Source organism: Anarhichas minor, unplaced genomic scaffold (assembly GCF_050575085.1).
Source record: "Anarhichas minor isolate MPS153535 unplaced genomic scaffold, ASM5057508v1 ptg000026l, whole genome shotgun sequence".
Lineage (NCBI taxonomy): Eukaryota > Metazoa > Chordata > Actinopteri > Perciformes > Anarhichadidae > Anarhichas > Anarhichas minor.
The window spans coordinates 13073194-13202799 of NW_027466472.1; the positions used below are offsets into that span (position 1 = coordinate 13073194).

A 129606-nucleotide genomic window follows, 5' to 3' on the forward strand; every position below is an offset into this window, starting at 1 on the left:
CTGTGTAGGGATTATTTTTCTTTGGATTATTGTCACACCAGGAGCTTTTACACGGAAACAAGGCTGCAAACATGTCACATTTCTGTTTTATACACAAACTCTTTATTGCAGTATTATCACAGTGACTTCAAGTAAAATTTGAGACGCCTCAAAACATCCCCAAAAAGTCTCATTGCTTCACTCTGTCCGGCCTGTTGCAGCCTGCTCTGACTTCAGCATGTCCACTCCTCAATCAAAATAGGCTTCATCCTCTCATCCAGGCCTCTAGCTAGCACTCCTGTGACTGAGCATTTGTGCATCAACCCCCCCCCTCCAGCTGGCCTGCGGTCAGTTAGTGTGCACCTGCACCACAACAGACTCAAGCGGAGCTCAGCGGTGTAACATCTGATTCAGGCTCTGCAGGGGCGTTGTGTGTGCAAGCCTCTTTTTTTCCACCCAGAGAGCTCAGTAGAACAGGCCCGCCATTTCCCCTCCTCGGTGGTCTTTTTCTTCTTTCACAGCGCTTTAAAGCGGAGCAGCAGCAGCAAGAGGAGGGGGAGAAGCGACGGCGGCGACGACTGGCGGAGCGGCGGAGGCAGGCAGGAGGAGAGACGCAGGGATCCGGTGTGCCACATCGGGATGAGCGCGAGACATAGTCCCGGGTCGGATGAGTCAACGCGTGGACCCTGCAATCACGGCAGCCCAGAAATCTGACTAACGAAACAATCCAACATTTTTTTTGACTGTTATTGTTGTCGGATTCCGCTTCTCTTTATTCCGCCCTCCCCTGGTCCACGTCTGCCATAGCCTACTTCTGATTTTTTTTTTTTTCCACCAAGGTGGGGGAAAAAAGGGGGGGTGGAGGGTCCGGCAAGGTTGCGGAGGAGGTGGAGGTTTTTCTTTACTTTTTCTAAAAGGCGAAGATAAACCCAGACTACATCTTCTAAGGTCTTTTGTTGCGTTGAGTGAGAGAAGATGTCGGGGCAGAGCATTACAGACAGGATAACTGCAGCCCAGCACAGTGTAACGGGATCCGCCGTGTCGAAAACAGTATGCAAGGCCACCACTCACGAAGTAATGGGCCCGAAGAAGAAACATTTGGATTGTGAGTATCTTCTTTAAAAAATAAAAATAAAACACACACGCAGCACACGAGTGTTAAAACAAATCGCACGCGACAGCGCCGGTTTAGTTGAGTTAAAGCGGTGGAGGGGCTACAAGGCCTCAAAGCCTCACGAGAGGCTAACTGCTAACGTTTGTTCATGTCAGAGAGATTATATTGTTATAACATCGAGCTCAGGCCTTGTTGACATGCTGCTACTCGTAGCTAAGAGGTGTTCAGAGAGGCTTGGCCCTTTTTATTAAGGCTTTTAAATCATTTTCTTCACGTTCTTCGTCATAAACAGTCAAACTAGCTTGTCTAGCTGTCTGGTTTTGTTCACCCCTGTCGCTCTCGTGTCGTTCTCACGTCTACTCGTCGGTTTACAGTTTGAATGTTCAACACATTTGGGACACATGTTTATTTGAGCATTATCCAACAGTTAAACCCTTTCAAATCAGTGTTGGCGAGTAAGTGGGCCTCTCACAGGCCCCGAGATGAACATTTACAGGAATCCAGTTTCATCTCCCATCTTGGTGCACCTGCAGCAGCACAAAGTGTCAGTTTCAGCCACAGTGATTGAGTAATGTGAGAGGCTGCTGTTCGTCCTGGTGCTGGTCATGATGCTTCACACACTGGAGGTAAATCACAGAGTGTCTGTGACTTTGCTTTCCTTCAAACACACTTCTGCAGGTACCCTGACTTCAGAGCGTGGTCATTAGTCTGATGCACTCGCAGTCAGAGGATTCACTGTCCTCCTGTACTTAAGAGATGCAGTGGTACATCTTCTGCATATCGATCTGCACTTGCAACGGCATGATGGCAGTAATGAAAGTAGGTTTTTTTTTATCTTTTATGAAGGCCCTGTGGCCCTGTGTCATCATAAGAGTTCTTTAATAGTCCAGGAAAAAGGTGCACACTGTATTTACAGACTCGTGGTGGTTTGTGGAGTGGAATAGAGCAGATTTCTTAAATGGGACTAATGGAAAGTTGTGGTGCATATTTTGGTTTAATGGTAAAAGTTGCAGGTTCCACACCTGTTGTGCTGCTCAGGCGACTCCCCCCTGAGGTGAGATGAGCGAAAGTTGGCAGAGTGACACTCTTGTTGGCTCATTCCAACCGAGCCAGCTGTCCAGTATGACTGACATGTCTCAGTACACAACAGAGCAGCGTGTGTTCACAGATAATGACACGTGATGGCATGATGGAGGCTGGGTGGTTGGTTATCTATGTTTAGATGCGTTCATTATGTCAGATTAATGGTTTCCCCTTCTGACAGGAGAGGAGTAATTGTTTTGTATAGTTATTTAATGGATTATAAGTATTTATTTATGGCGAGTTGACAGTAGAGAGATGATAATACTGTAAATGAGGCGAGAGAGAGATTGAGAACAACCAGAGCTTAAAGAAAGTATTGGAATTATAGGAATGCATAATGACCGTTGGACATGCTTGAAATGTTTTGATGTTAGTGCCAGTATAACACATAAGTTCCTGTCCTTTTGTCATTACTCTACTGTGGGAAATATAAACATGTTTTTTTAATAACTTAGCACTTCTTTTCTTGAACAAAATAAGCCAAGATTCTCAAATGTTAAATGTTGTCTCAGGCAGTTGTACGAGACTTTTTCTGGAATTCTGGCAAAATCTTGATGTAAATCAGGAAAATCAATAAAGTCCGTTAACAATAATTATCTAATTTTTATACTCTCGAATGTCAATATTGGTATCGGCCTCATAAATCCTGTATTGGTCGGGCTAAAGGCCTAATACCTGCTGCATCTGACTTATTGTGAATAGTAAGGGCTGGCCAGTGATTCACTGTTATCAATCGTATTTAACCCTGAGTAGAAGCCAGGGCTGCAACCAACCATTATTTTCACTTTTTAATAATCTGCCAAATACTTTCTCAATTTATCATCATCATACAAACCCATTTTGAGAAAATAGTTTTCTAATGAACAAACAAAAGTTTAACAGCACTTCCTTCCTCATTTACAAAGCCAATGTTTTTTAAAGCATTTTCAATCCATCATTGTTTACGTCCATGTTTCCTCGCTTGCGGTCTTCCTTCCTTCCTTCCTTTCCTCCTTTCCTTGCTGTGTATGTTGTCGTGTTACCTCCACCTGTTGATCCATGGAGTCGTGTTAAAAACCCACAGAGAGCCTTTAAATGAACACGATTATGAATCAGTGCTACAAATACTTTGTGTTACCAAAACAGTATTTAGGTTTGATACCCAGCCCGACACATAATTAGAGCTGCTGTGTGATAAATCAATATTTTATAAACTATTATATTGACTTTGAGATTGGAGTCGTATTATAACTCTATGATCACACGACAGTATCTATTAAAGAGAAGCAATGTTAGTTTTTGATATTTTCTGTTTCACATGTAAATAGTTTTCATATATTGGACACACATTCTCATCAATAGAAAACATATTTTCCAGAAGACATATTTATAATCCTGAATTGATTAATTGTGATGTATATTGATTAAAACCGGCCTTAATGGTGATTGACACACTGTGTGAACACATGGACACATGAATGAATTAGATTAGAAATCATTCATGTCAACCACTGTGAATATTTAGCGGGCCGATTGCAACATGACAGAGCCGTCAGTGTATTCTCCTCCCTCGTGTTCCTCCTCCTCTTCCTCCCTCCTACTTGTCTCCTCTCCGTCATCTTCTTCTCTGGGCAGTTCAGCCGCCCCATGCTAACATGCTAACATACTAGCTGCTGCTGCCTCTCTGGAAGGTTATCCTGTCCTACTTGGAGTCCCTCCGCCTTTTGAAAAGTCAAATATAGGACAGAAAAGGAGGCCCAATTAGCTCGTCGGTCTGGTCGTTAGCACTTTGACTGACATCATTGAAGCAGCACAGTGATGTAGGGTGAACATGTTAGCAGTGGAAGTGGGGCAGAACATGTGTGGTTAACATCTTAATGCACGTCATGTTGCTCTGTCAAAAGCACGTTATGTTGCCTTTAACAACTACATGAATGATCTCAGTATCTGCTTGTGCTACAGGGATCCTTGATTGCATTGATCGGGGATATTCTGTTCATTTTGCTCATTTTATGTAGAAAACGTCCTTTTTTAAACACATCGTTGCAGCATTTTACTTTGAGTAGAATAATTGCGTTATTGTGACTCAAATATTTTGTGTAGTTAGCTGGCACTAATGATTATATTTATTATCTTTAATCTGTCGTTATGATTTTAACTAGTCGATCAATCATTTAGACTATGAAATGTCAGAAAAGAGTGAAAAATTGTGTATATATATATATATATATATATATATATATATATATATATATATATATATATATATATATATATACTACATTAGTTTACAGTTGTATAACATGGAGAAAAGCAGTAAACCAACAAATGTTTGGCATTTGGCATCAGTTAAATAGCTTTTTCAAATAGTTGCTGAACAATTTTCTGTTGATCAACTAATTGTCTCGGCCATAATTTATTCCAGTTTCCTGCTGAACTGATTGTGTTGTGAACTAAAGATGTCAAACTTTTTGTTTAGTTGGAATCATTGGAGCTCAAATTTTGAATCCATCGAACACATATTCAGTTTTGTCTTGACCAACCTTGTCTTTGTAGAATATCCAGTCAAAGATAGTAATGAGAAGCGGCCTTTTTGGGATTTTGTTGTTACCAAACTGCACATATGTGACGTGTAGTGGGCGACACAAGCGTGAGTCACCTCAGAGACTGCTGTTGGTTCAGACGTTCTGTGGTAGTTCTTCACTTTGGCAGCAGCAGGTTCTTCTTCTGCTTCCCAGCTCAGTGTGGTCAGTAACTCACTATACGTCGTGCTATCTGTGAGTAAATGTATCCGAACAGATGAAAACTGGTTATTGAATGTAGTTTAAATTTGTATCGCCATAGAAAATACAGTATATCTGCCGGCTCTGTCTGCTCTATACACAATGTTACGATATAACAATTAAATATCACAATGACGTTGACTCGACATTCACCACGTGATGAGGTTTTTACTGTTTGTTTCACACAATATCTGATTCGAGCTTGGTGGATGATTTCATAAGAGATCAACAAAGTAGGTTGTTTTATTTCAGTTGGCAGGAACATTGAAATAACTTTGGACATTTTAAGCTTTAACAAGAAGATACAACATTCAAGCCACAGTTTACCACAACTTGATGACCAATTCCCAAATAATATATTTGTATTATATATTTAGGGCTGCAGCGAATGATTATTTTCATTATCGATTCATCTGCTGATTGTTTTCTTGATGAATCAGTTAATCATTTGCTCTATAAAATGTCCGAAAATAGGGGGAAATGACCTCCAATTAGGACCGCATCATTTGATGTCTTCAAATTGTTTGTTTCGTCCAAAGATTTAAATTTCTCTGTCACAAAACAAACGGTTGATGGTGTACTTTTTGGACATTTTTTTTTTCTTAAAAAATGACTCAGACTTTTTCTTAATTATCAAGCAGCCCTGCAGGTGTTTTGTTACATTAAATATATTTGAGGAATAAAGCATGTTACATTGAAGAAGAGCTGTGCGACTCGTTACATCTCGATGGACTTGTTTTGCAGCCCAGGACAATTACACCTTCATTTTGATCGATTACTACAAATGCACTCATGATCTCGTGAACTTCTTCTCTTCTTCTGCTTCAGATTTGATCCATTGCACCAACGAGATGAACGTCAACATTCCCCAACTGGCTGACTCGCTGTTTGAGAGGACCACCAGCACCAGCTGGGTGGTTGTGTTTAAGTCGCTCATCACCACACACCACCTCATGGTCTACGGCAACGAGGTGAGACGCCTCAGCAGACACGAGCAGACCGTTTGAGCATCAGTGCATCACGAACCAATAGTCTGGTGTTAACCTTTTCTCTCCTTTCTTGCAGCGTTTCGTTCAGTACTTGGCTTCAAGGAATACACTTTTCAACCTCAGTAATTTTTTGGACAAAAGTGGGTTACAAGGTAACGATTTTATGGCGTTTGTTGACATCGGTTCAGAAGTCATTTCTGAATTTATGCACAATGTGAAAAAAAAAAAGTAAATGTTCCTTCTGCCGTTTTACGTTCCAGGTTATGACATGTCCACATTTATCAGGAGGTACAGTCGATACCTGAACGAGAAAGCCGTTTCGTACAGACAGGTTGCATTCGACTTCACAAAAGTTAAACGCGGGTAAGGAGTAGTTATATTATTGTCATTATTATTATTATTATTATTATTATTATACAGTATTAAACATATGTATTTCCCTTTTTATAAATCAGGAAAATAAATGGTCATCATGTTGATTATTGATCATCAGTAGTTCATCAACTAATCGTTTAGTCTATTTGTCAATCATACTATTTCAAATTACTCGGAGCTTAAGATGTCTTCAAATGACTTGTTGTGTTTGACCAACAGTCCAAAACCCCAAAATATTCACTTTACAATGATAGAAAACTGAGAAACGCAGGAAATGTTAAGAGGCAGGAAACAGCATTTAGATTTCATCACTTCAAGGATTATCGGTCATCAAAATAGTTTTTCTATAGACGGGCTAATTGATTAATTTTCAAATATTTTTAACCCTCATGTGTCCAAATGTTTGAGTACATTTATAATTTAAAGTGGCAATTTCAGCGCTAAAATTTTTTTATAATTTAACTGCAAAAGATCAATTGATTCGAGCTGATTAATCAATAAATGATACAATTTTGGAAACAATGGAAACAATTTTAGCCATTTTATTAAGCAAAAATGCTTTTTCTGGTTTCAGCTTTGGTGCTGTTCTTTGTCATATGTAGACTGAACATCTTTTGGGGGTTTGGACTGTTGTTCCTACTAAACAAGACCTCTGAAGACGTCACCATGGACTGTGGACATTTAAAGGAAATTAATTCTGTCCGTTATCGTGTATAAAGAGCTACGCCGCTTGCTCATCCGTCTCTCTGTCTCCTCTCTATCTTCCCTCCTTCTCCTCGGTGCCCTCTCCTGCTCCCCATGTGTCCACACAGGGTGGATGGCGTAATGAGGACCATGAATACAGAGAAGCTGCTGAAGACTATCCCCATTATTCAGAACCAGATGGATGCACTCCTCGATTTCAATGTGAGTTTAAGGTGAAGCCTCCCGCAGCTCTGCAGCTCGTGTAGAAAAAAAACAAGCTGCTGGTCTGAAGTGTGCACACCGCACCGAGGCTGCATTATCGTAGTTCACAGGCTTCGTTTTTCTACGTCAACAAACCGCTGAGAAGCTGTAAGATAAATTATTGCTTTCCCTCAGGTCAATGCCAACGAGTTGACTAATGGAGTCATCAATGCAGCCTTCATGCTGCTCTTCAAAGACTCCATCAGGCTCTTTGCTGCGTATAATGAAGGCATTATCAACCTGCTTGGTAAGACCACTTTGGCTTAGGCACCTTTCTCTTTCGGTCCATTTCGTCCCAGTGTTTCGTGGTTGGTCACTCCAAGTTCTTTGTTTCACCAAATAGAGAAATACTTTGACATGAAGAAGATTCAGTGTAAAGAAGGTTTGGACATTTACAAGAAGTTTCTCACCCGAATGACCCGGATATCAGAGTTCCTCAAAGTAGCGGAGGTAAATTACACTAAACGATGCACCTGCTGTCATGAATGAATGCTGCAGGCACACGATTGTAACTTGGTTTTCGTTCTCGTTTTAACAGCAGGTGGGCATCGACCGAGGAGACATTCCAGATCTATCACAGGTAAGCACCGACCCGTCTAAGCAGTATGAAGCCACAGCGGGCCCCGCTCTTTACAGGAAGCCTTCCCTTGCTCTCTCTCTTATTTCCAGCTCTAATTGCTCTTTTATCATCAGTTGTCTTTGTCCAACTAGAGAGTAGCACACCCAACACAAATGTTCTTTAAGATGAGACACTTTGCATGATTTCCTTCTCCAGCGCATGTTTGCCAGAGGAGGTGGTCTTCTTCTCCTGTTTCTTCTTCTTCTTCTTCTTCTTCTCTTCTTTTCCTTCCCTCTTTCTACAGTAAATAAAGGTGTTGTCCACACTAAGTGTTTTAAAGTAATCACAGTAATTGCAATCCACCCAGTAAACCTGCACAGTGACAGTTAGATGTTTCCTATTTAAACAATAAATTGCACATACTGTCGTGTTGTGCTGCGGGGAACCGAACTATTTTACCCTGGAGAAGTGCAACTAAAACGCATTCCCCCTCTGACTGTCACCACCTTTATATTCTGTATTTTCCCCTTTATCTTTCCACTTTAGTTCACAGTTTGTGTAAGTACTATCATTTCACTCTTCCTCTATGTCCGTGACTTGCTTCAGTGTTGTCTTTTTGCATGCCTCTGCTCCGACTCCTGTCTCCTACACGATGGTGAAAACCAGCTGAAGGACAAAACACTCGCTGTGGTAAACTGTGATCACTGTGGTCACGTCGTTGAGGTGTGAACCAGTTGTAGCTCATCTACTGTGACGTGGCTTCCCCGTTGTGCTTAGACACGGCCGGTTCAACAACGCCCAGGTTGTTGAAAAGTGCCCGTGGTGCAGTACGTCATCCCACACAGATGTTACTCTCATCCAAAGTAGCTTTTTTTTGGGGTCTGGAACGCAATGCAGTAATCGATCAGCGGTGGGTAACTGATAGTCCAAAGTTGGTAGTTTAACTGTGTGGAGCTAAATTGAACCTCCTCTTCAAAGACATTAACTGTCTGTCTGGTGCATTTCATAGTGTGTTGTCTATCTTGGTTGCCCACCACTGTCTTTTATGGTCTTGATGTCCAAGCAGACTACATTTTCTGTGTCCCAGGAAGTTGCTGACTGTGTGTTTTCTGTCACGGCAGGCTCCCAGTAGCCTTTTAGAAGCTCTGGAGCAGCACTTGGCCTCCTTGGAAGGCAAAAAGGTCAAAGACTCCACTGCAGCCAGCAGGTACATCAATCCTCCCGTCACTGTTCCCGAGTTCCTCTCATCTTTCCCTTGAATCTTGAGCCTTTCCATTTATTTTCCATGTTTTATTAGACTGTGCTGCATCTAGTCAATAAATCAGTCAAACTTTTCTGACAAGCTGATGATAAGACAAACGGTATAAAAAAGGATGGAGCTGTAATAATCCAATATAATTTGTCTTTCCTGCAGGGCCAGCACTCTGTCAAATGCGGTGTCATCACTGGCTAGCACGGGGATGTCTTTCACTAAAGTGGATGAGCGGGAGAAGCAGGCAGCTCTCGAAGAGGAACAGGCTCGACTCAAAGCTCTGAAGGTGGCCTTGCTGTTTTAACCAAAAGAGGCCGTACGCTTAAGGATGCATTGGGGTTGCCTGTATGTTTGAACTAGAGGTTCTCTCTCACTCAGGAACAGAGGCTCAAAGAGCTCTCCAAGAGGCCCTCCTTCGCTACCACGGACACATCGCCGATCTCCACCACAGGGGGCACTATCAGCACGGCACCAGCCATCGACCTCTTCTCCACACCCAGCTGCTCGAACGGGTACACATTTAAACCATGTTTGTATCTCTCTAAATATATCTTAGCGTCTGTTAGGCTGTGGTCAGACTGCAGGCGAATCCGATTTGTTCCTCAAATCAGATCTTTAAGGCGGACTGTCTGCACTGTTATTTGCAAGTTATCAGCTCGGATTTGTGTGTTCAGACATTACCAACCTGTCTGCCTTTGGTTGCTCTGGTACGCGCCTTTCTAACGGGGAAACCTTCGCCCTCGAAAAACAATCGCACTGTAAAGTCGCTGTGCAGAACATTGCGATGAAAGGAGGAAGCAGCAAGAAGTGACAGGGAAGTAAAAGGACCAGCAGACGATTACATTTAATCTTGTTGTTCCCCTCCATGTTGTCCTCGGTTAGTAGCAGCAGGGATTCTGCTCGGCTTCCACACTTTGAAATCAGATTTGAGCGGCCAGAACGTTTGGACTGAGACGCATTTGTAGATATCCAATTTCAAACCTCCAGATGTGGTTTGGATCCATTTGGCAAAAATCACATTTAATGTTTTAAAGTCCAGACTTTGTAAAAATCCGTCTCGATACAATCTGGTTATGCTATAAACAGATTTGGGCTGGTAGTCTGAACAAGGCCTGAGACAAAGACTTCTAATCATGACTGTAACCATTTTACTTTGGATATCTTTGCTCAGAAAAGGTGCTTGTAAAGGGGTCAAATATTTAGTCGGCTTTCTTTATTCTCTCTGCAGTGCAGTGAAGATGGAGAGCGACCTCTTTGACATGCAGTCAACTTTCCAGCCCTCCGTGCAATCAGGCTCGACAGGGCTTCCAGTGGCCACAGCGTGGGCAGGTAAAGAGCTGCCTCCAGCCAACATCTGTGTTTCTGGACTTTTTTGCACGCTCTCCTTCTTCTTGTTGTCTGACTCTGATGCCCACCTCTTCCTCTCCACTCTTTTTTTTCTGTCTTTGTCTTTTTTTCTCTGTCTCTCTTTCCTCCGCCTGCCTAGATCCTTTCACCTCTGCTGAAGCTGGAGATGAATCCATGCCAAACCTTAACCCTTTCCTCTCAAAACTCGTTGTCGATGCCACTCACTTACCTGTCGTGTCTTCAGACGGTGTTAGCTTTTCCTCTAGGACATCCGGTCATGAAATGTTTGGTGGTAACGACTCATTTTTGTTTCTCCTCAAAAGTCTCGTCGCACTTGTTCATTTCTCTGTTGTCACTTATGAGCATGACTAGCTTGCACGTTTACTCTGCTGAATGTTGATTATCTGTTTGTGCAAATCTCTAAATTATCTTCTTATGTCTGTTTGTACAATGATCCTCATTGCAGTTCATACCAAGCTCAAATTATGTTTTGTTTTTCTAGCGAGAGCACCTCTTAATGTATCAGCCAGGGCCCTCCATGTCCCACTATAGAGGCCATACAACCATTGTTGCTTCACAGTTCATCCTCTCTTTTAATGATGTTGCATTGTAATACAAACATGCCGTAGAGATTTTTAAGTTGATACCTGTTCTACTTTTACCAACCTTATTTTTGATTCTCCAGATCATTACAATCCCTTTATTGACACAAACTCGTCCGTTTCAACCAATTACAAACGCACAGTGCGGATAGAACACTCCATCTCAGGTACTATGATGGCTCACCATCCCAGCCTATGTTTCCTGAGCCCTGGCAAACATAGGGTCCTATGCAATACACCCAGGGCTCTTATTTTCATGTGTATTGTAGAAATGTGGTCATAAACGAATAGAAAGGAACAATTTTTGGAAAATATAGTTATTTGCTGTCTTGCCTAGAGTTAGCTGAGAAGATTGATAACACTCATATCTGCTGCTACACACACCACCAGTCAGTAAAATAGCTTCATTTTAAACCTGTTGGAGAGAGCTAGGCTAGCTGTTTCCGCCCGTTTCCAGTCTTTATGCTAAGCTAACTAGCTGCTGCCTGTAGCTTTCATGATTGATGTCTTCTCGTCTAACTTTCGGCAAGAAATCCAATAAGCATATGTCCCAAAATGTCAAACTATTCCTTTAATCCCTTCCTCTTGGTTGCTACAACACTGTTCTGCACTATTGTATCCTTCTACATCTCTTAAACTTGACTTAAAACACACAGAATTTAACAACTACAAAATTGTTAGACATGTTAGCTGTCTTCTTCCTGCCTGTATTGCTGTCATTTCCAACCTGTCGCTCTGGCTCGGCCTTGAAACACTTTTTTCCTTTTGCTCTCTGTCTTCCTCTCTCTCTTTGTCTTCTTCATCCTGCTTCCTGTGGCGTGTCAGACTCCTTCTGTGGTCCAGCATCCATTGCCCAGCACCAGGCTCCCTTCCCCACTGAGCCCTCTACTGTAGCAGGTCTATTCAGAGGTACTGAAGGCTCTCTCCAGCTCATTCAGCAGTAGATCGATGCTAGTTTTCTGTCCTGTAAGGAAAGCGGTGGTATTCAGCTCTCTGTTTAATTAACCAGGGATTGATATACGGACGCTGTCCTCACGCGGGGCAGTGCAGAAACCAGAAGTCCAAGCGGTGGTCACTTTTGACCTCATCTAACGTCTTCTCTCTCATCTCTAATGAAGGATACTCGACGCCACAGGCCCCTCCCCCACAGTCAGCAGGGGGACTCCAAGTGGACTTTGAGTCGGTTTTTGGAGCCAAAGCAGCAGGCAATAGCCTCAACTCTGATGGTGAGGATTCTGTATTTACATATAAGTGAACATGCAATACCTGTGCAATGAGTTTCTGTGTTTTAGTGCAGTAGACGTAGTATCTGTAGTCTGCAAATGATTGATCAAAGGCCAGTCTTGCATGAAGCCTTGTTCCAATATTTGATGAGAAACTACATCTAATAAAAGTCACTCGGCTGAAAAAGGGGTCATTCAGAAAATACGTCAAACATAGAAGCTTTTAAGAAACGAATTAGTACGGCCCAGTGATTTTATGGGCCACATACCACAGAGAGGTACACAACAGCATGTGTGATGGTTTGTATCAGAGCGCTGTGTCTTGCTCTGACGTCAGATACAGCTGACACACCTGCAACACTGTCTCATAAGTCGCCAGCACAATAACTGTTTTTACCACCTCTTATCAGATTCTGCAAACAGCTGAAACGTACATAATGTCACCATTTAATGCTGACTAATCTCATCTAAAACCATTGCTGCATTGCAAAATAATCTGTAAACAAGTTATTTAGTTTATCGTTGAATCAAAAATGATCTTAGAATATTGCTAATGGAGCGTTCAGTCTACACCTCGTCACCTCATGCTAACATGTACTTACGTCTCATTACCTTTAATAAAAATAGACTGAAATAAACCTTAAGCACTTGCAAAGGAGCTCTCTAAACACTCTTGTTTTTGTAACATCTAGCTGTTTCTTCTGAGCTTAAATGCACTTATTGTAAGTCATTTAGGACAAAAACCAAATGAATGTAACGTAAGAGTGATATTACTCAACCGTACCAAAACAATAAGGCTTATTTAACATTAATATCCTGAAACAGCATCAGAGTTTCTTCCCCACTGATTTTATTTAGGTTTTAATAAAAGATAGGTCTTGAAGAAGGAACTTATTAAATCTGATGTTTTTGCTTTGTAGCATCAATGTATTGAAGTTCACGCAGCAGAAGACTGAGCGCTGATATTCATAACAGTTGAGCAGCGTTCACCATCACTCTCTCTCTCCTCATTTCCTGTCTCATCTCACTGCTAGAATGGATGCATAGAATGCACAAAAGATAAGACACAGAAAAAGCATAGAAGCTCTGTCAGGGAGAGAAAGATAAAGTCCTGGACTTATTTCCATCATTTCTTATTGTGAAACTACAGCTGACAGAATACAGAAAGCCTTCAATAGGTTTATTATCTGCGTGTGTCTTGTCAGATATTTCTGGGGGCATCCTGAAACCGACTCTTGCCGGCTCCAGCCAGGCGTCCGGTCAGCTGCCAGAGACGCTGTTGTCAGACGACCTTGACTCCTCCATGGCCAACCTTGTCGGCAGTGAGTGTGATGCTTTGCCTGTCAGCGGCACAAATGAAAGCACATGTTTACTAAGGCACAAAAAGGACAAAGCATTTGCAGATAGGCAGCTAACGCCTATGAATTGTCTTTCTTTTTTTCTTTTTTTTTTAGATCTCGGCATTGGGAACGGTACTATGAAAAAGTAAGTGATGCATCAGCGCTCTGTGGCTTTCACACACACACACACACACACACACACACACACACACACACACACACACACACAGACTGCTGCACAGAAACAGCAGCAGCTTTGTTCTTTCAGGGCAGTCACAAGCTGGTGCTAACATCAACTGTCTTAATCTGCAGTGACATGCACTGGAGCCAGCCGGGGGAGAAGAGGATGACCGGCGGCACCAACTGGCAGCCCAAAGCAGCGCCGAGCACGACCTGGAACCCCGTCTCCATGGTGACACACAGATCTCTAACTGTAGTGCTCATCACGAGTTCTGCTCCCGCTATATTTCTGTCTAATTTTACTGCCCAAATAATTGCTGATGTTGTAATGGTGTGCCGTCATTTGTGTTCTTACTGGCCTGTTTGTGTCTCCTCAGCCATCGTCAGTCATGGCCTTTCCTGCTACCACACCCACAGGCATGATGGGATATGGCATGGTCAGTATGACGACACATATCTGTGTATAGTGTGTGTGTAGCTCATAGTCAGTATGAGGAAACACATCTGTGTATAGTGTGTGTAGCTCATGGTCAGCATGACGACACATCTGTGTATAGTGTGTGTAGCTCATGGTCAGTATGAGGACACACATCTGTGTATAGTGTGTGTAGCTCATGGTCAGCATGACGACACATATCTGTGTATAGTGTGTGTAGCTCATGGTCAGTATGACGACGCATATCTGTGTATAGTGTGTGTAGCTCATGGTCAGTATGACGACGCATATCTGTGTATAGTGTGTGTACTCATGGTCAGTATGACGACGCATATCTGTGTATAGTGTGTGTAGCTCATGGTCAGTATGACGACGCATATCTGTGTATAGTGTGTGTAGCTCATGGTCAGCATGACGACACATATCTGTGTATAGTGTGTGTAGCTCATGGTCAGTATGACGACGCATATCTGTGTATAGTGTGTGTAGCTCATGGTCAGCATGACGACACATATCTGTGTATAGTGTGTGTAGCTCATGGTCAGCATGACGACACATATCTGTGTATAGTGTGTGTAGCTCATGGTCAGCATGACGACACATATCTGTGTATAGTGTGTGTAGCTCATGGTCAGCATGACGACACATATCTGTGTATAGTGTGTGTAGCTCATGGTCAGCATGACGACACATATCTGTGTATAGTGTGTGTAGCTCATGGTCAGTATGAGAACACGCATCTGTGTATAGTGTGTGTAGCTCATGGTCAGCATGAGGAAACACATCTGTGTATAGTGTGTGTAGCTCATGGTCAGCATGAGGAAACACATCTGTGTATAGTGTGTGTAGCTCATAGTCAGTATGACGACACATATCTGTGTATAGTGTGTGTAGCTCATGGTCAGCATGAGGAAACACATCTGTGTATAGTGTGTGTAGCTCATGGTCAGTATGAGAACACACATCTGTGTATAGTGTGTGTAGCTCATGGTCAGCATGAGGAAACACATCTGTGTATAGTGTGTGTAGCTCATAGTCAGTATGACGACACATATCTGTGTATAGTGTGTGTAGCTCATGGTCAGCATGAGGAAACACATCTGTGTATAGTGTGTGCAGCTCATGGTCAGTATGAGGACAGATATCTGTGCATAGTGTGTGTAGCTCATAGTCAGTCCTTACCTGTTTTGAAGAAAAATGAAGCTGACATTACATTATGAATGTTGCTAAAACATTTAATTTCAGATAAATGCCTTTAGTTTTTTACCTGCTCATTTTTATTTAGAGAGTTAATTGAATTCACTCAAACTGGGTTTAAGTGAGCCGTTGTTTTGCTCTCATGAATATTCGCTTACGTTTTATAAACAAAATGAAGGGTGGAGGATTCTCAATAGTTTTCATTTAAAGCACACTCACCTCATAAGTCTTCCATTGTACTAGCAGGCACAAGGTTGTCTTAACTATTGTGATTTTTTTATTTGGAAATAAACTTGTAGAAGCTAAACATATTCTTTAGCACTGGTCTTGAGACTAAGAGTTTGAGTCAAAATGTTTGAGTTTGGTGCCCCCTTGTGGCCAATATTCAATTCTAAATTCACAGTTAAAGCTGAAACAATTAATTCATTTTTTTCATCCTTTTTTTTTTTTTAACAAAACAATCCAACTCTTACTGATTCCAGGGACACAAATTAGGCTGTTTTTCTTAGACATCCATAATAATATACTGAATACCGTTGTGTCACTATTTTCTGACATATTACAAACAAAATGATAAAATCAATAAACCTCACAAATAATCAGCAGATGAATGATGTTTATTGATAATAATGAAAACAATCTTTACACATATAAATTCAACACATAGTGGCTTTAAATTTGTAAAGCAATTGACTTAAATCCACCGTCAGTGAAGTGACGTCTCTCATCTGTGTGCACCACGCTGCAGCCTCCACCAATGGGCTCCATGGGGATGATGAATCCACCCACCATGATGTACTCCCAGCCTGTGATGAGGCCACCCAACCCCTTCGGCTCCGTGTCGAGTGCTCAGGTGGGTGCACGGCAGTCTGACCACGCCACCGAGCTCATGCACAATGAAGTCAGTATCTATTTGCGCAGTTATCAGGTTGGGTAAATAGGTGTATCCATTGTGCTGTGACGTGTGCCATAATTAGTCACCATGTAAGCGTTGTTGTCAGTGTAAATACTGCTGAAAATGATGACAGTTTTAACAATGGACCCTTTCACTCATGAGCTGAAAGGGACAAAACTGTGAATCATCTCCCTTGTCTTGACTCCCCCCCCCTCCCCCAACAACTCCTTTTTTTATGAACCCGTCTTTCATACATCACAACGTCTCCAAACTAATCTCATCCCTCCTTCAGTCTCTGTACTGACTGTCTGACTTCTCCTCTGGTCCTCCTACTTCCTGTATTCCTTCCTGAAATAGCCCTCCGCAGCCTCTAGTCCTTCCAGCCAGAGTCCTCTCCGAGCCCCGGGACAGGACCCGTTTGCACACCTCTCTCTCAAGGATTTCTTGTAGAGCATCTCTTTAGGTACAGCATGCTCTTTGCTAGCGGGTGCACCTGCATGTGTTGCACGCCCAGTGCTAATACCCTTCTTGTTTCTTTCCTATCTTTACATACTTGATGCCTTCACCATCTAATTACATGTATTTTTTCCTCATTTATTCTGTTTTATTTTGACCTTCCTTGCTTGGATTTCTTGCTTGTTTTTGACAGATTTGCTGCATCTTTAACTTTAACTCATTCTGACCCTTTTGTCTTCCACTGTCATCGCTGATTGTTCAACCCTGTTTCCTGTGAACCTTGGAGCCTTTGCTGAATTTAACTAATTGATTGTTCGCTAAGCTCTATCCTTCTAAGTTAGTGTAAAGCTTTTCGCTCCCACATTGAACATATGCAGTTTATAATGATAAAGATGGCTATTTTGACATCATTAATATTAAAAATAATGTAGTCAGACGTAATCTGAAATGAAGAAAAAAGTAAAACCTGCTGCTGACAGGTTTATAGCTAGCTATTTAGAAGTCCACTACCTCCATGATTTGGTTCAACATGCTGTCTGTGGCTGAAATATGTAACGTTTTTAGCGAATTCTTTTTAAAACAAGGGGAAAAAAAGGGTGCTAAATATGCACTTGAGGGCCGTATGATACCATGCTAACAAACTGAGGCTAAAGCTAACGGATCCCAGGGGGAAATTCAGCATCCTCCTCAGTTGATGGTCGATGTAACAAGAGACACCTTTGTTCTTGTATTGCAGTATTTAGTTCATAGGAAATAGAATGATAGTAGAACGGACATTCCCTTTTTAAATCGACACAGCTGGATGGTCAGAGCAGCTGCCATTGTTGTGTGTACCATTGCAAAATGCACATTTTAAATTGTAATAAAAGTAGATGTGTGGATGTGATGAGCACGCTGTGATGGAAATTGTTCAAAACTAAAGTTTAAAATGTATTTCCGTCCCAAATCCCAGACAACAATAACGTTCCTCTGAGTGCCATTTTCTTGAACTAGTCAAATGATCGCGGCAAACATTTCGATGTCCCTTCTACTCTCATTCTACTGCTACGGTGGAGCTAGTTAGTCCTGAAAGTATGATGAGGAAAAGAGATCCACTCACACGTTGGCCTTTCATTAACATGTTGCCTTTTCTTGCAGATGCAGTTCATGTAATTTGGAGAAAAGTGTCTCTCGGAAGATGAAGCACTTTGCAGCAAAAAGCTTTTTGTCCTCGTTGCAGTCTAACTCCACGGAGAAAACATTCACCCCCTCCCCTCCCCTAAATACAGACACGAGAACACAACGGTGCGGCGACTGTCACAAACCATGGTAACCATGTCCACATGACGTTTGGCGAGAGCTCACACCTATTATTCTGTAACTTGTCCGAGACGTGGAGCGATGCTGCTGTCTAAACCCCCTTAAAAAGAGGATTCCTTATCTCGTTTTACAGCGTGATCTGTAAAGATAGATATGGGTGCTGAGAAACTTTGATGTTATGTATTTGGAACTACTGTGGTTGGATGTAAAAGCTCGATGTTCAGCGGGGGTGGAAGGAGAAGAGAGCGGCCCCTCCCTTTCTTGATCCGATCATCAGTCATCCGCTCCCTACAGTTATTTAACTGTCACTAAGTAGTGATGCTAATGGCGTTTACACCTGTTTAGTTTTTGTCTTTTTTACAGTGTTTACAGTAGACATTCCTTGTGTGTTGTTTGTATTTATTTATGATTATTGGTTTAAGATTGGGAGGGAAAAAAAATAATGTAAAATCTACAGTTCATTGAACACCTGTGGGAGTGCTTCAGCATCAAACAAGGATCTCAGACTATCATCGAGAGGTAGAGTTCAAAATAGCTATTATATAAATTACACCTATTAAGCGGAATGATAGAGCACTAAATATTCTACGAGTTTTGTGTTAAGAAACTTTTTTACTAGAGGAAAGATTTCACAATCCCCATTGTACTTAAAGTGCAGGGGCTAGAGTACGAGTCAGTTAACAGTATGTAGTCGATTCTGTGCCTAGGGGTCGTCTTTTTTTTTTTTTTTTTGCAATGGGTCAGTTTTCCTGTCTAGTTGAAAAACACTTCATCCACGAATCTGAAGCGTCACACTGGGTGGTGGGCTCCATTTGCTTTAAGCTTGGCATGCCGTTGACTCACTGACCGTATTCAAGGCTGCCTTTACTCTGAATGTGGAAGAGTTGTCTTCATGTTGCACACATCTTTCCACACTACAGTTCCTCAGCGGGAGTGGGGGTGGGCAAGGGGTCGGGGTTCGAGGCGGCGGAGTGTGTCTGCTTGTCGGTTAGCTGTCGCTACGCTAACGGGGGGTGGAAAGGGTCACAGATTTGATGTAAATTAATTGTATAAAAAACGATCCAGAGGACCAGGGTGGCGTGGAGGAGCACTGTTGATCGGTGCTTCATGTATATAAACACTGACTGTTCTTTGAGTTACAAAAGTGAAAGATGTATGAAATATGAAAGCAATTCAATCAAATTTGACTCTACCTAAGTTTGATTCAGGATATTCTCTGCGTTTGTCTCCGCAGATATTTTCTTTCTGTAATTAGAACGTGTAGCAGACAATGACTGACGTCTTTTTCTTTCTTTTACAAATAAAGAGCAGCTTCCACAAACTGTTGTACAGTATTTGTATTTCTTTATTCAAGGTGAATGTTAAATCTATTGAATTTTAACTGCAAACATTATGATACATTATGGAAATTATTTTAGTTTGGTCTTGTAACTTTATACGACATTTTGTAAACCAGTAAGATTTACAGTAGACTGTTACTCGTTTAAGATACTGTAACTACATGGTACTGCATGTAGTTCAGTGGTTTTCAACCTGGCTTTCGGCATGGCTTGGGCGCCCTAGATCAGAAATGAGCTGTTGGGTCCCACCTCACCCCCCTCTGTGTACTCTGAACATTTTCACTGAATCCTGCATGGTTCCTGGTTTGTTGTGTGGTGATTCAATACAACGTAATTCAGGAAACGGCACCTTGTCAAACGGCTGAAATAACTCAAGACACGACCCACTTACAGGATCTCACAACTGCTCTTTTAACCAATTGCACAATCAGCCAGCAGCATAATTCATGTTTGACTCATCCAGGAGATAAATGCATCTCTTAAGAAGACTTTAGAGACTTTTAGGATTCCCCAGCTTCAGCCACAGTCTGGTTTCCAGCTGGCTTTGTTTGTCTTCTCTCTGGGCTGATCATCAACAAACCAGAAGCCTGTTGTTAAAAGCATGGAGCTGCCCTGAGAGTCACATCAGGGTCACACTGGGGATACGACATCGCCGGTACACTCCAAACCAATTTAAGGGCTTCAAACGTCGTCTTATTTGTATTGCGACCATGTTATTGCTGTTTGAAATACATCAGGTTCCTCTGGCCCGCCTGTGCCCACACCCTTTTGTCAAACACACTGATGATGTCAACCTAGACATTAAGACTTCAACGTGTGGAAACTGAGGACACCTGCTGGATGCCAGCTGCCATTATGGCACAGATGACACCTCCGTGAAACAAGAACTCCCCCCCCCACACACGCACGCACACACACAGAGTCCATCCCTCTCTCCTCAGCTCTTGACCGGGGAGTCCGGCACAATCCAGCAGCAGATCTTTGGAGGAGGCAAACACTTCCACACCTGCCTCCTTTGTTAACACATCAGGATGGGAGTTACTGGAGCAGTTTGTGACGAGCCTGCAGGCGTCCTGTAAGGTAGGCGACACACTCTGACTTATTCAAGGAAAACTTCAGTTATTTTATGTTTTTGTTTTACAAACGTTTGCATAAAGTATTTGATGAATAGAGAAATAAACACAAAATGTTATCGGTCGCCTGATATATCTATTTCTAACCGTTACTTTTGACAATGCATTGGTAGAACCTCTATAAAAAGATGTCTGACTAATATATATAGCCTATAATTTAAGGTAGAGATTTCAAAATTAACTCTAAGAAACATTATCAATCCAAAACCAATTTAGTTTGCCAAGCAGAGAAAACAACTTATAAATATGGATACATAAAAATCATTACATTACATACCGGAATGGTACACTGTAAAAAAAATTCTGTGTAATATACGGTAAATTACCGGCAGCTGTGGTTGCCAGAACTTCACCGTAAAAAATAAAGTGAGAATGTATAATACATCACGGTATATCTTTTTTGCAACCGTAGATTTCACAGTTGAGAACAGTTTTTTGTTTACGGTAAATTACTATAAAAAACAGAGATTTCATAAACCTGTTTAAGGTAATATGCAATTTAACGGTAAATTACCGGCAGCTGTGGTTGCCAGAACTTCACCGTAAAAAATAAAGTGAGAATGTATAATACATCACGGTATATATTTTTTGCAACCGTAGATTTCACAGTTGAGAACTGTTTTTGGTTTACGGTAAATTACTATAAAAAACAAGAGATTTCATAAACCTGTTTACGGTAATATGCAATTTAACGGTAAATTACCGGCAGCTGTGGTTGCCAGAAATTCACCGTAAAAAATAAAGTGAGAATGTATAATACATCACGGTATATATTTTTTGCAACCGTAGATTTCACAGTTGAGAACTGTTTTTGGTTTACGGTAAATTACTATAAAAAATAAGAGATTTCATAAACCTGTTTACGGTAATATGCAATTTAACGGTAAATTACTGGCAGCTGTGGTTGCCAGAACTTCACCGTAAAAAATAAAGTGAGAATGTATAATACATCACGGTATATTATTTTTGCAACCGTAGATTTCACAGTTGAGAACTGTTTTTTGTTTACGGTAAATTACTATGAAAAAAACAGATTTCATAAACCTGTTTACGGTAATTTGCTTTAGAAATAACAGCCATGTTATAAACGTGTTTACGGTAAATAACCTTATAAACAGCAACTATATTGTGAAGCTAATTACAGTTTTTCTCAGTAAAAAACACAGTACAACTGTATGATACATTACGGCATTTTATTGAAAAATGCAACTTAACGGTAAATTACCGGCAGCTGTGGTTGCCAGAACTTTACCGTAAAAAATATAGTGACAATGTATAAGACATCACGGTACAAAAATACGGTACAACATAGAACGTAATACAATTGGTTGGCATAGATTTCAGTCAACTTCTGATTATTGTAAATTACAAAGGAAATATCAAATAAAGCAGATTGTAAATCAAGGTACAGACCATCATTGATATACCTTAAGAAACTAACATTCTCTGTGAAAAACAGGTTGAACTGATACAATATCTTGTACAATATACTCACAAAGCAGTGTTGAGATCTTGAAGAAACAGCATGTGTCCATATATATATGAAGGATAACCATGAATAAACATGAAAGGATTAGCCACTTGCCCTGAGTTGATCAAGAGTAATGAGTCACTGAGTCCAGACTTGACTGAAGAGGGCACTCAACATGGTATAGCGTCTCACATGGACATGAAGTTCAGGAAGCTGGAACATGAAGCGTGTATTTTCACCAGTTCTGCTTGAGGACTCGTATGTTGACCATCAGGTATTCACTGTGGACTGGAATGATCCTCTCTGCACCCAAAAACAGAAACAAAGGCAAAGTTAGATTGATGCAGTGCTTCAACATGATGCCTACAGAAACATTTACTGCCTTCTGCTGTTAAACTGAGCTCCAATGACCTAGAAGAAACCAGCACTTTATACTTAATAAAAAATAATAGTGTCACAGATTATTTTATTTTTTTTAAATATCAATAACGTTTATTTGTAAATTTTGAGTTGTTTGTTTATTATTCTCACTTTAACAGATAAAAATAAACAAGTGAGATGGGAACATTTTTCATTTAGTTGCATAATAATTGTGCACACATATATATTCTCCTAAGAAAGCCAAAACCTCACTTTTACTTTATTAAATATTCAGGTTTGAGGTTTATAACATTTTGGATTGACCGAGAGCTCTGTAGTTGTTCAATACAATTAATACTCAAAAATACAACTTGCCTTTTAATTGTGCACACAGTGTAAAGACAATCATCATGTTTGATACAACCAGGGTATCTGCACATCTTATTAATTCCATCAATTCTACATTTTTTGTTTTAATTTTTTTAATTCAATGACTTTTAAGACCTTTTAAATATCTCTAAAATCAATTACATTACTGTTGCAAAATAAATAGAGAAACTAGAATACAGTAAGCTGTATCCTGTTGTTGAGTTGTATTGCATTTGAATAACTGAGCTATTCAGTGTACAATAGCTAATATAACTGCCTTCTCGTTAACAAAAATCAAACTGTATGGCGGAGACCCAGTTCAATAGGAAACAATGACCCCCAGCATTTACCATCAAATAAACATAAGAGTGCACTGTAGGGCCCACTTGGGTGCAAAGACACAGGTGCAAACCCCTTTTGGGTGGATTTTGGAAAGATAGTACACAGAATTAATGACATTTTACTGCTACGTGAAACGTAATGTAAGGGGGATATCAGTTCAGAGCACTAAAAAACAAATAGTACTAATACAAAACTATATTCCAGTGGTTTCATCTATGTTTGCATGAAGCGGTTGGCTCAGACCGTGCACCTGAGGATGATTGATTGAGTGAAGTTTGAGTTGCACCTATCGCACTGCTTACCTCTAATTAGCCTTGACAAGACTGGTGTCTGAGTCATTGGGTCCAGACTTGACTGAAGACAGGTGGGACAGAGTCTCATACAGACAGGGTATGCTGTTCAGGAAACTGGAACTTTAGGCAGGTGTTGTCATAATTTCTGCTTGAAGACTCACAAGTCAATCTGGTGTTCGCTGTGGGCTAGCATGATCTTCCAGCCAGAAAAAAAGACAACATAGAAAACATTAACAATACTAACAATAATAATAACAGTAACATCACCAATAATATAACTTTATATAGCACTTACACAGTTGCAAAATGGTTCTCATACTTCACACAAAAAACAATCAAACTATAAAAACACAAAACATTAAAGAGGGTAAAACAGAACAAACTTACCAAAGGGTAAACAAAGAGTAGGGTTAAAGATTTCATAAAACGGTCAAGCTACAAATATGATTCATGAATAAGAAATAGCCATAATACGTATGGTATGTCAATAAAGTCAAAATAAATTCACAGTATGTCAAAAAAGGTTATTCTGGCAAGAAGTTAAAATCACATTGGATCATGAAATGCCTAGTTTTATGCAGTACTTAACATCAACAATACATGCATACACTGTTTGAACATGAAATGGCTAAACAGTGCTTACAAAAATAGAAGACCCTAAAGCCTTCTCTTGTTAAATGAACATACATTGAACTTTACAACAACTTACCTCTGTTTATCCTTGACAACACTTGTATGTATCCGATCATAAGGTTACACTAGTAGGACAGCAAAGAGGGTGATGAGGTCCATCTGAAGTACAACCGCTGGTAGTCGTAATCACACCTGAAAGAAAGAATAAAGAGAAAAAAGACAAGGGGTGGACATACATCCTCTTAAGTGAAAGATGAAATCATGTCAAGCATCAACTTTTACTCTTTTCAATGCAAAGGTTGCAAATTAAAATGAAATGGCTAAATTCACACTCAAAAATAAAAACAGTGCCTCACCTGGTTTAGCCCGCACCACATATTGTTATCGCAGCAACAAAGGTTTGATTCCCGTTGGGCCATGTGTTGCAGATCATCCCCTCTCACTCCACTGTGGTCCCTGTCTCTCTACTTCTGCTGTCCAATAAAACACGAATGACAAAAAAATCATCTTTAAAAGTAAAAAAAACAACTGCTTGCTTTGGGCATTTAAATGGATTAAAATCCCACCGTTTTCCTGGTTGTCATAAAAGCCAGCAAGTTGTTCCCATCCAAGTCCACAACCACTAGAGTTTGAATGCAATGTCTGAAAGGTGGCAGGAGCAAATTAATTCAATGTTGCAAGATTAGAGTAAATTGTCTTAATTATCTGCACAAACTGCTCTTGTACCAATTAAAATGTTCAGATATTTGTTAGATATGTGTACAATTTACTTACTTTAAAGGAGATTCTTCTTAGCAATGCCACCTGCCTTCGACCTAGAAGTTTCACAAAAGCACTGGAACAAATTGTCTTTCTTTTGACAGACATTCAAGTATTTCAAAGAATTGAATACTGACTTGAACTTTACTCCTTCCACATCTGGTTTATCTTGGGTCTGGAGGCGATCAACAGCAGAGTTGTAGCTGTCAATGGTGCGCTCTGCTCCGCACAGATTTGGATCGTCACCCTGAAATTCAGATCGGATTATTAGGCAGTACCTACAGAAATATTGCGAGTGACTGAAATTTTCAGTGAAGGCACCAATGCCATGAGAGCCCAAATTATGTCCTGCAATGCAATATAAGGTTATTTTGACTACTGTTTCATCTGATACTACGATCCCGTTCTCCTCCAAATCCTTCAAGTCTGTTAGTAATTCAGAGAACACAAATGTTTTGAAATCTTTCTCTCTACACAATAAAACAAGTGACATGTGGTTTGTGTCAGACCTTACATGAACTGGCAAATTATCATCAGATACATAGACAGCTAATATTTTATGTATTGTCTTTGCAGAGCCTAAAGGGTTAAAGTCTCTTTCACAGGCACATAATATGAAAACATATCAGTCCTGTTCTCATCTCGTCCTAAAAACATTTTCTTAGGCTCCACATAGTTGAACCCTTTTTTGAAAGACTGAGCTCTTGAGTATGCTGTCCTCATTGGCCCTCTATGACATGCAGAGAAAAGATCAAATTCTCAAAGACTCACAAACTTTGCTGATGTCCTCATCTGATATTGGTGTGTCATTTTTAAACAGTGAAGTTAGTTTGGTCCAAGCAGGTAGTAGAAACTGTCCCTGCAATTTCAAGTAGAATAAACAGAGAAAAAGATCACTGAAGTTTTCAGAAATATCCATATCACCTTTATCTGTGCTGGTCTCTATAACATTTTCTGAGTCATGCAGGTGAGGGCCACAGTCATGTGATTCAGTTGGAACAGCTGATGACTGAGGAGAAGCAGATTCTCTGTACATGTCACTAATACTGCTGTCTGCTATTTGTGTCTCCGTGGCATGTGGGCAGTAAATGAAGATCTGACCGTGAAAACATTTGACCATCCACTCACTTTAATAATTAGCTACTTTGTGTCTGGACATGTGCTTTCAAATAACGCCATAGCCATTTATGAGCGGTAACGTTAACAGACATGGCGCACTTATGAGCGGTAACGTTAACAGACATAGCACATTTATGAGCAGTAACGTTAACAGACAGTTTATAAGCGGTAACGTTAACAGACAGTTTATAAGCGGTAAAGTTAACAGCCATCCCAACAGTAACGTTAGCTTAGCTGTAACGTTAGCTGATAGGTTACCATTATGCCTCTGGTAGAAATGAGCCTTATAGCTCCATATCTAACAAAGGTCTGCTTGCAACCAGCTTCAACGCACTTAAATAAACAACGTGGTTCATCACTATGAAGTTTGCAATGAAGCACATAACCCCTCGATGTTTTAGCTTTAACTGACTTGCCACAGAAATGACAACTAAACATTTTCCTAGCAAACCTTTGGTAAAGTAAGCTAGCTAATGTTTAACACAGAAACCCATAACCCATGTTACATCCACGAAAAGTAAACTCTCAACTCATTTAGATAGCTAAGTGAACTTACTATTAACGTTGAATGACTCGTTTTTGCAAGGGCGACACAAAACTGCAGAAAACAAAGCCTCAAATTCAAATGTAACGTTAGCTAGCTGACATGCTTACCTTCAGAAGAAGTGTTGTGTTTCCAGGAGTCAGGCCGTTGATCATCAGTAACGTGCTGCCTGAGCGCGCAGAAAAGGCGCTGAAATGAGTTCAAAAGTTCAGCCTCCAACCGTTGCTTTTTTTAAATTGTTGTGTAGGTCTGATCACTGCCGCCTCCGTCCGTCCGTCCCTCTCTCTCTCTCTCTCACTCTCTCTCTCTCTCTCTGTCTGTCTGTCTCTCTGTGTTCCCACCACATTTGGTCAGGTTATTCACTGAGACAGGCACCTGTTGGTCTTAAAGTGTCATGAGGGAATCGCTAAACAGTGAAACAGTATGATCATATAGGGTGCACTGCACACACATTAGGAATAGATGTCACAGGGTGCCTTGAAACTGTCGCGAGATCTGCACCTGCAAGCACCTGCAATGTTACAAAATACTAACCAACAGAGATCAAAAGAGAGGTGGGGGATGGGGTGAGGGGTGAGATGCAACTTATGCTCTGCAAAAAAGGATTACAAAACAAGGAAAACGTATGGAAGGTTACTCTCTACTGCTTTGAATAAGCAGACTAGTTTGCATCTAGCACTTATTGTTTTGTTTGTTGGTTAAATATTAGTTCTGACTGTTGAAACTGACAATGTCTTTCAAAAATTACAGTGTTGGCCTTCAAATTTATCTTATGGTATATTTACATTATTAGCACAATGGTTCGTACATTTAACCGTGACAAAATGTATTTCTTTTTACTAATAGTACCTGCAAAAACTGCAGTGTTATATTTTATATATTATAGTGTATTTACAAAAACAGCACAATGGTTAGTGCATTTAACCTTGACAAAATGTCTTTTTTACAAATAATGAATGCAAGCAACATTGATCGGGCCCTCGCACCTTCACGCACGTCGAGGGTACTAGCAGGACTCTAGTTGCCGCGGCCGTGCTTTCTGTGACCATGAGACACTGCGTGCACGAGTTAGACAATATTTCCTGCGTGTACCAGTGGCGTAGCAAGATCATTTTGCCAGGTCTTAAGCCTCGAATGTTTTGAGTTCAGCTCTGAATACAATCATAAATGTAAGCCTGTAATGATCGACAAAAAAACAAATGTTTTTTGAATGCGCTTCAGTGTTTGTAACATAAAAGACTGTCAAAGTAAATGCAGGTGTCCAAACCGACTGTTTGTTTGTGGTGCAGCTAGCTCTGACAATCACTGCTGAGTGACTCAAAGCGGAAAGAGTCGAGGAGAAATGGCAGAATGTATAGTTCCATGTGGAAAAAAACAAACCGAAAGGTGATCCCATGTGGTCTAATCTATATCATGAATTAGGTTAACGTGACTTCAGACGGGGCTGCTCCGTAGGTCTGCTAACGTCGCTGGACACGCTGCTCGCTAATCGCTCCAATAACAGCTGCTTCCTCTGCAGAAATGCAGACTTTAACTGAACAACAGCTGCTAGTAAAGACAACGTGGGTGTTTATGTCATCGTTTCTAAACGTATGCGTTTACGACTGTCCACAAGAAGAGGTAACTCTGGAGTTTTCAAACAAGTCTACAACATATTAAAAAAGCAGGGCTCTGACATCTTTAGAAGTAAAAGTTGGTCTGATCTCACCAAGAGTACAACAGGGTGTACGCCTTAAGGACGTGTACACCATGCTGAGGTCTGAGTGTCATACAGGCAAAAATCTTTTCTAGATAATCTAGAGGAATTCTGTTCAGGTGACCTCATTGTAGGCCTAGTCCACAATGTGTGTCCAGAATCTGTGGGTTCTGGGACCCATATTTGAGAGATTATGGCCATTCTTGCATATGTCAAAAAATCCACTCAGGGAATAAGGCATCAATTAAGCCCTTTGGGGCTGTTTTTGGGGACCTTAACTTGCAGCTACGAAGTCCAGATTATAGGTAGGTAATGGTGACGAGCCCCTCTTTGAAGGAGAAAAGGAGTCAAATCTCTACCCTGATTTAGAGTATAAAAAGTTAGAGAAAAGACTGGTGAAAACTGGTGCCATCTGGTTCGAATCATCTCTGTTGGGTGCATTTGAAAACACTTGTAAATGGCTTATTGTCCTAATATTCACATATGATGGACAAAAGAGGACCCTCTTAAAGGCTCAATTGGATTCAAGTCATTAGCATGCTGCTAACAGAAGTTAGCTTTCCCAAGGGTCTGCAGAGATCTTGCTTTAGATCCTGCATTACGTTATCACAGGGGAATGATTAATACAAAATTCAGGCAGTTTCAACCTTTCACTAAGATTTAATGGCCCGTTTCTCACTTGCCAAAAAAAGCCGAAAAATAAGGCTATATGCCTCAATTTTGACCTTTGGGGCTGTGTTTGGGTACCTTAACTTGCAGCTACGACCGTAAAATTTGGGGGAATTCATATTCACTAGCCCCTCTTTAAACAGGAAAAGGATTCAAATTTCTACTTTGATTTAAAGTGTAAAAATTGAGAGAAAAGACTGGTGAAGGCCATTTCGGATCATAAGTACCATTGGGTTAGAATCCTTTCTGTTGGGTGAAATAAACAGTCAATTTTCAACTTTTCGCACCATTTAATCTGTGGGAAAAGGTGGAATGACTGTGAAAGTTTCAGGGTCCTAGCCCATTGTTTTCTATGGGTATGTAGGCCGAATTGGGTAAAAAATCCATAGTTCACTATGGGAAAAGTGTTTGGAATTACCAATTGATTTTCATACCACTTGATCTCTGGCCAAAGGTCGATTGACTGTGAAAATTTCAGGGTCCTAGCCCATTGTTTCCTATGGGTAATTAGGCCGAATTAGGTCAAAAATCCATAGTTCACTATGGGAAAAGTGTTTGGAATTACCGATTGATTTTCATACCACTTGATCTCTGGCCAAAGGTCGATTGACTGTGAAAATTTCAGGGTCCTAGCCCATTGTTTCCTATGGGTAATTAGGCCGAATTAGGTCAAAAATCCATAGTTCACTATGGGAAAAGTGTTTGGAATTTCCCATTGATTTTCATCCCACTTAATGAATGGGCAGAGGTCGATTGACTGTGAAAATTTCAGCCTCCTAGTCCATTGTTTTCTGGGCGTATTTAGGCCGAATATGGTCAAAAATCCATAGTTCACTACGCAAAAAGTGTTTGGAATTTTCCATTGATTTTCAAACCACTTAATGAATGGGCAAAGTTCGAATTCATCCACCCCCGTCGCCTTGCCAGCAAGGAGCTTTTTGAATACCTTAGCGGCCTCCACCAGGGATATGGGTAATAGATAATATTTGCAGAAGTTGCAGAGTTGGCTGTTAGCTATATTATGGTGTATATCTGTAATTAGTACAATGGTCCGTACATTTAACAGTAAACAAATATATTTTTTTAAAGTAATTAATGCAAAAATCACGGTATGGATTTTTGTTCATATTACGGTGTATTTCCTTTACCAGTACAATGTTTAGTACCTTTAACAGTGACAAACTGAATATTTTACGAATAATAAATGCAAAAAATACGGGGCTGGCTGTTGAATGTATGATGCGTTTTACCTCCATTGGCAGTGCAATGGTCCGAACATTTAACAGTAACCAAATGTATTTTTAAAAAGTAATCAATGCAAAAATCACGGTATGGATTTTTGTTCATATTATGGTGTATTTCCGTTACCAGTACAATGTTTAGTACATTTAACAGTGACAAACTGATGTTTTTACAAATAATAAATGCAAAAAATACGGGGCTGGCTGTTGAATATATGATGCGTTTTACCTCCATTGGCAGCGCAATGGTCCGTACATTTTACAGTAACCAAATGTATGTTTTAAAAGTAATAAATGCAAAAATCACGGTATGGATGTTTGTTCATATTACGGTGTATTACCGTTACCAGTACAATGTTTAGTACATTTAACAGTGACAAACTGATTTTTTTACGAATAATAAATGCAAAAAGTACGGGGCTGGCTGTTGACTGTATGATGCGTTTTACCTCCATTGGCAGAGCAATGGTCCGTACATTTAACATTAACCAAATGTATTTTTAAAAAGTAATGAATGCAAAAATTACGGTATGGATTTTTCTTTCATATTACGGTGTATTTCCGTTATCAGTACAATGTTTAGTACATTTAACAGTGACAAAATGTATTTTATACGAATAATAAATGCAAAACATACGAGGCTGCCTGTTTAATGTATAATGCGTCATATCTCCATTGGCAGCACAGTGGTCCGTACATTTAACAGTAACCAAATGTATTTTTTAAAAGAAATAAATGCAAAAATTACGGTATGGATTTTTCTTTCATATTACGGTGTATTTCCGTTACCAGTACAATGTTTAGTACATTTAACAGTGACAAACTGATGTTTTTACAAATAATAAATGCAAAATATACGGGGCTGGCTGTTGAATATATGATGCGTTTTACCTCCATTGGCAGCACAATGGGCCGTACATTTAACAGTAACCAAATGTATGTTTTAAAAGTAATAAATGCAAAAATCACGGTATGGATGTTTGTTCATATTACGGTGTATTACCGTTACCAGTACAATGTTTAGTACATTTAACAGTGACAAACTGATTTTTTTACGAATAATAAATGCGAAAAATACGGGGCTGGCTGTTGACTGTATGATGCGTTTTACCTCCATTGGCAGAGCAATGGTCCGTACATTTAACATTAACCAAATGTATTTTTAAAAAGTAATAAATGCAAAAATTACGGTATGGATTTTTCTTTCATATTACGGTGTATTTCCGTTATCAGTACAATGTTTAGTACATTTAACAGTGACAAAATGTATTTTATACGAATAATAAATGCAAAACATACGAGGCTGCCTGTTTAATGTATAATGCGTCATATCTCCATTGGCAGCACAGTGGTCCGTACATTTAACAGTAACCAAATGTATTTTTTAAAAGAAATAAATGCAAAAATTACGGTATGGATTTTTCTTTCATATTACGGTGTATTTCCGTTACCAGTACAATGTTTAGTACATTTAACAGTGACAAACTGATGTTTTTACAAATAATAAATGCAAAAAATACGGGGCTGGCTGTTGACTGTATGATGCGTTTTACCTCCATTGGCAGAGCAATGGTCCGTACATTTAACATTAACCAAATGTATTTTTAAAAAGTAATAAATGCAAAAATTACGGTATGGATTTTTCTTTCATATTACGGTGTATTTCCGTTATCAGTACAATGTTTAGTACATTTAACAGTGACAAAATGTATTTTATACGAATAATAAATGCAAAACATACGAGGCTGCCTGTTTAATGTATAATGCGTCATATCTCCATTGGCAGCACAGTGGTCCGTACATTTAACAGTAACCAAATGTATTTTTTAAAAGAAATAAATGCAAAAATTACGGTATGGATTTTTCTTTCATATTACGGTGTATTTCCGTTACCAGTACAATGTTTAGTACATTTAACAGTGACAAACTGATGTTTTTACAAATAATAAATGCAAAAAATACGGGGCTGGCTGTTGAATATATGATGCGTTTTACCTCCATTGGCAGCACAATGGGCCGTACATTTAACTGTAACCAAATGTATGTTTTAAAAGTAATAAATGCAAAAATCACGGTATGGATGTTTGTTCATATTACGGTGTATTACCGTTACCAGTACAATGTTTAGTACATTTAACAGTGACAAACTGATTTTTTTACGAATAATAAATGCAAAAAATACGGGGCTGGCTGTTGACTGTATGATGCGTTTTACCTCCATTGGCAGAGCAATGGTCCGTACATTTAACATTAACCAAATGTATTTTTAAAAAGTAATAAATGCAAAAATTACGGTATGGATTTTTCTTTCATATTACGGTGTATTTCCGTTATCAGTACAATGTTTAGTACATTTAACAGTGACAAAATGTATTTTATACAAGAAATACATGCACAAATTATTGTTTTGGCTGATATATAGATTTACGGTGTTTCACTGTCAGATAAACTGAATATAACCGATTTACAATTTACGGTCTCTTACTGTTGTGATTTAACAGTTTTTCACTGTAAAATTCACTGACTTTTCTTACAGTGTAGAGACAGTGTGCGGGAGTGCTTCTCTTCATTGATTTGGACAAGAAAACATTTCCAGCAGTGTCCTGCAGCTTCTTCACTTTTATCTCGAAGTCTGAAGCTGCACAAAAACATGTAGGACCTAGACATAGTATCAGATAACAAGTATTTTAGAAGTACTTTATAACAAAGTCAAAGTAGAAATGCCAGTTTGGCATGACAGTCAGTGAGTATGTCTATAGAGCGCTTACCTGATGTGTCAACAAAGAGTTCCTTTAATAAACATGTAAAAGGAGCACACGAGATACATTTATGGTGTAGAAGTAGTGATGTACCTAAAGTATCAAAAGTGATTTGGGTAGTTGACAATAATTCCCTCTGAAATGTAGTGAAGTAGAAGTATAATGATAAACAAAAGCGTATATTGCCTATTCAAGTAAAGTACCTCAAAAATTGTACTTGTACTACAGTGATTAACAGGTCACTTTACATTTAATAAGCGGTATTGTTGGAACGGCTTCAAGTGTTGCAGATGTCTCTATTGAAGTAGAGCTAATTGGAGTCACTGCATTCTCCATCAATTAGAGGCCTGTTGTATGGAAGTCACTGTAGTGGTTGTGTAAGAATGGCATGCTGTGGTTTTGGTCACTTATTTTTTTTTAAGAAACAACTCACCAAACAACAGCTAAAGAGGTAAATTCATACCTTTATGATTCATGTACATTCATATTTTCTGGGCATTAACAAGGTTTTAAAATATTGGAACAAAGACACAACTTTTTAAGATGTGACAGTGGGAATTTGTTGCCACGCGATTTGCCTGACAGTGACAGACCCAGCTGGTTGCTCCCCGCTTGCTCAGCGTTTCCACACCTGCAGGCGGAGAGAAGCAGGAGGAGGAGGAGCCATGATCGACCTGAGCTACCTGACGGAGGATGAGCAAGGGGCGATAATGACGGTGCTGAGGAGGGACGCCGATCTGAAGAAGGCCGAGGAGGAGAGAATCAGGTAGGAAACAAATCAGGCAAAAGAAATCAGCATCGGACGTTGTTTTTACATGAGCAGAAATGTTTTGACCAGCATTTAAGCTAATGTCATGTTATGCAGCTAATGTAATTTTAATGATTAAATAAGTACTCCTTCCATCGCCTGTTTTGTGAGAAGAGGCCTTTGTGGGACAGTAAAAATAATACTCGTCTGGCTATAATGGAATAACACAATAACAGCTTGGCCGGATACGTCGCTGAGAAGCCTCCATGTGAGAGGGGCAAATTAGATTAAAGCCAAGATGAAGTCCACACATGGGAGAGGGTCATGCTGCCCTGACGGACAAGAATATAACCCCTTAAAGGCCTCAGTGATGAGAGACACCTCAACTGTGAAGAGCGTGATGCCTCATACTGCCTCCTTTCAGAAACACGTTTAAAATCAGCAGTTAAGCTCTCCATTGAACCTGTGGGAGGGGTCAAACATTCCTCTCAGTGTATATTCAAGGCTTGTTCAGACAAACAAAAGGCCCAGTATCTTTTCTGATCCCTCCCACGTGCAGAAATTAAAGTAGAAACTTCTATATCCCGAATAAAAATGCAGTCATGCATGTAAACTATAAGGAGAAAAAAAGTCTTAGTTCTTTTTGAAGAGGTTTTTTGTTACATTAACTTGAGTCAAGAATACAATGACACAATGTGCTTTTCATTGGGAGGTTAACGGAGTTGGCCGGCCAACTTGTTTTCTTTTATCAGCGGGAGGCTGAATGCTCACTGTGTCTTTGCCGGTCTGGTGTAAAAGGATTAAGCCAACAGCCTGTAATAATGCGCTACCCTTTATTCACATGACCGCGGTGTTTCTCCATCAAGACGAAAGATGAGTTGGAGCGGCCATTTCTCTTTGATTCAATTTGAACTTGATGGGAATGTTTTCCGAATTCTTTCCTTTAGATAGATCATGTGCAACTGTAATTGCAGTGAAGTGGAGTAAACATTTTACCACCTTAAACTGAGTTCATAAAGTGCCTCAGGAGATAAAAAAAAAAGCAGTACCTGATTAAAAACATTTGTTGGGAAATGCCACCCGACTAGGATTAACATATTGCATAAACAGACAATGAATGACTGAACAGAAAAACCTCTTGACTTAAGCATTTTGTACATGTCCCCTTTGTGTTTCCCCTCCAGGAAACTGGAGAGAATACCTGACAGCAGGTCGCAGTTAGACACCGAGCTGAAGTACCGAACTGGAGAGTGGTTTTATGAGGCCAAGTCTCACAGACACATGGACAAGATCCACGGCTCGGAGATCATCCTGGCCTCCATGAAACCGAGGAAGGCTGGTTTAGGTGTGTTCCTTCTACACTGTTGACAAAGGGCTTGTTTTAAAGCACATGTTATAGCTTTTGAACCTGTTATCCAGCAGCAGGTTGTATCTTCAGAGGTATTTTCACAATCCATCCGGTGTCTTCTGTCTGCCTTGAAGGATAAAATGTTTCCCCACGGTGAAACCAAAGTTTAAATCCAACCTTTTCTACGCCGCTAGTTAGTAAAAGCATTGGATCTAAACGTTGGTTTTGCCGCGAGCAAAAATGTATATTTCTGTGCCGATTCTTGACATCTGTGGGATCACAAAAACACTTTGGAGGACAACTTGTGAAAATAGAAACGTTTAGATTTTCCCTCGGAGGTTTGCTTAGGAAGTAACAGAGAGCTGGGGTCAAAATATGGGGCTAGGAAAGAACTCAACCTAAACATCTGCCCTAAATCAACATAATGCATCAATTCATTTTAAAACAGAATATTTAGATTATTGTTATTCATAAGCTGCTGTAAACACAGCTCCTTTCTGTTGCAGATGGTTCTCTCCGAATTGAAAGATCCGAGACGGCCAGCAGTCGAGGTTCAGACATCGCCGCTCCACCAAAACCAGCCAGATGTTTGGAAGCACTACAACCACAGGAGATCAAGTACACACTCCTTTCTTATTCATAGATTTACCGATCTGTCCGTCTTTAACCTTTTAATTCTTTGTCTTCAGATTCCATTAAATAACTCGATCAATTTGAAACACTGGAACAGCATCTCTTTCTTCTCACTTTGTCAGTGTATACAGTATTTGTGTGTGTGCGCGTGTGTGTGGGTGTGTGTGTGTGTGTGTCTGTGTGTCTTGTGACTCAGCCTGTGCAAACATAGGTGGTGCTTACAGGGAATATGTCTGTTTTATAGCCCAGCAGCAGCTACTGCTCACAACACTGCTGGATGTGGTTTGACATATTAAGGGATTAACTCAGTAGAGCTCTCAGCATAATGACACTGAATGAGAGGTGGCTGTTTATGTTACTGTGGTTGTTATTTCTGGAATGAAATTCCACCTAAAACAATCAGGATGTTCCCATCCCGTTGCCAGGAGTTTTTCTTTTGTCAAAGTAACAGATTATTACGACGAATACTTTTACAGTGTGCAACTTACTCCAGCGGAGGATCATTCGTATTCGACATGTTTCCATTAGAAGTTGGGTCAATATTTGATTTTGTTAAGCAGTACCTCGAGCAGAGGGACACACATTTCCTAAACACACAGTACACTCAGGAATGCAGTTGCCTGAACTCTCTGTTTGTAGCCTGATAGTTCTACTGTCTTTGCAGTGTAATTCTTGTGTTTCATCACATGCATTTCTAAATGCAATCAATCAATTACTCAAAGATTTGCTTTGCTTTTTTACAAATCCTCTTATTCAGCTACAAATTGCTAGATCTCATCGAATGCTCTCTTACTTTCTGTTTGATATTCCGGTTGATTAGGTTGGGTAGAGTTCTTTCTCTTTGATACCAGCGTTATTTACGAGTCAGCAAGCTCCAGTCATGCACATTACAGTTTACTTTTGAGAAAGAAAAACATTTGCTGCTGAGATGATTTTCAGCAGGCACATCAAGTTACACTGCACTTCATCTAATCATGCTTTATAGTGCTTGTATTTCCTTTAAGTTCACCTTTTCTAACTTCATATTTTAATTGTTTTTTTCCCACAGCGATGCAGAAAAAGAGAATCTGAATTCAGCGGCCCGCTCTCCAAGAACGGTATGTGTGACAAAACAGATCAGCCTTTTTCCGTGACCGTTTTCCTTTCTTTGTCGCAACCTTGTCACAATCATATTGCAAATATTGTATTGTCAAACATTAATTATAATAATTTACCTTTAAGCCAAGGCACAACCCTTTCAACCGCGCTTCCCTTATTGTTGTTGAGCCACCTGAAAATAATGATGACATGTCAACCAGCCGGGACCAGGAGTCATCTGAGACAGGTTTGAGCTGAAACAAACAAAAATCAATGTGCAAAGCATTAGCAGAGCAATATCGAGGCGATACTCTAGACTGAGCCTTTCTTCCGTTGTTTGCCTCAGAGCCCATATCTCCACTGAAGAGTCCCCCAGCACAGAGCAGTCAGACTTCAGGGGGCTCCTTCACATCAGAGGGCTCTTCTGTCGGTTACAGGCCGGTGCCAAAGAAGAGGACATTTCACTCAAGACGTACCTCCAGTCAGTCAGAGAGCAACGACGTGGCGTTAGACGCTCTGGGAGAGACAGCGGGGATTGTTCCCAGCCCAAGACGGAGCCTCCAGCGGGGGTCCAGTGAGAACTCTAACCAGTCCTTCCTGAAGGGCCAAGATGAAATACCGCAGAAAAGTGTTGTTTCTTATCAAGTATCTCATTCAGCTCAACCATCCAAACCTTTGAATGAAAACTCCCAGCGGCGACTCTGGGATGTATCTCAGCTTTCGTCTAATTACAATCTGAAGAGAGAAAGAAACCCACCTTTGATAACAAGAGACAGGTCAGTAGACGATTCCTCCAACAACTCTGACCCCAACATTTTAATTAAGCTCTCTCCTCTTTCCACTGCAACTCACAACCTGCATAATTTCAGACTTGCCACATACACCAGGAGTGATGCATCCACTGACAAAGAGATCCCACAGAAGAACATTGAACGAGATGAAGATGTCGTTCTGCACACAGGCAGGATTCAGGACTCAGACCGTGAAAACAATAGCAGTGTGGGAACAGCAATGAGACCGGGAGATCTGAGTCTGCCCCAAAGCACTGTGGGTGAGTTCAATTACAAAGAATAACTCTACTTACTGTAGTTAAAAGTACTTCTGAACTAGTCATCGAATTTCAACCGAGGCAATAGTTCCTATAGTTTGGTTTTAAAGTACAACTTCACAGTGCAGCTAGCATGGCTGACTCTTAGTCTGGTTAATAAAAACGGTGGGCCCATGGGAGGTAAGGCAAACCTGCTGCAGCACAGACACCCTTAGCTTTCTGACTACATTAAGACGTATTTCATTATTTTATATACCTTTCTTTTCAGATCAAGATCCCCCAGTGTCTTATGATCTCAACTTCATTGATAAGTCTGATCAGCTAGCTCAGAAGAATCAAAAAAATGCATTTCAATTATCCACTCAGGCCACCAGTCCCACTGGTGATGAGGACTCCATCGCGAAGGTACTGGACTGGTTTAGCCGCAGCACAGACAGCCTTGATTGGTCAGAGACAGAAGATGGTCCAAAGGCCACGCAGAGCTCTGATAAACAGACAGAAATCAGTAAATCAAGAGGTGAAGGTTCACTTAGAAAAGATGCCGGGGATATTATAAGTGACAGAAAGAAAGAAACTCTTCAAATGAGAAGAAATCCCTTACAAAGACAGTCCAGTGAGGCTAAAGAGTTAAGAGCAACAGACAGAGACACACAAGAAACCCAAGAAGAGGTGGAGAAGAATACCAGAGAAAGAATTCGGTCACAGGAATTTGAAGATAATAACGATGAAAGCCAACCCTCCCAAATCGCTCATCTGAAGTCATTCTGGGAGAAAAGCAACATGGGACATAAAATAATTATCAGCAAAGGACAAAAACCTGGTCATGTCTCGGCGGAAAAAGACAAGGACAAAGTAAACAAACCACACATAGCGCCTGATATGCCCACTGTGCCTGGAATTTACAACGTAATGGGAATCTATGATCAGTCGGCTTCAAATCCTGGGGATGCAAGAGAACAACAGAAAGATACTGGACCCAGTCTGGTGATCAATACTTCAACTCAGAGGAACAACAATGACTCAACATACAACTCAGATTTTTTAAAGTTAGCAGCCACTCCACAAGTAGCTGACAGAAGAGATTCAGACACTGAGATTTTATCTGTAAACAGAATTAGTCCACAGCCAAAGACACCCATCCAGTCCGGTGCACAACCTGACAGTATTTTCCGATCTAGAGAAACCTCACTGCAAGACGAACTGTCAAAGACTAATCCTGTGTCTCACCGGGATACAGATCCAGACTCTGAGAAGCTCCATTTGTCCAGAAACAGCCCATATACGAACGACAAGCAAGGTGATAAGCAAATCACCTCTAAAACACAAATGCGTAGAGGTTCAAGTGAAGAAGTACAGACGAGGGATAGTGAGGATAAAAGTATGCAATCAAGCATGTCTCCTAAACGAAAGGAGGATACGTCTAACAAAGACAGAATTAACAGCCCGCACGCCAACAGACAAGGTCAACCAGATCAAGAAAGTACTGCAGAGAAGATAAAGCAGCTCATGTCTTTCTGGGAGCAGGAGTGGCAAACGCCTCCATTTTGCACTGGCAAAGCTAAACTTCTTGGTGATGGTAAAGTTACTCGTGGTGCAAATCAATCAACACTGAATAAAAGATTTACAAAGTCGGAGTACGATCTGACACCGATTGGGAATGATTCAGGCATCGATAACGGACACTCTGATAGGAATTACCACAATCTTACTGTTCTTCCTTTGAATCAGACAATAGACAAGTTGTCCCCTCCCCTACACACAAGCCGAACACAATTTAGTACTCTGCGTGAGTTCTGGGGCAAGACCAAGGCAGATACCAAGGGATCATCTTCCTTCGACAAACCCAAGAGCCCCAAAAAGAAAGAACCAATAAGTTCCCAGCTTTCATTTCAGGAGTTAAAGTGCGGTGACGCGGAGAATTACTGCGTATCAGAGAAACCAAGACCTGCTGCCATGAAATCATCTCCCCCTCTTCAGAATCGATCAAAGTCACCTCATGATAGACAGCCAGGGTCAAGAGTAGCGAATGATGGCAAAAACAACCTGTCCAATTATGCGACAGCAGAGTCCAAAGGGAGCTCAAAAGATGCTAATAGAGAGGAGAAACCACCTAAATCCCCAATCAGATCAGGAAAAGAGATTCGCTCTCCAAAGAGCAGAAAAGACAGCTTTGGCACATCGAGCAGTCGTGCAAATTCCATGCGTCGCGCCATTAGCATGTTTTCTCTGAGTGATCCGGATGAAAAAGAGCTTAAAATGGATGTACGCCCCGTCCACTCCCAGAGCAGAAAGCAGAGGCAGAACGCCGAAAAAGATGCCTCACCAAGAAGATCACCTGAGGACACTGAGACTCTGACTCCACGTGCACGGGCATATGTTCCCACAGACTACCGGCATTACCTGGGCATGGCGGACGAGACCAGCGAGCACACCTCTCTCGCCCCGGCTGTGGAGGACGACTGGTCAGAAGGAAAGTCTAGGTATGAGTTTGATCTGGCTGGGCCGGTGAGGACCAGCACTCCGGTGAGCTTAGAGGAGAGTTACAGCAGAGGGGGCGGCAAGACGAGTCAGCGCCCCCTGCCGACAAACTACAGCAGTTCAGACGCAGGTCAGGAATCATCTGCGAGCAGCACGTCAGAAACCTGGTCCAACTGGAGGAGTTCAAACCGTAAGCACCAACTTCACTTTTTTTTTTAATAAACAGGGTGATACGCAGTGGCGGAGCCAGAGATTTTCTTTTGCTAGTGCTATGGGGTTGCTCGAATTATGAGTGAGGGTGCTTTGAAATTTAGTTTTTTCCTAAATGTGCCGGTTGCCACAGTTTAATTCCTACGTGAACACCCCTGACACACGTGTGCAAATACCCAGTCGCAGCAATTCTTTGTTAAACACAAGGCGGGATATTCAGCTCAAGGGATGCAGATGTAACGTTCACAAGCCTGCCCACACACCACATTATAATTAATTTCACACAATCATGTCACAGACATTGCATTGTGCGGCATCTGGATCCTTGCGATGTCACACTAGAATCTTAGGATCGCATATCACACGAAAATCCATCTTGTCAGGCTTCAAATGCGTTTGCGTCCAGCAAGACAGTGTCTGGAATGAATCGGCAGTGTTTCGTTCCATCGTTAAACGAATGAGCATCGCGGTGTTTGTGTCGCGACCAACCGTGGTATTAAACGAGAGTCAGAGAGAGAAAGAACAAAATAAGTCAATGTTATATAGATAGATATAAACTTCACAATGATGTTTTACAATGTAAATAAAAAATATATTTAAAAAAGAATATAAGACTACCGCGCAGAACCACGAAACCAGAAGGTTCCTACAAAAAAGCAAAAAGAATGTTCCTTGAAATTAATAAAAAATTTTACATAAGTGGCAGAAATTTGAATGTATATTTTAGTGAAAGAACCTTTAATATTTTTTAAAGGTTTTTCTAAATTGTTTCCAATCAGTTAAGCTGTTTCATTTATTATTTATCAAGAATCAAGACGCTGCGTATTACAATACAGACATAGAATTAAATTAAGTTTCTAAATCGGAATAAAACACAATTCACAAAGCAGGTATTAAATGTTGAGATCAAAACAAGTTTAAGTCAAGAATGAACACACATGTAGATCTCCTATATAGTTAACATCTAACAGAAATTTACATTTGCATTTTCTCAGTTTTATGAAATTTCATATATACATAATTCTAACAATGTCTTGAATAAGCTGTTTTGAAGTGAACTGAAGTAGTCCAACTCCTGTTGTCTCTTAATATTATCACTATGGGTTTTATCCAGCAGTATCCTTGAGATCATGTCCGTGTCGAGTTGTCTTTGTTGGCAGAAGCAAATCTCTGAATACACAGTGTGCCTGCAGTTAGCTGCCCATGTTTAATTTGTGGGATGGGCAATATGTTCCTCTCACTTCACTGACACAGATTAAAAACAAAAGAAATTCACAAACCGACAACTCAAGCAGCTTCATGTCAGCTTTCTTTCACAGTAGTTTTAAAAGTTTTGAGGCAGGGACTGTACCTACATATCCTTCAGACAACATCAGTTTTCCACTGTCATCGAACTGCACATTTGATATTATTTGGCTATTATGCACAACATTTCATGTTACCAAATGTCCAGCCATTTTTACCAGAGGAATCAAATCAAACCAAAACATTTGCAGGTAATGGAAACACGAATTAGAAACGTATCTAACAACACACACTTTATAGGATAAAAGTACCATTCATCATCTGCATTATCCTCCAGTTCCTACCCTTGCTGCTTGGACTACCTTGACTTCTCACAGTTTGTACATTCATGAACATCATTTTACAGAGTTTACCACAAATATTTAGATTTTGTGTGTATTAATTAGCTGCAATGATTAGCAGATTAATCAATCAAATGAAAATGGATCTGCAATTGTAAGTTATTTTTCTGCAGAAATGCCAAATGTTGCTGGTTCCAGGTTCTCAATCACTGGTCTGTGAGGAATTTATAAACAAACAAGTTATGTGAGCAATAAATTTGCTTTAGTAAAATAATGTAAAGCTGAAAATACCAACTCGTTACTCAGATTTTTACTAATGATAACTTTAAGCAAAGACTCATCAACCCATTTGAGCATAAGAACCTGCCCATACTGTGAGCCTGTCAGTTGATTTTTCTCTCCAATACATACTGTAGGTGAGAATGATGTCTACATTCAAAACCTCGTAAGGAAAGCATTGCTGAGAGCAGAAGTAAGGCCTAAAAATCGGACTAAAAGTATGGAGGACATCACCGCATCTTTATCACCACGTGAGCATGTCCTCCAAGTCAGATTGTTCATATATACGCAGATCATTTTGGGGGATTGAGGTTTCTTTGGTTTGTTTTTCACAGGACAAGGAACCAGACAAGACCCAGCTGCTGACATGAGACGCATTCGTGATGGTAAAACAAATGCCTGATCTTTTCCATTACGGACATGTTTGCAAGCAAATTAGTAAAGATTTGAATCTGTCTGCTTCCCAATCAACCACTCTTTAGTTTCATCCATCCCGTCGCCGTCACCGTCCCTATTTTCGGATCCGGAGCACCTGAAGAAGATGAGCAAATCGGTTCCTTCGTTTTTAGAGAAGGAGGTAAAACCACCCTCTGCATGTTTTAGTCCAGTAAGTCAAAGTCTGCTCTGCATCCCTGAGCACAAAGCTTTCTGTGCCTGCTGTCTGTGTTTCAGGACGTTGGCAGAAACACTGACTCCACCTGCGAGGACAGTGACCGAACAGGAAGACTAATGACGGGCAGCTCTTTGAATAACCTCAGCGGCTCCTCTGGCATGTCGTCTTTGTCTTATGTATGTTCACACTAATGCATGAGCATGTTTAACACTGCTCTCGTAAACTGCACTGATCGTTGGCTTTTAAAATTAAATTGTGTTTGTCAGAGATTGACATTTACCTACTTACACCAGATGGTCAGGCACAACCATAAAAAAAAGATTACTCCACAGTACTCCACCTATTTGGCATTGCACTCATATAGCATTGTCTGTGACACAATGTTGAGTTGACAGTTAGAAAAATATCAATGCAGAATAAATATTATCTTTTTTTATGCTCATTGCTCGTCCTTGACAAAAACCTGGTGCCTACATTGCCCACAAGACAAATCGGCTGCTGACAGTTTGTTCGAGGTTTTGGAAGTGTTGTGCTAGTGGCAGCTCATGTTCCCTCAAGGGGGTCAGCTCATTGTTCCCTCAGCATCATCCTTGGCCCATGTTAAAATCGATATACTTTTTTAGATATACTAACAATACTCGCTTAGACAGAGAGTGTGGCTAGAACTCTTTGCCTTTGTTGGTCAGGTTTAGGCATGACAAGTGGTGAGCCAATCAGAGGCAGAGGTGGGCAGGTCATGCCTTTGCCATAGTAGAGAAGAAATGATTGCTACTTAGCCATGTGCTTCTGTTTTGGAGCAATGGACCTTCAGAATAAAGGCTGTTGGTTGGGCTTTTGGTCCAATGGGACATTTCTTTGACTGTCGAGGCTTTGAAATAACGGGCCGTTGGGACAATTGCATGGCATCAGCGGAGGTACTGATCTGAGGAAACGTAGACACACTCCTGCCTCAAGCTGCTAGACTCAAGCAGAAAAGAGGAGCGGTCTACAGAAACCCTCCGTTTGTTTTCATTTTTAAACTTGAAGCCTTTAGTCCAAACCAACGCTGTCTCAAGTGACATGATTTGAGGCAATCAAATTTCATGCAGGCTTCATACAACTTATTTCATATATTTAGTAGGTTCTCCCTAAGATGTTGAAAATCGGTGGAGTTCCCCTCTGAAGTGGAACCAATTAGCTCTGTCCTTGACTTTCATCTCCAGGAGATAGATTAGATTTCCAAAAAGCCCAAACCACAAATCATCCAATAAATAAAATTATTAAAGATATGAATGATGATGTAAAATGTTTGCCTACTTGCTTGTGTGTGCTCCTAGATGAGTGGAAGTGTGATGACCATGGACAGTGGCGATTTTGGGAATGTGGAGGTTCAGGGAAATATCCAGTTCTCCATCAGCTACATCCAGAAGCTCAAACAGTTTCACATCTTTGTGACTGAGTGCCAAGACCTGGCAGCAGTCGACCCAAAGAGGGGCCGCTCTGATCCGTGAGTACTGTACTTGAAATATTCTATCATCCTATTTCTATACTGTATGTACTGTTTATTATCTGCTAAGTAAAATGAATGACTGTTAAGTTGAAGTTGAAGAGTCACAGGCGAACACTGTTTTTGTCTCTGCCACATGTGCCAGCAGAATGGCAAACAAGGCAGGAAAAATAGTTATTTAATGTGGCTTATAGTGGCTGAATTCAAATGGAAAATAACTTGTAGTGTCTCTACCAACAAGCAAAATGTATAAAAAGATGAATGATGAAAGATCTCTGCCACCTGTTATTTGATCATCAACTGGTAGAGATTAAATGCTACATCAGAACTCCACTTAAACGGGTTTCCAGTGAGTTGCCACGACACATAACAAGCCATTGAAATTTGTCTCTGGTGATTTTCCCTTTTATTTCAGCATTTAGATCATCATCACCTTGTTTATCATTATTTTATTTATTTTATTTTACTGATAACTTAAGCTAATATGAGTTTGATCAAAAACTTGGATAATGCATGTACATATCTGTTTCTATGGAAGCACACCTGGTGGCACATTTGGGTTTCTCAATACTGGCATTAGGGCCGAAACATATATGATATTTAAATGCACAACACGCTATTGGTAAAAACAAACACTATGATACTACTAATATATAAATATTTAACGTTTTCAATCACCGGTGTTCTCTCTATGCTTTAAAAATTGGACGCACTGCAAAAGAAGGGTAAACTTTCAATGCCTTTTTCTACGATGTGTAAACGATATACTACTACAGTATGAATAAAAATGCGTACAATTTTCTGGCACGTGAGTCAGAATGTACATTTTGTCCGCTAACTTTGACTAGATTTACTTTCATATTAATATACTGAGGGTGTATCTTTTTGCTTTTGAAGGTATGTCAAAAGCTACCTGGTTCCTGACAAAGCTAATCTGGGAAAGAGGAAAACATCTGTGAAAAAGAAGACACGAAATCCAACTTTCAACGAGCTCCTCCGAGTAAGAATCCACAGACATAATGCTGATCGTACTCAACAAACAAAGGCACTTTCCCACACTGCGATGCCAAATACTTGGCATGCATGACAATCAACAAACAAAAGCACCTTGCTCTTCCCTGTCCTTACAGTATCGTGTTCACATGGAGTACCTCAGAACCCAGACGCTCATTCTCTCTGTTTGGCATCACGACACCTTTGGCAGGAACAGTTTCCTGGGCGAGGTAGACGTGGACCTCTCCAAGTGGGACTTTGACCACACCCAGATGAACTACTTAGCCCTGAAAGCAAGGGTAAGAAGAAGAAAAACACGCCCACAGGCTGGCTTTATCCACAGCAGTTGTTTTCTCATCAAATAACAGCGGATTATCTAACAATGTCGCCTCCCCAGAGTCTATTTGAGCTTGTTATATCACATGCAGTTGTATAACCTGTGCACAAAGGAATTTGGGATCTACTGTTTATGTGTATTTTATACTCTGTCAAACGTTTCAGACCACACCCACTCTGGCGCCATCACATGGTCAAGGAGAGATGAGACTAGCCATACGTTTCCTGCCAGAGATCATCCACAGTGATGGTCTGCACATGCTTTCATTCTGTTATTTAAAACCAGGCTTCGTTTCTTGATGTGCATTTTAGTAAACCGCAATCCCACCCATTGTATAGAAAAGGTTCTTTGAATATTTTTGTATATATTTTGTCATTTATTTTTCTAAGGATTAATTAAGGAGAGTCCAAACACTGGAGAAGTTCACATTTGGGTGAAAGGCTGCAATAACTTGCCTCCAATCAGGGCCACCATCGACCCATATGTTAAGTGGTATGCATATTACATTCATATTAAGTTAAAGATATCGGTTGGCTTTCTGGGAAATACTCTGATTTGATTTCTTGCCGAGAGTTAGATGAGAAGACTGATACCACTCAAGTTTGTCTTTTAAACATGAAACTAAAGGCAGCTGCAAGTTAGCTTAGCTTAGCATAAAGACTGGAAACAGGAGGAAACGGCTCTGTCCAAAGGTAAAGAAATCGCCAACCAGCACCTCTAAAGCTCACTAATTAACATGTTATATCTTGTTTGTTTAATATGTACAAAAACTGTAGCCAGGCTGTGACCAGTTGCAGTGATATCTTGATGTCTCCACTAAACTCCGTCTAAAACAAGTTTTACACAAAATAATTCGTAAGCTTTAGAGGTGCATTTTGTTGAGCCACCGTTTCCCCCTGTTCCACCTCCTCATGCTAAGCTAAGCTAACCCTTTCCCAGCTGTGACGTTAACTTCATATTGAATGTACAGGCGTAAGATCAGTACCGATATTCTCATTTAACTCTCAGCCAGAGAGAGATTAGGTACTCTCCCAAAAGGACTCCATCATCAGTTAAACTTTTCTGCTGTAGCGGTGAAAATAACTCTTCTTCCCCCTCATCCCAAGCTCTGTGCTGCCGGACACGAGCAGGAAGAGTCGCCAGCACACGCGCGTGGTGCGGAGGACAGTAGACCCAGTGTTTAACCACACGATTGTGTACGACGGCATCAGACAGGCCGATCTATCAGAAGCCTGCGTGGAGCTCACTGTCTGGGACCAAGACAGGCTGGCCAGCAACATGCTGGGGGGCCTGAGGCTTGGAGTTGGAAAAGGTACTGGTCAAAATACACAAATGTGGTGCAATTGCTGTGATATGAAAAACTATATATGAATGAAATTATATTTGTTTTTGAGGCTTTTCTCTAGCTTTATTCGTTAAAATATTGGATAATTTGACCTCTTTGGGCCTTAAATACCAACTTAAATGAAGCCACCTGAGGGTTGCTTGTGTTTTTAATTTTTGTGTCTCTTTTGTCTCTCCGTAGGACAAAGTTACGGAGCACTGGTGGACTGGATGGACTCAACTCCTTATGAGGCGGCCCTGTGGGAGCGCATGATGGCCACCCCAAACCAATGGGTGGAGGACGTACTCCCATTAAGAGTGCTGAACTCTGCAAAAACTGGTTTCAAATAGCTAAAACTAGTGCAAACACAGTATATTCAATTAATAGTTTTAAAGATTTAAATTCAGTCAGGAAAAGCTGTCTAAGGATTTCAAATGTCTGCCTCTCCTTGTGCTTGCTTTTAGTGACAATAATACCACAGACAAAAAGAAGCCTTGAGGCACACTGGAAAATGTAATCAAGAACCCATACATCAATCGAAGTACAATAAACCCCAAATAAAAACATGACTCACACATAGGTAACATACAACAAATACCAGGCAAGTCTGGCTGAACATCTGTTGATAGGCTTTAATTAATATGCACACAAGGACACAAGGTTACACCCACAGATGTACCAGGATCTAGATGTATATCCTACATGCAGTATGTCTAAATGTCCACTATTTTGATAATTGGGTTGCTCCCAATGTGCAATACAACTGTATACACCCTAAATATCTCATGAGCCAAATTATCAAGGTTGTTAAGTAAGGCTAATACTAACAGATATGAGATATGTGACATCATGTGATGAACTGTTGCACGTAATGATATTAAAAACAAGTGGGATTAAAGGAATTAAATGCAGAAGTCCATTTTTTTTTTTAATCATTTGGCATAATGATGATAAAAGTCAAGGGTAGCATAGAGCATAAGATTGTCTGAATAACAATTTCTTCAATGGTGATGAAAGAGTATCACAACATAATAGTCCTGTCCAGTTTCCCCGTGACATGTTTTTGTTATGTCTCCAACTTAGTTAAGATTATAGACGATAAAGAGCGTCTCAGAGAGGGAATAAAGAGATTCCAGACAGAGAAACAAATAGTTAAGATGACATACGACGACCAGAGGACTGCTGTTGCAGCTCGGGGATGATGTACCTGTGTGAGAGAGGAAGACAAGAAGAATCAAGACGTTTCAGGTTATGATGCTGCATGTTTCTACTATTAAATGTTGCATATTTGAATTAGAGCTGTTGACTGTGTAAGTTATCCAAACAAGACAACTTCGTAGAACTAGTCGTCACACTTCACCGTCACAGCCGTACAGACACACAGATATATAAAATGAAATTAACCATGCAAATGTACATATTTTAAGGTGATATTGTTCACTTTTCCACTTTTGTGTCAAAAGGAGAACATTTGTGACATTAAATAATATTGTAAGAGGACTTTGAGTGAAGAAATAAGCTCAACTTTCAAGCAGACATCAAAAGTCATAAAAGTGGTCATGGAAAGTTTGGACATCTACATCTACTAAGCCACCTTAATTTGTTAATTTTGGGGAAACCAGCTCAAAATCAAGTAAATATCCACAAAACTGAGCAAAAGACGTTTTAGTGATGAAGCATTACTTAAGAGTGTGAGGTGACTGTTGTTAGTTGACTCACAGGCATACATCCGTTGCACGAGGACGCCTCACAGAGCCTGTAGCAGTGCAAGTAGAAAGTGGAAACTGACTGATATGCTCCAAATCTGAAGGCCTCAAAGGAGAAGTGTGCCCTCTGAGACTCCCCATTGAGATCCACCTTTGTTTGTGTGTCACGTTCACACCTTGGGTGAAAAGGAGAAAGGTAATGTGACTACACACGTGGATAAAAGAGGTAGCTCGGAGTTGAGTGTCAAATTAAAGAAGACCCACCCTACAAAGAGGTCATAATAGGTGTTGAGGAAGGGATATGGCTGTGTTGATGTGTAGCATCTGTCCAGCAGCACGTGGATCTTAAGTGTTATTTCTTACCATTTATGTTACTTATGGAAAACTGCATGCTCACACAAAGTTCAAACATTTGGCAAATACAAGTGAAGATGAGAAGATCGATACCACTCTAGTATCATATGTCCGTTTAAAACAAAGAGTTAGCAGCCCGTCAGCTTAGCATAGAGACATAGACAATACTGGAAACAGCTAACCTGGCTCTAAATGTATAAGCTATCCACCTATCAGCACCTCTATTGCTCATAATGAAGAGATAATATCTTGTTTGTATTATTTGTACCAAAACAAATAAGTACCTCTTTAGACTGAGGCTAGCTGTTTCCCTGTGTTTCCAGTCTTTAGGCTATGTATGTAGGTTCACTTGCTTATTGAGCCAGCTTCAAGTGACCATTTGAGGAACACAACCTTGTCTATATACAACAGTGCAGTATATAAAAGGTATTAGCCATACCAATTAAATATTTTAATGTATTTCAAAGTCTTAAAAACCGTAAAAGGAGTTCAGCAAAAACTGTTGGTTGGATCTGTGTAATCTACATGCATCCAGTCACACAGCAAGACATGGTCACAATTTCTTCAAGTTTAGTTTAATGATGTGTTATCAAAGAATAAAGCACGAGAACTTTCTTCATCGTTCTTATTGAAAACATTTTAAAAATACACCAACTCTAACTGATTACAAAAGAAAAGATACCATTATTTATTAAATATTTCAATATGACTCTGACAACATGCATAAAACTAACGTAATTATAATACACCATTATAGTACAGCCTCTGTGCCCTTATCTCCACATGAATACACTAAGTGATTGGTAATGATTGTAAGATTATTAAGTATAGATTAAAGCACATTGCTGTTTGTGAAATGGAAAATAGTAGTAAGACAGTATGATATTTATTGTCTGTTATGACTTGTTTTACTATCTCTGCAGCTACAGTAACGACCATGCTTTTTAGATGATGATGTACTAAACTGCCAGTTTGGGAGACAGCTGAAGGGAGTGCGCTGTCGGTCAGAGTATGTTACTGGATGAATGGCTTTCTTCTGACATACAACACAAAGTACGCAGCCATGGCGATGAGGAGAATTGATAAGATGACGATGCAGACGATAACAGCCACCACGGGGCCGCTGTAGTTGCTCTCAGATGGCAAGTCTGTGTGAGCAGAGAAGAAGAAAGGCATGATGATATCACACAGTATTATCCTTCATTGGTCTGTTAATCGATGTTGCTAATACTGCCTGAGAAAGTCGTGACGAACCGAGATTCTTACCGTAGGAAGCAGAGAAAGTTTGAGCTTCTCCTGAAAAATGTAACAAAACTATGGTCAATAAATTACAGGATTCACTTTCTGTTAGTTGATGAAATTAACTGATTCAATTTTGACATTTTAAGGAATACGCTTATTTACACTCTTGCTGAGAATCAGAGGTGAAATTGAATACAAAGCTACCATCAGCCATAGCTTAACATAAAAAATGGAAACAGCTAGCCTTAATAATGAACATGTTAGCCATATCTTCTTTGTTTAAAAGTATTTAAAAAATCACAATTTTTCGATTTCCAGTCTTTATGCTAAGCTAAGCTAAGCGGCCACTGGCTGTAGCTTCATATGTGGCGCACAGATAGGAGACTAGTATCGGTTTTCTCATCAAACTCTTGGCAATAAAGCAAATGAGCACATTTCCCAAAATGTCAAGCTATTCTTTTAAGATCAGATACCACAAGGAAAGATGGACATTATGGACCCGGTTAATGTCCTCCAAAGAAAAACAACAGTGTCAATCGTTTCAGTAAGTGCCCGAAAAATAAATGTTTGACGGGAGCGAAGGAGGAATCAAGGTGTTTTATTTTGAACCAAATTACGATTACATTTTTGTTATTTTTGTACCTAAACCTAACTTAACCTAAATAACAGCGTTTTGACATAATACAACTTTTTTTTTTAAATGTTTCAACAGTGATGTTTAGTGGTTTTGGAAGAAACAAAGAAATTATAAATTGTCCTGTCGATTGGTAACCTGACTCGCCAGATGGTTTGATGTACGGAACCATCTGAGAAGCTGTCATTGGATACTGTTTGGAAAAAGGTAGTCACTTTCAATAAATACTTGGCAGGTCATTGGATGAACAATCTGTCAATCAAATTTTTGCCAAAGCCAGTTGCCAGAAGAGCGAAAACTTATTTTCCATCGAGAAAAGACTTCAGTGCCATTCTTTGCTCCTCTTTCAATGATGAAATACTCCAGTTCTGATTAACTGATGCTATTGAGGCAGCTACGCTAACCTCTTTAGGAGCCGCCATTGTTGTTTAGAACAAACAAGGTGCATCTCTGTGTTGTCTCTCACATACCTAAGCCACGCTTGTAGCTAACAGGACGCTGTTTGGTCCGGTCACTGGCTTGCAGGACACAAACACATTATTTGAAGTCTGACAAGATGGCTTGATTCTTGCGTGATCTTGTGACATCAAGATAATCCAGCTGTCTTGCAAGTGAAGCCAAAAGGGCCGTCTTAACCATTTGTATATTTATTCACCATGCAAATTGTTATAGTGATAGGACAAAGGTTATCTTTGTTTGCAGAATTTTGCCCTAAAGACGCACCACTGCTTTGTTTCCCCACAACAATGACAGGCGAAGTCACTGTAGCGTTGGCCAACACATCTGGTGCCTCTCTCTTTCTCCTTCCTGTGATTGGTCCACAGTTCTGTTTGAAATTAATAAAGAAATAAATGAAAAAAATCTATAATTTGTGACATTTTTAGGCAAAATTAGTACTCTTTAATGAAGTCTTGTTTCTACTCACCGGCAGTAATTGGCTACACGAGGACACCTCACAGAGCCTGGTGACGCAGTGAATGTAGAAAGTGGAAATTGTCTTATTTTTATCCACCACAAATCTGAAGGCCTCAAAGGAGAAGTGTGCTATCTGAGACACCCCATTTATCTCCACCTTAGTTTGAGCATCACCTTGACACCTTGGGTGAAAAGGAGAAAGGTAATGTTACTGCACGTGTGGAAGTACAAAGAGCTAACCTTGAGTTGAGTGGAAGAGTGGAAGGTATTATTTACTGTGGTTATATATATATATATATATATATATATGACTCACCCTACAAAGAGGTCATAAAAGGTGGTCAACATGGGATATGGAGTTGGTGTTGCGTAACATCTGTCCAGCAGCACGTTGAACCTGCGAGGACAGACAGGTGGATTTTAAGTGTAATTTCTTATTTATGTAACTTGTGGTTAACTGTAAACTGTCATAACCTAAATACCTTTCAGTTAGATTGGTAGCCTTAACCGCAACATAAATCTTGGTCTTCAGATTTAGTCCTGATGTTGGGATATCAAGTTTCTGTTGGTAGAGCTCATCCTGTTCACAGAAAAGCATGAATAAAATCAAGTTATAAAATGTAAAAAAAAAACTGTGTCCAGTTTTTAAAAGCTACTGTGGAGCAGGTCTTACTTGGTAGAGCTCCATACCCAGTGTGCTAATGAAGGTACCATTGTTGTCTTTTATGGCAATATTCACACCTGATCTGTATTAAATGAAAAGACACCTGGATGAAAATCAAAATGTAGCTCAGTTCTGAATATTTTACATGCAGTGTTATTCATGGCATACTCACACGTCCAGTTGAGTGTTGTTCAGGAGATACTGCATCGGATAGAAGCAGGAGAACTTGTACTGGATCTGCGAGCGATAAGTGATCATACCCGCAGAGGGGTCTAGAGAGATAACAGTGCCAGAGATGTTGACATACTCGACGCTTGAGAAGTCAGAAAACTGTCCAGTCCCAACCTGGTTGGTTATCTATTGAAAAAACAGACATATTTTACTGAAATTGCTTTGAATCAATTTTCTGATCAATTCTTTGATGAAGGAATTGAAGATATAATGACTTTCATCTCTTTAGTTTTCATCTAATGCTATTCAATTCCATCAAAATGTACCGAAAACAGAAATTTACTGCATGGCACTAAAATCCTCTTAACCGTCATAGCATGATATCTACTAATAAATGTTAAGTACCTTAACTGATGAACACTATTGTGAAGAATACCTTAAAGTCATTATTGCAGGAAGAGATAGAACTGCCATTCAGGGGGAATCTGAATTTTAAAACTGGTGGGACCGCGTCCCAGTCAGCGGTCCCATAACACTCTGGTGTGCTTTTCTGATTATTGAGGACCATCTGAGACTCATTGTAAAGAGCTTGGTACATCGGACATATGTAGATGCTCAGGTCCATATACTCAGTGCCACAGGTCACAGTTATGTCAGCATTTTCTGGGAGGGATAAAAAAAAAAGGAGGATGTAAATGGAAGAGTGAAAATAACTAATTAATTAAAGAGCATATGAATGAAAAGCGCACAAACCTGGAGGTCTGTTTGTAGGGCTAGTAATGCAAACTTCTGGCACCTGGGCCTCGATCCTCAGAATGAGGCAAAGCTGGCACACAAGGATTACCAGTCGCATTGTTCTGTGAGTGGACACATGCGTCAGCCTGGGCTACATCATGATTTATGCATAATTTCAGGGGAAATTGAAACATTAAATTGAAAAAATCTTTTCAAGACACAATTATGAATATAATACATAATACTAGCTGTACTTCCTCATTAACATATCCTGCATTTTGCATATCAAGACAATTTGGAAAAAGTCTGCCATTATTGAACCCATAAAGACTCTTGAATTATATCTCATATATAAAGTTTGATTTAAAGAACCAAATGAATCCAGAGACAAAATTTGAAAACTGCCTTTTTTTCCTCCATGGTCGATGTAGTAATAACATCTAAAAATATTTTTACATAACTAAATAAAGTAATAACGTATAGCCTTTTTCATTATAAGCATAATAAAAAATAGAACTATGGAACAACGATGAAAAAGAGGTGATAAAGATATTGCAGGGACTCACCTGTAAGTCTTCATATTCTGTTTTGCTGTCAGCTACCTGACAAGCCTCTATTTATACTGTCTCTCCCCCAGGGCGTGAGGGAGTCTCAGACAATAGTGTAACATGAGTTGTTGTTTTTTTACATAATTTACATTTTTTCTAAATAGTTTACGTGTATGTTGTATTTGAATAACAATGAACCTTAAATAAGCTATTTTTTCACACAGTTTAAGATTTGAACTCCAGTTCATCTTCTGTTGATTGTAACCTGTAGTTTCTTAATAAAGCTTTGTTTGAAGCCACAGACAGCTTTCAACCACAATTAACTGGTGTTAAGCTATGGGTGTTAATAATAAGAAATACGGTTTGTTTCTCTACATACATATGCAAAGCAGAATTTGTCTTAGGAAATGGCAGAGCAGGGTTTTTTTTTAAGTAATTTGTCTCTTGGTGGAAACAGTAATCTGTCGAGGATGTCGACAGGCATTTACCATCTTTGTAATGTATTGTCTAAGGCCTTAAACAAGTTCAGTCTATACCTCGAACCACACTTTCTGGATTCAAATGTTGACCCTTTTAACTGACTAATATTTATGATACAAACACAATTTAAATATGAAAAGAATGATACATTTCAATGCCAGCTTGGTTGTATTATTAATGTGACGATATTGATCTCAGCAGAGAGAATTCATTTTAGCTTGTTCCAGTCCTCAATGAGGTCAGTATGTTATTTAAAGACTGGAATAGGGATGTTTCTCAGCAGGGTGACCGACTGATTCTGACTTTTTCTCCTCTTGTTGCCACATTTACAGCAGTCAGCTTTAAACTTCCAGTAATGCATTAGCAACCATCTCACATTTGTTCTGGCATAAGATAGAGCTTTATATGTAGGGAAATGCAAGCGAGCTTAATGGATGGTATTGATGCTGTGCAATGGAAAACACTTGATTGCTGTCTTGGGGTCATGAGCAGGGTGAGCATTGCACAGGAAACCATAATGTATACACACAAACAGTGTTTTATTATTCTTTGGACTATGAAAGAGTAGCATCAGTGATCTAATCACAAATGTCCTCTTTCGAGATCTTATGGTGTGATAAAAGTCTCATTATTGTTCTTCCGAAAGCAAGTTTTGTAATGGATCAGTTTTTGTTATGGCCTCAGGCTGTAAACTGTAAATAGAAAATGTCGGTGCTGTTGTGTACAGTCTGCGGATAGAAGACACACCTATCTGAGAGAAATACAGAGTCTTTTGTGAAGCATCACAACATGAAAGGGACTCCTGGGTAACTCAGGTCCCTGAAGAACAGAACCACAATACACCATGACGATATAACCTGAAAAGGGTGCTTGTTAGATTACTTTAGACGTATCCAGTGTCAAATGCCAGTTTTAATATCCCCTTTGTGGTCTAAATAAGCATTTGTCTGCAAGCCGTGCCATTAGGGTTTCTAAGAGCACATTTCAAAACTTGGACCCTTGGGGAATGATTATAATAACCTGGTACAGGCAGATTCAGGTCAGTAGCAATAATCAAAAACACAAATGTTTCATATTAAAAGAAAGAGGATAAAGTTGTGTTTGCTGAAGGTTTGTTTAAATTCAGTTCACACAAATGTAATTTTTTAAAGATTCCAAAATCTGACTACCGACTCAGGTTGAATGTGAAAAACAATGACTTTGACTGTTTGAGGATGAACTCATCCTCAAATCGTACCTGAATTAGAAAAAGGATACACAAGATAGGATGACGCTGTAGTGTATCCTTGTGTTGCCTGGGAATAAAGTAAACCAAGAACGTATATCGTTTGCTTTACTGTGACGCATGGATGGTAAAAGCCCGGCTTATCCCAGATGTATCAGTATCAGCATATATGTTAGTCAATAAGTAACAAGAAATTGTAGTACAGAAATGACAATATGTTTGAGGTAATTTAGAAAAAGTGTATCCACTGTAAACCCACTGTATACTATTGGCTCAGCACCAAACAGCAGACAGATACATTTGGCAACTTGTGAACATAGTGGAGCAGCTAAAGAGACAGATATCTCCCTCATGAGTTGGTGGAGACCAAAAACAAGGCTGAAAGAGAGTGAATGTTGGACGTACATCGATTAGGTGGCCAGAAACAAGACTCCAAATGAATGATAATGTTGCTCTGTAACCGCAACAGCTCGATGTGTAAATAAGCAAATGTTAGTCAGTCAGTCAAATGTTTCCTCATTGTGTGTCCCAAAATGGTTATTCTTATAAGGAATTCATATGAACAATGCATGCTTATGTTATGGCTTTGTGTTAAAAATCACATTTTTCTAACTCTCCAATATCAATACTGATATTGGTATTGGCCTCAAAAGTTCAGTATCTGTGGGGTTTTAATAGATTCCACTATAACTAGCAGAAAGGTGACAATTGAGAGGACAATTGAGGGAAAAACAACTGTTACGTGGATTGCTTGAACTCAAAATGTCTATTTGTAAAGGTTTATAATCTATATTTCTGTATTAGCAATGATTCACATAATTGTAAGTGAAAGGGTATTATCATCCAACTAACTTATGTGTGTACTTGCTGTTTTTCTCATACAACCGTAAAGAAAAGAGGGATTTTGGTGTCTATATCATCATTGTTAAACTCCAATATTTTATCAACACACATCCCTTACACTTTGCAACAATGCCAGTAGTCTGTACAAAACACTTTCATGTGTCTGTGAATGTGACTTACAGACATGTGAATACTACACTCTTAATGGAACAAAGGCATCTATGGATGTTTACATTGAAACAAGAATGGTGGTCAGGTTAAGTCCCAGGGAACGAAACAAGTGTCTTGTCTCTGTGCCTTTTGACAGTAAAGACAATTCAATACACATCCACTGACGGGGAACATTGCAGGGAAAAATACTGTTTATTAACAGCCTAAATTACATAACACAAGGCCACGTTGAAAAGACAATGTTTTCATAAAATCTGAAATTTGTAATCGTGTTTTTGTTGGCAATTTAAACAATAAGGAATTGTCAGCAGCCTCATAGCCTGTGCAGGCCAAAACACCCTTAAAAAGTTTGCAATAAAGGATAGTTTGGCAATTTGATTGCCAAAGTAAATCCCAGAAATGAATGTGAAATATGCTTGAATTCATTTTGTTGTGCATGTATATCTTATTTGTATACATTGTACTTATATTGTGCTCTATTAGAACTTATCTTTTACTTCCTTTTCTGTTTTTTTCTCTATATTGCACCTTTACAGAATCAAATAAACCGGAGAGCATTGAATTATTTAGTCTAACCTTACAATAGATTTCCTTTCAACAACAGCTTTTGACTGTAAGTAAATGCTGGGAGTCACACGATCAAACACATGCAACACCTGAGCAGTATCAAAACATGTTATAACAGGAACATAGGAGGAGCCCTTTTTTAACAGCTTTTGACTGTAATTGAATGCTGGGAGTCACACTATCAAACACATGCAACACCTGAGCAGTATCAAAACATGTTATAACAGGAACCTAGGAGGAGCCCTTTTTTAAAGTCACGTCAGGACACAATCCTTGCATGAACTGCACTGTAAATGGTAAACCAATCCCTAAAACTTGAAGATCTGTGACCCAATTGCTGTTTTTTTGGGAGGGAATCTATAATATCAGTATCGGTTCTCAAATGAATATTTGGTGTTGCACTTCAGAGCGAGAGACTTAATGGGTTCTAAACCCGACACCTATTGGTGCGGTTAAGCTTTTCCGGTCTGCTTGTACCTGCACTGACTTCAAAGAGTTATAGAGTACTTGAACTCTCCTTGGGTGTTGGAAGAAATACTTTTGTTTTACATGCATTCAAAAGTGGAAGTACTTAGGTCATAATACAGCAGAATGACCCCTATCCGAGTGCGGTATATTAATTATTATGGGATTACTGTGACTGATTATATATATACACACACTGCAGAAACTGTATACGGTTTTTATTAGGTAGATCTACTGAAGTTAAAACCAAGCATCAGAATATCAGAATGGGGAAGAATGGTGATGTAAGTGACTTTGAACATGGCATTGTTGTTGGTGCCACACTCTAAAGAAATGACAAGCTTGTTCAACTCAAAATAATTTGTAACCTGGCTGCCTTAAAATGTTGAGTTATTCAAGCTAAGAGCTTTAGTTCCTTTAACTTAGAATAAATAGTTGAGCTGACAAAGGGGAAGCTGATAAAATAGTTCCATCAACTTTAGATTTTTAGTGATACCAACAAGAAATAAACCAACAGTTGTATAAACCTTAATCCTAGTTGAGGCAATAACTAGTCAAACTAACAAACTTGTATTGATAGCTTGAGTTGTACAAACATGGAAATTTAAGTGTTTTAAACTAAGTATCTTGTTGAATCAATGTATACATTTTAGTTATGAAAAATAATAATAAAAGTTTGCTCAACTAAGCATCTTGTTGAATTATTGTATCTTTATAAGGCAGCCAGATTACTTTTTCAGGAATATTTCATTTTAATTGCAATGTTAAGTTAATTTAAAAAATGTAACTGGGTAATTTGCACACACAATTTCTTAGTTATTAGACAAATATTTCAATGTCATTTTTTGTTAGTCTAGTAGTAAGCTGTATTGTGTATAGTTTTTTGGACTTGGCTTTAAGGGATACGACCATAGTAAGGCATAATTTATTTTTGTTTCAACAAATCTCATGAAAAGAAATAGGAAAATCAATTTTCCCTTCGACAACAAGATGTGTAGTTTTAGCTAGTACAGATTTAGCTACCGCAATCAGGTATATGCTAAATAGGACATAGCTGCACTGTCAAAATGACAACACATTCAGCTGAAATATATGATATAGTAGCATGATAAGGCCTGTCCTCCTTAATATAATGTAACTCCTCCTGAAATTGGTTATCGAGACGAAAAATAAAATCTAAAACTTGTAATGAAGTATTTTATATTGTACCATTAGCAGTGGTGGAATGCAACTAAGTACATTTACTAGGCTACTGTACTGAACTGCAATTTTATACTTGAGTATTTCCATTTTCTGCTACTTTATACTTCAACTCCACCATTTTGGAAGTCTATTCTTACTCCACTGAGTTCATTTGACAATTGTTTTATTAATACATAATATAAATCAAATCATAAATGATAATGTAATATTAGATATTAAGCTACCAAGCTGCATAATAAAGAAACAAAATCAGCCTTATATTACCAGCTGTAACATTAGTGATGCTTAGGCTACATATTATTAATTATAATCCAGTGATATATGATTGATTAATACTTTTACTTGTAACATTGTATTTCTAAACTGTGTTTTTTCTTCTTTTACTGAAATAAAAGATCCGAGTACTGAATTGCCCCACTAGGCATTACTAAGTAAAGGATCAGAAGACTTCCTCCACCACTGTAATCGACCAGTGTCTGATAGTGACTGCTAGAAGACACTTGAATCTCCCGCAATCTTGGTAGCAACAGGTGACGAAATCTGCAAACAGCATTTTTCTTATTGGACCGTTTGTGACGGAAGATGATTGGCCGCCATCGCTCCTCCCGTGTTCTAGAGAGTTCTGAGGGGGAGTGAAGCGGAAGAGGCGCGGCCACTCCCGAGCACACTGACGGCGAGGACCAGCGGAGTCGTAACACCAGCCTGCAGCATTATTAACAACTACTTTAACGTTACACCGAATAAACGACCGATTCTGAGTTTAACGGAGGTAAGTATTCGCTAGGTGAATAACGTATTGTACTAACTTTTACTGGTCATAGACTTTACATTAGTTGCGTTTAACTGCCGTTGACGGTTCGTCAATCAGTGTTCAGGTTACAGCGCATGTTAAGGCTAGCCTATTTAGCTAACACCAGAGCTACAGAAAATAGCGAAAACGACGGGTATGAAATGATGCTTGTAAGCAGGCTCTCAATTTGGTTTGCAAAGCTAAGCTAATATGCGTTGAAGTTATGTACGTCATATGTAGAAGAGGTTGCGTAATGCCTTGTAAATCGTGGGCAAGTTAGAAAGAAGCGGAAGGAAAGGTCGAGAAAGTTCTCAGCCTCGTGCGACGTGCAATGACACGCCCTTCTGTACTGGGGCTAACCGGATCCAAGTTGTACTGTATTAGGCCTACCTAGAACATGAACATGCATGTTTCCCTTCAGTTTCTGTCGCACAATTATAAAAGCAATGCAGGGTAGAGTTTGTTTAAAAGGCGAGTCTTGGCAGCGAGGTAGATTTCCTCATATTTCCGATTTGACTGACATTTTGGCTTTCTGAACCTGTTGGTTTTTTCTTCCCTGACCATAAAAAACATTATTTTCATTGTTAATAAAACTAGCTCATCACAAGTCCCCAGAGCCAGAATTCCTGCATTCACATTTCTTGTTATATGATAATAATGCCAATAATGATAACAAACGCTGTTTAAGTGCATGGTGCTTTTACTTAGTTAAACCAGGATTATTATAACATTTCAGGACTGCAATGGAAAATCTGTTTTTGTAAAATTGATTAAAGCATTAAACTGATAGTGAAAACAGTTTCAGATTAATATTCTGAATAATTTATCAGTTATTTGACTAATAGTTTCAGCTCCAATTTGCATTTCTTTTCTCCCTGTCATGTGCACTGCACTTCAAGGGCCCCACAGTGTGCTCCAGTGGAGGAGCATGCCCCCCCCCCCCCCCCTCCCTAGTATGAGAAGTATTGCCTAGGCTTGTTGCAATGACCTCCCATGTGGCTTAACATTAAGATAACATTACATTATATTGATATGCTGCTGCTGTGGCAACAGGAAACATAGGGTCCATTCCAAGTAGTTACTACTAACTGAGTCATCTTGATAACTTTGTTTGCACTCGCTCATTTTCCAGATTTGATATGGTGTAAACTCGGCAAGTTATCCCAGTATCTAGTAAACCCAGCTCTAGGTGACTGTAGTTATTTATGTAGTTCAATTCACAAGGTATTGAATATAAATATTCTATAATAAAATGGCAAGTAACAACGTCCGGCAGCCCAGGTTTTCTCGCACCCAAAGATATTCAGTTTCCAATCGTATAAGACAAATAATGTACACACGGCAATCAAAGGTTTGGCGTTTTTTTTCTTGAAAGCAAACACAAACAATTAATTGATAATTCAAATAGTGGGTTAATTTAGTGTGGTTGTCAGGCTACAGTCAACCTGCATCAGAAGGCCCGCTCCTCCTTGTTGTCTATTGTTGCCATAATAAAAGAAGCCCTCGCCAAGCTGTCAAACGTGGGAGGCTTGAAAACAGGTGCTGCGGACCTCCACTTCACTGAGACAGTTTGTCTCCACTTCCGTTTGAGCTGCTCAGACTCCGATAATAGCCTCATTACACCATAGTACAAATGTGCATCATGGTGGCCACCCACAGTTACATTATCTGCCTTGTCAGTTTAGTGCCAATATATGATTGACAGCTGATAATTTTCATGCCGTCAGGAACCATGTCTAAGGGACCAGCAGTCGGCATTGACCTGGGCACTACCTACTCGTGTGTAGGAGTGTTCCAGCACGGCAAAGTTGAGATCATTGCCAACGACCAGGGAAACAGGACCACACCCAGTTATGTTGCCTTCACCGACACCGAGCGGCTGATTGGGGATGCAGCCAAGAATCAGGTGGCCCTGAACCCCACCAACACAGTGTTTGGTAGGAAATGTCTTCATTAAACAAGTATGATTAGTTAACTTTGACTATTCTGCATATTCATCGCATTTTTTATTTTTTTTTTGTATCGTCCTTTAGATGCAAAGCGCCTCATTGGACGTCGGTTTGATGACGCGGTTGTCCAGTCAGACATGAAGCACTGGCCATTTACAGTCATTGATGATGCAACACGCCCTAAAGTGAAAGTGGAGTACAAGGGAGAGTCCAAGAGCTTCTACCCAGAGGAGATCTCCTCCATGGTGCTGATTAAAATGAAGGAGATTGCAGAGGCATACCTTGGGAAGGTACAACTGTGTGTTGTGTTTGTACAAGATTACTCTCAGAAACTTTACAAAAGGGAACATTTGCACGAGTAATATACACCTCACCAGGGTACGTTTATCAAGTGCACAGACAAATTTAACTTAAAGTGACTGTGAGGAACTTTTAACTGGTTATGAAAGTAAGCAAGCGACACCATCAGCTTGCAAACACCCTGCTGCTGGACACCCTGGCCTAACTTTAACATGATAATACAAAAACAAAAAACTGGAAATGTTGAGAATTTATGTCATTAACTGCTGCAACTCTTCTTGCAGACTGTAACAAATGCAGTAGTGACTGTGCCTGCCTACTTCAATGACTCTCAGCGCCAGGCTACCAAAGATGCAGGGACCATTTCTGGGCTCAATGTGCTTCGTATCATCAACGAGCCGACTGCCGCTGCCATTGCTTACGGCCTGGACAAAAAGGTAAAAGAACTATTCTCTTTACGGCTTTCTATAAGAAAATAATCATCTTTATTGTCCACAAATGTGGAAATTTGACTTCGGCGTCACAGGTTGGTCAAACCACATCATACTAAGTCAAAAAACATACAATAAATAGCTCACATTTGAGTGTGATGTAGGGAGAAGAAATCGGTAGCCGCATCGTCTCAATCATGCACACCTCTTCTTGAACCTCTTTTCTTTGTTTTTCTCCGCCATTTGCGTCCCAAGATTTGTGTTTGAAACTCCCGACTTGAGCTTGAAGTGATATAAGTACCGAAGTGGACTTTGAATGCGGGGTGAAGGTGGATGTATCCAACCCTCAAATAAACTTGAAATTACATAATAATGATTTCAAACTACAGGTGGGAGCCGAGAGAAACGTCCTCATCTTTGACCTGGGCGGTGGCACATTCGATGTCTCCATCTTGACTATTGAAGATGGCATCTTTGAGGTGAAGTCCACAGCAGGCGACACACACTTGGGTGGAGAAGACTTCGATAGCCGCATGGTCAACCACTTCATCGCCGAATTCAAACGCAAGTACAAAAAAGACATCAGCGACAACAAGAGGGCGGTGCGTCGTCTGCGCACCGCGTGCGAGAGGGCCAAGCGCACTCTGTCGTCCAGCACTCAGGCCAGCATTGAAATCGATTCTCTGTACGAGGGCGTCGATTTCTACACCTCCATTACCAGGGCCAGGTTCGAGGAGCTGAACGCAGACCTGTTCCGAGGAACCCTGGACCCCGTGGAAAAGTCTCTCCGTGACGCGAAGATGGACAAGGCTCAGATCCACGACATCGTCTTGGTGGGAGGTTCAACTCGTATTCCTAAGATCCAGAAGCTGCTGCAGGACTTTTTCAACGGGAAGGACCTCAATAAGAGCATCAACCCTGACGAAGCAGTGGCCTACGGCGCAGGTAAACCCTTCAAGTCTGTAGATATAGCGGCAACACATTTATACTAATCCTGACAAAGAGATTGACGAAGTTAGCAGCAAATTAAAAATGTAAAATCCCCCCCCCCCCCCCTTTTTGTTCTGCAGCTGTGCAGGCAGCCATCCTGTCAGGCGACAAATCTGAGAATGTGCAGGATCTGCTGCTGCTGGACGTGACCCCCTTGTCTCTGGGCATCGAGACTGCTGGAGGAGTCATGACGGTTCTCATAAAGAGGAACACTACTATTCCCACGAAGCAGACCCAGACTTTCACCACCTATTCAGACAACCAGCCGGGCGTGCTCATTCAGGTTTGACCACCATGTTCAGCTAAAACGAACACTATTACTATAGATGATCTCTTGCATTTCAAATGAATCCTAATGAGTTGACCTCCGCAGGTGTTTGAGGGTGAAAGGGCCATGACCAAAGACAACAACCTTTTGGGGAAATTTGAGCTGATTGGAATCCCCCCTGCACCCAGAGGGGTTCCTCAGATTGAGGTGACCTTTGACATCGATGCCAACGGCATCATGAATGTGTCCGCGGCCGACAAGAGCACCGGGAAGGAAAACAAGATCACAATCACCAACGACAAAGGTAACCTGAAGAACAACTTTTAACGCTGTATCTTAATTGTGAAATGTGACGTACGATATTCAGCTTTGTGTTCTTTAAAAACAAAAAAAATCCACCAGGTCGCTTGAGCAAGGAGGACATTGAGCGTATGGTCCAGGAAGCAGATAAGTACAAGGCTGAGGACGATGTGCAGAGGGAGAAGGTGTCTGCCAAGAACGGTCTGGAGTCGTACGCCTTCAATATGAAGTCAACTGTGGAGGACGAGAAGCTGAAGGACAAGATCAGCGACGAGGACAAACAGAAGATTGTGGAGAAGTGTAGCGACGTCATCACCTGGCTGGATAAGAACCAGGTGTGGATTCGAAGAAGTTTTACAGTCGTAAACTACGACGGCATAGGTGTGAAAATATATGTCGGGCTGACATTAGATCGATACTTAACTTCCCCTTTTTTCCCTTTTCTTAGACTGCAGAAAAAGAGGAGTTTGAGCATCAGCAGAAGGAGTTGGAGAAGGTGTGTAACCCCATCGTGACCAAGCTGTACCAAAATGCAGGCGGGATGCCGGGGGGGATGCCAGGGGGAATGCCCGGGGGGATGCCAGGCGGCTTCAGCGGTGGTGCTCCTGGAGGGGGAGCAGCCTCCGGCCCCACCATCGAGGAGGTTGACTAAACTAGAGGTTTACCAAACTTGCATGAGCTTGTTCTCTTTCCTTTTTTTGAGGTTACTGTGAGGGTTGATCACATAATATCTGAGTTATCTAGAGTGTCATTAACGACGCTTCTTTGGGATCGTTTTTATAATGTCTGAACACAAGGCTGACGGCAACACTTCCACTGTGGCTTTTCTGGTAGGCGGTCTGTTCCAGCGGCTGTGTTGCATCCAGTAGTTTGTATTAGCACGGTGTTTTTCTTTCAATTTGTTCTGAGTACTTTGCAAAATGAAACTAAATAAAAAGGGTTTTTTTCAACTTTGAAGCGACTCCTCTTTTTACAATCTTAATTATAAAAGCTACCATAGCATTTTATTCTAATAATGATTTGAGGTGTTAAAATATATAGTATGCACATCTGCTCTACTACATACCATATTTTTTTAGAAACGATGTAAATATTAAAGATAGTGTGAGGAACTGTTAACTGGTTATGAAACTTTATCAATTTAATACTGATGCCTCTGTGACCTTGTAAGAAAAGACAAGAGGATTGACTATTAGTATTCTTAATACTAGTCATCGGTGCCACCGGGTCCGATTCTGGCAAAAATCATGCAGGTTCTCCAAACTCCCACAGCTCAGAGTCCAGCAGGGCCTCCGTCTGCGACCAGCCCGCCCCGGAGTGACCCAGATCTGGCTCAGTGAAAGAGTGCACTGAAGTCAGGTTGAATGTGTGAGGTGATCGTCAGTGAGAGAGGATCTGGATTAATTAAACTCCGTCACGGAGAACGTTTGTTCACATAATGTAATTCGATCCAAAGAGAACCAACATCTTCTGAGCATGTTGCTTTTGCAGCTTAGCTAACAAAGCCTCGGATGTCCGTGTCCGCTCTGCATCACCAACACATCCCAGGCAGCCAACATGACGTGGCCCAGCTCCGGGGTAAGCTCGGCATGCCGGAAGAAACACGTCGGCCCGAGTCCGGTTGCCGACACTCCTACTATTGGGATTGCCGTCACGTTGCTGCTCGCACACATTCACGAACGTACTAACGTCCGTAAATTGAGATAAGAAAAAACAGCAGCAGTCTCCTTCAAAATAAAAGCAATGCAGCTGTATTCCGTGCATGATGTACAATTATTTACGTTTTATTCCCAATTTCCCATTGACGTCTCGCGGGCCGTACAATGCCCAGGTCTGCTCTAAGTGTTTTACTGTAACAATGCCCGTCATTCTGTTATCAGCTCCAACCCTAGTGTACAACATTGTGCACCTCTTCTGAAAGTTATATTAATGTAGAGACAATACAGACAACATTCTTCTTTATCATTTATTTTGCTTATTCATGAATATTCAACAGGAAGTAGTTGGAAAGTTTATAGAGTATTGGTTCTTCTTGGCCATATATAATGGACCAGTGCTGATGTGTGTGTGTGTTGAAGTCTTTGGCAGGTCAGCGTGAGTTAGAGTTTCTTGGGCATTCGTGCATCCGGTAGGCACACATGTAGAAGATACCTAGAAGAGGATAATCAGATTTATGAACGTATATAATAAACATAAGAATAAAGCACACCTATGCGTTTTCCTTAGTTATGCATACCTGAGAAGAATGTGAGCACCACTGACACCCAGCCCATTATATAGGACCAGGAGAATCGCCAGTTGCCGTATCGTTTACCGTAGTAGTTCACCGTCACTCCTGTGTACACAGCCATGGCCAGCAACACAAAGAAGCCTACACAAGAGACACAGTCATTGGGTTTAACTGATGAAGGTTTGCACGACATCAGAGAGGCTTGCATGAAGCCATAGTGGAGACGCTTACAGGAGATGAAGAAGAAGATGCCAGCTGCAAATGTCTTGTCAAACCCGTCAAAGGAGGAGTAGTGGATGAAGGCCATGACGCCGATCACAATGCCAATGAAACAAGCCAGCAGGGAAAGAATCATGAAGGCCCGGGTGGCATCCCAGTACGCTGTGGGTGAGAGGAGACGAAACCAAACCTAAAAAGTATGTCCAGCACTAAATGAAGAATTATGAATGTCTCTTAAATTGGATTCACAGGGCTGGTATATGCATGTCATTTTCACAATGAGTTTCTACATCTGCAGGAGACAACTCTAGTTTGCCATCTAGTGTTTGGGAATGGGTTTGCACCCAATTTGATTAATTTAATTTATGATAAATGACACAAACATAACGTCACAAACATAACCTGTACACTATATGAAATACAGTTTTCATTGGGGTTAGGAAGTTCACAGACTGTCAGTAAATAATGAATAGAAATGAGGATCTGCCAGTGCACATGCAGTGGAAGACAGTGAGTCTTACCGATGCTGTCTGTGTGTGTCATGCATTTCCCGGGCACACAGTACCGCCACAGGCCCTGGTGCATGTAATTGCTGGCGTGACGGTACTGCATCCAGTAGTCAGTTGCCGTGGAGACAATGAGGAGTATGTTCCCGACTCCGGCGCAGAACAAACCACCTCCCATGAAGCTGTACATCCTGCCAAAAAACACTGACTGACACGTCGAGAGAAAACAGAGCAGGTCAGAGACTCGCAAACATCTGTCCCCTGCTACACCAATTAAAGCAGGCACTTCCTGTTACAGAGCATGGGGCAACACTGAATATGAATTAAACAACATCTAAATACATTCAGCAGGATGCCAACAAATGTTATACGGGAGCTTGACATATCTGATTATAGAAACGGTACTCATTAGGCAATGACAGAGGAAATTTACATGGTGAACAAGCAGCCAGCTCAGTCTGACAGTCATTAACCTGCCAGACTGAGAGGTCAGTCCATCTTTAAAAACCTTTTTCAGATTTTAATTTTCAGTTCATAGCAAGACTACCGGGTTTATCAAAGATATCTTTCATGTAATGCTGAACTATATGGGGGAAAGCGTATAGAATGATTAACAACATGTCTAGAATAGTTTTTAAAATTAAATTTTAAAATTAAAAAGAGATAATGTAAGGGAAATTTAGGGTTCAAAAAGGTTAACTACCAATCGTAAGAGTGAAGAAAGAACTTTAAACCATTTTAACATATTTTGCACACATTAGATATTAATGACCTACCTTTATCTTTCTTCCCTCAGAAAAAGACAGAGATTCCAATATTTCAGGTTATCAAAGCACAGAGAGCCCAATATTGCGCAGGGCAGGCAGGAAAGTTTTGTTTGTGTGTAGGAAACCAAGCGAACAAACGGGCTGATGGAACAATGGAGCATGCTGAGCCACAACCAATCACAGAGGATGAGTTTTGTGTTTTAGGGAATCTGCTGAAAACACAAAATTGTCAAAGCGCTGCACACAACTCGGTAATACTGATGACACGGGGCTTTTAATTCAAAATGCAGCACAACCACACACACAGTAGACCTATGGCCTGCAATAGGCGTCCCCCATGGCCATGGCTGGAAAAGTGCATTTAGCAGAGATCAGTGCTAAAATGTAAACTCTGATCTCATTTTGAGTCGTTTCAGTTGCTTTCCCATCAGCATAATAGCCAGAAGGATTTATCAAAAACACATTTCCAGTAAAAATATTATTTTAAATCAGGTAATTTCTGCCTTAAAGCAATTCTATGTAGTACTTTTGAGTACAAATTAAGATTTAAGTTGTGCAATGTGTTCATTTACATTACATCAATCATTTTCAGGCAGGTGGTATAAATGATTAAGATACTACAGCAGCTCCCATCACTACAGAGTCCTTTAATGTCTTTCCGTCCCTCATATTAACAATGGAAAGACAAATAGAAGGTTGATCCATTAATGTAGTCTCACACTTATATTACGGAAAAAAACCTGCTCAAACATTTATAAAATAAAACATGTTATAGTGAACATGAACACAACCACAAGATGAGTGACAGGAGAGAGGATGATGAGCTGGATGGTGGGCGGCTAATAGATTTACTTTGTGCAGTTTAGGTGAAGAAGCTGCAATAGACGTGTTTAACTTTGTTGCAGCACGTTGTAGAGAGAGTGGGAGATAAATAAACTAAAAAACAAGATATAACAGGATTTTACAATCTGCCATTATGTTAGTGCGCTGTTTCACAATTCACACAGGTGACAATCCCATGTGGGTACATACCTTAACTTGCTTTTATACTGCTCCATTTTCCATTTTGTAGTTTGGGTTGCCATGTTTGCCCAATTATACCACGTTGCCCTGCTGCTCTCACGTGAGGTAATCCTCCCAGTAAAACGCTCGAGATAACCGAAAGCCTGTTCTTGACTAGCTGTTATCATGTCGACACACACACGAACATATTTTTTTAAAAGCCCAGGCAAGCTAGCAGTTAGACATTTCCCCCCAGCACAACCACTCCACGTTAAATCGCAATATTTTTCACAGAGTTTTGGTTTATAGCAATACCCCACGGCTCGTGTCACCGAGGTGTTTATTAATTTCAAGATGTTCAAAAGACAGGCACGCTGTGTAGAGGATAATCCACATTGTTCACTGCAACCAGTTACTTCATAACTTCTGGCAATTTAGGGCACATGGTGCCAACAGTATCAGGAAACCCGCTAATCTAACTGCAGGTAATCCGCTTCACCTGGATTCAAATTTGTGCCATCCGGGTTTATTGCCAAAGGCTTTGCGCATTGTTGTTTTCCCACACTCGCAGCACTTGGTAATGGTAGGTGGACCTGCTTCTTCAGCCATAGCAGAGATGCTGTATGTCTATAGCGCATTTAAAACACCTTGATGTGAGCAGCAAACAAGGGTTAATGGCGTGCAGCAATCCAGAACTACATTCATTTCCAAATGACTCAGTAAAGTACACTTCTCTTCTGCTGCCAGCAGGCGGCGCATAGTGCACTAAATGACCCTTGAACACAGATCACTATGAAGAGTTGAAGCTTTTGAAAGAGTCCGGGAAGAATGGTAGAGGAGCTTTTAATCAGGAACATGATCAGAGTCATCAATAGCGACAATTATGAAAAGTTTGTTTTGAATAAATCTGATAAAACAGTTGATTTACATCTAAGAGCAGCAGGAGTTGCCCCCAAAAAGTCTGCTGTATTTGCTGTTTTCTTTTTTAAAAATTTAAACCACTATCAGCTAATAAATAGCAGGTGTTCACACTGGTTCGGCTAAAATATGTTATGTCTGTCAGAAATAGCCGAGGCCATGGAAATTCATTTTTTTCGATGCATAATAAATGAATCTATTGTCATTGTAGTCGTATACAGATTTGATAGATTATTGTATATGTCTGACCTACCGGCGCTGTTCTCACGACTTGATCGCCAAGCATTGTGTGCATGGGAGAGTCAGTGATTTTGGAGAAAGCGTGTTGATATTTGAACAACAACACCCAAACAAATGAAAAAAAGAAAACGTTTTACCGTCCCCCTCGCTCCCACTGACACTGAGCACAAGCACACTGTGAGAAGATTTTCGCTGAATTTGCCAAAAATTGCATTAGAAACGCTGACTGCACCTTTAAAGGATATTATGTACACAGGCCTAACCAGTAAGAGAGACCTCCAGCACAATGCTCTCCACATCATTCAGTTCCGTGGACGCTTTTTGACCACTGTTAATATCTGCTTATGGCAAGTTAAGTGTTATTAGTAACACCTGTCTATTCCTGCTAGGACAAGTCTTTTTTTTTGTTACCTGGTTACACCTGATGTTTACTTTCTAGTGTTGCTGACACATCTACCTGCTTCTGATGATGATTTCAGAGTCACACTAAAAGCTTGAAACTTCAAATATCAGTGGCAGTCCTGGTACGTTGCATTCAATTCCAAAAGAAGTGCTGCAGCTTTAAGTTCTGGAGGGTTCACTGACAGCAGACAAAATACAGCACAATGTAATGGGGTCACTGGGCGTCACAGTCACCATGCGCGTCTCATTTATGACCACTAGATGGGGACTTTTTTATTCAGTCGTGCAGTAACAACTGAGCCATTAGTTGGATTTTGTCTCACATGAATGGGTTTGTGGCCAGTGTGCCATGATGCGATCGAAGAATCACAATCTGAATTCACCGTGAGATTCTGATTTAAATGATGATCATGTTGTTTTTTTTTACATGCTCAGCCATATCATCTTCATATCTTACCCCAAATCCATTTTCTGTCATCAGTCATCCCTGATCCAGAATGCTTTACATAATTATCTGTCCTTTTAAATTGAGACCTTTTGTTTTGATTCAATTGTATTTGGGACATACTTCAGCTTGTTTCCTGTGTTGTTGTATTGGTTTGTATGTTGGATGCATTTTTATGTCTTATGTAAAGCATTTTGTATCGCGTTGTTGTCAAGGGGGATTTACAAATAATCTCCTTTCCATAATGATAATGACACCAGCAGCTCCTGCTTAGTTTATTGATCCTACAGGGTCGGATACATGATGAACACCTGTAGAGCAGGTAGGGATACACTTTAGCAGGACAATCCCCATACTGGCACCGGGGCTTCAGCTCATAATGTATTGTGATCCTGGAAGTGTCGATGTTTAGGCATGGTTTCTCTAATTCAATATTGGCCAGGTTTAAATTTGTACCACTAATGTTTTATGGATTAGTTTTCCCCTTTTATTTTGAGTTACGGACACCCTAGGGGGGTCTGAGATCCACCCACCATATTCTCACAGAATCCTGTGGGAAACACTGCTTATATTGTGATTTCACTTTCCACTAGAAGGCTGTTTTCACATTCATCTGAAGAGGGTTTAAGTTTAGGACGTGTAGGCCTATGTATGAGCTGATTTTGCTCGTAAATCGCAACCTGTTTGGGGACCAATCTTGGTCCAAAAACGTACAGTTTCATGTGGAAACTTTAAATTGTATTATTCTAAGCAGAGTACACTTAAAAAGTGTCCGGAGGGGATTTTTGAAGTCAGCTAAATTGCAGTTAAAATACATTGATTCAAGGAAATAAGTTTATATAGCAGAAGAAAAAAAAATAAATCTTCCCGTTGATCCAGTTGAGTACATTTGTGAACATAATGAAGTGGCCTCAGTAACAGACTGCTGCCCTGTGTGTGTGTGTGTGTGTGTGTGTGTGTGTGAGAACCACAGAGACCTTAATCCATGCTACAGGCCTAAAAGCATAACATTGTAGAACCCTTCTAAATTGCATCGGATTACCATTATCCTTCTCCTAGCCTGGTGGGACCCAGTGAGTATTGCCAGAGGCAGTGGAGTCCAACTCACTTTCCACACCATCCAACTGCCAGCTCCCTGCCAAAACACTGTAAACCAATGAGATCTGCACAAAAGAGCTGTGAAGGTGCAGGCACGAAGAAAGCCTTTTTATATCCCATTATACTTTCACATTTCAAGAATGTTCACAGTCAGGCGAAGGTTACCTCCTTTCATTAAGTCGTATTCGCAAACACGTCTTCCTAAAATTCTGCAATCTGAAGAAGGCATTAAATCCTTCGCAGTAGCTTGTATCAGAAGAGCCATTTTACTGGAACACGAGATAACAGACCCTTCAGAGACAGCGCTGATGGAAAAATGTGAGCTCACTCCTCAGTCTTCTTTTGCCCCCCATTTTCTCCCGCTTCTCTTCATACATATCATAAAGAAAGATATTTTGTTCACTTCGCTCAAATGGTTTCCAGGCCTACCAGAATTATTTCAGGATCAAATTAAAGCGTGTGTCGGTATTTTCCAGTACAAATCAAACATTTCTATGAACTGGCTCTATGAACAAGACTAAGAGTAATTCTTGCAGAACTAAGAGGCTGTACTTAGGCTTTGCTTTGCGCTACATGCTAACATCAGCATGCTAACCATAGACTGTATATAAGAAGTGGACACAGTCACTGTGACATCACCCTTTGGTTTCCAAACTGCTGGTATGACGCCTAGAGTTTGACATTTTGGCCACCACCATCTTGGTTTTTTTTTGTGCAAAATTACTAATGTGCACACAAACAATACATTTAATATTATTAAAATGTTCCGTAGGTCATAAACCAATTGGAAAAAATGTATATTTCTGACCTGTTGATGGTACAAGATGAAAAGAGGAAAGAAAAAAAATCACCAAAGTTGTAACAGTTATGGGGACATGAGTGGCTCTACCAAATTATCATGGCAAACTATTTTATAGATTTTGAGAAATATCGGTCTGGACCAAAGTGGTGGACCAAAACAGAGGACCGACCGACATTGGTCTAGAGCTATGGTGCAAGGGTGGCAAAAAAATGCTTTACCCCTACATAATATTCTGTTTAATTCAGATATGCACGGAGGCATTTTTGTAATAAATGCTTTATTGATCAGTTTAAAAATAATAATTAATCTTGACAGAGCTAACAGTGGTGATCTACAGGAATACCACAGTACACAGTCACACAGCAATGAGAGATAACAAGAGAAACACACAAACACTACATCATGCACTGAGACACTCACACACACACACACACACACTCACGATGGTTAATCACCACTTGTTCAGCCTTGTGTCTTCTCCAGTTTTTCGTCAAACACGCACATCATCATGGTTTCATGGTCAGGAGGAGTAAACAGAATATACATTCATTAATCTGCTGTACAATAATGTAATTGTTACATCAACTTCCCAATGCCTAAAAATACAGTATTTTTTTAAACCCCAGATTGCTTTCTGGTAATACATCATCTGATCACATTTTTTAAAAAATTGCAAAGATGGCTATATATACATGGAGAAAGGGTGACGATTAAGATAAAATCATTAAGATAAAGCAAAATAGTTTGTGAAAAGGCAGATGGCAAGCCTTGACGCTTTCCCTTTAGTCTTCAGGTTTTCATAATGCCAACAGATTGATGGTTTGCAAAGACAGGAAACCGGGGAGGATAAGAGGATGTCATGCCATCGACGGCCATCTACATGAGGTTCTGGAAACAAACACAGAGAGCATTGAGACAGTGCAAGAGTCTGAGAGTTACATTTAAGTATAGGTTACAAACAGAAACATGGAGATTAATAAACAGTATAGAGCCTGACCAGTACTGCATTTTTAGATGAAACACCAATATCAATATTTTAGGGATATTTTTCTCCATTCTTTTTAAAAAATTCATAAACACGTGACTTCATTAATTCTTAAAAGATACATTCTGACATGGACATTTTTTGTTTTTTCAAACCACACTGCATGCATACTTGCACACAAGAAAACTTGAGCAGCACCCAAACTCAGACTGTTAGACTTCTGGTGGCTCTCTATGTTAGATACTTTCTGCCCACAATCCAGGGGAAACGTATATTATGGACTGTCTCAAGGAATCTGACAAGCAGCTCAAAATGCCCTCAGTCTACTGCTGAACTGACTGTGACCCACACTATACAGACACAATTTTGAACGCTTTTTTGTTCAGCAGTTCCTACCGTAAGTCTAGACATACCTCATCTCTCCTCCGGCCAGCGGTGGAGGGTCGTGAAAGAACTCCTCCACCCAGGGACCCGTAGCCTGACATCTGGCCCTGGGGCAGAAAGCTGGGCTGTCCGTATGGGATTACATTCTCATCTGTGGATGACAAACAAATCACTCCAAGTTACAGCTGTATTTATATAGGTTAAACCCTAAGTGATGGAGCAGACTGAAAAGAGACCCCCTGCTAAAGCAGAGTTACTACTATGGCATAATAAATGTGCATACACGGGTGGCAGTTGGTTCTTTCTAAGCTCAAAGGGATTTGTATGAAGCATCACAATAAGATTAATACACATCTATTTGGGTTCTGGCTGTTGAAGCAAATGGCATGTGCTGCTGGGACAGACATTGTTCTTTTATCATCTATTGTTGACAGAAACAGAGGTGAGTATCACATACTGTTCGTACCCTGTGATAACAACTTTGTAGTTCCTCTCCTTTGGGGTGAGAAATGTTCTCCCCTCTTCTGAAGAGTTGGCGAGTCGCTCCCCTCTTTTCTTTCAGTGTCTGTTCGACTGCGGCTCAAAACATCAGCCAAGAGCAGCAAGGAGTCATCTGTAGGGGGAGGGGCTGGTGCAGGGGGAAGTTCTGCATATGATTGCAATGGTGATTATAAACTGCAGGCAGAAATATCGCTTTAAAGTAATGGTTTGCCTTTAAAAAAAAAGTTTATTTGCTTACTTGCTGAGGGTCAAATGAAAACATTGAAACCACTTTAATGCCTGTGTGTTAAATATGAAGCTGCAGGCAGTTAGCTTAGCATAAATAATGGCAACGGGGAACAGTTTGCCTGGCTCTGTCGAAAAGTAACAAAGTTCACCTCATTGCACCTCTAAAGCACACTGATTAACATATTATATCTTGTTTGTATAATCAGAACAAAAGACGCAGCAGATCAATTGTCCGTTTTATGAGGCGTTATCTGCCAAGCTAGTTATTCTGGCTATTAACAATTGCCAGGCAACCAGTAAAGGATGTTACTGGTTCTGGCAAGGAAAGAGTTTGGCACACAACACCCTGTAAAACCCACCACATGAATGCAAATAGGAACTTTTCCCAAAAAGTCAAACATTTCCTTATATAGTCTTTGACATTAGCAATACCCCGACTTGCTTAAAATTGTTAGACCACGATCAATGCAAGCTGACTTTTTCAATACAGCCATGCTGCTAGTGTGGTTTAAAACCCTCATGAATGAATCACATGAATAGTATTATTCCTCTTTCTTTTTCCCCTCTAAACTAAAACAGAAGTTAGATGAGTTACAAAGAGTGCGTCATACCTGCTTGGTTGTGTAGCTCTCGTCTGAGTTGTCCATCCTTGAGTGTTTTCTTCCTACTCCTGGACCTGTGTGCCTGGGCTGCAGGGCTGGACTCGGCAGCTGGAGCAGAAGATTGTCCTGACAAGAAAGCACGCTGATGTCATCCTCAGGAAACTTAAGAGCAAACTAAAGAACACCGAGTTGCGTGACATTATTTTTTCACGTACAACTACTTTCTGCTGGATAACATCATCAACTAAATTATACATGACACCGTGTGGTTGTGCGCTGCCTCTTGGGAAGTCACTTTAGACTTTAGATGGAAGGCTTTAAAGGTGCAATGTGTAAAATCTGGCCTGAATTTTTGTTTAAATCATTCAATAAATTGTAATTAGCAACTCCAGGTGAAGAACTGACAGTTTTGATGTATTGTGTTGAAGAGATATCTACTGAAGTGAGCATGTAAACCTGCTAGCCCCGTCCTGTCTTGTGATACCACTTGTACCTCGAGAGGCAATCGGCTTCATTGTAAGGTCTAGTCTGCCCTCAGTCTAACATGGGAGGACAAAGAAGTAGAGCAGCCCTGAGAGCTTGTCAATCATGTTCGAGGTCCAGGGTATGAATACAAGGTGGAAGAAAAAAACAACAACAACAACTCATATTTTTGTTTTGTCCTCCCACCACCATGAGACTACTTCACCTGGAGGAGGGTGGGTGGATGGCTGCTCCAGGAGATGGACCTTCAGTCAGCGGTTAGCAGTTTGGTCAAATTTGCATATTCTTGCCCGGCTAGTTAGTAAGTATTTGGTGTACATTTTAGTGATGAATGTAGATTGTATGTACCCACAAGAAGAGGTGAAATGCTGCCCCCTGTTTTTTGGAGCGTGTGGCCAGATCTTACACATTGAACTTTTAAAATGAATATGATCGGAGCTTTACCGAGGCTTTCCCCCTTCAAGTCTTCTGCCCATTGGCTGGCGTGGTAGATCTCCCTGGCCACCTGGGCCTTGGTGTTGTTAAACAGATCTGGGTTGGACTGAGAAACCTGGGAGCCTGAGTGGTGACGGGCCAACAGGTCAAAGTGCTGCAGCCGTGGACTGTCGTTGGGCTTGTGTGCGTCTCGCTCGGGGGTCGACATGAGTGTGGCTGCGTAGGACAGCTTGTCTGGTTTGGAGGGCAGGCTGGAGAGTTCCTCCCTGGAAGTGTCCATCAGGTAGGTTCTGGCAGGCAGTGGAGGACACCAGTCCTCCTCCCCAGAGCTAGAGGATGGACAGTGAGTAACAGCATGAGGGTGTGCCTCAGAGAGAAAAAAACACTGAACACTTGAGAAACCTACTTATATATAATACATGTAAGTAAAACAAGTGCACAGCCATGCTAGCGGCTCTGTGAGCCTGTACATCGGTGCTTTGAGCGCTAACAGCAATGTGAGTTAGTTTAGAGTATTAACATGCTAACATTTGTTTTTTAGTACTAAACACGAAGGTATAGCTGAATTTGCTTTTCAGGTATTTGGTCATGAACCAAACCTAATTCAAATTGAGTACCTGATATTGGCCCTACATGAAAATTTAAAGAGGAACTTGCCGATTTTCAACTGGTGTTGGAATGTGTGTGGTATGTGCTACCGGCGTCTGGAGCATCCCTGCTCACCCGTCGGCAGTTGTCTAATGGATGACACGAAATGACGCGTTTCACGTCATCTGGTGGACCCTCCGGCGGGTGAGCAGGGAGCTGCGGGCGCCAGCAACACGGCGAGAAGCCGAACATGTGTTCATTTGCACAAACAACAAACAACACCGGTCATTTGCAACGATACAAAGCCGGTTTAAAATCGGCAAAGCTTTCCTCTAAGGGATCACCCTTTAAATCGGTCTTAGGGGGACTTGAATGTCGGTATTAAATTGTATTGCAAACTATTTGATATACAAGTTTGGACCAAAATCGATGGACCAACACTGCCACCCATAGAGACATATCACTGACATGGCTAAATGACTAAATCTAAGAAAAGATGTATATAAGTAAAGGGGGTATTGTTAAAAAAAAAAATCTATTTCCAAGTTCAAAGAAAAGGGGAAGGAACATAGAGTTGGAGAGAACCACCCTTCGTGATTTGTGTTGTCACTTCAGTGCCGGCAGGGCTAATTTAATGATGGACGTGTCATTGAAAACGGAAAGTACTAATCCAGACTGTCAGATGGTGGCTAACATCATTACAAAAGACACGGCACAGTCAGAACAGCCGTCCGATCCCACCCCGTTATGTCCACAATCCAATCTGTCAGAACTAGTTAGAGGAGACACTCCCCTCTGAAACCCCACAGCTCAATCTACTCACTGCCTGCAGACACAACTGTTGTTAATTTGAAAACTCCCCAGACTCCAAACTTCACTCAAGATTTGTTTGACAGCCTTGGCAGAGTTACAGGGCAGGTTTAATATCCATCTGCTTTAACTCTCTCTGTCATGTAGGTGAACTCAGATGCCTTGATGCTATAAATAAGCTGAGTATTAAGATAGCATAAAAAGCAATTGTGTTCTTAGAAGGGGAAAAAAGGGGGTCTTGATGTACAACTTAAAATAAGTCTAAATAAGTCTCACCTGTGTTGCTCATCCTCTTTGTCTGTCTTTGTGTGACCTCTGTCTTTGTTGGCAGGAAGAGGCAGCGACAAAACATCCACCCAGGTGAGAGGAGCCGGCCTGGACGAGGAGCCGGTGGACCTCTGCTTCACCAGTTTGTCTATAAACACAAAACACAATGCGTCATATTGTGTACAATCACTGTGTTCTTATCATCTCCACCCAGACCCTGAGGTTGAAGTTGCTGGCCGTTTGAAGTGATATATATGCTCAAGTACATACAGGCTTTTAAACCCATTGTTTGTCCTTGCTCTGCTTACGAGTGCCTGAAGGACATTTCTCTTCATTGACGTTTTTGTACATTCAAGAGCCCTCTGAGGTGTCCTAGAATTTCTGCATATTAAACTTTGCATGGCTTTCAAGGCAGTCACCGTATGTGAGTTATGGCTGTATGTTATACTGTATGTGAGTTATAGCCCCTTACATATTTTTTTGCACTTCATTTATTAATATTTGAATGAATTAATTTGTCTAACATATGCCTATGTATACACTGCCTGATGCTTTTCTAGATCAGTGGCAGGGTACAATAAGTGGCAGTGTGAAGCTAATGCTGCTTTCAAAAAGAAAGACGCAGGAGCAAGTTGTGCAACATCTCTGCTAATTGTGCTAATTCGCCTTCATCAAATCCTCGTTATCAGTATGTCATAATTTCCACCTGCATATTTTCTGGCAATTCCTGTGTTTTATTGTGCAAAAAAATGAATTTAGCATTTTTCAGTTCTGGTTTCTGGTGCATATTATATTTGAAACATATAAAAAAAATACAAGCATGGAGGCATACATGCTGTATATATCCTTTAGAATCAAGCCTACATTTAACAATACTATAGCAAGTATTGTACTTTAACCTGCCTATTCTTTGAGTAGCAACATTTGAATTCATACAATGAACAGTATAATGTTTAGCAGGCATACAAACTGTGAATCAACATGCATCAAACACAGCTTCAGTCATCAGTAAAACCAACGTTTGGAATCATTGTGCAGAGTGTCACTGTTTTATGAAATGAAAAAATGGATTATAACCCTCACCGTTGCTTTTCTTAGGGTACTGGAGCTTGGCATATTCAGACGCAGACTGACCAGACTGGATGGTCCACTGGTCCAGGTCTAGCTCCAGACCCACAAGGCCACCGTTTGACAGCACTGGGTTGCTGCTGTACGGATCCGGACCCTGGTTGTAGGACGTACTGGAGTAGGTGTCGTAGTACGCCAGCAGGTCGTCCTCAGCGGCCGTGTTGATGGTGCTGTAGATGGGACTGTCGTTGGACGCCGTGCTGCGTTTCTCTGACTGGATCGGGTAGTTCATGATGCCGACTGCTGAACAGCGAAGGTTCATTAACAACAACAATCATATATATTTTGTATTCTGAGAGTTATTTCATCAAACATTCACAGCTCTTACTGTTATAATATCTGTCTGAGTCCAGTTTGCCAGAGCAGCAGTTGACAGACTCTTTGCTGTTATGAGCGAGGTTTGAAGTGGGCCAAGAGTCAGCCAGCCAGGGGTAGTTGCCCATGTTTGATCCTAACAAGCCAGGCCTGGAAAGAGAGGTGAGATTATATCCAAATGTTGTAATACACAAACATTATCTGAATCAAATCATTATCTTCAGTTTACCCTCCATTGATGATTCCAGATCCTTCACTGTGAGCAAAGCCAACTGGGAAATAAAAAGCAAGTTCTCAGTTATCCATCTGGTTTTACAGCAGAAGAGATTCACAGGAAGATAAATAAATTCCAACAAATAGAAAGTTTAAGAGAGCAGATTTAAATCGATATTTTATGAAGATATTCCGATGACCTACATAAACACATCTATATACATTATGCCTGCAATACATACAAATGCAAATGTTATTTGATGAATCGATGAAGCTGTGTCTTGAATGAGTCTGTGGCATCTAAATGAAGAAGGTAACATATTCCATTCTAAAATGTGAAACAATACAATCTTTGGTCATTAGTGTGGCAATAATTCACTGTGAAATATTTATGGGAAAATCTAATTGCATATGTTTTTCTTCAGGCTTTGGGCCGTCCATTGTGTATTTATATACATGAATATCTCTCAAAGTTAGAAAACAACTGATGTGTTTCCATGTTAATATGTGCCAAAGGGCATCGAAATCTAAACTAAACTGCATACAGTGGTTACTGTTTACGTATGCTTCAGTGTGTCTTCAGTGTTTTACTTTATTCCTGCCATGCAAACTGCCCAGTGGGGATAAATACATTTTAATTAACTGGATTTGCAGTGCAAGTGCGTACAAACTAAAATGAAAAAACATTCATCACCGCTGGAGATATCCTCCCAGCGGTCTATGAAGAACTTGTCACCTAAAAGCTGACGGTTTGCTGTACAACAACTGAGGCCTTTTTTTCACTGTAACTTCTCCTTTTCATTGACAAGAGAGATTTATAATGAAGAAGGTGTCTGAAAACCCATACTGGTGCACGTCATTGTGGCCTTTTCTGCTTTTTGCTACAGCTCTTTCTTAAAGGAGAAATCTAAAGCTGCTGAAAAACTCCACAAATGTCAAATTCCAGAAATGCAATTTACAGATATCTTCCAGTCAATACTTTTGAACATCCAACACCTGTCATGATGCTAAAACTTAGTTGAGAAACACTTACCTGCTGGTGTGTATGCGAATGATGTGGTGTAGTGTCCCAGCTGCTTCCTCCTGCGGTGTCGACAGTAAAGCCAACCGCTGAAGCCCATCAGCACCAACCACGCAGCCACACCGAGCCCTGCGATGAAGGCCGGCTGCCGGACGACGTTTGTGATCTGCTCTGATATGCTGAGGTCACCGCCTTTCTTCACAGGTGTCTTGCCCAGAGGCAGAGCTGAAGGAAAAGTAGTAAAGAAGACATTGTGGAGAGTTGCTCTTTGTTGTGTTTTTATGCCATGCTGTGGGGGATTGTTTCAAATGGATCTGGTGACGGTTTAAGGCAAAAATTTCACTTTCTTGTCGTCAATAGTTAGATGAGATATGTTCGTTTGTTCAATATGTAGCTGCTGTTTAGCTTAGCTTAGCTTAAAGACTGGAAACAGGGGGGAACCAGCTAGCCTAACTCTGTCCAAAGGTAACAAAAGACAAGTTTGTGTTACCTGAAAAACCCCAACAACAAGTGATGTGGCACTCGGCGTGTGTGGCACATAGCCCTCTGTAAAATCACAACTTGTTTTTGTTTTTTCAATTTTCTTTTTGCATGGGTCAATCAAACAGGATACAATATGTTAATTGGTGAGATTTAGAGGTGCTGGTAGGAGAATGTGTTACCTTTGGACAAAGCCAGGCTAACTGTTTCCAGGCTTTATGCTAAGCTAACTGGCTGTGGCTTCATATTTACAGCAAAGACATGCAAGTGGCATAATTTCTCTCATCTAACTTTTGGCAAGCGAATGAATAAGCATGTTACCAAAAATGTCACATTATTCCTCTAAGAATCTGCAGCAGAATTAAAGAGGAAAATAAAAAGATATCAGAAAACACAGAATGCAACTCACCTCCTCTGGGCTACAACTAGCTGACTTCAAATACAGCTCTTATAAACATCTTTGCTTTACTGCGACTTCTTTACTTTTCACACTCAGAACATCAGTGTTGATGATGCCACTGTCGTGAAGTCATTCACACAGCATGGAGTAATCAATATTCCACATACAGATTTTCATTTGTGGTGAACCGAGCCCGCTGAGAGCACATCTTGCCATGTATCAATCTGTAATGGCTGTAACAGTTTGAGTGACTCACTGAGAAGCAGGCTGACAGGTGGGCTTGGTGCGCCCACACCCAGACTGGTGACAGCAGCCACCACCACGGAGTAGCGGACGTCATTCAACAGGCCCGTCAGCAAGATGGACAGAACCGCTCCATCCACTGTTCGGTTTATCTGGTTTTCCTGCTCCGTGCTGCTGCCCAGACACCAGACCTGATCCACACCAGACATGGAGGGGTTAATGTTTGAGTCTTAAAAAACACATAAAGACAACCCCTGTGACAAAATGTGACCTGTTATTGTAATAAGACACACTGATAAAAAAAACAACTTGCTTTTTAAATTTTGGCATTGAAGCTTTATCTGGTAGCACGCAGCGAGAGAACGACAGCAAAGATCGGGCAGGGATAAGAGAAAGAGAAAGGGACGCCAATGCAATGACAGTTAAAAGCCAGATGTAAAATCCTGAAGTTGCAGGTGCGCGTGCCTTTAGGTATTCAGTTTATGTGTTGAACGTGTTACTACCAATGAAAGATCATGAAGACATTTTCCGATTTTTTTCAGTAAAAGTAACATCATATGTTACAATACTCTATTGCAAACTCATTCTATGTAAGTTAAGGTTGATTATAGTGCACGATTTGTGTGAGAGTTGGTCAATGGATGTTTTGTTCCTAAACAAGGCATTTACTTCAATCTTCCTCATGCATTCAAGGTAATAATTAACAGACAAATGATCATTTTGGGGGTGAAGTATTTCTTTATATTTTCAAACAACTTTGCAAATTATTATTATAAATTATAATTTTAGTGATTTAGTGATGAAATTATGAATCAATGAACTAGTAGATTACCAGAGAGTTGACCATTAGCTACTGGTCATACCAAACCAAGTAGCAAATTGAAATTTTCAGAGCATTTTACTGCTTACGAATTCAACTTTTCATTTGTGAGACGAGGAATGTCTTCTGTTATTCGGTTTGGTCTCGCTTTAAACATACTGTACAAAATCTACAGCAACATGTATTTAATGTTTCAAAATAAAAGAACTAATGCAGAATGTTAGTAGGGTTTTGATGTTGCAGCTGGTCAATATGGAGCTCATTTTAACTACTTTGTACACTGTTGGCTAAATGAATGAACAACAATGGATCATACATTCATAGAATGATTGTACAGTTTGTTTTGTAGCTAAAATCTTTGTCTGGAAATTACTAACTAATAAATACAGTGGCCTAAAAGTACAATATTGTCCTCAGTACAGCACTTGAGTAAATGTTCTTACTGTAGGTACCTTCCACCTGCGGTATAATCTGCATAATGTACAAGGAATTATCCTTTTAATCAATCAAGTCTTTGTGATGAAAATGTATCCTGTTAGACTGTACTGACAGTGTTCAACATTTCATTTTTAACATTTAAGCCACAGGGAGGCTTGTATAAAACGTTGTGTGCAGTTTCAGCAAATTGAAAGTTTAAGGGGATTAAGTGTGATCCTTGCCTTCGGCTGATGAGCCTTTCACACTCAAAAAGGATCTGGTATCAGACTCGTGTGGTTTTCTCTACAACTTTCTACACAGTGACGCAGATGGGAAGAATAAATCAAAACAATAGAACAGCGAGTTCCTTTTTTTCCTTTCTTAGAATAGCAGCCAGATGATTAGTAATCAGTGTTGTGCTCATACTAAGAGACAGATAATCAGAACTCCATGTTTTTTTTTTCACAGAGCAAACAGATGACAGGGACAGTCAGTGTTCAATTCGATGACCAAATTGAGTCAGCGCATGTACTGGCAGCAGATAAGAGGCATGAGCAATTACTAATTGGTAATTAAAATCACTTTTTTTCTTCATAATAAGTATCTAAACACCAAATTTGGACAACACTGAGTAGTGAGTGCGTACAAATACCATGGATTGGAGCTCCACTTTATTTTTGCAAACCGGTCTACGGACTTAAAAGCAGAAATAAACATCAGACAATGAGACAGATGGTCAGGTGTAGTCATATGCGGATAGCTGCAGTCAAGTCAATGTTATTCATATTAGGGCTGTACTGAATAGTGGGAAGCTTGGAAGCACAACACTGACATTCAAATTCTAAATCAACATTTAAAGGCTGCACAGCCTTTTTATTCTGTTTAGACCAGGTATTCCGGCACAGTTGCAGATAAAGATCGAACAACACTAATATTATGAGTATTATACTATTTGTAGTTTTTCTTTAATGAATTAGATATAATTAGATTCCAGCGGTGGTGTAGTAGTGATGCACGGGTTCACCCACAACCACGTAAGCTTACTAGAAAATATCACGGGTTAGAGCGGTTTCCGAGTAGGTTATTAATAACTTATAGACACATTGTGTATAATAGTTTATCCCCCCACCTTCTCTCCCCTTTCTGTTACTCTTTCTCAAACACACACACACACACACACACACACACACACACACACACACACACACACACACACACACACACACACACACACACACACACACAGCTAGAGCCTCAGTCTGCACCTACATGTATTTATGTTGACAAAAGTGACAAGCTATATAAAAAGTTGATTTTATTTAAAAGACTAATTTATTCAATTCAATTAATCACTTCATTCAAATTGAGGATTTTATTTGAGGATTTAATTTTTAAAAAACTTAAAAAGGGGGCGATGACGTCATAGAATATGACGACAGATGATGGAAGATTCATTCAAAAACTTCAATAGAAGCTTCGAATGTTAAAAAATTACATTAATTACAACCGGACCAATTTCAAAATTTGCCTCATGCTTTATAATCCCAACAGTATAATACGACACTCTCTGTTTTTAGGCCCTCAATTCAGATTAGGAAAAACTGTCCAAAAAAACTTTAGGGGAAAAAAAGATGGTAGAAACCTCGGGAAGAAGGTTGTCGTCTCACCTTGTACTCTCGGATGATGCCGCTCTGAGTATTATGAGGCGGAGGCTCCCAGGACACACTGATACTGGAGCTGTTGGTGAGCTGAACCACTGATACAGCCTGTGGTGGAGCACTTAACACTGCAGAATGAGATAAGAAGGAAAATTACATTCTATTTTTTTATTAACTGATATCAGTTTTATGGTAGCGCTCGGTTTTACAGGTCCATAATTTCCTGATAATTTCCTAATCATGTCCAAGACGTTTCCTTGAAAGAACTATGTCATTTACTACTTCTTTTTTTAGGAAAATAAGCGTCCTGGAAAGAAAGGCTCCGTTTAAATCCAATTAAATATTCATCCATTATTAATTTATTATTGGAAACTATATTCTCAATGTCACATTTTTGCATGTTCAGCTGACCTGTTACTCTTGCAAATGAACTAATTTAAAGTGTACCAATTGGACATTGTCTCTGCCAAATCACATAGTTATTTCAAGGAAACCTTTTGGAAAGTAATAATTATGGACCATAAACACATGTGTTACCTACTGTACTTTGTAGAATTCCTTTAAGGACAGTAATATCAACTGTTACTGTAATAATTCCTCAGCTTTACTTGATAATTACAGTCCTATGCTATTGACAAAGTTATTGATAAGCGTTTCTTACCCTCCTCAGGCATGCGCAGAAGAACCATGAGGCTGTCGTGTCCCTGTAACTCATTGAAGTAAGGGCGTATCTTGACCTCGTACTCTGTGCTGCTGTACAGATCTACTAAGATGATGCTGGGGTCAGACTTGGCCTCCACATCCTGGACCAACCAGGAGCTGCCGATAGTCCGGTAAAATATTCGATAACCCTGAACGTAGCGAGACTGAAGGGCGACCTGAGAACAGAGTTTCACATTTACATCAGTAATGAAAAGCAGAGCCAGCTGTGTTTGCACTTCAAGTTAATCTGTTTGTGTCACGTAATGTTTGAGGGAGGTTTTGAAGTTAATGTTTGGAGATTAGCGCGTCCTCCCCACTCTCAAAGCCGACTTTGAAAAGTAGACTATTTTTGTTTAATCAGCCAAGTATTCAACTCACAGTCCAATAAATCTTGGCGCTGGTAGGAGACAGAACCACAGGCTTCTGCAGGTAGACAGACACGTCTCCTAACTCTCTCTGCACCTGTCTGTGGTCCACACCCTGTTCTGTCGGACTCCCATCTAAAACAACAAAGAAATGCTGTCAGGCCAGGCCAAATTAACAACACAAAAAAACAGCTGAACGGCAACTATTCAGCAAAAAAAGCAAAGCTTTTAGATGAAATTCAACATTGCTCAAGGCAGAAGAGCTTCCCACTGAGCACGCAATTAGTTTTGAGATTGCACATGAAAAGCAAGTTTTTCTAAACCATGTAGCTCATTATCTTGGTGCCAGCCTCTGATTTATTTCTTCAGAAATATAAACTGCAATCAAAATTGTACAAAAGGACTCATATTACACAAGAGTGTAATGAGAAAAAGATGAGTTTCTGCTTATATAACTCACCCTGCGTCCTGACAGGCTCCGAGATCGGGCTGGGGTCGCTGAGGCCATAAGAGTTGACCGCTCTGACTATGAAGAGATAAACGGTGTTGGGGAAGAGTCCCACAACCGTGTGCCTCTCCTGCTTCACATGGTCCGCCACCGTTTGCCAGGTGCTGCCCACTGATTGGCTGAAGGACAAGGGATTGAAAACAATTCTTAAAATGTCTTTCTTGTGATAATGGTTTAACTATACCCCTGTTGTCAGATTAAAAGACTGAATTTGATCATTATTTACCTGTTAAATATTTAGGGGAAAGTAACATGATGTCATCACAATTGAAGGTCAAGATCGTAATCAGGAGGATGTTGGAACACACAGTTTCAATAGTCAAATGTGCTGCCCTCTGTTTGAACATTGTATTCATTTCTGTTATCTTGAGCACGGCTTCATTATCATGTTCTCTTGAGATAACAACTGGTTTGGCTCGGCTCTGGGCTTGTTGTTGATAGCCTGACAGACTGATGGAAGTGGGGCAGGTATATGTCAGCTAGAGAGATTTAAATTTGACATATCCAGTAGATCACATACACGGCAATAATACAAACAACTGGTTACTTTTATTAAGATATAAAAACATTTGTTGCAACCTTGTGATTATGAGAAAACAAAGTGTGTTATCTTAATGTATTGACATCAATTAGTTGGGATAAGGGCTGCAACTATTTATTTTTTATTATTCGTTTACTATTGTTTGGTCAAGGTGCCAATTTTGACGTCAGTTAAAATGAAATTTCAGCATCAATAGTTTGACATTTTGGGAAATGTGCCTATTTACTTATTGGCTTTCTTGCATAGAGTTAGATGAGAAAAGTGGTATTGATTTTCTCATCTAACTCGCTGCAAGAAAGCAAACAAAAAATGTCTAACACATCCTTTCAATAAGAAGGACAGTGTCAGGCATGCAAAGCAATCTCACACAACGTTGATGGGTCTTAACGGCCATTATTGAATGAATGAATATTATATCAGCTGACTTCTTAGATCGAAGAGATTCTGTTCATCTAAAAACTGGCTGGTCTCAGCGTGCGGACGGATACACTGACGATTTTTACTCCTTCTTTTTAATGCAGCAGGTTATAACGACGGCTTCTGAATGGGTCCTGCGAGGATCCAACGGCCCCGACGCTGTGCAGAGATGGGTGACTATCAAACAGCATGAGCAGAATTTAACATTTCCCTCAACTCCGTGGAGGGGAAAATGGCGAAATAATTACAACAAGCAGGCCACAGCATTTTCCTATCATCAGTGTTTCTTCCTCTGCCACCTTTCCCACTAAATGTTCTCCAGAGAAACTGTTTTCCATTTAAATAGAGCCATCCCGCTTTTATTTTTTTATAAAGAAATTGCATCTGTAAATGGGTTCGGAAACAGTGGCTGCTTTAACATTAATCCCCCTTCAAGATTTCTTCTCTTTTAAATTGGAAACGGAATTGTTAGTGCTGTTATTTACTGTGTAAAATACTGGTTTGCACGTCTTTCTTTGTTCCTGCTGAAGCGTGGAAACAAACTATTTGTTGGTGGTGGAGCGTGCAGCAGTGAGTGGATCTTCATCATCAGCTCTGCGTGCAAGTATGCCACACTGAGCTTTCTGTCTAACTCGACTTTTGTGTGTGTGTGTGTGTTTGTGTGCGCACGCTCGGCCTGCACCCTCTCTCTTGCTTTTGTAATGAGTGAACTGTCCAACTGGGCTTGCATCCCCTCCTTCCTTTGCCCCAAGGACAGGACAGAGCTGTCGAGCTGACCACTGCAGTAATTGTCTCTTCTTTCACTCACTGTCCGTCTCACTAAAGCCTCTGGTTGGTTGTTAGAGCTGCTATGACTCTCCTCGGGATTGCCACGGCTAAATACTGATGCAGTGAGTGTCACGGTTTCACTTCAGGACGTCACTTAACATAACTGTCTCTCCCTCAGGCAGGGATGAGTCATGTTGCGAACTCTAATGACTCTAAATGAAGAAGACCTCATTATGGTGGGGCAGTCAGAATGCAAACGAAATAAAACAGAAACAGAGAAGAGCGTGGATAGAGTTGAAATAGCTACAGATACTTGCACATAACTCCCCGTAAACATTTTAACATTACGGATTAAACAAGCAAGATATAACGTGTTAATTAGTGAGATTTTTCTTTTTTGACCTATGAAGAGAGCTAGGCAAGCTGTTTCCCCCTGTTTCCAGTCTTCATGCTAAGCTAAGCTAACGCGCTGCAGTAGCTTCATATTTGAAGATGGATTTACAAACTCAAAATAAACTCCTGTACATTGAACAGTCTTTAAAACAACAACATTAAGGTGTTGGTTCATCCTGTGCCAGTGTGTCACCTGAAGGCCTCGATGATGTAGCAGGTAACAGCGGCCCCTCCTTCATGAGGGTTGGACTGCCAGGTAAGGGTGACAGTGTTTTTGGTCACTTCCGTCACTACCGGCTTCTGCGGAGGCCCCGGAAGCTGGATGAACTCAGAAGCTCTGGATACAGAGACAACTCCATCTTCTGTTACACAAACAGGAAACCAGCGCTGTTAAACCACAACAATAGATGGGTTGTGATCAACATCTTTGCTGAAACTCGAGCGTGTTTTATCCAGTTATGGCTACGGACCGTGCTCTTATGAACAGCGTGTGTAGTTTCTTGAGCACGGAGGTGTCGCGTGAGAGTGACAGAGTGTGAAGTGTAACCGAGAGACAGAGTGTGGAGAGTTTTGGTGTGAGTACCTCTGACAGTCAACATCCCACTCCAGCTCGACTCCCCTGTGGCGCTGGATACCTCGCACGTGTACATCCCCGAGTCTGTGTCCTGTGGAACAGCGGTTAACATTTGAGACAGACGTCGGGAGGAAAAGGAAAGAGAACAAATGCTGCAAGCAGTTTTTAATTTTTCAAAGGATGGTTTGGATCTGTTGAGGATGTTTAGTCCAAGAATCTCTACAGCAAAATCAACATATTTTCAATCCGTCTGGCAGTAGAAGAGTATACATTTACTCAAGTATTGTGCTTTCTGCATACAATTTGAAGTACTTCCATATTATGCTAATGTGTTCTTCTACTCCCCTACATTTCAGAGGGAAATGCTGCATGTTTGATACCTAGGTTTATCTAACATTTATCTGTATAGGTACTAGTTACTTTACAGATTTATTTTTAAGAAGTATAATGTAGCTACAGCATTAATATGATGGTTACAGGTTAATGGATCAAAAAAGCATAATACTTATAATTAAGTTAGGTAGGTAAAGCTTTATGTTATGAGTGTAAACACCTGATGAACGTACGTAAGTCGTAAATCGTTTTAGCTCTGTTTTTGGTCTCCACCAACCCCTGAGGGAAACATCTGTCTCTTTAGCTGCTAAATGCTCCACTATGTTCACCAGATAGATGCTTACTTTGTCTATCTGCTGTTTGGTGCTTTTTCAATGCAAACGGCTGCCTGATGTAGATAAGAGCAGTAGAGTGAAAACAACAAAAACATAAAGGTGATGAAACCTCAACAATGAGCTGACTGAGTAGAGCTGAGGGGAACTGCAGTCGGGTTGTAATTCAGCTTTATGTAAAGGATCTGAATACCTCTTTGACCACTGCTGTCTGGTGGTTTGCCATCATTCTTATCAAATGTAACCCATGCATACCTAAACCCTCTCAGTATTCTTCACCTCAGCCTCAATCGCTCTAAAAGCTCCATTGCTACAAGTCCCGAGGCACTACTCTACCATGCCCTCCTGTTTACATTAAGACCTGTATATGCTTTCATGCTTCACTGACACTCCTGGTGTTGGCTCCAGCCCTGTCCTGGCTGAGAGCCAGTCTGCTGGAACCATCATCAGACCATATGAGATCATCCGCCGCAGTGTTGACCTCTGGCTGACAGACAGCACGGCGTGTGGGCAGGTGAACTTCTTTAGATGACTTCAACTGCTGCTAAAATATTGATGGCTGGGTAGGGGCATCTGCAGGGTAAATATTTTTAGTCCCTCACTTGTCATCTCCATTCCCTCTCTCTTCTTTTTTCTCCCTTGTCATCCCCTTGATGCCACACTAATGCATCTCTTCTGTTCCGTTGAGCACATTGGCATGGCAGATTTCCCCAGCCTCAGTGGTGCACTGGACCAAACCGTAATGCTCCAAGTTTGCTGGGCACCAAAGCCACAGAAAGAGGACGAGAGAGGAAGTGAATAAGCATAGGCGGGGCAGGAGAAGCAATTAAAAGCCGGTCAGATGATAAATCATCTAGCGCAAGTCGATTAACGAAAACGATGCTGCTTTAGCTCCGTCCTGCGTGCACTCGCTGACCTCCAGGTGGGGTTGTACCACAAAGGGGCTGCTGACTGCTCTTCCATCAAAGCAGAACACATTAACATTTACAAACAAGCGCCTTCATTAACATTACAATTACACACCGCATGAGCACATAATTGCGCTGGAGAGATATGCTTTGCCTTAGAGAGATTGTTCTTTGAATCTCAGTCTCACCTTAATTTTACAAACGAAAACGGAATATGTAATGGAAAAGTAAAAAAACTATTTTGCCACGTGGGCTGCAGAGAAAGTGAAAGAGATCAGACAGCAAGATTTACAGTATTCTGCGCTGTTTCCATCGAACATGCAGTCAGTTTTTTCTTCAGTTTAACAGCTAAACTCATCCTTTTCACGCCCTTTCCAATAAATGACACCCACTTAACACACACACACACTTAACACACTTAACACACACACACACACACCTTTATGTCTGTGATTTGCAAAGTGCCATTCTCCATCAAGATCAGTCGAGGTTTATTTCCCAGGAGTCTCTCTCCATCCTTCTCCCATGCAATCTTGACTGAGGGCCCTCCGTTTACACGACAGTGCAGCTGCACCGTCGCACCCCGAGATACAGTCTGATTGGCCGGACCTTGGCGAATAATCGGCGGGACACGACCTGAAGGACCTACCAGTTTGAGGGGAGAGGAGGCAGAACATTAAGTCCCTCTTCTGATTAACTATACAGTGGAGAAAACATACTTGAGAGAGTAGAAAAAAAGCCTATAGAAAATAAGATTATAATGTAGCCAGCTGTTTAAGAGTGCAAAGGGGGAAAATACATTAGATGCTTAGTAGGCAGAAAATAATGGGCTGCATAAAAAGAAAAAAAAAGCTTAAATCTGGTGCTTACAAGTAGGCTGAGGATGAACATTAAGCCTGAAATTCATTGCTCATCCAGCATGAGGTCTGTAACTGTGTTCTTTATGAGCCTTATGGTTATGTACCTACTTAGTAATTAATATGTTTTCTCCTCATTAGCTGATTGTACAGAATAAAGAATATACCTCCCCCTGGTTTGAACCTGACCGTGTGAACTGAGGTCTCACCTCCCTCCACCTCCAGCAGCGCCTTGGTCAACACACTTCCTGCTACACTGATGGCCTGGCAGATGTAGAAACCAGAGTCATCTGGGTGGACATCAGTGATGGTCAGCTCTCCGCTCATGGAGACAGAGTAACGACCAGACTGTGATGGTGGCTGGCCGGGGAACAGCAATATCTAAACAGACAGACAGACAGCAGAGCAGACAAATAAATACAGAGACCACCGTTTTGGATCTTTTGGAGTTGTTTTTGCATTCTGGTTTGTAAAAGGAAGGTTGTGTTTTAAAACATAGGAGTAATTTATCCGTGAAAAGAAAGAAAAAAATAATCTGTAATTGTGTGTACAGTTCTTCACACTTTAGATGTTTATCCCATCCAGGGCACATCTCATCAACTTCTAAACATAGCCAAACAAGCTGCTAGCAATGCTAATGTTGACGTCTAGCAGGTATAATGTTCACCTTCTTAGCTTAGCGTGTTAGCATTCTAACATACAGCTGATGCTGATGGTAATGATTTTAAGTGTTTAGTCAAAAATATTGGACAAAATGAAATTTTAACTTAATTATGGCGCTAAATGACAAGTGAACTCTAATGAATGTCTGTAACAGATTTCATGGCACTCCATTCAGCAGTTGTTTTCCAACAAATGTCAACCTCGTGGTGGTAAAAGAGGAAAACTTGGAAAATTGTCTTTACAAAAAAGCATCCAATTGTAGATAGATGTTTCAGTCTGGACCAAAATGGTGGCCCGACACTAGCATGGCTCAAACGAACAGGAAGAGGTGGCTGTGTGGATAATGCCCACTAACAGAATTTTATATCTGTCCCATTCTTTTTTTATTGTAAGTGAGATGGATGTGAACAAGGGGGAAGGGATCCATCAATCCATTCAGCCATACATTTCATTCCTCTAAGAGGCTTAGACTTTGGTGGAGGGACCTAGGTTATAAGGCTACAGATAATCCCCCGAATACAGCAAAAAGCTCCCAAAACAGCCAAGCCATGCCTCAACCATCCTGCAGACGGAAGCTTATTCACAAAATCTGTGGCTGAACTTCCTGTTGGCTCTCCGACAAGCTTCTGAAAACATCTGATGCTGCTCCTCCAAGTCACTGAACCCAGCTGCTGTTGAGCAACAGGGTATTTATAGTCGGGTACAATGTGGAAGGAGGACAGTGTTTGCCCTGAAGAAGCAGTTTCCACACCTGGTGTACTTCCTGCCACCTCTCCCTCCTTCCTGTCTACTCCCTCCTTCACCCTCATCACTACACTCTTACACTGCGGTCGCAAGCGGGAGAAACATTCCTCGCCAACGCAATACCGCAATGCCTTCCAACACTTTGTGTCTACTCATATCTCTGAGCCAAATGCAAATGTGCTACACTCTCTAGTTTGCCTCTTGCCCATTTCTCTTAGTAAAAAGTGTCTTCAGAAGTGTGAGCTAACTAAAAGTGTCAGAAAAAATAAGACTAAATCGGACAAAACCTGTTCATGTTGTGGTGAATCTTTCTCGCCTTTGAAACAAAGACAAAGTGAAACTGTGCTTGTTGGTATATAAAGAATGAATACAGGATGAGTAAGAAGGCTTGTTGGAGAACAAATGTATTCATACGTGCTCATCCAGTGATTCGTACACAGGAATTAACTGTACAGGATGGTGCTGCAATATTCAGCAGTAGAGGATCTCTTGTTCCCTGCACCAGCCCCCTACCTGGCTGCCCTCTTTCTGCCAGAAGATGGCAGGTGGAGGGTTTCCTGTGGTGCCGCATTGGAAGTTGATGCTCCTCCCTTGGGTGGCAATCTGGTCTCGGGGCTTCGTGGCAATCTGAGGTGGTACTGGAGGAGGGAAAGAGGCGTATCCACACATTAGAAACCCTTACATCTGCATGAAACCCTGTCAAAGTCCTTTGAAGAAGTATTCATTTCCTTTACTTGAATAAAAGTACCAGGAAAACAATATAAAACGCTCCAATACAAGTAAAAGCCTTAAGTACAGAAGTATTATCGGCAGAATAGTGTCAAAAGTGGAAGTGCTGACAACTCATAGACATCTGAAATGTGGCAAGGAGCCAGAACTAAATGTTGCTTTTTTTTGTATTGACAGGTTGGAAACCCCTGGTTTAATCCCGAACAACACATAATATACTTTTAATGTAAAATCTAAATCTCAAAAGTAACCAGAACCTCCATTTGTAGTGGAGTAAAGGCATTGATTGTTGTTCAGGTTTGAGAAAATGTACTCCGTTACTTTCCACTGCGTCTTTGAAGCCTGACCTGTATCGATGAAGCCTGTATCGATGAAGCCTGTATCGATGAAGCCTGTATCGATGAAGCACTCATCAGCTCCCAACAAGCAAAGATTTAAGAGTTGCCTCTTTAACCTTCTGAGCTGTTTGATCCATCACTACACTCTCCACCGCCCTCTCATCTCTAATGAGAGATATCACCTCGGTGTCCTCTGAAAATAACAAATCATCACGCCGCTGGGCGCCGCCGTTCAGATGACATTTACTGAGTTATTTTGGGAAAGGTCTGGGCAGAGTTCCCAATTTCCAGCTCGGGTCAGATTATTGCGTGAGCCACCTCATCACACCCTCTGTGGATTTACACTGACCACCACCTTCTACCTCCCGCCTGAATGATTGGCTCATGCTGCCCGTCGCATGAGAAGCTTCTCCAGCCAGGATTCATGCTCGCTACAAATCTCTGTGCAGCGCATATTCCCACACACACACACACACCTACACACACACACACACAGACAGAGAATGCAAACACATATTTGGCTCAGCACACAATGTATTGTGTTGTAATGTTCTCACTAAGAGCATGTTCCCAAACACTGAAGACGTCTCACACTTCAAAGTGTTTTGATTATGTTTTCGTGAATTTTCTTTTCTTGAGATGCTGTAATGCTCAAACAGATCCAGCGTGTTAGTCTCGTACACTTATTGGCATTAGATTGGTCTCATCTATTTAGGTCTTTTATGTGATTCTTGAGTGGAATCTAATTTGCCCTCTGAGGCAAATTTGTGATTTGTGATTTTGGGCTATACAAAATAAATTGAAATTGAAAATGAATATATGATATTATAATTTTGATCATGTGATACATTTTGAGTTATCTGTTTCATGCTGGTAGTTTAGATGGAAGTTGGAAGTCTCGCAGCTGGTGTGCTTCATATGAAGAAGCTACATATAGACTGTGTGGGAGAGAATATTTGTCATTTTGACATTTGGGGAGATATTAAACAAAGAACGGCGCCAACAGAGGGAATTATTAAAAGTCTCCACAGACTTTGTCTCGGATTTATTGCTTCTCTGCTGTTTTGGGATGTTATGTGATGATTATCAGATCATTCAACACCTGCATTTGAATATCTGAGTTCACTAATCTCTACTGGACATTATAGACTTTTTTTTTGTTTTTATTAGACATTAGGATGAAGGGACGTATACCTGCACATCTGAGAACAGTTTTATTTTTTGTTTTTAAACCATTGTCATTATAAATATAAAAAGAAAGATACATACATGTCTATGCTTGAAAGTTGACAAGTAATAATAGTATAATTTCTTCTGCAGCTCTAGAGGATTTTTTTTCAAATCTGACAAAACCCTGTCTCTTATAAGACCCAAATGTTATGGAAGAGCAATTCTAAATGTCTGGAGTTCCCTTGTATTATTATTCAGTATGAAAAAGGACATGTAATGCACCCAAAATGATTATAATAATACAGCAATCGCTTAATTCTTAAATGTATCAGTAATGTAACCTGAGGTCAAATCATGTGTTTACTTACAAAAAGGAGACCAAGACAAGGTTGTAATTAAAAACCTTAGAGCTGCATTTTGACTGACAGCAGCTGCAAATGATTGAAGGGTTTGAAATGGTGTCACACTATCTTGACACACTCTACAAAGCAGATGTGTGCGTTTGACAGGAGTCCTTAATCTGCTGTACATTGAGTCACTGTGTCTGAGGCTAATGCTTCACTGCAGCAACAGGCGTGCTGTCAACAATTCGGTGCCTAATGGAGGAATTATTTACACCATTAGGCATTGGTTGTTGTTTTAAAACCATTAAGAATACTATACACACAAGAGCACTATTTCAGAAATAACTGAGCAACAAATGCCTTGGTTTAGAGAAAAATGAGATGGAAAATGAACTTACGGAAAGGGCCGACTGGAATGACAATAGGGTTTGAAACAGAATGGAGAGAAATGGAAAATTAATGAGATATCTGAAACGCTGAGCTACAAAACCAAACCGGTGATAGCAAGAAAAAAAAAAAAAAGGAGAAGCAGCAGCAGAATGAATGAAAAACTGCTCGGTTTGGATTTCATTTACACTGATAAAAGCATTAGTGGATAAAGTCGTCCGAGACTATTTAAACCAAGACACACACAGAGAGAAAGAAAAAGGGCACAGAGAGAAAGAAAAAGGGCACAGAGAGAGCGAGGAGGCGAGAGGAGGGAGATAAAGAGAGAGGAAGAGAGAGCGAGGGAGTCATGTCTTATTAATACTGGGACTGCTCTCTGGCAGTGAGTTAAAGCACACATCTACCAAACATCTGTCAAATGGCGTAATCCATACGGTTTAGCATAAGCTCCTGGCAGCACCGCTGGACAGGGACTCGCAAAGATTCACTGATACAAAAACACAGAGCATTGGACATGAAATGGGAGCCGGCTTTGGCATAATTCTGTTGCCATGTGCCTCCTGTATGCATGAACATGAGATTTTTTATGCATGCCTAAGTATGCGCGTGTGCGTGTGTGCACGCATATACAATATGCATGACGTAGTTCTTACCGTGGACTTGCAACATGGCCGAGGCCTCTGTCTTGCCCACACTGTTCTCAGATGTGCAGGTATACGTCCCTTCATCCTGCTCTTTCACGCGGAACAAATGGAGGCTGTTGCCGTTGCGGATTTCAAACCTGGGGATGAGAAAATGAGAGATAATGAAAGATGTAACAGAGAAGGATAGCAAAACTAATTTGGCCGTACTAATCTACAAAAAGCGAAGAAAATCTGCCAGTTGTACAATATAATGTCATTTCTTTCCTTGTCAATCAACCTGTTGCAAGGATTTTTTTTTTTCCAATCAAGTGACATTATCTTGAAACAACCGGAACAATGTGCATGATCTGCATTAGATATTGTCACTGGTTCCTGGAAATTTCTTGGAACAGCTGAAAATCAATTAGAAACAAGTAAGATTATCTTACATATCTCATCTTATTATTTTCGGATTTGTCACTCGATTCTGGAAAAACAGTATTTCATCTCATAACAGTATAGATCAAATATGAAGTTGAGATGGATTTTGCAGAGAATTATTTAATATACCAAACACAACCAGAGTACAGAAAGCTATAATTCAGCTGTCTTTGTCTTTGCAAGGGATACAATGAATCAAACCGGTATAATTCACTTCATTTCATCGACTCATAAACCGCAGCAGGGAAAGATAAAAGAAGTACAAGATAAAAGACAACAAGGAAAAGATGAAAAAAAGAATATAATTTAGCTTTTCACAAACATGAAAAACAACTATTTCATGATTTGCCATCATCACAATTTCCTGTTTTCAAAGTGGACAAATAAACTCTCATGTCTGCACATTGGTGCTGAAGCCAGGAGATGGTTAGCTTAGCTTAGTTTAGCATGGAAACAGAGGAAACAATGAACCTGTAAAACCACAAATTGTCGTTTTTTTACTTCGAAATAATCCACTTAGTTTTGCCTTTTTTTTTACATTCAATTATCATTTAATTATTTAATTTTTGGCATTAAATCTGATATCAATGTCAGCAGCATAATAGGACAATATATACAACAACTGTTGTAGAGCAGCGTTGCAGGGAGAGAATGCATTATTAATCAAATAGATAAACAAAGTATAAGTATGGAACACCTACATGTATAATTTATAACCTCAGCTCAACATATGCTGGCCTATGAGTAATAGGCTCTATGTAAGTGTTATTTTTTAGAGTTTATAGTATTACGTTTTAGAGTAATATAATATTGCAAATTGAAAAAAAATGTAATTATCTAATAGATGCAGTTAAATATATATTATGTTGAGTTTAGATGGAAAAAAGGATGAAACTGGTCACAGGAGATTTATGCAAACTTTCTAATCCTCTTTGGTCTGATGAACAATTACTCCACATATTTCTGGGTCACACGTGTTAATAATCAAACGCACCTTCCTCTAGTAAAGCTGTATTTCTTATTCAGCCTAAGAAGGCGTGTGTGCATTACTCGTCTGACTCTCTATTGGTCTGTGCTTATGTCCGTCACTCTCACCTCCCGCGGGGAAGCTCCCCTTCCTCTCTGCGCCATCGGACAGTGGGAGGGGGATCTCCATGGACCTCACACAGGAAGTCGACGGTGTCGTCCTCCATGACCACCTGGTTCACCGGCCTCCGCACCAACACGGGGCGCTCTGCAGGAGAAGAAAAGACATCAAACATGTCCATCTTATGTTCCGTAAAGGGCCCAATGCTGCTGCACTTTACTCACCGTATACCACCAGCTCTGCAGGATCGCTGTCCTTCTCTCCAACCATATTAGTGCCCACACAAACATACATGCCAGCATCGCTCTTCCTGGTGTGAGAGATCATCAGTTTACCCCCACGCATCTGAAAAACAGCAGTGACCGTTCAAGAGATTAGTCTTCCAGGTGTCCTGAGTGAAGACAACAGACAGATACTCATTGCTATCATAAACGCCTATAATGGACAATCCACATTTGGACACTCTATGTACTGTAAATCCTTCATATTGAAAGTACTAGTCATTTCTGGATAGTGGTGTAATGTAACTAAGTACATTAACTCAAGCATTAGTATTAGAAATACGCAAGTAAAGTACAAGTACCTCAAATGTATACCTATTTAATGTTTATGTTATACTACTATTCCAATACAATAGAGAGTGTAATATTGTACTTTTGGCTCTACTACATTAAAAGCTATGGTTACTTTGAAGATTTTTATTTTTCATACAAACGTATGAGGAAAATGCTACTTACCTTTTAATTCATCAGTAATGATAACCCAATAATATGTTTAATACCGTAACACTCACAGGGACAAATGTCCTTTTACTTTTGATTCTTTTAGTATCTTTTACTACGTAAGTACTTTCATTTAAGTAACACATTCAATGCAAAACGTTTTCTTCTATTGGAGTATTTTTATGTGTGGAATTGTTAGTTTGCTTAATCAAAAGGTTGAATATTTCCTCCATCATTCCTCTATTACTGATGTAAACATTGTCTTTCACACGCTGCAGCTTGTGATTTCCTACAATTAAAAAGCCACCAGAAATGGTGTCCAGCTGTTGAATTTACACATGAGAGGAGAGAACAAAAGGTTACAGCAAAATCCGAGACATTGTCCAGTCTATAGAAATCAAAGGTGTCTGAATTGAATTATGGTCTATTGAAACTATTGTCAAGGTAAATGCCTTTGCCCATTAATGCTGAATAAATGGTGGGTTTATAAAGAAGCTCTGATGAAAACAAAGTCTTATGATTGATGTTTTAGATAACATTTCTCGTTAAATTTATTTTGTATTCATTCCAGCTATTCTTTGGCCGTGTACACTTCTGATTTTCCCCTTAAAAGATGAAGATGGTGATATTCTATATTTCTATTAGTGTCAAACAATCCCATGAAATGACAAAAGCCAACAATGCGTCAGGCTGTGTCTCAATACTTTCTGTCTTACCTCCTTCTCAGCCACAAGACTATTTGTTACTATTAAAGGTAAATCTGACGTGACCACATACTTTCATTTAAAAAAAGGCTAAATTATTTCCAAAAACAGCTGGGCACTGTAGTTTACTTTAGCAGGAGTAAATTGTGAATTTGTTTGGGAGATTTCAGTCATGAATTCATACACATTTGCTCTAGTGGAGCATTTTTTGATTTTGGATTGAAACTTGGCTGATGCTTGGCTGAACATGGAGGGTTTAGGAGGTTAAATGGCGGGGTTTTGGATGCTGGAGTTGCTCGGTCCTTGTTTCAGTGTTCATGTTGAACTCACAGAGATGCGACTATCCCTGGTGCTGACGCGGACGTTGTTGCGTTTCCAGGACACGGTGGGCTCAGGGTGACCACGTGGAGGCACACACTCCAACACCGCTGGCTCGCCAGCAGCCACCACCACATCGCTCGGGGCCTGCCGGAAATCATCTCTCAGGACTGAGAAGAAAACACAAAGAAATGTAATTAGCTTCAGAAGCCCTGTCTGTCTGATGTGTTCAAAAACAAAGCCTGCAAATCAGACCCACAGATCAGTGAGCAGCAGCACAGACACATCACCAATATCTTTAAAAGAAACACATATTCGTCTTGGAAATCATTTCCCCTTATTGTCTTGAGTGAACCATCTTCTTGCAGAGGGTGTTGGCTGAAAACAAGCTTATCGAGAGAAAGTCAATTATTGTGTTTGCATGTGCATGACTACTCAAATCCTGGCGACGTCCTTGTTAGACGGCGCTCTGTTTTAATGTTTTCCCAGGCCTGTGCCCTACTCTGATGCTGTCTCTCCTGTCAGAGCAGATGAATAATGCACATCTCTCAGTCCAACATGGAGTAAACAAATAAAAGCACATCCATAATTTAGCCCATGTGTGAGGGAGAAAAAAATGGCCTGTGCATTAATGAAGGGATTGTGTCTCTGATTCCAAATGCTATCTTATAAATCTGAAACACTCAGACTGGAATACAATCAGCTCTGAACTGAAAATCTATCCTCATGTCACCCCTGACGTTTGCACTCTCGTAACCCTGTGGATGATGACAGGATGAGAGGACTTTGACGCGGCGGCGTTTGATATCTTCTAATCTTCGACTGTGATTGACAGATGAAAGCCTCAGTGTGAACTGTGAAAAGGAGCGTTCTCATGAGACCTCATGTACAATGGAGACTCATACTTCAACGCTGACAGGCTCACATTTTCAAACACACACCCAAATGGTTTTACTCTTCATGGTGGACCACATCCTGTATCTACAGCCTACAGGCTTCTTTTTTTTTTTTATCATTCGTGCATAATCCATCAATACAATCTCCTATTACACCTTCATGAATATTTTAGTGATCTTTCACAGATACAAAGATCATCTGCTATCTACGATCCATGGCAATGGACTAAAAATCAACACACTCTATCGTCGATTGAGCAATACCCTAAAACCCCGCCCCCAAAAGCAATCATCCAATCATAGCTCACCAACAAAAACAAGGCTCCGCAGGTCTGTCAAGTCAGGAGTTTTAAGGGTTGTAAAAAGTTGAAGGAATGGATTATTATACTGTGAGTTAAGTTGCAAGCTACAATATCAAAGTTTAAAGTAATAATAGTGGCTCTGTCCTCCACTGTTTTTGGTTTGAGGAAGTTTACACTGCAGCCAAACTGGCGTTATGTTTGCCAAGCTCATTGATTATTCTTCATCCAGAAATCCTTTTCTCTTGTAAAAATGTATGACATACGAACACTACCACACACATTTGACTATTGTTATTTGTTTGCTAGTTTAATTCAAGTCAAGATAGCTCTACAGGTAGCAGGAGATGAACTGTGGGTGTCCAACATGGGGTTAAAAGCACAGAAACCTGATCACACAAGTAATGTTAGCATTTGTTATAAAAAAAAGTAACATTAGCACATATGTATGAAATGCTTTGTTGCAGTCGCTGTTTGCCTGCTGCAAAAGTCAAGATCACAAAAGGTCACAGTCTTTTAGCATTAAATCATGTTTGCAACAACCAAGTGCATATTTCATATATTTTCAGGGTTCTGGTTTGTCAGCAAAAATGTTTCAAACAGCATTAGCATTAGCTTACAATTTAGAAAATCTGCTAATGATAGCATTTCTGTTTTAGCCAGCAAAACCCACAGCCATTAGCTAGATAAGAAGTTCTGTTTATTTCTGTTAGATTATGATTATCTTGTTCATCTGCAAATTCTGAGTGGTAAATCATTGTAAACTATACATTAACAAGCAATTAGCAAGAACAAAAAGTTTGACGTATCAACCGGAAACATTCAACTGATGTAATCTGTAGTCTTTACTCATTAGGATTGACTGACATTACTGTAATCCACTTTATATCGACTAAACCATGAACTTATTTCATTCTAAGACAATTACCCTAAATACATAATTAAATCCAAGCCATATTAATTATCCATCAGTATGTCTGACAGGTCTGTGTCAACATGGCTGCTCTGGCCTTTAAATACAGCATCAATATTCAGATCCAGTGGGTTTGAATAAAATCTCATCTGAAATGACGATCACAGCCGTTTAAAGACGGAAAATTATTCCTCACTCTAGTTCGACTGCCATCATTGTCTTGGGTAAAACCAACATGATTTTACAAATCTAAGTGAAGCGGCTGACAGTTTTCTCTCAGGTGTGAAGTAGACATCAGTCAATCTGTATATTATACGCCCTTTTCTTCAACATACTCGTTGATATGAATCAATCAATCACACTTTCCTGTCTTCTTACAGTTAACTGAACTTTATTGAAATGGATGTGGAAGGTTACTGTCTTCACCGAGTGGGATTCTTAATGCCATGACATTTAGGATAAGGAAAAGTGAGAAGTCTTTATAAAACAAAGACTCGCTCAGAACTTCTAACCTCTTTTATTAATCTTTTTATCACACTGCAGTGATAGTTTCATTATTATTTGTAGTCAAACACTGTGACAACGGAGGAAAACCCTCACTGACAGGGTGGCTTGTAGACATATATAGTGTGGACATCTGCAACAGAGAAGTAAAACACCTTAAAGACCCTCACAAACCAGGAGAATTGAGGAGCCTTTGCGGGAGCTATAGCAAAAGCATGTGTGGACTGCAACCAGTACAACTTGCTCTCCTCCCAAAGGTCTGTTCACCAAACAACCCGACCCTGTTCACTTGGCTGCCTGTTTCAAATGCTTTGCAGAGCTGAGGGGCTAATTGAAAGCACTGCGATATTTTTAGACCTCCGTATGGTTATACGCGCACAGAGACCTTTGTTTCACTGCCATGGTGACTGAAGTGAAAAAGTTATGGGCAGAGAGCTAATCCCTGAACTGCACACACACACAGACACAAACACACATGCACGAACACACCTTTAGCATTTGAAACCCAGCGTCCCCGGGCGCGGACTTGCAGAAAGTGGGACATTTGAGGGTTTGAAACGCATACCAGACTACCCCCCAAACACTGTGCAACACAAGCTCCGAAATTTTCTTTGAAGCTGTGTTCAAGTTAATGTGATCCGTCCTTGCTCCGACTTAAAAGCAGGCCAGTTTCTCACGTATGTTTATGTGTGATGATGATCCCACCACAGAATTGACCAATCGCCTCAGAAACACAAAGACGAATCCTCCCTCCCGCTCCTGAGGGGCTACTGTCCCTAACTTAACTTCTCAGACATAATAAGACTAAGTTGCCAAATAATCTCTTAAACCCGGCCCTGCGCTCTCGCCTCCGTCCATCCACGCTGGGCTCAGACAGGGAGCGTGGTTCCTGCAGGGCAGCTGAGGTTTGACCCTGCCTCTGCAGAGACAAATCTTCATTTTTCCCCAAGGCACTTCCTGTGAGCTTAAATAATGGCAAAGCAGGGCTAAATGACATTCAGCGGTTTCATCAGTATTTCTGTGGGAGCTATTAGAGAGCGCCCATTCATTTTCATAACTCTAATATTTCAGGGATATACAGATTAGGCGATTTAATCTCCAGGAGAATATCCATCACTTGATTTTTAAGTGACATTTATCTATCTCTCTATCTGTAGTGTTTAGCAGAGAGGAGCTCTCAGACCGCAGAAAGGCCATCTGTTGGTGTTTTTAGAAAAATGAACAGAGGGAGGAAGACAGATTAATCACAAGAAAGCTCGATGTATGGCATTCGCTCTTGGTATTACATGCACAGGGCTGATTAATGTATGTTGTTGTACATTTGTTAATTGCATGTGACTTCGTCAAAAATCAAGCAAACACAGGGCAAATTACTTAACAGTTCAAAGACCATCTACATACCCAGCAAGAAAGAAACATGATGGCGAGTGTGACATACAGGACAGGGAAAAAAGACGAAAAAAAAAAAGAGGCTTTTGTGCTAAACACGAGGTGACAGTGAGTGTGGGAAGCAGGCAGTGCAGGCAGCGTGGGCCGGACAGATGTGTGAACGGCTACCAGCCTCTGTGTTTTCACAGCCGACAGGTAAGAGGGTGGACAAAGAGGTTGAAGGACAGCAGAAGTGCACATTATTGAGAGTCTTATACGACCCGCTGCATGGCTCCAATTGTTCTTTTATTCCGGAGAGTAGTAAACCCGTTAGGGAGGTGGTCTAATCCCATTGATACTGCCCTGTCACAGCTAATGGATGCTTTGCCTACAGAGAAGAGAGATTGCTTTAATCCATCCATTGTCTGATTGTGTTGATGGAGGATGAGAAGAGACTCACGGGCAAATGGTCTTTATGAAAAACTCATGGCTATAAATTCATCCACTTTGCCAAAAATGTGATGATGTTTCAATTACAAGCAAACATTGCACGCAGGCAACACATTTTGCTTCATTAGCGAGGTTTGGCAGTGCTCATATAAACCACAGCAGAGGTGATTTGCACAGTTTCAGTCAAACTTGCATCTAATACGGATACATTCTAAATTGCACATATATAAACCGTATTCATCAGGGATCACATGTATCCGATATCCACAGTGAAAAATGAACCTAGAGCAGAAGAAGCCAAGAAACAAGCTGCAACCAGAACTTTGATTCCTTCATAATCCCTCATCAGCAGTAAGAGGAACATCTGGCTCTAAAGCCGTTTAAGCAACTTTTATTTTTTTATTTGTCCTACTTTATTCTAATCCTGCCGCACCATGTGGCTGTCTCTTCGCTGAGACTGGGAGACATTCACATTCACGATTTTGAAATATACACCACTACTGTTTCTGCCCCCTTTCTGTTTTGTTTTAAAGAAGCAGAAAAAAAAACACAGTTTGGGAGGCTGGAGGAATGGATTTCAGTGTAAACAAACAACTACATCGGTGAAAACATTTCTGCAACGATATTAAGAGCCTTAAAGAGGAATTAATTTTTCTCTGCTCTGGCACTTTGCTGAAATGTACGCCCAAACCCTGCAAGAGTTAATACAGAAAACGTATCCCCACGATGTGGATCAACCAAGCAGCTTGATTGGCATATAGGTCCGCACTACTAGTTGTTGAGATTTGGGAGGTGGCTGCACTGGCTCATCCGCGATCCATTTGCAATCTGTCATTACCCATAACACCCTTTTCTGCACATAGCTTCACTAAGTCTCGCAGCCGCCAGTTCAGTGAAAAGTCGTTATCCTGTGGCTAAGACATACACGGGCTTGAGCGAGTGAAGTGTGAAATCTGCAAGTGCACTGCAGAGAGAAGTTTTCGTCATGCAGCACAATTCATTATGCACCATTCGCTGACAATTAATGTGTAACTAATGTGGTTAAAGCCAGGTTTGTGTCAGCACTCCTAACTAACAGTCGAACAGATGCATCGGTATTAATTACTGCTCAGTGGGAGTTTTGAGCTCTTCCTCCTCCCACCTGTTGTCCCTCAGACTGCTGCCTCGCGCACACACCCACACACACACACACACACACATTTCTGCAAGACCACCAGCTTAAAAACTGGCCTCTCATTAACACTGCCCCCCCCGACCTCCCTGCCAGAGCTAATTGGGTCACAATTTACCCCACAGTCAGCACAACCTCACGCAGTGGGGAGGGGGGAGTCTGAGACCACCACCATGCTGCCTTGGCATATGCCCTCTCCAGCCGGAGGCAACGAGATTAGCAGCAAAAACAGGCACTTATTAATACCGTTAGTCACTCAGTGCCTGCAGGTGAATCATCCCTTTACCAATATGACTGCACTGTAATCTCCAGCTGCACACAACACTAAATTTCATTATCAGCGATTTAAAGGAGGCAGTATGACAGTACACGCATCATATCTTCTCCCAGCTTGGATATTTGCATGAGTTGCATCCGCACATGGTTCCCGATATACAGTATATCTGTATATCCCTATTATTGGATGCGAGCTACATATGAGGTCAGCTCGCCATGAGCACTTGCACACCCTCGCCAGCAAGGAAGCCTCAATATGGTGGAAGATACGACTGTGCTCAAATTGCTGTTTTGTGTGTTTTTTTTTTTAAGGAGGACAGTTCGACCTCGCTAATCTGTTATGGTTCTTTCCCTAATCAACCTAGTGAGTAATCCATTTCCTCACGCCAAAGAGAAGCTGCAGTTCAGCCCGAGGCTGAGCCACACTGGCACAATTAGGAGGGAAGAAAGACAATGGTACGTGTCCTCGACCGAGGAGGGAAAATAATAAGACACGGCTCCTAGTGGGAGCATTTTACTTCAGTGCACTTTCACCACAATAACAGAAAGCTCACCCTCCCCTGCTGCACTCAGCAGCAGCAGCAAACACTCGAAGAAACACACAGCTGTACATGCATGCTCACACACATGATCCTGTTGATGCACACGGAGAGACCTTGCAGGTGATTTGGTGATTATCTGCCTGTCATAGAGAAGGGCAACAGCTGTGTTACAGTTCTCAATACGACTAGCAGTTTGTTGTCTGTAGACACGATCAAGCGAAAACGCCACAATTTCACTGGTTCCAGTTACTCAAATGTGATGATGTGCTGCCTTTATTTGACATATGACAGTTAACTGAATATCTTTGGGTTTCGGAATATTGATCAGACATAATTTTGGACATTTTATAGGCAAAAGGACGAAGAGCTTTTCCGTGAAAGTTGATTGTATGAACTGAAGCATACGTGCAGCATTACTTGGATGTGGCCATGAACGTTCACAACCTGGGTGTTATCCTCATACGTTTGTCCATAATAATATGTTATTCATCACCTCCACTGTAGAGATTTTGGGGACTCAGATCAAGACCAGAAGCACAAGCCTCCCACAGCTTTCCAAAACACTTCAGATGAACAGAAATCACTTCAAAAACTTGTTGTTTAGCCTGACCGACAGTAAACACAGAAAGTAGTAGTGAGTTGCATAGCATAACGGATGACACAAAGACAAGCGTTTGAGGTCATGGTTTTTCTGTTGAATTGAAGTGTTTTGAATGTTTTAGGAAGCTCGCGCTCCTAAAACATCCAATTGATGTCGATCTTGCCAGTGGCTGTATTTCCCAAATCTTTGCTACGGAGGCGGTGAGTTGAATTAGATGTGAACCGATCCAGCTTTCTCTCTCCTGCTACCGATTCCTGATTTATTCAATGCCTATACCATTGATAGTCTACATATTTCCTGTATTTAGAATCTGCATACCACACATTCATTTAAATCATCTTAATGATTGAATGTATGACGTGCTAAATCAGTAGTTAACTTGATAATGCATAAAACATGTTTAGATTTCAAGCTGGAAATACACACTTAGGGGCTAAAGACAAAATATATAATTGTCTCACTAGTCTAAAATTAGGAACAAATCCACAGACTATTACTTATTACTGAATTTATCTTAACCGACACCACCATCTTCTTAGGAGTTGCTTCCCGCAGTCTGGTTGTTTCATATCATTATTCTTAAGCGCGGCCAAATCTCTAGTGGACCTCCATAAAGCTGCCAGACGGCTGCGAAAAGATCTGGGACACCACTGTGAAGCATCTGTATACTAGTACACGCACACACATCAACACAAACACACGTTAAGGACTATGATCAATAATGTAGAGGCTTACTGGCAACATCCAGTGAAGCATTACGACTAATGGCCTCTCCCAGGTAGTTGCGAGCCACACAGGTGTAGACGCCCTCGTCTGGTTTGCTCCGGCGTCCGTGCACGATGCGCAGGAAGAAGAGCGAGCCGCTGGGCAGGAGCATGCGGTGAGACCGGGGGTCATCTTTGTCTGTCTCCACGCGCTCGCCATCCTTATACCACTCTATACTGGGAGCGGGTCTGCCCTCTGCCTTGCAGTTGAGGGTGGCAGGCTCCCCCTTGGAGACGACCAAATCCGAGGGGTCCTCCACAATCCGAGGTGCGCTGTCTTCAAACCGTGCCCGGGACCCTGTGAAGAGGAGATGAGGGCAGATGTTATCTATCCATCTGGCCACCTGCCATTCATGAAAACATACAATCTCTTTGTGACAGAACAGACAGCAACATAGCCATTTCAAAAGGGAAAAATACCTTCCCTAAGAGGTTGCTGGACAAAGACACCGGCTTTGTGTTGGATAAATGTGTGTGTAGCGAAGCATCAAATCATGGGTAATCTCTCTTTGAAGGTCAACTCTGAATTCAGATGAAGACATCACATTTTCAATTAAAAAAAAGACCTTTGAACCTGTGCTTTTCAGATCATTTGATGTCTATTTGTTCTTGCTATATTCTGCAAATAGCAAAACACAGTAACTCCACATTGCCGTAAGAGAATACCTATATATTTATGTATATATACCTATATAACAGAGTATTTTCACAGAAGACTCTGCCTGTACAGAGGATTCAATCAGCCATGTGATATGGTAATGGGCAATCTCTGTCAATCAGGATTGTTGCTGAGGTGGAGACGATAGTTGTTGATAGGCTGACAATAAGTCGAGCAGTTCTATGCCTTTAATGGGAGAACGATGTTGAGAGAACGAGATGTAGATAACTCTCTGGGCATCCATTACTGCCTTCCCTTAGCTGCGAGAGAGAGGCACACCGCTTCACATCCTAAGGTGAGCTTTTAGATGAAGACCAAATGTCTGTGTGTTACAGTTGGAGAAATGAATAATTCAAAATGCCGCTGCTTTTAAGAACAGATGGTCTCTCCCTCGCTCTGAAAAAAAGAAAACGAAATGGTCACTGTGCCACTGATTATTGTGCTGCTCCGTCGGAAGCATTTCAGCACATAATCTAAACTGCATGAAATCCCTCATTATCGTCAGAGAGGAGCAGTGAGGAGTAACCCAATGACACACATGTTGTTGCACATGCCTCGCTTACATTATACTTAAATCTGAGGCATCAGGATAAACCCTCACTTTTCAGCTGTAAGCTGATTTATGTCTTTTCATGAACCGATTTGATCCACGCGGGGGCCAGGAGCCGCCATCATGGCACAAACCTGAGGTAAACATCTAAAGAGCGATCTGAGCGCTCTCAGCTAAAGACCCCAGGGTCACACACCAGGACAGCTCAAAACACTAATGCCGGATGAATACTAATCGAGCCATTAAAATGTGCCGTAGCACCTCCAGTTTGTTCACAAAAAGAGAACTCGTGTAAATCATTTCATGCTAGGCCTGTACTGCTAATCCTTAAAGATATTATAATGTACTTCCCTTTAGATTATATTCTATCACATCTGTATGGTATGTGTGAGGAGTACATAGTGACACATCTGACTGTGTTTGTCCACAGACAATTTGTTTTGACTTTGGAGAATCGTCTCCACAGCTGAGTGATGTCCTGGTGGTGAACCGTGGTCTAAAGCACGCAAAAAGGATTCGCAGGCGGTTTCAAATCCCAGCTCATGTGACACAGTTACATCACTCTGAACTCTCCGTCTTCCATCATAACTGGATTTTATCACAAACACAAATACTGCGAGAGAGTGGACTTCTTAAGAGATTACTTACAGCAGTTTAATGCTGCATTTCCATGAAGTTTGTATCTAAATCCATGCGGCTAAGTCCGAGATATCTGGTACTACAACTGAGGCAATGATGTTGAGCAGCAAACACTGGATTCTACACTTCCCATAATGCAACTTAATGCACTTAATTGTGTAATCCACATACAAATCTGTTGTAAATCAGTTTCATTATGCAGCAAAATGGGACTACAATCTGCATTTTGTAGTGCAACTCTTTAGTACCATGACAATAAAATAACCTTGCAAGCCAAGGTGACATCACTAAGACATCATGAGGGTTATTTCCTCACACTTGGCAAAGCTCCTTCAAAGCCACACAAGACATTATACAGCTGTTGTCAGGCTGAGTAGCACTACTCACAGGAAGTAAAGTGATAATCATGTCTTAAATCAGTGGAATGCCCCTTTAAGTGGTTGTCAGCTAACAAATGATCATAATTACAGTTTTATATTTACACGTCCAGCAGTTATGGAGCAAGATTATCATTAATTTAGACTCATATTGCTGTCCACCTGACTAATGAAGCTCTGTTGTTGGTCTCCACCAACTCCTGAGGGAAATATCTGGCTCTTTAGCTGCTAAATGCTCCACTATGAGGTCGCTAACTGTGTCGACCGTTTGGTGCTTAACAGGCAGCATGGAGTGGGTTACTTAAAGTAATCATTTTAAAGATCTTCATTAAAATAAATGTCTACTAAGTCACTATGTCGCTGAATGAAGTAACACAACAGTGGTTGTGTTACCTCGCGTCTCCAAAACAAGACGGCGGCAATTTTCGTCATTTTTGACAGCAGATCAGTTTGAAATATTTCGGGGAGTCATGGAAGAAAAAGGGAGCAACCACAGTGAGCTGTTAGATGAAGCGCTGCGGGCGACAGGCGGCACACCTCTAACTTTTCAGCGATGGTCACCGACAACCTTCATTTTCGCTGTCCCCAGACTCATGCCTTGTGCAGCATGAAATCAGATCACAGTTGCTCACTGAATGATGGAAAAAGGACAATTATTGACTGACGTCTTCAATGAAATGGCCATAGTTTGTTTTGCTGTCCCTAGTGTTCTGGGACTGATGTAACCACCAGTAATTAGGGTGTCGCCAAATCAATTAGGACTGAAATCTCAAGGATTATCGTTTCAAGCCGTTTTCAGCTGGATGAGAGCTGTGAGGCTGAACCAAAACAGTTAAGACGTGGACCATGAAAACCAAGACAATAAGCTGAAAGACACCAAACCTCTCCGTAGAGTGGAGTGAGGGGGAGTGCAGAGTCCTGCAGATCACTGTGGAACGTCCCTTCTCATGCCACATCCATCGTTCATGAAGAAATGATCAGTGCAGCTTTAATGTAACGTAAGAGGAACGAACACCCATTCCTCTGAGGGATTTTAAAGTTTTACTTGCTCATGTTTTTAATAAAGTATGTGAGTATTCTAATTAGTGTGGCTGTGTTTGTGTGTTGATCTCAATGAGATTTCATGCATTAATTATTTGAATTATTTAACCGTTTGTAGATAGGAGTTTTGTCTTTACTTATCACTGTGTGATCCTATAAAACACTCAAATGGCTCTCTCTTGAGACAACTGATTTAGGTTCAACTTCTAATGCATTTAAATTATAATCTTTATTTGTTGTCTCTTGTTGTCATTGATTCCTCTGATAAGTACCTGACCGTTCCAACCAACTATAATAAAACCATCAATCTGCCATTAACAACACCATTAACTATTAACAATGGGTCATTTTCCTCCTTTTACTATACAAATACCGCGGCTGTAGTCGAGGCTCTCTGTTTTGCAATGTTTTCTCTCCAGCTTAATGAGGTCCAGCTGTCCTTGTGCTCGGTGTGTTAGCACATACTGTGAAGTTCTGCTTGCTTTCAGTTCGTTTGAATGGCAGGAATGTCACCGTGACAAATACTTGTGTATTCGTTGTACCGAGTGTGTATTTGAATGAGACGCCTTCAAAAGATGTCGAAAGGGATTTTAACGCCCCCTCCAACTCTGCACTCCAGTCCAATATGAGAATGAAAAGTGCATCAGAAACACATTTTTTCACTGACAAATCAGGATAGGGGATTATAAATATTGATTAGTGGGTACTAACAAGAGCTAAGGCTATAACGCAACACTATCACTGGGGTGCCATCGTGTGTTACAGGGCAAATGTACTCTAGAAAAAGAAAAAGAATAGCAAACAGCTTCAGGTGGCCAAAGTGACAAGCAACAACCTGCTCCTGTGACAAGTGTGCAATCAGTGAAAAGTCTGCGCCGCCTTGAACACGTCAGCCATTTTCTTTGTAAGAAAGAACATTTTCACAACGCGCTTGCTTCGTGACAGGAAGATTGTGGTGCATCGGTTGAAAGCACCTTTTAGCAAAAAAGAAACATCACGGGCGTTAATGGGGACCTCTGTGAAGGTATGTTTTGAGTCAGATCATAAACACGGCCCATTAGCGCTGGCAGTGGGTCCTCGGAGATATCCCAGCGCCTATGGTAATTTAGAGTGCGATTTGGTTTGCGTGAAAAATATTAATCTGGGGCATTCTGGTGTGAAATGACTTTCATGTTTACAAGAGATGAACAAGCAGAAGTAGAAGGACATCGCCTCAGAGCAAGTTACATAAACACAGGAAAAAATGTTTCCCAATCCTAAAATTCACAGCTTTGATCAATTTGTTGCAGCAAATTACAGCGGGAGAATATTTTCAATTTGCTGCACATTCAACTTCATGAAAGTATTATTTTGGAGGCATCAGAATAAGAGACTGGAGTCATGTATGACTGCTTTTAGTTGTTGCTCAGCAGCAAATAAAACACAAAAGTAGCACTTCACAATGAACAAATACAGCTGGGTGTGTTAAAAAACACACAGGAGATCAGCGCAACAATGTTTACCAAACAGGAGGCAAAATGTCCAACTCAACAGGTATTGATTCAAAAGGCTTCCTTTGAATGTTATGACACAAAACAAATCAGTGTTAAAGCCCCGGTAGTTCTGAAACCCTGTCAGAGAGGACGAATCAATAAAAGCCTTTTAAACACATCTGAACTTCTAGGAACCTCACAGACGTTCAGCGCGAGCGGCAAAAGAGAGTCAAGAGAATCCATTAGAGGGAAAAGCAGGCAACCTTCAGCTGTCGTCAAAGAAGGACTTTTGCGAATGAGGGTGCCCGGGGTGTCGAGCAAGGTTATCTTGTGCGGTCTCAAGGCTATCCTGAGGACGTATGACCGTGTCAGGACGAGGGGCACAGGAGCTTCTCGTGGAGGAATATAGTAAATTCAGATCCAACATTTTTAGCCCCATGTTGTTATGGGTGAGGCCTCTTCCGATGTTTACTGGCCCTCCAATCCTCGCCTCCCTCGGTAGCCTGCTGGTATCGGCCTTTTGTGTAGATAAGGGCTTTGTTTACATTTCAGTGAAGGACATATTACTCTTGTTGATATCAAGAACAACTCAAATTTGTATTTCTTGTACATTTTCTTTGTTGACGTGAATTACTTTAGAATCTTGTGGTTATTAGTTTTTCAAATTCCTCTTCTTTAGAAGACTATAGGCTTTAGACTATAGGCTACATTGTGTAATATGGGACTGATTTGAGAGCCACATTGCGTGACGTAAAGCTACTTTCTATAATACTGGAACATTTACCGTGTTTGTTCACAACTGGAGGAGCTCTGTATCTCATTTTTTTTGTATTTGAAGAGCTCATTGGCTTTAAATATGCATTATTGTTTTTTGTGTGTTTTTTTGGCTACTTGAAGGCAGGTTTGAAACAAGTTGTGAAAACAACAGCACTGACATCACCTGTTAGCAAACAGCCGGCATTATGAGGAGCAACATTATCATTCATTTGGACTCATCTTTAGCTGATAAATGCTCCTCTCTGTTTACCAGCTAGTTGCTAATTTGTCTGTCTGCTGTTTGGTGCTGAACACTTAGTGTACGGTGGGGTTTTAGAGCTTTTATTTTGCTGAAAACAGCTTCCTGTTTTGGCCAAAAACACTATGAGAGAGGTGAGAGTGAACCAAAAATGGTAGAGTTGTGGACAACTAAACAATGAGCTGAAACTCACAATAAAGCCCCATAAATACATTGCTTTAATACAAATATTGACTACAGTTACTTTGATTTGGATGTAACCCAGGAAGCTGGCGTTCACTGATTGGCGTCTTCTGAGAGCTTATATCCGATATACTGTACTGTACGTATGGCGTTGTTTTCTACATGAACTTTATACAACCTAACTCATTGTGATCTGATCACGTGTGTAAGGGTGATTAGATGTAGTAATTGTCATGGTTGCTTGTGATCTGTGAGAATTGATTCACTTAAGCGATCCAAAACAAGCAACCAACCGCGGTCAAATGATGCCCATTAGTGAAGAGCGCAGCTCTGATTGACAAGCTACTGGAATTGTCCTAATTGCAAACTCAGACACACGCCCATATGGTTGCTCCCGGCGTCTATACATTTCTGCCTCATCTAACACACACAGTTAGCGGGGTAAGTGCTGTGGGGGGGGGGGATCAAGATCATGTCTTGAAAACCCTGTTGATTCAGGCTATATTCGGCGTTTCTTGGCTCCTAGCGTTGGAGTTACATAACGAGGGGCGCTTTCATTAGTTAGTATTTTCGAAATATCAACCTTGGATCCTCCCCAGAGGAAGAAGCGTACTGCTGCCACGCTAATGTGTGAAAACAACAAAGCCGCGGAGGGCACGTCTCCCTTTTGATTCAGATCTCGGTGCCTTTCAGCGACAGCCAGGCTCAGAGCGAAACGCATACAAGAAGCTGGACCTGTCTGAGCTCACTGCTTAATATCTGGTGGAAAACACAACGGCCTATTGGCAGACTAACTTTACAAGTTAAAGTGAGACAGGAGCAGAAGGCCGGCAGCTTATCTGTGGGGCTGGTGGCTGTCTGCTGAGATTTACTTGTGTCTTTTTCAATTTCAATTCATTTACATACTTAAAAAGGCCGAAAAACACTCAAGGAGTTCTTGTGACATTGCCAAGTAATCTCTGCGGTGGGGCGATAACGTGCCACAGCAAGCTGAATTTCAAAGCGGAGACGTCAGGTTTGATTTTCTTCTGGCAGCAGTCTGGGCTTTTTGAGCCTTTTGTTTGGCAACTGTCCTCCTCGGCCGTAATCTAATCTCTAAATGATGTCATCGGCGACTGTACCAGAAGTGGAGCATCATCAACATCCGGCGAAATGACTCAAGCATGAGGTACATAGTGGTTTCATCATTCACGGTCGTTTCGTCAAGAGGGACTTTGAGAGGCTTTAGTCAGCCCTCAGCCGTATTTGTCACTAAGTAATGAGCAGGAGGACGGACTGGACATAAATCAACAGCTACGGGTTGCTTAGCATTGATTAGTTCCACGCCGAGCACGCCAACAAGCCGAGTCTGAATACAAGATAACTGACATTTCAATGAGAGGCATTAGGGTCGACACTGATGCAGACATAATTGAGGTTTTGGTTTGTGTGCGAGAGAGAGAGAGCTGCTGTGTTGAATCGAGTGCAATTTGTGAAGGAGATTGTTGTTGTCTTAGCTCTGGACCACACATAGGATTGAGAGAACACAAACTAAACCCCCACCGCACATCTCCAGACCAACAGAGAAGAAGTTATTGGCTGAACCGGCACAAACATGTCTCGCTATAACTCTCACATTCCTTATTGCTTTAATATGAAAACAAAAGAAAAAAAACGGGGACAAAGATCTACCAGTGTGGTATCTATTACAAAACAGCCCTCGCAGAGGTCACGAAGCCTGTTTGAATCCTCTTCCCTCAAGTATTTTTATGAAAATACACATCACCCTATGGGTATGTGCAGCATAATAGAGGTGGGAATGAGAGAAAATACCCACTCCACATTAATGGATGTAGGCAGATGGTGTGGGTGTTGAAAAGTACTTTTAATGTTGAGAGGTTGCACCCGGTTTATAATAGTGAAGCAGAGCGAGTGACAAGAGGAGTCACAGGGGATTAATAGTATCACTGAAGAAGATGTAGAACAGAGCCGGACTGATACATCAGCTGTTATTATCTCATTTCAGATAGATAATAATAACGTTAATAAGTGACAATGAATTGCAGTACTGAAATGCCACGGGTATATTTAAGGGAATGTAGAAACACACAGTTTGTCGACAAGAGAAGACTAGCAAGTTTCAACTGTCACAATTCTTTTAAGCTGCTATAATCAATATTGTCTATCTCTGCAGTTCCCCTCAGCTCTACAAACCATTTTAGCATCTTTAAGCTCATTGTTTTGGTTCACTGTACCTGCTTTTATCAGCGCTGCTTTCAGCAGATGTTTTCCTTTAAAATGCACTAAAATATCACTGTTGACTACCTGCTCAGAATCAAAGAGCAGACAGGCAAAAGTTAGCGACTAGCAGGTGAACATAGTGGAGAATTTAGTAGCTAAAGAGAGAAATACTTCTCCTCGGGAGTTGTTGGAGACCAAAATAAGCTAAAAGAGAGTGAATATTGGACTTGCATTTGCGAGTGGCAGCAGAACATGACTCAAATGAATGCTGCTAATGCAGCTGGATGTGTAGTAAAGGTGCCACGTGGTGGATATATGTGTTGGTTTAAAAAAATATATGCCATTCAGACCTTTAATACACAACAAACTGTCAAGAGTTGCATCAACTATTCACAAAAACATCTGCACTCTTATAAATTGTTTTTCTGAGCCCTGCTTTTATTTGTGGTTTAGATGAAGGCTCAGAAATGTAATCTGTTATCAGAGCAATGGTTAAAAAAATATAATCTCTTTCTCTAAGGTAATCAAAATGAGCTTTTAAAAGCATTTTATAATCATATGTGTGCGTCCTCAAAACCAATTTTTTGGGGGAGGTGGAGGCTTGTCAGACTATGACACTCCCTGAGAGTTTATGTTCTCACAGCTGAACTAAAAGTGACAGTTAAATGGTTTCACTTTGGCCACAGACGAGCCTCCTTTGACCTCTCCTGCTGCCTGATGGGCTCCCAGCGTGACCACCCTCGGTGCTCCGGGGGGCCACTCTGGGAAAATGTGAATCTTCTTGGCATTTAAATATTACAAATGAATGCATGTGTGACATTTCCATTTTACAATTCATTTTTGCTGGGAGGATGTTCCCACTCCGGTGTTTTGGAAACCCAGCTAAACACAACATTTACATCCATCTGGAGGGACAGAAAACACGACAAGTCAAATACACGAGGAGGCAGTCACGCCATATGGGCTGTGTGTGCGTGTGTGTGTGTGTGTGTGTGTGTGTGTGTGTGGGGGGGGGGGGGGGGGGGGGGAGGGAGAGAGGGTGGCACCTTTAAAATACATACTATCTTACCTGATGCGATGGTGATGAATGAGACAGTCACAAGAAGTAAATTCCCAAAGTTCATCTCCACACTCTCCCCGAGTCTGCAGCCTCTTGACAGTCCACTATCAATTAAATCAAACCTCCAGACAGGAAAAAAAACCACCCAGATTATTTTAAAATACCAAAACCAGGTAAGACTGCACCGTGTAAGGAGTCTGACTCTCAACTGGATTATTCAAGCGGGTGAAATCATCCCCCCAAAAAAACTTTCATGTCACTCCCAGAGAGCCATGACAGCAGCAGCAGCAGCAGCAGCAGCACCGCCCCGGAGAAACCTAATAACAAAACTCAGCAGCAGCACTTCTTCATCCCCGCATGGTCACACACACACACACACACACACACACACACACATGCACACGACTTATTTCGAAGATGCCCTGCTGCTGCTGAAAACAAACAAAAAAAAGAGAGGTTTAACTATATTTAGACCGGTCATAAATAAAACAATTCCCCTCTCTCTCCCTCTGTCTGCTCTGATCCGGGCAGAGTTGCAGGTTGCGGCTTCAGTGTGAGGGAAAATGAAGCGCTGCACATGCCGAGCTGAGCTCCGTCCGCACTGCCTGCTCTCCTCCGCAACAAATCCACGCCAACCTCGAGTGAGTGTTTTAAAGAGACAGCGACGACATCTGCGCCGTGTGCGTGTGTGTGCGTGTGTGTGTGTGTGTGTGTGTGTGTGTGTGTGTGTGTGCATGTGCACGCGCGCTTGTGTGTCAGCGTGTGTGGCAAATCTCGAGCTAAATGAGGAAAAAGTCCTCCCAGTGGAATGAGATCCGAAAAAGGGAGAGTTATTTCTGGGTCAGGGTTATTATTTAAGTTATATATAGAATGAGCTTTGGATTTGAGAGGTATCGTGAATAGAATAGATTTCATGGTTTAGCTTTTGGGAAATTGTATTTATAAACATAAATCAAAACTTCCTTAAAGTCAAGATGAATGAAAATGCCTTTTAAAATATTTAAGATCACATCCATGGTCATATTGTGCACCTATAACAAAAAACAAACAAAACATCTATTTCTTTGTATTTTTGTATCAAAATCTAACCATCTTTTCTTCCCGTAAAACAAAAAAATGATGTGTTCTTATGTAAGCTAGTCTTCCAAACCAATTTCAGGCAATACTATGATGTCCAGTCATTAATCAATCTGCAACTTTTAGCAACAAGGAATTAGTCGCTCAGAAATTATTTTATCTTGACTTTACGGCAAAGTTTTAACTTAATAAACTTAATAAAATGGCTTGAATACTGAATGTTTTTTTGCCTCAAAACTATAAACTGTGACAAGGGGTCACAAGTTGGTATCACTTTAAGTGGCCACAAGCCAAGAAGGTTGAGAAAGCACTGATTCAGAGGTTAAAATGTTGGGTTTACAGTTGAAGTAACTCAAGCTTTAGGTATTGGATGTCTTAAATATTTAGTTTTAGCAAAACTCCTGATTCCAAACAACGTCAACGGAGTGTAAAAGGGATACTGTGTAGTCCTTGGAAAGAACCCTGAATCATAGTAAATTGACTGCACTTATGTAGGGCTTTTCTTTCTGGAGCACTTACACTAATGGCAGCTATGGCTTGCATACAAGGTGCTAGTTCTTTTTTAATTATTTTTTTGTAGCTACACTCTTCAGTTTATATCTGTAAATTCTTTTTTGTTTGTTTGCATATAATGTTGAATCAAAAGGAAGACCAACATAGTGTCAGTGAGGTAAACAGTGTGAGAGAACATATCTCTTCTTTATGTCTCATTATTCAGACTGTATATTATATTATTTAGTTGTGTTCTTTTCCTTCACAAGCAGCTTATTTTTGCTAAATTTTCTGAATTCTCAGATCATGTGTGAGGCTTTTCGTATCATATCTCTCTTCAACATTATCCAGCCACAAGAATCGGTGTTTTCTTGCGATTACCTTCTTCGTGGCTGCTGGGAGAACATATTGTTCCTGTAGATGTTTTGTGTTTTTACAGCATAACACTCTTGCATAATCTAGTAACTCTTTCAACACTGCTCATCACATCATCCCAAGATGTTTCCTTTTCCTAACAGACCTAGAGGATGCGAGTGTGATATGTATTCTTCTTTCCACTTAGTCTCGAGCATGATTATTATGTTGTTGTATGAACATTCATAGTATAAGATAAGCAATAAGTTGCAGTACACAAGGGGTGCATATTCCACATGCTCGCCTGTGAGATCATCTTCTTTTTCTTTTTCTCAGCCAAGGCAAATGTGTGAGGTTGAAAAAATAACCTGACGCTCTAAAGTGCTGACGACGGCCATCGACAGCTCCACACAGCCATCATCGCTTTCCCAGTCTCATCATCGTCGTCACCATCATCTCGGCTGCTGACGACGATGATGGAGAGCGTGCATGCTGACAGTCGCTCTGCATCCTCGCCACTCCAGATCAGTGCGGTCCTGCTGTTTAGCATCCACTCTCTGATTTATCAAGCAGCTGTCGATTCACACCCAACTCCTCCCTCCACAATCTGGCCTCTGGTGCCCGGCCTCCGGCCTCCTTACTGTGGACAAACACAGCTCCCTTGGGGGTATCTCCGTTTCACTCATCCCCCCCCCCCCCCCCCCCCTCATCTCAGCACAGACCAGACCGGCTCCTCTGTGCCGTCGCTTCTTCTTCCTCCACCTTATTGTCTCCGTGTCAAGCTGCAAGAGCCCAACATGATGGAGAGCGACTTTTGGACGGTCTGACTCCTGCTCTCCTTTGTCCGTCTTGAATGGGACTGGAAATTGGGCAACAGAAGAGGATTCCAGATGTCTGTTGCAAGGAACGACACAAAGAGGGGCCCCACAATGGCTTCAATCTCGGCTTCGGTGGAAGTGTGTAGCTTATTAAGGGCCACAAAGGCTTAACAGGCATAAAATAGAGGCATCTCACAAGTGGAGTCTCAGGGGTGTCGGATGGGAATGGGCTATTTTTCAACTTCAACTATATACCTCAGAGAAGTCCTCAGTAGAGACTCTGGTATCACTTAATGTGCCTCTGCTTGTCTGTTTTGATGTAGGAAGAGTCGGGCTCCGCACTTGTTTTACAGAGCTCCACTTCTCTATTCATTTACATGTTTCAAAATAGCATCTTAACTCTCCTTTGTTTCGTCAATTTCTTTCCTCTTTTAAAAGTAGATTTGTAACGTGAGACTGTGTAACCTTAAACTTAACTGATCAATAAAATCTTCACAATTGAGAGAGTTTAGTTTAGTTCGACATTTTGGGAAAGAGCTCCGAACAGAGGTTGTTTAAGGTTACTCGTCGAAACAACTGAAGCTATCGTTGTTCTTGGGTGGACAGTCTCTGCATTCTTCTGACAGTTGGATGAGAAAATTGAATATCTCCCCATGTGAGGCCGATGTCTGGAGACAGCTAGCTTAGCTTAGCATGTAGCCTGGAAACAGCTAGCCTGCCTTCATCCAGTGGTTAAATATCTTTTCACCGGCCTTAAAAGTTCACCAATTTAAACATCATTTGTTTAATTTGTAGAAAAACCGAAGTGTGAAAATGACAATGGTGGTATTGGGGTTATGTACCGGCTTTAGCGTGGCCTGGTGCAGCGACCCCTGGAGTCTCTCGGCAAAAAGCAAAGACGCATGTTTCCTAAAACTATTCCTTAAAGCATACGCATTTGTAAAGCATTGTGAACAATCATGAAAACATCTGCAGCTCAATCCAGCTCAATTATTTCTTTGTTGTTCTTTTTATGTGTGTGGCTGACTTTTAGGATTTAACAGTATTCAAGCTTTTCTATAGGTTAGTGTTAGTGTTTGTGTTTGTGTGTGTGTGTGTGTGTGTGTGTGTGTGTGTGTGTGTGTGTTGACAGCACAGGGAGGGGAGGTACAGATGGTGGGATGTGGCAGTCTGTCTGACTGCGGTGAAGAATGTGAGATTCAGCTGTTGGCCTTTCGCCCCCCCCCGGCTCTGACCTTATGTGTCTCTGATCACCGTCTGGCTCCATCTCATTATGACAAACTCCATATTGCTTCTCTCTCACAGCACCAGTCGTAACAATTACTAGACAAAAAACAACTCCCAAACGCTTTAAAAAGAGACTCCCATAACTCCCATACATCAGCTTCTAATTGAGCTCCTGCTACCTCTCTTTACATGGTCGAGGGTCTTAGCTGTTGACCTGCTAACATACCTTGTCAGCAATTTCATTAGTCACATGAGCGGGGCTATTGTTTCCCAGTGGTGTGTGTGCATATGTGTGTGAGTAAATGCAAAGGACCTTCAGATAGCCAGGAGGGCCGGGGAGTTTATTTATAGGCCGAGAGTCACAGCAGCGTAGAGCCAACAGCACCAAGTAATTTACATCCAATGCACAAGAGTGCGAAGGTAAGCAGCTACTATCGCTGCAACATTTGGCTTAAAGGCTTAGCTTTTTTTTATGTTTTTCGGGACCCTTGCCAGCAGAGGGAGCACACAGTGCCCCTCTTTAGTCAGGCTCTTAAATGGCGGTGTCACATTGTCTAAGAGTTGTTTGTACTGATCTGTGCAGAGAGCTGGAAGAGCCCCGAGGAGCCCTGAGTCCTGCTGCATCGGATAAACCAATATAATGAGCCTGTATGAGGCTGCTTACAGTACAGCACGCTGTGTGATGAATATTACAGTTCCCCTCAACTCTTTTGACTTTTTTTTTTTCTTTTCTAAATGTAGATTCATGCTCCGAAGACAGTTTCCACTAGAGAAGGAAAGTTGTTTCAGAAGTGCCGCTCTGTTGGTTTATTGTGCTCAATATTTGTTGAGATTAGATCAAAATCAAAACTTTAACTCAGTAAGGCTTTAACTTTTTGACTTTCTACTTCTAAGTTATGACTTTCTAGCTCATCATTTTAACTTTTATCTCATGTGATCTAGTTTTTACTTTGTAAGTGAAATTCTCACAATCTTATACTGCATTTCTGACTTCCTTTTTCATAATTTTGACTTTTTATCTCTAGACTTAGTAAGTCCAAATCTGATTTCTTATTTTATAACTCTGATATACATAATTCTGATTGACCATTTTTTAAATCTTGACTAACTTTTCTTTTTTTTGGCAGAAATGGGCTTCCATACATAAGTTTGGTATTGTCAAGCTTTTTTAAATGCTTGTCTTGTCATGATGCAGTAAGCAAAAGCAGGAATATCAAACACAATAAATCACAATTGACTTATGTCTGCATGCATATTCACAACTTTAAATGACTGAATTAATCATCAACCCTCTCTCATGTCTGTCAAGTCAGGATGATCTGTCAACGTACTGCTATGATACGTGTATTTGTTATTTACATAATGATAATGTATGTATTTTCAGACGGCTCTGTATGCTGTTAATAGTTCTGTGTGTTGTTTCAGGAGAAAATGCATTTTATGGGAATTAAAATATTACTTGTTTTGTGGGATTGTGAAACACAGATTTGATGAGACGAGCTCGACTTTAAACGATATCATCCAGAAATAAAGAGGGGAAAAAAGGCCTCTCGGTTTCCACATCTTCAGCCACTGATTGCTCAGTACAAATAGATCCCTCATGTAATTGCCACTTGTTCTCAAGAGCCCATTTATCTATTCTGCAGCATTACGTCACAAGTCTGGCCTCTGCCTAATGTTTGTGTGAGGAAATTATTGGAATTGGATTGCATTGAAACAGTCCTCATGTTTTGTACTTGCATGTAACAGGTGCTGGTTTCATCTGTGGACATCTGCAATGACCGTATGTTTATGAAAGGAGTATTGAAAAGAATGAATGACAGAGGAGGGAAAAAGGATCATTTTTAGAATCAACTCAGTTTTCAGTGCAGCGACTGATTGCAGTCGAGGCTCATGGGAGTCCTCTGCTGGTCTGATGTCATAACTGCACATCTTTCCTGGGATGTATCAGAGCCGCACGGGTCAGCAGAAGTGCCAGCACTGATACAGGTTTTAAATTGAGTTTGAGCCTGTAGGTTTCCCACCCTGCTCACACCAGATGTCAAATGTCTGCTCCATAAAAATGTATTTAACAGTATCTAACAGACATATTCAGGAACAACTAACACTATTTAGACAAGTCCAAGTGCATGAAAACAATGTGCATACAGAAAATATGAAAATAATTAGTTTAATTACCGAATCAATCAATAGGTTTGGGCCATAAAATTTCAGAAACTAGAGATAGTACCCACCTCAAATTTTTCAATAGCCCAAACTGTCATATTCAAATAACTTGATTTGTGCAGCTATGAAAAGATAAAGATTTGGATCTGAATATTTCACTTGGTGCAATCATCACACAGATCCAAAAGAGGATTTCTCCCAAACGCAAAGCTTCTTCAGAAGTTACAGAAGCAGGTAAACTGGATTAAGCGGTTAATGTCTTAAAAGACAAAGGAAATAGCAAAAATTCACATTGTGTTAGTTTTTCTATGGACAAATCAATTCAACCCTGCCTGGTTCACTGGCTGGTTTAGAACGATACCATGTGGGTATTGTTTGAAAACATTTAATATCTTTGCCAAAATGATGCCTGAATTTCAGTATCAATACTAAAACAGTATAGCTGCTATAGTCACTTAATTGATGAGTCTTTAACAGAAATGAGCATCAGTTTTGAGGCATAAATGTTTGTATTGTGCTTGTGTTAGAAAAATTCACTCGAGACTGGTGTAAAAATCATTAATCATTGGACATTTATTCTTTGCAAAGAAGGAGACAGGGTTGATTCACATACAGAATGTACATCAAGACCGCTCGAAGATCTGTCTCCGAGTCTCTGGTATTTATACTAAGTAAACAACATGCAGTGGGCTGGCACAGGGTAACACACACACATTTCGCGTTTCACACAGGCGTCTACGTATCTGGACACTTTAACAATTCGTTCTAGTGCAAAGGTCACTTTCTCGTAAGTCATGGTCGCAAATCAGCCCTGCGTAAGTATTGACGCTTTCTACAAGTTTGTTATCATTCTTATTCAGGACAAACAGCTGAAGTGTTCTTTCTGCAATCAACTGCTTCCTAATAGACTAAACATCTGCTGAAGATGCCTGGTGTCCCAGATAGTTCACACAAGGACACAGGCCTTAAACACTACAGAGGACATGAGCCTCTGTTAAATGTATAACATTCACTAATTATTAAACGCATACTAATTAGTAATTTAGATTTTTCCCAACAGCTTGCTTTAGTGAACTGTTTTAATTCACCACAACCGACTTATCTTTACTTTTATCAATAGTTAGTGGCAGCTCTACAGAACCATTATAGATGATAGAGACACAATTTGGCGATTATTCCCACATGCATCTCTCCACTATCAATCGATAGCTGCACAATGATACAAGCCAACAACGGACTTGATACACAGAGAGGTTTGATAAAAATGTCTTCAACTGAAGGCAGTGTCCGACATAAACAAGAACCTTACAGCTGATAAGCACACAAAAACAGATAGGACAAACTGGCACAGACAAAGTGGAGTGCACCGACGAAATACACAATGAAAGGAGGGTGTTAACGAGAGACAGGTGACAACAATCAGGGCGGGGCATAAACTCACACAGGCGGGAAACACACAAGGGCAGGAAACGAGACAACGGTGAGTATACCAAAATCAAGCAGAAAATACTGACTAAAAATCTGGAATCATAACCTTCGAGAAGAGCGGGACATGAAATAATTATCCTGCACAGCAGCTCAGGTGAATCTCCGCTGTGTTTTCACCAAATGACAAATGACCATTTGGGCCTCTTTAAATGTGTTGCTGGAGCAACATCTGTGTTGCATCACTGTATCATTATATCAACATAAACAACAAAACATCTTTTTGTCCATATGTATCATATTTCTTTTTTCATTATCTCTCTCAGCTTGTGGTCACCTTCTTCTGAATGAAATGCAGGATGAGAGGGCCAGTCAGAGCACCCTCTCCTGGCTGTTGTTATTAAAGAAAGAAGAAGAAAGAGTCTCGCCTGAGCTGGACAATGATGTCGACGAGGCTCAGCTGTGATTTGTCATATCTTCAACATCTTCTCATGCTTGTTTTGTTGTCTCTAAATCCTGATCCAGTTGCAGAAGAAAAAACATTTTGCTCTCACAGACACCTTGGTTCAGTTTCAGGATGGCGAGTCTCGGATGAAAATAAAACTCCTCACATAACAGTTGGTTTGTTTGATGCTCTTTCTCGTGCTGAGCTACTAAAACAGTTGTCATTCGCAGCATCAACGTAGAGAGCATAAAACAGATGCAATGCTGGCGTGAAGCAAATTGGCAATTAAGAATTAAATCAAAATCACTCTGAAGAGAGACAGGACGAGGATGGTGCAGAGCTGCAGCTGATGGTCTTGCCGAGTCACATTACACAGCAGCCTGCAAGGATTGATGTTTGCTTCTGACGAAAAATAATTGTCCAAAATGCAGATTCAAACTCATGGAAGAGCAGTTCATTAATTGTGTCATCAGTGTTTTTGTGGCGCACAAGCAGAATTGCATTATCTCCTCCTGGAAAACAAAACAAACGAGCCAAGGTCATCTTCATATTCCTTAGGCTGCATATTCCAAATCTAATCTCCTTTTATAATGAAGGTAAAGAGCGATAAATGACAGAGAGCCCCATCACACAGAGGGCTCATATCACCAAACACGTGGCACACATCCAGCCTCCCGCACACAAGTAGCATCTGAGATTATTTACTGCTGCGAGTCTTCCTGCTGCACAATATGAGTGTGTCAGTGTGATTCCTACATTTTTAATGGAAACGCAGGAAGGAAGCAGACCAGAGCAAACTAATAGCTTTGGTTTCACAGTGAGGACTCGTGTCACCCATAACTTTTGATATTTCGAGAGAGAACATTTCGGTTTAAATGATATGCAGGTACTTCACTGGGTACAGAAATGATTCATGCTTTTATTTCTTTGGCATTTTGAAATCCCTAATTTACTTTCGTTTGATTTTGCTTACATGCCACTGGTGGTTGTACGTGCCCCATGCAGGAGGAAATAAAAGCTTCAGGCCCGGCTGCTGTATTCACCAAGAGACATGGTTTATTGAAGAGGTCACTGAAGTAACTACGTTTCCTCAGATTTCGTGTAGGTGGTTTTTGATGTCATTCATCTAAATGTCAACTTTCATAATGGCTCACATCCTTCTAAAAAAAACATTATTATAACCATCATTCATGCTTTTAAGATGAAGTGGCAGCGTGGAGGGTTTGCAAGAAAACACTTATCAATGTAAACCAGCTTCTCTAGCAGCAAACCTAAACTAGTCGGACGCTGTTTCACAAAAATGTGTACAAGATGTGTTGCCAAACTTGGAAAAGGAATCCAAAATAAGGCGTGCTATGCGCAGAATATGACACAGCACGTCAAAGACATAAAATGTACTGTAAATTAGATTTTGCATGGATTCAGAGAGAACTATACCGTCACCATATTTGCTCTGTCGCCTTTTTGAGGTCCTATGTTAATTTAGTTAATTCCTCACAGAGCCACAAGCAAAGCTGAGGACTCTTAACTGGAACAACTTCACCTACTTCCAAACAGAACATGATTGCGATATTGTATAATAACGTTTATGCTTTAGTTTTGACCTCTTCAGTATTTTTTTGAAACATAATAATTCACACAAAAGTTGGTGTTAGTTTTAACACCAATAGGCTGCAGAACAAAAGTTTGTAATGTGGAGCCAACAGAGACAACATGGCCACAATAAAGCAAATATTGCCAAATAATGGGGCTTTTTATGGAGATAAGGCACCATTACAGGAGGTCTGTCCAGTTTAAATTATTATCAGCAATTTCATCCTGCACCATCATTTGCTATGAAGGTGGACCTGAATACTGGGGTCACACACTATGAACACTTGGTGTCACTTCCCATTTCAAACAGAAGTCCTCCTGCAAAACTGATGGTTTTCTGTAGGCACAAACACTCTTGGGGCTGGATGACAGACATAGTGTGTGAGAGACATAGTTGGTTTGGGGATTTGATTGGCAGGGATAAAAATAGAGAATTGTGACAGCAATATCCTTTAAAAAGCAGCAGAACTAAAGCGTCAATGCCTAATAACATGACTTTTCCCTTGAAAATAAAAAATCCAACCACCTCAGCACTTGATAACATACTTCATTTTTTTTCTTTTACATTGAGATCCTCTTTCTATCTCTTTCTCATTTTAATCAGTGGTACCCTCCGGAAACATGGTGGCTGTTAATTAACAATAACGGCACACGTTTGATTCCCTGCTGTGGCCTTTTCTAAGAGGACATTGCGAGGTCTCCTGCTCTCACGTGGATTTCCTCTGGGTGTTTCCTCCCTCTGTCCAAAGCCACGCAGGTCAAGAGAGAAGACCAAAGCTGCCAACAGGTACACAAGCACGAGTGTGAATGAGTGTCTGTCATTCTGAATTAGCCCTGCGAGGGACTGCTGACCTGTTCACAGTGTTTTTACCCGCAGCACACCAACCCCTAAAAATAGAAATAGAAAAGCAGGTAGAGAACCAGTGCTTCAGCTGTCGACCACTAGATGGCACAAAAGAATAAAATAAAAAAAAGAATCTGATCTCTTTGCACTTTGTATAAATAACAGTAATCCATCATGTTGATGTCTTCACACAGTGTAAAATACAGTGGAGCAAAGTGCAACGGGTAGAAAACGGTCTCCTCAAAGAAGTCCAGTCATAGAGGTAGTAGACTGTCAAGGCTAAGCTCATCTTCCTCCAGCTGGCAGCAAGATAACAGCATCTCCATGAACTTTAACAATGAATGTGTTCAGGAAGACTGCGGGGAGTGCTTTTCCTCATACAGATAGCTGCTGAAAGTGACACAAATCACAGAGATACTGAAGAAGTCCACCACACAGACATTTCTTATCGCTTTTGTGCAGTTGTAAATCATGTGCGCCCTTGCATGAAAGGGCAGGTGGTGAAGTAGTCTGTAGCATTTTTTTTGTTGAATTAATTTCGTAAAATATACCTGACCTGCTGGAAATGTAGCTTACTGAATGGGGGACAGGGTCGGAGAGGCTTCAACATATGCAAGCTGTGCAGTTTCCAATCGCTGCCTCTTTCACACTTAAGCAATCAATTATTCACGCCTAGCCTAGTGACATCGAATTTGTAATGTACAAGATTTACACATTTTTCACACACAAATATAGACGTAAAAGTCATATTTTGATACACACAGGGGCCCTACAGCTACTGTTTATGTTTTAGTTTTATTGCTACACACAAAAACTGCTCCGAAATAGAAAAAGTGTCTTCAGTTTCAAGAGTGAGTCTATTGCACTTCCATTACAAAGACTGAAGAAATCAGAAGAAAACATTCAAAGTGTTTGTTTTGCACCTTTTCCTCAGAAATTGACTTCATCACTGTGAAGCTCTGAGCAACGTACTTGGACCTGACAGAAAAGAGTGTGCAGGTCTTTATTTTCAATATTATTTCCACGCATCCCACTGCAGTCTAACACCACAGACCTGCATTGTAGGAGTTTTACATTGTAATTTCCCAAGGGACTGTATCTAACTTGATTGCAATATCAACACTGTTACTCTGTTTTCTCCATTTTCCTGCTCTAGTACCCAGTAATAACATTTAAGTGCACTCCATAATTAATATAGGTAATCAGCAATTAAAAATAAATACGGCACAGTGTAATTTCCTCTTAAACAAAGTTGATATCCCTTTAATCCCATAGGTCTTTCTCACAGTAAGGCACCCAGTTATTATTTTATTATTATCCTTATTTGAAAAATGATCAGGTCTAAAATCTGACAACAATAGATGAAGGTTCAATAATATATGAGAGCGACATGAATACATCAGGATTATAATAGTGAGTCAGACAGTAACTCTATTATAAATTAGATTAAATAAAAACAAAAGAACTAACAATACGTCTTCATGTGTTTGAATGAGGTCGTCGCCACTTCATGGTGTTTGATTGCGAACTTCAGTGCATGCAAAGGTGCAGGCAGTGCTCTCGGAAAACATGTGAAGCTTCAATATCATGTAAAAAAAATCCATTATATTGCATTAAAAATACAACACATCGACCCACCTACATTAATATTTCACCCGACGACCCATTTATTTCGAGCCGAGCCGGGACATGAGACTCGCATTACAATGTCAAATCCCACGGCAGCTCCTGTTCTCTTGTTTAAGTGGCTGCACAGTGTGTTCCTGCGAGACTTCACTACCTGTGACTCCTGCTCCTGCTCCGAATTACACTTTGTAATATATCAGGTACTGCATGATAATGGAGTTGACATTACATTTATATGGAACTAAGTGTATTTGAGAGTTGTTCTGGCTGAGTCTTTCATTATTTTGATGTTTGCAGATGAAATAGGATGCAATATTTGCCCGTAAAATAGTCAGATTAAAGCCACCATCAACACAGAATCGCTTCACCTTGATGCTGACTTCAAAGTCACAGAGATGGAATGAAGTTTAACAGTTTTCTAGCAGAGCGAGTCCCCTATCAATTTAAGAATTTAATCAGTACCACCAGACTCTTCAGTTCCCCTCTGCTCGACAGAGCGTTTTAGCGTCTTTCATTTTTTGTTTTATGGCCCGCAACTTTACCGTGTTGGTTCTGTCTCACCACTCTCATCAACAGTCCAGAAGCAGCACAGTTAAAAATCCAAAAATGCACTGTACACTACCTGCTCAGCGCCAAACAACGGACAAACAAAGTTGGAGACAAAGCTGGAGACACTTAAAGAGCCACATAATTCATTCAGGAGTTGGTGGAAACCAAAACAGAGATAAAAGGAGAGTGAATACTGGACTTACATTCATCAGGAGACCAGAAACACTCTCTGCATCTGCTGGCAAGTGTTTGCTAACTACGTTTCCATACCAGCTTAAAAGATGATGATATGTCGGTGCTGTTTTTACGGATTGTTTCAGCTGCTTCCAAGTGGACAGAAATATCACATAAAGCAGGTTTAATGGTTTATATTTAAGTCTCTCTATAAGAGCAACAGATCACACTTCTATCCTTTTTTTTTTTTTAAATTGCTGTCCTGTGTGAGACTATCACAGGGCAAAACACATAAACACATCTCACACACACAAGATGAGGGATTTGGACTCGGACTGAAGTGGAAGAAGCACCTGCAGACATGAAAAAC

General features: G+C 40.7%; 6 protein-coding genes and 1 long non-coding RNA gene across 17 annotated transcripts; 3 read left to right on the forward strand and 4 right to left on the reverse strand.

Annotated features, from left to right (window-relative positions):
- The first annotated feature begins 363 nt into the window (after positions 1 to 363).
- Positions 364 to 19354, forward strand: picalmb (phosphatidylinositol binding clathrin assembly protein b). Of its 10 annotated transcripts, XM_076100676.1 has the most exons (23): positions 364 to 1084; positions 5767 to 5909; positions 6004 to 6079; positions 6188 to 6290; positions 7115 to 7208; positions 7383 to 7494; positions 7591 to 7697; positions 7786 to 7827; positions 8928 to 9013; positions 9221 to 9344; positions 9437 to 9570; positions 10287 to 10387; positions 10545 to 10697; positions 11091 to 11174; positions 11833 to 11916; positions 12126 to 12233; positions 13436 to 13552; positions 13685 to 13715; positions 13883 to 13982; positions 14128 to 14187; positions 16132 to 16284; positions 16636 to 16741; positions 17872 to 19354. In XM_076100676.1, the coding sequence occupies exons 1-22, from the start codon at positions 955 to 957 to the stop codon at positions 16726 to 16728; spliced, it is 2235 nt and encodes a 744-aa protein (XP_075956791.1). In that variant the 5' UTR covers positions 364 to 954; the 3' UTR covers positions 16729 to 16741; positions 17872 to 19354. The 10 variants fall into 10 exon arrangements, with proteins under 10 accessions (XP_075956791.1, XP_075956788.1, XP_075956789.1 ...); XM_076100668.1 differs by lacking the exon at positions 11091 to 11174 and having other exon boundaries at positions 365 to 1084; XM_076100669.1 differs by lacking the exon at positions 11091 to 11174 and having other exon boundaries at positions 366 to 1084; positions 9443 to 9570.
- A 2328-nt stretch (positions 19355 to 21682) lies between these two features.
- On the reverse strand, positions 21683 to 30121 carry LOC142959545 (uncharacterized). 2 transcript variants are annotated; one of them, XR_012956219.1, is made up of 9 exons: positions 26507 to 30121; positions 25505 to 25592; positions 24871 to 24980; positions 24749 to 24789; positions 24541 to 24616; positions 24331 to 24444; positions 24051 to 24166; positions 23351 to 23537; positions 21683 to 22280 (listed from the first exon to the last, which is right to left on the reverse strand). It is a non-coding gene; the product is annotated as an uncharacterized LOC142959545 (long non-coding RNA). The 2 variants fall into 2 exon arrangements; XR_012956218.1 differs by having other exon boundaries at positions 24331 to 24447.
- Positions 30122 to 33426: 3305 nt separating this feature from the next.
- Positions 33427 to 47271, forward strand: sytl2b (synaptotagmin-like 2b). Its single transcript, XM_076100653.1, has 17 exons — positions 33427 to 33527; positions 34694 to 34854; positions 35364 to 35475; positions 36914 to 37141; positions 37455 to 37618; positions 37884 to 38020; positions 39344 to 40223; positions 42504 to 42554; positions 42651 to 42745; positions 42841 to 42957; positions 44098 to 44267; positions 45165 to 45267; positions 45398 to 45559; positions 45762 to 45850; positions 46003 to 46089; positions 46704 to 46909; positions 47123 to 47271. The coding sequence occupies exons 1-17, from the start codon at positions 33427 to 33429 to the stop codon at positions 47269 to 47271; spliced, it is 3012 nt and encodes a 1003-aa protein (XP_075956768.1).
- Positions 47272 to 49995: 2724 nt separating this feature from the next.
- Positions 49996 to 53472, reverse strand: LOC142959657 (zona pellucida-like domain-containing protein 1). The gene is made up of 10 exons (XM_076101041.1): positions 53361 to 53472; positions 53044 to 53270; positions 52609 to 52793; positions 52446 to 52518; positions 52255 to 52352; positions 52089 to 52169; positions 51783 to 51954; positions 51581 to 51683; positions 50248 to 50277; positions 49996 to 50129 (listed from the first exon to the last, which is right to left on the reverse strand). The coding sequence occupies exons 1-10, from the start codon at positions 53458 to 53460 to the stop codon at positions 49996 to 49998; spliced, it is 1203 nt and encodes a 400-aa protein (XP_075957156.1). The 5' UTR covers positions 53461 to 53472.
- Positions 53473 to 59476: 6004 nt separating this feature from the next.
- On the forward strand, positions 59477 to 64829 carry hspa8b (heat shock protein family A (Hsp70) member 8b). The gene is made up of 9 exons (XM_076099921.1): positions 59477 to 59613; positions 61362 to 61571; positions 61668 to 61873; positions 62168 to 62320; positions 62704 to 63259; positions 63385 to 63587; positions 63678 to 63876; positions 63975 to 64207; positions 64321 to 64829. The coding sequence occupies exons 2-9, from the start codon at positions 61367 to 61369 to the stop codon at positions 64522 to 64524; spliced, it is 1959 nt and encodes a 652-aa protein (XP_075956036.1). The 5' UTR covers positions 59477 to 59613; positions 61362 to 61366; the 3' UTR covers positions 64525 to 64829.
- A 995-nt stretch (positions 64830 to 65824) lies between these two features.
- On the reverse strand, positions 65825 to 69307 carry lim2.3 (lens intrinsic membrane protein 2.3). Its single transcript, XM_076099922.1, has 4 exons — positions 66843 to 69307; positions 66334 to 66483; positions 66109 to 66243; positions 65825 to 66023 (listed from the first exon to the last, which is right to left on the reverse strand). The coding sequence occupies exons 1-4, from the start codon at positions 67015 to 67017 to the stop codon at positions 65962 to 65964; spliced, it is 522 nt and encodes a 173-aa protein (XP_075956037.1). The 5' UTR covers positions 67018 to 69307; the 3' UTR covers positions 65825 to 65961.
- Positions 69308 to 73358: 4051 nt separating this feature from the next.
- On the reverse strand, positions 73359 to 116646 carry LOC142959402 (roundabout homolog 2). The gene is made up of 26 exons (XM_076100654.1): positions 116456 to 116646; positions 107203 to 107529; positions 99460 to 99617; positions 97928 to 98048; positions 97712 to 97850; positions 96206 to 96333; positions 93098 to 93222; positions 91387 to 91558; positions 90760 to 90965; positions 88757 to 88838; positions 88367 to 88535; positions 86007 to 86173; positions 85560 to 85681; positions 85141 to 85357; positions 84489 to 84607; positions 81598 to 81775; positions 80474 to 80686; positions 79457 to 79499; positions 79241 to 79377; positions 78868 to 79155; positions 77794 to 77932; positions 76129 to 76448; positions 75211 to 75327; positions 74337 to 74516; positions 73883 to 74021; positions 73359 to 73389 (listed from the first exon to the last, which is right to left on the reverse strand). Exons 1-26 carry the CDS (start codon positions 116508 to 116510, stop codon positions 73359 to 73361), a joined length of 4092 nt encoding a protein of 1363 aa, XP_075956769.1. The 5' UTR covers positions 116511 to 116646.
- Between the last annotated feature and the right edge of the window lie 12960 nt (positions 116647 to 129606).

Bases quoted from the DNA above. Each gene is read 5' to 3' on its own strand.
- picalmb (XM_076100676.1), top strand. From the start codon at position 955: ATGTCGGGGCAGAGCATTACAGACAGGATAACTGCAGCCCAGCACAGT. The intron at 7,698-7,785 runs GTAAATTACACT...TCGTTTTAACAG, and splicing joins AGTTCCTCAAAGTAGCGGAG to CAGGTGGGCATCGACCGAGG. The intron at 14,188-16,131 runs GTCAGTATGACG...ACCACGCTGCAG, and splicing joins GCATGATGGGATATGGCATG to CCTCCACCAATGGGCTCCAT.
- sytl2b (XM_076100653.1), top strand. From the start codon at position 33,427: ATGATCGACCTGAGCTACCTGACGGAGGATGAGCAAGGGGCGATAATG. The intron at 42,958-44,097 runs GTATGTTCACAC...GTGTGCTCCTAG, and splicing joins GCATGTCGTCTTTGTCTTAT to ATGAGTGGAAGTGTGATGAC. The intron at 44,268-45,164 runs GTGAGTACTGTA...TTGCTTTTGAAG, and splicing joins AAGAGGGGCCGCTCTGATCC to GTATGTCAAAAGCTACCTGG.
- LOC142959657 (XM_076101041.1), bottom strand. From the start codon at position 53,460: ATGCGACTGGTAATCCTTGTGTGCCAGCTTTGCCTCATTCTGAGGATC. The intron at 52,519-52,608 runs GTGAGTATGCCA...CATTTAATACAG, and splicing joins AACAACACTCAACTGGACGT to ATCAGGTGTGAATATTGCCA. The intron at 50,130-50,247 runs GTAAGAATCTCG...CTGCTCACACAG, and splicing joins AACTTTCTCTGCTTCCTACG to ACTTGCCATCTGAGAGCAAC.
- hspa8b (XM_076099921.1), top strand. From the start codon at position 61,367: ATGTCTAAGGGACCAGCAGTCGGCATTGACCTGGGCACTACCTACTCG. The intron at 62,321-62,703 runs GTAAAAGAACTA...TTCAAACTACAG, and splicing joins CTTACGGCCTGGACAAAAAG to GTGGGAGCCGAGAGAAACGT. The intron at 63,877-63,974 runs GTAACCTGAAGA...AAAATCCACCAG, and splicing joins CACAATCACCAACGACAAAG to GTCGCTTGAGCAAGGAGGAC.
- lim2.3 (XM_076099922.1), bottom strand. From the start codon at position 67,017: ATGTACAGCTTCATGGGAGGTGGTTTGTTCTGCGCCGGAGTCGGGAAC. The intron at 66,484-66,842 runs GTAAGACTCACT...TCTCACCCACAG, and splicing joins GACACACACAGACAGCATCG to CGTACTGGGATGCCACCCGG. The intron at 66,244-66,333 runs GTAAGCGTCTCC...TCTCTTGTGTAG, and splicing joins CATCTTCTTCTTCATCTCCT to GCTTCTTTGTGTTGCTGGCC.
- LOC142959402 (XM_076100654.1), bottom strand. From the start codon at position 116,510: ATGAACTTTGGGAATTTACTTCTTGTGACTGTCTCATTCATCACCATC. The intron at 88,536-88,756 runs GTACTCACACCA...TTTGTGTAACAG, and splicing joins TGGGATGTTGACTGTCAGAG to AAGATGGAGTTGTCTCTGTA. The intron at 74,022-74,336 runs GTACGAACAGTA...TGTCATCCACAG, and splicing joins TACAAAGTTGTTATCACAGG to ATGAGAATGTAATCCCATAC.